We start from the raw sequence: 138515 nt of genomic DNA, 5'->3' as shown, positions 1-138515 counted from the left end.
TGTATTTTATATGTATATAAAAGCAAATTATGTCAAACTGCGGAGTATTGTGTCTGTCAAAATCTGAAGCTGAGGTAGTACCATTTCTGTACTAAAATGTATTTAAATAATTACAATTCGAAAATACTATAAAATGTCTAATGAAATAACCTGTTTTCCTTTTGTCTGTTCTGTTTACAGGCTGCTGGAAAATACAGACAACAAGGCAGAAATTACATAGTGGAGGATGGAGATATTATCTTCTTTAAATTTAATACACCTCAACAACCCAAGAAGAAATGAATATCAGATGTTGTTCATTGCTCAGAAACAAACTGTATTGCTTCAAAAAGCATATAGATTTTTATTTAGGATGGAATATCTGGAAACAAAAAGATACAGTTTCTACCTAGGGAACCTCCCCTCCCCCCAGTGAAATTATCCTTGTTTGTTTTGAATTAAAATATGGCACCTCCAGCAAACATGCAAGTTCACTAAATGTGAACAGCTTTGCATTTCAGACGATTAAGACCCTACTCCAAATTGTAGAAGCTTTTCAGGAACCATATTACTCTCATGATACTTCATTAATCTCCATCATGTATGCCAAGCCTGACACGTTTGACAGTGAGGACAATGTGGCTTGCTCCTTTTTGAATCTACAGATAATGCATGTTTTACAGTACTCCAGATGTCTACACTCAATAAAACATTTGACAAAACCAGCCTTGGTGTGTTTGGGGATGTCTGTATTGACTGACTGTGGTGTGCTGAATGCGATACGGCACCTGGTGGATGCTGATTACAGAATTTTAAGACGTGTATGATACAGTAACTGGCAGTGTGGGGCAGCTGCAATTGTGTCTCAAAAGTGAGTCTTTCATGGGAATCAGAAGATTAGGATGCCAGTGATTTGTCTCAAAAAAGTTAATGAATTTGTAGATGGACATTCACTGAAAGATGATAGCAATGATAATAAGAATGATGCAGCGTAAATGATTTTCACGGGAGGGAGGAAATACATGTAGAAGAAGCATTTTGTCCTTGAGACTGAAGCTTTTTTGTTCAAATCATTTTGAAAAAGTATTTAACTCTTGCCTTGAAATTATTACGTTGTGGAGGCCGGAGCAGCAGTGCTTGATGTTGTGTGTTGTCCTCTCAGGTCTGGTTTTCAGGCCAGCACAGGGTGACACAGTGTTGTAGCGGAAGAGGTCACGCTGTGCTGGATAGGTAAGTTGTTCGGCTGAAATAAGGTTGCAGCTGTGGGTACTTCTTTACCCCTTTAACCATGAGGGAGAGCTAGTCTCTTTGGGTAACACAGAAAAATGAGTTGTTGGCAAAAGGAAAATCAAACTTGTACTTTCAATGCCAGTTGTAGAATTGCCCTTGCTTTTAGGATGTTTTAAGTATTTAAAGCAGCCTGACTTTTTCTGAAGTGCCTGTGGTTTCAGTTACAGACTCAGTGGGATCAGGGCTGGGAGAGACGCTGATGTTACCTGTGGCTTATTGGTGATGCCAGGCCTCTCACGTTGCTGTGATAAATTTGCTTGCTACAGACTTTGTAATAACAACTTATTGGTGGCTAACCTTCCCTCTGCACTTAAGATACTGGGAGCGCTGGTGATCTCCTCTTCCAAGGCTTCCCTTGAGATGCTGTCTTTGAGCTTCATTGCTCATTTCTGAAAGAGTAAGACATGGGTCAGCCAGAGCCACAAGGCTCATTGTTGAAAAGTTGGCATTGTGCCTTTAATTGCACTGAGGAGAAAGAGGGAGGGCAGATGACTTCAATGCGTAGTTGTTGATTTTGTTTTAGAGTGCGTCTCCTTTTTTCATGGTGGCAGGAGGGGGGAGAGTACTGCAAAGCAGGCAAGCTAGGGCTTCAGATGGTTTGGAACCCTTGGAATTCTCTTTTATACTGGTGCAGATAATATTCGTTCTTGTTGTTAATTTGATGTTACGTAATTGAGAAAAGATTAGGACCACCAAATCTTGTGTTAAAAGTCAAATCCAAAAGAAAACGGAGCCTACCTGTTTCTCTTGGAAGTCAGCAAGGTGCTAGTAACAGAGAAGGGCTCATGCTGGGTTTCAGATGCAATGAAAGGTGAGTAAGAAGTGGAGTATAGGTGTTGGTGAAAGAGAAGTAACCACTTCACTGCATTAATACCTGCTGAAACGTATTCCCTTCTCCTGTTTGAAGCTCATTCTGTTTTCGAAAATTCCCATGCTCCCTAATTATCACAGTCAGTGAAGATGTTGTTAGAAAGGACAGCACAATTAATAGATCACTTTGTATTTTTGCATCTTTTAGTTATGTTTAATAAGCTGTATTTGTTTAGATTTGAATGTGTATGCTTTACGATACCTCCCTGTCCTAAAAATAGAAACGATTAAAAATTGGACTGTTTTCGTGATAGACTGGGCTTTCTGAAGTTATCACAATATTCTGCAAATAGAAAACAAACCTAAAATATTTGTCACAGCTTTAAAATATATGTTATGGTTGATGTTTCAGCTTACTAATTTGCCTGAATAGGGTTTTTTTAGCTGTTTTAGCTAATGTTCTTTTAACTGCTGAAGCTAATCAGTTATTCCAGAGTAAATGCAAGTTTTAGTAAAAGAAAGAATAATCTGATAAACTCGGTCACTCCTCTCACTGGTGACTTGTGGCAACTGCCACATTAAGTATTTGCAGCTTGTGTTTCTCCCCAGTGGGTCTATAAATAAGACATACAGCTCCTGAAAACTGATATTTCAAATAGAATTGTCATTTGACTTAAGCCAAGCACGTATTATTGATGCACTTCAACCTGCACAGATGATGACTCCAGCTTCAATATGTGCATCCTACTGACATTTACTATTTAAGAAAAAGTGAAATCTGCCTGCATGCTCTTCAGTCTCCATGACCAGTACTCACTGGGGATGATGGTAGTGAGTAGGAGACACTGTGTTTCTGCAGCTGGAGACGGGTGAGAAAATGTTGTAGGCCCTGCTCTTCCAAAACATGGAAAGTGGGGAATTTTGCATGGGAGGACGAGTACTAACTCTTAACTTGTATTCCACAGTGCCTAATAACCATGGTGTTGATGGCATATTCCTGCAATTCAACAAGTGCTAGTGCAACAGTGAAATCACTGCTACCTGCTTCCAGCTGACCAAAACAGCATGCCTGAAGGTGATGTGGAGATGTCAGTGAAAGCAGCTGTGCCTGCAGCAGCACATGGGGTGACTCTGTAGGAACAGATCTGGAGAGCAAAGCAGTTCCTACATCAGGTATTTGAGAGGCTGCCTTGGACTGATTGCAGGCTGGTCCCATGAAGTGTTAGACAGCAGTTTTCAGTTTTTCAGTCTCAAAAGAGAACCAGTTTGCTGTAAGCTTCCCAAGGGACAGCCAGTTTGCCTGTTCCTGCAGAGCAAAGCAGTGAGTGTGTGTTTGTATAGGTGTGATCAGGAGATTCACTTTTAAAAGTATGTTCCTGGTCAAATAAAAACAGTGCCGTAGACAAGTAAGGGGTTACTGCTGTCTTTCATTGGCAGCATCACTGGGTGATATGCTTGGGCACCCCAACAAGGGATATTTCAGACCACTTAGAAGGATGAAGAACAACAGAGATTTAGCTTGTGAAGACTCTGTGCCCGTGCATACCTCTCATGTAGGATAGTTTTCTGTCCTAGTCGGTGTTTCCCAGAAGAGCACAAGGGGAGCAGTCTTGGACTTTCTGTGTGGATAATTTATCAGTTAAAACATCATCCTGTTTCCATAGTACGTTACGTAAAGTAAAACAGGAAGTGGTTGGTGATGAACTAAAAATAGGCACCTAACTGCCTGAGACTCAGGTGTGTTTGGCTATTTGAAAACTGAAGTAAACGTTGTAGTGTAGGACAAGAGCCACCATCTCCCGGCTGCTCTTTGACCAACTTTGGGGTCAGAATATTCCACAGAGGAACTGAAGGATTCCCATGGCTTCATAAATTCAGTGTTCAGGCTAGTGTGGGTGACAAGCTAAACCGAATGCTTATTTTGCATGGTTTCAGATGTGCGCTTCCTGCCACAAGATGATGTGGATGCCTAAGGCTGGCAAGCATTCAAAATGCTTGGACAAAGCCCTGGGGGAAGAAAAATAGATTGATTGGGCAAAAACCCCTGAACTGTGAAAATGAAGGCATTGCCTCTGCACTTGGAGTGTGCTTAAGTCACAAATTGTGGATGCTGGGAGACAAACTGGTTGGTATACCTTGTCCCTGCCAGGCATCTGCTGGCCACTGTCAAAAACCCAGGAAGTCCAGGAAGGGTCTGTGATCTGACCCAATATTGCCATTATTGTCTCCTCTCCAAAGCAACTTTTCTTCGAAGTCTATCCGCAAACACCAGTGAGGAGCATGATCTCTGATGTCCTTCCCAGTTCTGCATTTTGATTAAAATCTTCATTAAAAAAGAAAAAGAAGTATTAATTTCATGGGTTTTGCCCTTTCATTGACTGTGTGCAGCCCTGTAGAGGTGGTAGCATTATTGTAGTTGTTTTAAGTTGTTTACCTTCCCTGAAGGATCCTTTCTTACCTGCTGGAGGTTTCCATCTACCTCTTCCTTTTGTCACCCAAGTTCACTCTGTTCTCTTTCCAGACCGCAGGGCTTGGGTTTGTCAAGAAGTCTGTACGCCAGAGCGCCTGCTTTGGAAACGTGTCTTAAGCTGTATTTCCCTTCCTCCTCTCCCACAGAACAGCTTCCAGCTGGAGTACCTGCACTGTAGCTGGGGTAGCTTTGCTGAGCACCTCCCAGCGCTTTATTGGTGCTGGTTTTGGTTGCCACCAGTGCCTTCCATGGGCTGGGGCCCTCGCTTGGGCTTCCGGCCAGGCAGCAGCCCCAGCCCCAGGCAGTGAGCCCAGAGGCAGCGTGCTCTGCTTTCTTGGTGCCCTTTTTGATGTTCTTGTGGCTGCCAGGCTTGTTCAAACTGTTCTTGCGGAGCATTCTCGGTCCTCTACTGTGGCAGCTGGCAATGATGCCGTGTGCTCTGTTCCATTGGGTGGTTTGAACGCTGCGTGTTTCCTCTACCAGGTGCAGGGTAGGACCGTAACGTTGCGTTCTGAAAGAGCGATGTGTGTGGCAAGGCTTTTGGTTTCAAAAATCCTAGCTAAACTTTAACATTTCTCTCCACTCAGCTCACAGAGGATGAACGCATGGAGGAGGGAGAGGGGAGGCTCACTAGAAGTCAGTAATCATTTAAAACTAACACCCACTTGTTTTAATTCTTACTCTCCCATACTAATTCCATATGTTTGCTTGTGCCAATCCACCATTTCACTCCAATTAAACCAGGAAAACCACAGGAGGCTTTGAAAAAAAACTTCAAAAAATAATAATAAAGTAGTGGTATTCATCCCAGTATCCCAGCGGATCGAAACAGTGGTGTGCTGGTTGGGCTTTGAAAGTTTTACAGTAAATGCTGCATTGCAAGGCTCTCTTTGAAGCAGTTACTTCTTGGCTTCTACCTGCAGGTAGTGCCCATTCCCGATCCATGGCAATAGATACATATGGCAGCGTGTTGCATATTGTGAAATAAGTTACATGTGTGTGCTTGCTGTCATAAACCCATGATTTGGTAGGTGCCTGCTCATCAGAGCTCATTATGGCTCTGTGCAGTTACAGAATGCCTGTAGCGCTTTATTCCCTACATGAAAAATGTATGTGCTCAGTATGGAAAAACTTTATAAACCCTGCAGCAAACAAGATCTGGGGCTGTTGCAAGAGCACACGTGATGTGTAAGTGAACAAAATACATTCACCTGAGTCTCAGAAAGTGAGTGGGCTGGCAGACCCAGGTGGGCTGAACAGGAACATGGGTGGTGGGGAAGGCCTCTTCTGCATGACAACGGTATTGAAGAGGTGAAGGTTATGTATTGGGGTATGTCCAAACACAGAAAACCATAGAATCATAGAATGGTTCAGACTGGAAAAGACCTAAGAGCTCATCCAGTTCCAACCCCCTGCCATGGGCAGGGACAATTTCCACCAGACCAGATTGCTTAAAGGCCCGTCCAACCTGGCCTTGAACACTGGCACCCTGTGCCAGCTCCTCACCACCTTCACAGGAAAGAACTTCTTCCTCATACCCAACCTAAATCTCCTCTGTTTAAGTCTGAAGCCATTACCCCTTGTCCTATCACTACAGTCCCTGATGAAGCAGACTTAAGTAATACATAGCACTCCAAGGGCTATTCCAGTGAGGGCAGGGATGGAAGAAGTACCGCTCTGTGCTGGTGATGTTTTTACTTCCAGTGACCCAGACTCTTCAGCTGAAGCACAGTGGGCTGTGGAGGGAGCTCCCTGCACTGCCTGTGGATCCCCCACTGCCATAACCATGGGCAGGGATCCCCCACCTCGCCTATGGCAGGACCTCCAGGTCTGAAGTTAGGGCTAATTTAAGCCCGGGCTTAAATGTGCAGAGTTAAATCCCTGCACTGCTTGTACCTCTTATACCAAGTTCCCTTGCTGTATTTTGGTGAGCCTAATGATCACAGCAGCAGGCAAGGAGAAGAGGTTTGTGAGGAGCATTTGGGAAACACATGATTTCATGAGGACCTTCACCACCTCACAGCCATAGGTACACAGAGGAGCTGCCTGCACCCAAAGTGCTATCTGAGGTAAGCATGTGTGGCCCCAGCTTTGGTAGCTTCTCCTGATAACAGAGTTAGATTGAGCAAGGGGTTCATAAAGTTGGATTTATGGTAACCATGTAAGAAGGTACAGGTTAACAAAGTCCTTGCGCAGTACGGAGGAAGGCTGTTGCCCACATGAAGAGGTTCCCAGGAACGAGCCAGAGCAGCAGGACAGGCTCCGAGGGAGGATGCCACAGATACGTGTGGGAACCACATTGAGCCACTGCTGTCTGCCCAAAGCACAGATGGGATGGAGGTGATGCAGGTGCCCTGGCCCAGGATGGGACCCACTCCCCTCTCTCATCCTCAGCTAGGAAATCTCACCTGTGCCATGCAAGGGCAGAACTAACTGTTAACAGGGGCTCTGGTGCTGCTGAAGGGCCACCTTGCCAGATTTGTCAGCCAAAGATGCATCATTTGCTCTCCTTTGTAAATTGTATGCAAAACCTTTTAATTACCAAAGAGTTAAACTTCCCTGAAATCTGAATTGTGTGCAAAGTATCCAAATTTGGTTATAAATCCTGTTTAAGTTTCAAAGCACAGCGCTATTGGAGGTAGCAATAGTAACATCAAACAGCCTTGATAAGATCAACAAATTACTAAGCATAATTGTTTGTGCTGGGGTGTGTGCAAGGAGATAAATAGCTCATAAATTAAACACCAGTGCCTGAGGGTGAGTCATTCGTGGATTCAGAGCTGTCCTGACACTTGCAAGCAAAAAGTAATTTTCTCTTAGTTCAGTAATTATGCAATTCAAGATATAAGATCAGCAATCAGTGCTAGGTGTGCTCGCAAAGGTGGAAGGATACTTCAGCTGTTGGAGTTTCCCATACACTGATGGACAAGAAAAGTCTGTTGCTCGTCCCTGTGGTGGGGAATATTCTGACTGAGGTATGGTTCTTCAGTAAGGTAATGAAGAATGAAGGGATTAAACATAGATTAAGGGCCAGTTTTTGCTGATACGAATTGGCAGCACTCTTTTGGCTTCAGCAGAGCATTACTGGTTTATACCAGCAGCAAATCTGGCTCAAATTATCAAAGAAAATCAGCAAACCCCCTGTGATAACTGCTGTTTGTCATCCAGGCCAGTGCCTGTTTCTGAGAGGCACCGGGCACCTCGCTGGCTGCGCTGCAGGTTGTATGCTCTCACGCGGGGTCATTAGAGCCCCTTTCTGACTTATTCATAAGACCCTGTGAGGATCTTGGTGTAATCAGGGTTTTCCTAAGGACGGGGAATAGTAACGTAATCTGTTATTGTAACAACATCATCTTGATCTGCTTTTATTTACTAATGTTTTGCCAGCCATTAAATGCTTTTCTGCCAAATTCAGACAGAGATCACACCGAGAAATCATATTCTTTTTGGAAAAGAGGTGTAAACCTCACAGCTGCTCAACAATAGTCACTGCTGGCATAAAATCCCAGCCTGCAGGAGACAACTCGATGTGTAACCTACAACCCTCCTGACCACTTGCATCTCAAACAGACTCCTCATGCCCAAGTGGTGCCCCAGCTGCATGTTGCTGCGCAGGGATGTCCTACGCAGACTGCAGGAAGGACTTTTCCCTGGAGGAGCAGTGTCCATATCTCCATTCTTGCCAACCACATCTTCCATCCCTCTTCCTGCAGGTTGGAAACATATAGGGGGCGAGGCAGAGCCATGAAGACACTTCCTACACAGAAAGGTGCTGTTAGTCTGAACAAGGCATAAATAGGGTTTTAAGTTCCTGCCAAGGGATGGCTGCTATTTAAGTCTGACTGTTGATGTATTTGTGTTTTTCATAATTAACAGTGCGATTCTGCCCCTTAATGTTTGTTGAGCTTTTCACAGGGCAGACTTCGACTGTCAGCTCTTCCCTGGGACAGCTTCCCTCACTCATCAAAAGGACTAACAATTTTCATCCAAAAAATATATAGGAGAGATGGAAACATAACTGGTGTAACACTGCACGTATGATGCATGACACACATCCTCTCCATTAAGTGACGCCGCCTCCTTGTGACATCTCCATCCCTTCTCACAAAGCCTGGATTTTGAAGGCTTGCCTGAGTTTTCTGCAGTTCCTGCCAGGCCATTGCTACAATCACCTGGTGCTCAGGCACTTGTCACCAGGTAAGGATGCTTCTCTATGCAGGCTGCCTGTCAAGTGCTGTGTTGCAGGGAACCCTTTGCCTTGGGTAGGTTTGTGTCTAAACCCAGCGTGTTGGTTTGAGACGCGCTGAGGTCAGCCCTGGCTTCACTGGCAGATGCCATTCTGGGAATGGAAGAGAAATGCTTAATTTATATTTACTATTTAGGAAAAAGCTGTAAGTGTGCTCTTTTATTCCAAAGTAAAAATGCGTTAATGACGGGAGTGTTTAGCCCATTGGGGATGTCATTGTTTTCAATTACGTGCCATTCTGATGGGAGAGCACAGATTCTCAGGCTGAATGGAGATTTGTGCTGCAGCTATTTGTGCCTTTTAAAACATTTTCTTTACTACTTTAAGAGAAAACTGTAAAATGGCAATAATGACATATTATTACAAGTAAATTACACTGTAAAATAGCATTAATATTGCAGTTGAAACCTAGAATTTGAAATAAGATGGAAATATTCATTTGCACACAGCTTTTGTTCTTATCAAAAGCGATTTGGATTAGGAATGAGATTTACTTAGCGCCTGCACTTGCAGGCGAGCTAATGCTCAGTCACCTGGCTGACGCACAGGCTGTCAAGCTCATCTGTTATGGGCTGCCACAGGAGCCTTGGGTAAAGCCCAGCACACGCTGGGGTGGCACAAAGCACCACGGGTCCTGGAGGGAGAGGAGATGGTGAAAATGCAGCTCAGAAAGACCTTGTGTGTGCAAGGGGCTCGGTGCCTGGGAGTGGTCTGGGCAGGGAGCAGAGATGGTCTCCACTTTGTCTCCATGGCAGAAGTGGACCCGTACTACAGCACGTGAAAACCTCTCTTCTCCCATCTAATGAAGAAAGACTAATTGGAATTAATAAACCCAAAGTGGTGCAGGATAGTAATTGGGGACCTTGTGCTCAGGGAGAGCACTGAACAGCTTAATACCCCATGTCATGAAAATTGACCCCTTGAATTGGACTAACCTGTTCTTTAAAGGTCAAGGGGTCCTGTTCTTGTTTTTCCCCTACTCCACTCGCACATGGAAAATTGTCAAACCCTTAAAGGTCACTTCTGTACGGAGAAGTCTTGCACCGGTAAGGTTTGCAGGAGAGCCCCTTCAGAGGGGTATGAACAAGGGATGGGTATCAAACTGCATTGAAGACATAAACTTTTCTGGGCTTTTTTGGCATTCAAAAGTAAAGGAAGAAGAGAAACCGTTTTCTCTTGGTTTCAATGTAACCCCTTTAAGTAGATTGCTCTGATCGTAGCCCTGCATTTCCAAAGGCCGTTTTTTAGCTCTTAGGTATCCTGCAGCAATGTTTGCTCTTGTCCATCGCCTACCTATGAAGTAATATATGTGATTGTACATTTAATTGGGACCACCATGAACCCCCTGTGGCAATGGGCCTTAAATCCTCCCCTCACTCTGTGCTTCATTCCCAAGTGGTAGTAGAACTCCTTGCTCTGCGTGTGCTTTCTGGCTGCAGGCCCACTTCAAGTAGTAATAAGACCTCCCCTTCCTCACACCTCATGAGAGGGCAGCCAGCTTGCCAAGTGATCTGTCCGTCATTTGATGGCCACAGGATAAAAGGGGAAATCTCAGGAATTCAATCACATTTTTGTCACAACTTTTATTAACTTGTGTTCCCATCAGCACAGAAAAGAGTAATAAGTGTAGAACTGGTCCTTCAGGCAACTTCTATTCAATGTTATCCTTCTAGCATTACTTATCTCTGCCGAACTGAATAATACAAAGGAGGCACAAAATCTGTGTATGTGGAATAAGGTGAAGAGTCACCAATATTTCTGTAACACTTCTTTGCAGCTGGGCAACATCTCCATTTTGTGTCTTCGCAGTAATTTTGCTGTGGCACAGAGAAAATGAACTGCCAGTCGCTGAATCCTGTCTCATGACCCCACACGGAGGGTTTGGGCCATCAACGGTGTCCATGGAATACAGAGGATGGCAGGGCAGACTAGAAAGCTGCGATGCTGCTGTCATCCTGGCTGTGATAGGTAAGCCCCAGTCAACTTCCCTTTCCACTGGATAAATGGGGCCTGCAGGGAGGTCCATGCTGCCAGAATGGTCCTAGTCCTGTAAACAGCCTGTTTACTCCTGCCCTACTGACACACAGGGTGAGCTGGGAATAAATCAGTGTATCCTTGTTGGAAACACTCATGTTGGATGTAGGCAGAGACAATCAGGAATTAGTTTGGGACCGTGGGGTGTAAGAATAAGTGTCCTTCATTTGGTGCTGTTGGGAAAAAAAACCCAAACCCACACTGGTTAATCAGTTTTTTAAAGTTCCTCTAATAAGAAATACATTAAAATGGACTTTGGCAAAGTCACCTCACTATAACAGTGAGCAAATAAGCAAAAATAAGCGTGAGAGGTCCTGAGACTGGAGAGAGAAAATGTTGTCTAGGTTATCCATGATAGCAGAAGAGATTTTATGCTTCATATCTGAAATAGTCAAAAAAGGAGGCAACGTCTCGGGCCGGTTCTGTTATGGTTTGCTGGCAACTGCAACATTAATCATAATAATCCCACTGTATTCAGTGAAGTTATTCTGTGCTCAGAGTTACAGGTGTGCTGAAGTCTTTGCCTAAAGAAGAATATATTTTTTTAAGCAAATTAAGGGTATTCATGCTCTAAATCTTGGTTATCCTGGTTAGTTAAATTGGGGACCAAGGGAGCTTTTCTGGGTCAGGATCAGAATAGATTTATGTATGTTAATTGTCTAAACGCTCTTAACCAATTTGATATTTACCGGTGCTCAAATGAGGAGTGGGTATGTGGGAAAGGCAGTGAAATGTTAAAATGTTTGTGCTGTATTCTTGCATATTTAGAGATTTGTGGACTTGTCTCTCTGGCTGCGTTTGTGAGCCTGCAATGCCAACTGTGCCTTTGTGCTTTCACTGCTTCACACCCCCACGGAAACTTTGCAGAAAAGTTTTAACTATGACATGTCAATGAACTATAAAGGAAAGGTTTATTTTGTGTATACCCTCTTTACCTGAGGTCCATGGTTAGACTGTGCATTAGAGCTCCTGGCTCTCATGTGCTCAGTTTGCGCTTTTGATCATGCCACTCTTTGCACAAAGCTGAGAGAATTTCTGCTTCATAAAGAGGAAAATACAGACACGTTTTGATGTCTATAGAAATGCATGTTTGCTCTTATTTTTGAGGCAGGGGAACTTAGGGTTTAACATCTCTACAGTTCTTCCTAGATCTCTGTGTAATCAAAGTTTCCAAGGAGGACTTAATGGGGAATAGAAACCATTTGGTTGTGGTGGTGGTGGTGATGGTGTACTTCATGATACATTTTTCTTTAAAGGTTGTACACTGATAAAAATAGTAAGTAACCCAGTCTACTCATAACTGCTTCATCTTTAAGTTCATGCAAGTTTAGGGAGCTGTAAGTGACTAAAAGGATGAGTGGATTAAGATTCACTGAGTGATACTGCAAATACAAGGAGTGAAATACCAAAGGAGTAAAGGATATATAGACCTTTGCCCATTACATCAAGAAAAAGAAAAAGTTAGGAAAGGGGAGGGGGAATTCCTGGGCTACATTTTTCAAGTCCTACTCCAAAAGGGGTAACCAGCCCATTAGTATAGGTGCCAGGAAGCTCGCTTTTGTGACATCTCGCCAAACACACCTACTTTCACTGGACCATAGAAAGATCAATCCTGTCTGAAATCCACCCATTACCTAAGACACCTAATTTATATTAGAAGCTCACTAAAAGGCACTGTCTGGCCCCCAACCTTCACCGCCAGTGATAAAGAGGATGTTTTACACCATATGTGACACTTAATCAAAACCGATATTCTTTAACAAACCCTTAACCTCTAGCACACAGGAGTCATATGAGGCCAAGGGACAAGACACAGATCCAGCTCAGGGTGGCATATCCTTTGATTAAGATGATACAGATTTCCCATTTTTATCAGGGTTACAGATTCTGGATATATCCCTTTTTGATTTGTCAGCATTAAATTTCAGTAGAGGTTCAAGCCAAAGAGAGACCAAGACTAGTTCTGTCTTCAACTGCGTATTAGGAGATAATTTCTCAGAATCCTCTGCAGTAATGATGCTCAGATCTTCTGATCTTCTTGTAAGCAAGTTTTCCCGGGAACCTGGATTTAAACTATGGCACAAACCTTGCTTGCATCTGGGTCCTTTCTTAAGGAGGAGTATCTAAATACACTTATTCTGTGAGCCCTGAAATGGACCTTTTTTTCCTTTCCTCAGGTCTTTTTCAAAGAGGCAAACCTTCAAGTGAGTTCTTTCACCCTCCCTTGGATTTCTGGGGCAGGAGGTTTTACTTACGGAGTACACAGTACTTGAGACAAGGATTGCAAACTTCAGGGGGTTAGACAATTTTCACTGCCTGCAGCACATGGGAATCTCAGTGTAGCTGACTACTCCTGGGCGATTCCCTCCCCACACATACTCTTTTTAAAGTATCCCCTTCTTCTAGCATTTGTATGTGGCTGATTTGGGCACAGGAGAGTCTCTCGAATTCCCTGACATTGGAAAGTTTGGCTGTTTCCCCTCTTTTTAGGCAATTTTTTAAGTTGGAGGTTCAGATTTTGTTGGGACGTGGTTCTGCAGAAATTATTTCTAGTCGTTATTTCTTGAAAATAACGTGCTGCTTGATTATTGGAGTGTAAAAAAGATCTTGGACAGGACTTTTGTTTTCAGTTGTATGCTTTTAAACACTGAAATGGCACATCTGTTCTGTGAGGCTCTGTGGCTGGCTGGAGAATGGCTGAAACAGGCCCACTTCTGCTGGGTGCATGCTATCCTCATTCAGCACCCAGAAATCTGATTTCAGATTCAGAAATCTGTTTCTTATTTAGACTGTTTTCATATCTATGATAGTTATTAATGCATTTATAAGAAAAGCTCCTTTTGTTAGGAGCTGCCTTTCTCCTACTTCCCATAGCAGCAAGGAAACCCCTCTCCTGTCATGGAGAAGCCCAGAGCACCTACAAATTTCTGTAGCAGAAAAAAGAAAGACAAGACTTTGCATGTCTTTGGGATACCAAGAAAAAGAGACAAGCAGGAAGCATTGGCGCTCAAACCTTTTAGGCCCCTTTATTTATTTACTTATTTACTTTAACACCGTTAAGGAAGAAGGGGAAATGTACAGAGGCTACTTTTAATTGAGAACTGAAGTGGTAGAGACAGACCTGTAATCATGTTAAACCATCTTTAAAGATAACTTCTATTTAGTAAATGCAAAGCTGACAAGCAAAAATCTGGAGGGCTGGTTCTAGTTTATGGCACATCGCATACATCAAAGGTCAGCTTTTTATTCTCCTGTACCTTCATTTTTAAAACTTCATTAACAAACAGAAGCATACTCAAGGAGACTCACATCTCCGCTGCCATTCCTAGTTCCTTACCAACCTTGGCTTCTTAATCAGAAAATTAATTGGGCCTTGAAATCTTATTTTTTTCTTAAATCTCTCCAGATTCAATCAGAGAGTTCTGCTGGAAGCAATCTTTCACTTAAGATTTCATAGCAACGTAGCTAGAGAAACCATGTCATTTCCTGCATCAAATACATCAAAGTTGAGTGTGTGTTGGGTTTTTTTAACTAAGTATGTGCTATGCTTCAGTTTTGGTCTCTTTGCTCCAAGGAAAGCGTGTGTTTTATTTCTTATTCCTACTGGGGGGTGAATCTGCTCTACTGCAATGCGGTCTGAAATTAATACATTCCCAGGCAAGGAGGAACAGACCCTTCCTCCTGTGCTGTGTGCCTGGATGGGAGCAGGGGCAGGGATGCTTTCTACAACCAAAAGCCATCTCTGCTGCACATGGTATGAAGGAAAGCTCTTCGTATCATTGTCTCATTAAAAGGCAGACTCTGCTCTACAGTACAAAGGAACAGGTAGCTTGTGGGGAGCCTGAGCTGGGCCCAGTTTTATCAGAGATGGAAAGCTGTATGATCATGTAGCCAAGTTGAGTGGGTTAGAAAAGGTCCTCCTGAGAGGAAAACAGCAGTGATCCATGTAGACTGCCTTTCCCTGACCTGGGCATCTGGTTTACAGTTCGTTGTGTCCAGGTGGATACTTTTATCCTCTAACGAGATGGGAAGTAGTTAACGTTTCCAGATCTAAAGTTTGCTGTTGCAGAGTTGGCTCCGGAGTTCACAGGAGGAAGGTGCCTCTAGGGGGTCGGAGGGCTGCATTGAAGTATTTAACAGCTCACTCAGGTTGACTTTACATATGGGGACAGGTAAAAGCCGTGCAGTCCTGTGGCGAGGTGCCAGGTTTGTGTTTCATTTAAAACTGAAGCTTTTTAGAGAGGGGTATGAGTGTTGTGGGAGGGTTTTTTTTTTCTGGCTTTGTTTTACACCCCCTCCCCCAATTACCCTCCCATCCATTTATCCGATGGCTGATGTCCCCAAGGGCTGGTGACTGGGATGTGGGGCACCATCTTGTCTGGGGAACCTGCTTCACCCCATCCGTCTTTATCCTTTGGCTGACAGCAAGCACTGGATTCTGAGTGGCTGGAAGTCATCCCCTGCCCTGTGAATGTGGAGCTGCTTTAAGACAGGCTGTTGGACTTGTGCCCCTTTCTCTGCTCTTCCCATGACAGGAGCCAGCAGCAGTTGCCTTTCTGTTCCCTGCAGCCCCTTTCCTTGCTGGCTTTGTGAACCAATAGGCTACTGGAATACACAGATTCCTGCACGTGCCCTCTGCTTTGCAAGATACAGATTAGAAAATGAGTAAAACACTGCCTGTCCCAGTGATCACAACAGTGCCCACAGAGCAGTGATTTTCGTCCATGTTCACAAGTATTAATATAAACCCTCTCTTTCATTTGCCCAAGAAAGCAAGCTGGAGCTCATTACAGCTACATGCTTTATGGGAGCTTTAAAAGTGGTGAGTACAAGATACCTGATAAAACTTTAGCAACATATAATTAGATCAGAGTTGCTTATTTTCTGAAAAAGGTATTAAATTATTTGCCAGTTTTGGCCCTGGGATTGGCTGTAATACAGAATGCTGGGGGTTCTGAAAAGATTCGGGAGTGAAAATACAAACCAGCCTGACACAGATGAGTAGAAGGAAGTTAGACAAAGGCTATCTCAATGCTGGTGGCAGGCCAATATCAGTGTTCAGAAGTTAAATCCTAACTATGATTTGTGAACTTAGCAGCAGCTTGTGATGAGCACACTGGGGAGTGAGGGGCAGCTCCAGGGTCTCTTCGGAGCCTCAGCTCTCTGCGAGCTTTTGCTCTTCTTTGCCTCCTGATGGATTGGCCGAGCGGCAACAAAAACAAGAAAGCTGGTGACCCCTGCTTTTGAAGTAGCTGAGCCCTGGCTCCGCTGGCTGTGCCTCTCTCCATGGCTTGCAGGCATGCAGGGCATACAGGCTTCCATGTGTTTGGGGATCATGAGGATCTTGTGTCCTGCAAAACGGACCAGAAAAATTACTTAGAGCACCCCTGAAATGCATCATGAGCGCACCTACGGCTGGTTGATGGTTGCGGGTACCAATAAGAAAGCTAACTCCTTCCATGGGAGACATCGGCTACAGCAGACACAAAGCTATAAAAGATGTGAGCAGGTCACCCCAGCGCCTGAGGAGGGACAGTGCTGCTGAGGGCCCGGCACACCTGCGTGCCTCGGCTGAGAAGTTCCCTGAATCCTCATCACACGTTTCCTTTCCCTTCCACCGCTAATTGGCACTTTCTACCCGGCTTTGCATGTGGAGTGTGTTAGTGCAGGATAGGGCTATTATCAAATTAATTAGGAGCTCCCTCCAATTATTCCTGCTGCGCCTGACGGGCTCTCCCCGCTCCCCCCGGCGGGCTGATTGGCTACTCTAAACTCTGCGGCTCTAAACGACTGAGCGGTGCCACGGGCTCATTAACGGCGCTGCTGTGCCGCGCTCCCCCGCCCCGGCACCTCCCCGTCGGTGCTGCCGCCGCCGCTTTTCTCCCTGGCGCTGGCGGAGCACCCGGGACCCAGCGCGCCCTGGAGCCGGCCTGGAGCACAGGAGCTGCTCCAAGAGATGAGGGCGGCTGTCCCAGCTCCGTCCTTGGAGCTCAGGGGCAGCGCCAGCCCTGAGTGACCCTTCTTGCACATGCAGGCACAGGTCTTCAGGGTGGTCCTGCGCCCTGGCAGGGCAGGGGCAGCTGAGCAGTGCGGCTTCAGCTGGGGGAGGCAACAGGAGCGGGGATGGCATGGGACGAGTGTAGTGGGGAGGGTTATCCCAGTACCACCACCAGTGAGAGTGAACCTGGTGTCCGGAGCAGCCGGCTGAGGCTCTCAGGCAGGTGATGGGGATTTATATACTGGATCTTACAATGTACAAACCCACAAAAGCAGCTAAAGCCAACCAGGGTGCAGAGATTTGCTTAATTGAGAAATAACCACATAGTAGTGGGTCAGTGACTACACAGCTGATTGGCTGAGGCTATTTTATTTTGGAATAATTTACAGTTGTTAAATGGATTTGGAAAAGCCTTAATAGTGGTTATTAAACTATTGACTTAGCCTGACGTGTTTAGTGTAGCAATCCATGTTTGTCGCCGTGATGAAGCCGCCGAAGCCGGGAAAGGTGCCGGAGCCTCATCAGCCCCAGGCGGGGAGCTGCACAGCCGGTGGCTGCAGGGTTGGGGAGGCAGGGCTCCTCCTGCCAGCTGGGGAGAGGACATCAGCAGTGCTCTTCAGGTTTATCTGTGTCAGGAGCGATGCTTTACCTCCCCGTAGTTACAAACTCATTACGTGCATCCCCATCATCATCTACTGAACCTAATCTAATGCCAAAGGACCCTGCTTTACCACTCTTTAATGGCTTTCTTTCACCTGTGCAGAAGCAGACTCATTTTTAACTCGTCTTTGTAATGAATAAATTCAAGTGCGTTTCTTGTCGAATGGCCTTCTGGCCAGCAGTTCAAAACGCTATGCATGCACGTATATCACTGTGTAGGATGTGTTAGCTAAAGACTACAGAGCACATGCTTTACGACGCATAGAAGAACCCTCTGCAGATGAACTAAATCATCATGTCTGCTGTCCACACGTGATTTTGTTTTTTCTTTTTATTGTTTTCCTTTGCATGCTGGATAAAAAGCCAGTGGACAGACAGTTAAAAGACAAGGCAAAAACATTTTGCTATGTTTAACCCCTAAAATGTGCACAGCACTAAGTGTTGGTCTTGCCTGAAACCCCGTTCTGCCGCCTGGCAGCTGTGTGTTTAGTACGGAGACTTTGCTAGGAGGAGTTTGGATGCTCTTGGATGTTTTACAAAAAGCTTGTTTCTCCAAGATGTCAGTTGATGACTGAACTCCAGTAGGTGTCAGCTAGGAAGAAGGAACGCTAAGCAGCCAGAGTAAAAACAAAATCCAGATAAATAAATGCACGTTCCCCTTTAGACTTCCACTCCCTCATCTTGGGCAATATTATTGTTTCATTAGTTGCCCAGTTAGCCAGAACCCCTTCCAGGAGAGACAGGACCTACATGTGGGAAGGAAAACAAACAAACAAACAAACCCTTGTGCAGAGCCTCTCATCTCTCCCTGCTCGTTTTCAAAGAACAAAACATTCAAGACTCCTCTAAGATGATAGAAGGGCAGGGGAGGTTAGAGGCTTGCCGGCTGCCTTTGGAGGTCACCTTTGAGGGCTGCTGCGCTGTAGCCAAGGGCTGCAACATTTTTATTCCACATCTTCTCTTAAGATCGCAGCTTTGGAAACATACCTTCAGCATGAATGATTTGCTGGACTGAAAGGGGATTCTTAGGTTTCAGGGGAGAATTAGAAACCAGCTTTTCAGTAACCATTACAGAAATGGTGTGAAGTCCTTTGTCAGGAGCTGGTGTGAAGTGCCCATGCATGGCCACATTTCTGGCTTCAGCAAACCCTGACCAGCAATGGGAAACTCCCCGTTGTGGCCCATTTACAGCCAGGACTACTGCAGCAGCCCTGGCTGTCTGGCACACTTATGTGCATACCAGCAATCATGCTATGATGCTTTTCCACCCATTTCACAAGCCCAAGGTCAGATCAAAAGGCTCCTTTTCTGGCAGTGTTCCCAAGATTTACTGTGTGCTTAGCAATGCAAAACCAAGTAACAGCAGTGACAAAGCTCGCTGCATGCTGATCCAGCTATTGCACCTAAGCAGTCGCGTCTCAATGTGCCCTGATGACACAGGAGTGCACCTGCAATGCGCAGCCAGTGAGTTGGGCACTTTCTGCAGTAGCTTCTAGAAAGAACATCAACATTTCTTAGGCTGCAAAAAAGCGGGGAAAAGGTGTTCTGTGAATCAGCAGCGAAAAGTGTGCATCTCCTCAGCCCAAGTCCTCTCTTCTCTTGGTCATCTCCTGGTAGCTTAGATGCAAACTGAAGCTGTGGCCTTTGGGAATAGTCCCAATAAAACTTTGTTTTATTTATTATTTTTTTTATGTATCTGGACATTTCTTTCTTCCTTTTGCCTTTTTGCCAGTAGTCATTAGTGTTTCTACTTTAAAAAGACAGTGTTCTCATTTAAATTATGCCACAACTGGTTTTTAGTCTTATATTGACTGATATTTCTGTATTTTATATATAGAATATATATATACACACAATGTGTGTGTATATATATCTATCTGTATATTTATATACATATACATATATATCTGTAGATACATATACACTACTGCAAATGGGAGTTGCTGCTTTTCACACATACTTAGGTATTCAACAGTAAAGAACAACATAACAGTTTTCTATTGCGAAATGAAAAGCATGCACAAATTTAGGGGCTCCGTGTGTTTCAGAACTGGGTAATGTCAGTGTTTTTTACCTCCAAGTACTCTGTGAAGTGTCCTGTGTGAGGGCACTGATCTAGATAGTTTACGTAAGATAGTTTACGTAAGGCTGTGGAAATTCAATTCCAGAAATGAACCTTCGCGTCTCGAAGGAACAGCTGGAGAGGCTCAGGTCTACTCATCCTGCTCAGAATGGACATGAGGAATTTGGATTAGATGCAGATGGAGTGGGGATTTCGTTAATGACAGAAAGAGAGGCAAACATGTTGAGGCATAACTGCCTGAATACAAATCCATAATATCTGTGTACATATTTCTGACTTTAAACTATGAACACCATAAATACGCTATCATGCAAGAGGCAAAGCATATGCAACTGTAACAATATCCCATTACCTCTCCAGCAAAAAGGAATTTTCATAGCTCATTCATACCCCATTGAATAAACGCTAAGATTCACTGCTGGCTGTTAATTATCCTCTACAAAGACCTGGTTATTGTGTTCAATCTTAGTAAAGGCACAGTTGTTATTGTAGTGTACATGGAGAGAATGGTACCTGAGGGAGCAGGGAGGAAATATGTTTGTGCAGAATTTTAACAAGGAGAGCTCTGTTGCACAGAAGGGATTCATAGGGTGGGATTTTGATATATGCTTCAGGAAATTAAGCTTCTTCAAGACAAAAACCTTGCTATGACTCTCTGAATAAATGATATCGCTCAGTATTTGAAAGACACCAGCCACTTAAAAGTTGCTTGCTGTTAAAGGAATTTCTAAGACTACTTGGACTGAAGGGGGAAAAGGGGGAAACTGGCTTGTTTTTCCCCTGAAGTCTATGATCCTATAATCATATCAAGTTAGGTTTATGCAAGAGCTCTCAAGGCCCATTCATTTCCCTAGCGTTTTTGAGGAGCACATGGAAGCCACTGGCCAAAGGCAGCAATCCGCCTCCCCCCAAACTGGGACCTTACACAGGAGCTTTCCCAGCAGGTCCCAGTGCAACTGCACATTAGGAGAGAGCCAGCCAGAGCTGCACTTTGGGCTGGGTGAAATGCCAAGGCTGCTGGGACTCACCGGCCTTCAGAAAAAGACGAGCTGGGAACGAAGGTGATTTATCCCAGGGAGCCACATATTTCCTGCACTGAACTGTTGGAAATGCTGCAGCTGCTTAGATCAGTGGGTCCAGGAAAGATCCACTCAGGGTGTTATTTTAATGGGTAAGTTCTTTCCCACATGTTCTTCGCTATGTGAAATATCAGGCAGGAGGAGGCAAAGCCTTGTGACATTCAGGCTGCTGAAGTCATTGCTTTTGGTATGAAGCAGGTTGGTGGCTCTAGGCTCATGTGGGAGAATCAGCCTTGCTCAGAAGCAGCATGGCAGCTGCAAGGATGTCAGCTTCTTTCCCTATGTGTTTTTCTCATTTCTACTTGATGCTCCTCTTCTCTGTACTTCTCAGGGACAAATACAAAGCTCACACGGTCATGCTGCTTGTTCCAAATGTTCATGTTGGTAGGAGAGAACAAGCTTCAGGTGGAAATACTGAGAACAAGAAGAATACAGACTGAAAAAAAGCTGAAGGTAAATTAAGCTTCCATAAATACGAAGTGTAGCTAGGGATGAAGGGAAGAGAAAGAAGGTACTAGGTCAGGAAAGTGAAACAATAACTTTGGGGTGGGATATAGGAAAGCATAAAACATCACAGTATGATCCACTGTCGGTCCAGTTTACCATGATGGTAATGCACAGCCTTGTTGAGGTGCCCTTCCCTGCAGGACCCGCTGGATGGGACTCTGATAGCCCTGCCGTTGCTGCTCGACTGGGCTAGAACAGAATGGAACGCTTTCCTTTGCAGTCTCTAGTGGCTAATCCAATATAGCAGTTACAGCAACACTAGAAGACCCAATTCATTCAGGAGGTACTTGCTTTGCATCGAAAAGGAAAGACCTGTGTGGGCTTCTACTAGAATCCCAAATTTGGTCTGATGGTAATAATGAAATTACTACCTTCTGCTCATCTGTTAGCACTGCATCAGCATTAAATCCCATCTGATCTTGAGCAGATACTGGCTTTCTTTCCACCACTCCAGTTGAGAAAAGTAGTTCATGCTCAGAGACTTCCAACTTAGAGCAGCTGAAACCAGTCATCAGCTAGAAAGAGCTCATTAATAAGAGTCTAGATAGTGTGATATGTTTTTCATTGGCTTAAGTTCTTTAAATCCAAGCTGGGAGATGCCTGCTGCTGGATGGCCAGCAGGAGCTGTAGTGTCTCTCGTATGGCTGAGACCTGATATTTAAACCCGATGTTTGCTCCTAAATGGTGTATATGAACAAACAGGAAACCAATGCATTCCTGCTGTTCACAGCTGGGGAAATGCTGCAAGACCATTTTGTCTGTAAGAGGTCTTGTTACCAGAATAATGTTTTGCATTTTGGCACACCCCTGGGTTAGACAGAAAACTGTAAATATTTCGGGCATTTTAACAGCCTTACTACAGACTGCGTAGTATTCTAATAGCTGCTTGCAAAGTTCTTGCTTATTTGGGAGCGACTTGCAAGTGCCACATCTGTATAACTTTCAATGTTTAAGATTAAAACATCTTGAGAGGATTTTAAAGGTTTTTTTTCCCCTCTGTTGCTTTTTGTGATGAGTCAGAAAATAGTTTTGATGCTCCTTCCGCCTCTGATTTTCTTGACCCCCAGCTGTTGTCCTGCAGCTGTAACAGATGCACACTGCACCTCCTGGGGTCTCACTGGCAGCACGAGGGGAAAATAGCCCTCAGCAAAATTCCATGTGTAGAGCTGGTGGATCAAAGATGTAAACTAGGAGTATGTGCTGGGTTTTTTTTCCTCTCAGTTTCGGCAGGGGGTGAGGCTTGCCTTAATGAGATTTACCTTCTAGAAAAGCAATGTCAGCGAGGAAGAATGTTCTGTCTTCCCGCTTCCTCAATATCCACAATGCTTGTGTAGCCTTCAGTTCTGGCCAGAATAGTGGCTTATATATGATTAGTCTTTATATGTGAGGGAAAGGAACACCAAGGCAAATGTCTGCGAGTCAGAGAGCTGTTGGATTCAGCTCGGACCGCTGAATATTCAAGCAAGTGTGCATCAAAACACAGGATACTTTAACTCAGCAGTATTTGTGATCTTGCTTTTCACACCCTGTGTTGCACAGCAGAGGGTATATGCTCAAGGGTCACTGGTTCCTGGTGAATGTTGTGCCTTAATGTGATTCAGGACAGCACTGAAGGACTGGTGAGAAGCAGCAAAGGAGTCCAGCTGGGACTGCCAGCTCTGAAGGTTTGGGCCCCCACCGCAAAGCCTGGATCAGCCCAAAACACCTAGCTCCTCTCCTGGAGGAGACTCTCTCTGCAGGAGATTGGAAGAAGAGCTAGAAGGAGGAGAAGCTGTGTCCCTACCTGAACAGCAGGGAAGGACATTGAGGACACACCTGAAAAGAAAGAAGCCCAAGCAGGGCCAGCACGCAAGGTAAGTGACCACAGCTTCAGGCTGGTTTGTGCTACATGACAGAGCTCACTCAGGACTTCAGCATGGAAGTAAATGCCTGTGGAAAATGAACATCTGTCAGAGGCACCGGTGGTGGATGGAGTGGTAATCTCACAAGATATGTGAGAAAAACACGGAAATGAGATCAGCCACAAGGGAATTAGACCAGAGACTGGGCAAAAGTGGAAAAGAAACGAAGGGAGAGTTATCCCTCCTTTTTTAGAATCATAGAACCTTTTAGGTTGGACAAGACCTTTAAGATTGAGTCCAGCCATTAACATAGCACTGCCACGTTTACCACTAAATCACATCCCTAAGTGCCACATGTACGTGTCTTGTAAATACCTCCAGGGACAATGACTTGACCACTTCCCTGGGCAGCCTGTTCCAATACCTGACAACCCTTTCCATGAACGTATTTTTTTGTAATATCAAACCTAAACCTCCCCTGGTGCAAACTGAGGCCACTTCTCCTTGTCCTATTGCTTGTTACTTGGGAGAAGAGACCAACACCCACCTCGCTACAACCTCCTTTCAGGTAGTTGTCTCCCTTGAGCCTTCTTTTCTCCAGACTAACTGTTCCCTCAGCTGCTCCTCATTGTGCTCAAGGGGGATGATCACTTCCCTAGTCCTGCTGGCCAGTTTTTGGGACTAAACTATTCAGTGTAAGCACTGAATCAGAAATGTTTTTTTCTTCTTTGTGTGAAATAAACTAGAAATGTTTAGATCAAGAACTGCTTCTAAAATGCAAGCCTGCTTCCTAGAATGGAAAGGGAAATTTAAACAGCAAGGAGGAGGTTAAAAAGTAGCAAGAGGAAGGACTTTACCTTCCCTGATGGAAGGATACATCATGTAACCCATGCAAATAATTTTCTTAATATCACGATTTCACTTCAGACAAAAACCCACAGCTGTAGGCTCTTTCTGGGCTTCCGGGGCGAGGGTGTGTGCCTAAGGCATGCACTGACTTTACCCACCACCACGCGATGCTCAGCATTGCAAGAGCAGCCAGAGAGTGACAGAAACAAAGGCAAGGGGCTGCGGGGGCACTGGGTGCCTGGAGCCCTGGTGGGAGGGGAGCTGGTAATGTTATTTTCCATGTGACAGAGGCAAAACACTTGGACAGACCATTTCTGTGACAGCCAGATACGAGGAGGCGAGAGCAGCAACTGCGAGTCCCACGGTACACCTGGACAAGGGAATATTATGTCTTTGTTTTGGTTACATTGTTAACAATGTTATTGTTGTGTTATTAACAATGATCCTGCTGAATGTCCCTTCCTACGTGCAAACATGCCAGTGTAGTCCCTCACATAGCTGGCAGCGTGCATGGAGCCTGGCCTGTGGCCATGTGTGTGAATACCTCCATGCTCCTGAGGAGTCTGGTTGTACCTGATACCTGCCTACCAGGGTGAGTAAAGTCAAGGTCTGGATGGCCACCAGGTCAGGCTGTGGGGGCATTTTGATTTAATCATGTCTCTCATATGGCAAGAGGTATCATTGTGCTTTTCAGCTTTGCTTTTTCCAACAGTTTTAGATACCTCATGTGGGGAAAGTAGCATCTTTTGAAGAATACATTCTATATTTGGTAGTGATTTGAGGCACGAATGTGTCTGGAGGAGAAAGGCTTTTCAAGTGGCATGCTGCTGGCTCAAAGGTTCCTCAGCAGATTCTGCTGGGCTCTGCCTCTGAGCCGTGCTGCCCTCTCTCCAGCCTGAGCCTTGAGGGATCAATTCGGGAACTGCTTGAGACTCTGCACGATATTCTTCAATGGCCCCTTTCTTCTCTGGAAGAAAGATACAGAGAAATGTCAGAGAGAATTAACAACTTAGATGGGCAGGTGGCAGGGCTTGAAAACCATACAGAGGTGACTGAGGGAGGAGCACTGTCCCACACGGAAACACTCACCAATACTGCACGGGTGGACTTGGGAAAAAAAATTGATTTAAAGTATAGCATAACCTTAAAGAGGTGTAAAACCAGATTTAACAAATCCCTAGCCAGTATCCTGGCAATAGCACTAATTGGCAAAATGTTGGGAATGGCTTCCTTTAACATCCAGGCAGAAATGTTCAAGCTGGCTGTAATGCCCAGGGGCTGTGACGATATGCTTCCTATGCACAAGCATGCGTGAAATGGGCCAAAGCAGAGAGACTGGGCCTGGCTGGGCTTTGCAGGATTCCCTCCTTGGATGCTAAAGCACCCGAGAGGACTCGGAGCTGCTGCTAAATTAGGAGCCACTCCCACCATTAACGCCTTGAGTTGGTACAGGCAGGACCTGGGCTGGTGCTGCTTGGAAGCAGTCTGTAGCTGGTTCATTGCTTCCCAGGGATGTTAACTGATGCTGTGTGGCTGCAATTTGCAGACTGTGAAGGCATGTGTATGTGGAAAATCTACAACAGGAAGGAAAAAAATGTTTTCCAAAGAACAGAATGGAGTAGTCAAATAATTAGGGTCTTATTCAAAGCAGAGGACAAGGAAGAATGCTGCTCCAGTTTTCTTCTTTGAGGTGGAAAGATGGTGGAAGGGAGGATGGATTTGGATTAAAAAAATGGGAGTTTATTTCTCGGTTGTGTGACCTCTGGCAAGGCTCTCAATACTCCTGCACATCTCACTTGTGACTTTGAGAAAGGGGTAACCTCTTCCATGACCAGAGATTTTATGAAAGCATCCTCAACGGACCGAGTCCTCAGGCAGGGAGGCAGAGCAGTATCGGAGGGAGTTCTCTGATTTCCATCTATAATGGGCACGGCTTAATTAGATAAGCAACAAGCAAGGATTTCAAACAATTTTGGAGTTTAACAGTGTTGGCATCCAACAAAGAGCAAATGTTTTATATTGCGAGATAAGGATATTTTGTTTCTCACACTGTAAACATGAAAATATTTGGCTTTGTAGATTAGCTGCGGCAGTGAAAATAGTTTGCATAGCCTCTAGCTGGTGACTCAGTACTCTGCTAATACATCCCTAACAGTCTGGTACAGACTGGGGAGTTGAATTGAACACCAGCTACTGGGCAGGTTGAGAGCTTTTCGCTCTGGATACAGCAGGTTATGTTCTCTGCGATGTCTCTTCTCTGCCTATAATCATCATCCTGATGTCCTGTGTATCAAATGTGGACAAATAGTAGATGAACTGATGAGGAAATGGGAGAAAGGAGGGTCTCCAAGTGTTGGATGTCACTTGTTTCTGATGCGCCACTTGTTTTTGATGCGGCTGCCTCTCTGCCCCCGTGGGAAACTGTTAACATACTTTAATTCCCATTGGTTTCTCTTTGCAAAAGTAATATCTGACTCGTGCTTCTACAGAAGCCAAATTGGGGCTCTTTATGCTGACTTTGAACAATAAGTTTATTCTCCCCATGAAACAGGCAGATTACAAAGTTTCACAGATCATTTGAACACCTATTTATTTCCTGGCACCTGTGGCCTTTAGAAACCTGCTTACCATCCTGCCTCCTTCATTGCCCAAAAACCATGGGAGTAAGGAAAAGTTTTTGGACTATAGCACTTCCAACTAGGAACATGGGCATTACAGTCTCTGAATTACAGAACTGTGAGGGTCTTGGTCCAGAAACTCAGAAATCAAGTGTATTGAACTCCATGCAGAGTCCTATTGCCCTGGGGTCTTGACTCCTTAGGAAACAGTAAATAAGAATAAAGCAGCTTTCTCCCTCTGGCCTAGAATTAACTTGCAGATTTAAACTGACCTGTTTTATTGCAGATGTTTATATTGAATTGTCCCACTAGAGGAGTTATCACTCATCCAGAAAATAAAATGGCTCCAATGGCTAACTTGAGTGTCACATAAAAGAAGATAAGAATACTGCCAAATGTGTAAGGTTTATGATACCGTTCCCTTAGACTGTTAAAATGAAAGTCAATTTGTTAAATATTTACTTGTTTGACAAACATGCTGTTCTAACTTCCTCTCTATATCCTTAAGTAATGAATGTCAGAGCACAAAAAGGAAGGCTACTTGTCTAATTTATTTCATATTAGTGCAGGAAAATCAGGGACTGACAGGTATAGCGTACTGAAGAGAATGGGTATTTATTTTCTCATAAAATTGCAAAATGTAGCTAGTTTATAGGACTGTAAATTGATTTTATTGCTCCAAGCCTTGGAGATTCTCATTCCCGTGCCAGGTCATTATTATTCTCTTAGCAACAAAAGATTAGAAAAAAGTTCATTAAAAATATCTCAGACTAACCTCACACACATGTAGCAGCAAGAAGAGTAACAACAATACTGCCACACACATCCCTTTGTCACCCTGTGACAAGAATGGGCACTTCTGTTTTTCCTGGAGTTAACCTTTTTGGGAAGAAGAAGGGAATAGCAGGATTTAGCTGCTGAATCCTGTCATTATCTCTTCTTCCTTTGTGTGGGGTGAGAAGGACTGTGAATCAGAGCATTGCTAGTTATGGCTACAGGCATCCAAGGCAGCCTAGGTGCATTGATTGCCTCAGCACCTAGAAGCAAGATTGCTGAGCTTGAGAGCCAAGTCCCTTGATATGCAACATGAAGAATAAAAATTTCCTGCATTATATTTTTAGATGTGAACGTGCCTGGCAAAGGAGGGCCTGAAGTGTTGAGTGTGGGAGAGAGGTAGAGTTGAAAGATGAATTACTGTGACTAGGACATAAACAGGCAGGCAGTCATCCAGAGGGGATTGTGAATGTTGGAGTACCAGAGTTTGTCCCTGGATGTGTGCCTGATAGGTGATGAACATGAAAGCCTGGGGTGAAGTAAACAAAACTTCAGATACACCCCAGCTATGAACAGGGAGGAAATCTGACCTAGACAAGCACTGGAGTGGGTAAGTGTCTTAAAGACAGTGGGTTTACTGGTATATCATGCAGCACCGGTTTGGACCTGCTCTTGCTTTCAGTTTTCATTTGGCATCAAACTGAGATACCAAAGACACATGGCACTTGCATGTGTTGTTTTCAGCAGACCAGCAAGGCTGGTAACCCTGCACTGCACTGACAAGGGACAATAGTGCCAAGAAGTCTGACTTACTTCTTCCTTCCAGCTGTGTCTTCTGCATGGGTACCACTCCAGGTTCAGAAAATGGGGGGAAAGACAGGTTAGAAAGTAGTGTGAAAGGCTTTTTAACAGCACTGGCTCTTGCTAACTTAAACAAGACCAAAGTCCAGACTGCCAGGGCATGAAGTTTTTCTCCAGTCTCCAGGGCCTGAGAGGATGCGGGTTTGTCTTTGTCTAGTGTGCTACACATGAAGACGGCTGAAAATATCCCATGGGGTCTTTAAGAACAAATTCTGGTCTCTCATCTTGGGTTTCAGTTCCTTGTAATTATGAAAATAGGAGGAGGGTGGTGGTGGAGGGAAGACAGAAAAAAAGAAGTCTTTTTTTCCCCCAAAGTCAAAGGGCAAAAATTGAGTATGTCATCTTCAGAGCTGGACAGCAATGGATTAGAAATCCATTACAAAACAATAGTTCCATGAACTACAGATCTGATGGAGCTTTGTTTCCCTTGGCCAATCTTGTTTGGATCTCCTAGGTCTACATAACTGGAAGCTCCGACTACAGCTTCTCCTGTGGGTGGGTATGCACAACATCTTTCATCTTTGCAGCTTTCTTGGTATTTAATAAGGGTTTAACTCAAGCTGCAGTCGGTCTCTCTTTTTACTTAGCAGCCTGTTTTCACAAAATGCATAGGAATGTAACATTTTCAGCCTTTTATCGCTGTCAGATGTGGTTAAAGTTGGCTACTGTTTGTTCTTGTTCCAGCTCTCTTGCACAACGTGCAAGTATGTTCATGCACGTATGTGTGCACACATGCACATGCACACAGAGGTTTATTATGCATGTGAAGAGATAATGATCTCAGAACCCTTTTAATTTCTATAGGAATCCAGGCTAGGAAAAAAAGTGTTGTAATGCTGTTTCTTTGGGAGAGGAAAGGGAGGATGAACTGATTTTTTTCCTATGCAGCAGAGAGAGTATTCAGTTACTATTCTGTTTAAACATAACGTGTTGCTGAAAATCTGGCACTGCTATTGTAAAGTAAAAGATGTAGTGGGATTCTTGTCCTGGAACCACATACTTGTGCTTATGCACAGCAAGCATGCTTCACCTCCAGAGCTCAAGTAGTCCTGCTGAGATGGGAGGAATGCCTGGGGAAGGTAGTCTTGCCTTGTCTCCATTACATCTCTTGGAGTTTTGCCATGGAAAGGAAGGCATTTTACCCTTCATTTGTAAGTAATTAAGATGACAGTGGAGTTTCTGAGTTTTCCAACTTTGTGAAAACAAACTAATAGCAATGATCCACTTCAATAATTCAGATACTAATTGACAAGAGAGAGAGAAACAATACATTAAAAAATAATTAACTTTCGTTAATTAATTTTTAGAACTAGGAAGGACACCTGTAGCTGAGTGCAGACGTTTGCAAGTGTCATTAGATTGGGAAGGCTGTGCTGTAATTCGGAAATGAAAACAGGTCAAAAGGACCAAGACTGCTCTGCAGCCTGGTCTGAGAAGTAGCATGAATGGCGATTGATAGTGAACTGCAACAAAGGGGATGAAGATGTGCATTTTTTAAAGAGGTCTGTAGGAGCCAGAGGTTAATTAGCAGTTCAAAAAAGTTTATTGGTGGTTTGTCAGCACCATCAGTGTGTTACTGTCATTTTCAAGCCTCAAATATGCCTCTTTCTTACTTAAGCTGAAATAGATTGGTGATTCTTTCACAGAGGCATTTCTTAAAAAAAACCCCAAAACTAATTAAAATGTTCTTTTCTCCCTTCCCTTCCACCTCCTCCCCAAAAAACAGGCTTGGTTCTTTTTTCTATGACCAGAACTGGAACATCAGACCTCACTCAGCTTTTCTTCCTTGGTATTCGTGATGCACCACTTGTCTGAGGTGTTGCGGGAAGGTGAACGCATCTGTTACCATGCTCTTGTTCAAATTTTAAATTTTGGCCTCTCTGCAATGTAGACACAGAAAAACCTGAAATGAACCCTAGGATTTTCCACCTCCTCTTTCAAAGTTGATGAGCGGAAAGGCACAAACCTAATTTGTTCTGTTGTTCTCTATGCTTTTGTTTACTTTAATGAAATCATGCTTGTAGGAAAAGCCACAAAAGCTTTCTATGCCAATGTGGACATGCCAGAACTCTATTCAACAACTGGGGTTCCTCACAGGGCAGTGAGAGCGGACCAGGCACCTTGGGAGCATCTAAGTCAGTCAGTCTAGAGATGGCCCGGCCTGCATGCAGTCCCCGAGTGCCAGACAAAACAAAATGCTGAGACCTGCCGTGCATCAGACACCTCCTGGGTAAAGTTCTCCTGCCATACATGGCCCCCAGCCCTCTTCTCTAAGTCCCTGCCCAGAAATCTTTTAAAGATCCTTTCAAGGATTTATTAAGAAACAAAAAACCTCCCTCACCTAAATGTATGTAAGGATCTAGAGCTATTGTCCAGGTTTATGGATCTCCCTCAATGGACATCCACTTGGTATCTCACTTTTCAGACCACTTTAACCCTGTGGCCTTTCAGCTGCTAGACTGAGACTTGCCAGAGAGTACAGGACGTGGTTTGAACTGTAGCTCCAGACTTCCTTCTCCTAGAGGGAGCCACAGAGTCCTGCTTGCTCTTGCTCTGAGAATTCAGACTGAGATTCCTAAAAATAAAGTCACTTCATCCCTCTAAAAATGCTTTCTTTCAGAAGAGGTAACTCCTGCTATTAAGTTTTTAATTTTGCAGTAAACACACGTGCGTGTATATAATTTGCCAGTCTCTTTCATTTCCACAATGGCCTACTTTTCTGTTAGTACTATTAAAAGTAAAATGCCAAACTGTGAGAAAGACAGAAGTATGCTAGACAAGAAGTACCAAACAAGACACTTGTTTTTTATTTCCAAGTGAACTTATCTATGTATCTATTTATTTATTTCCATTCCAATTTTGTGACAGGCTGTGGAGAAGGATTCTTAGATGCTGTATTACTGATTCTGCAAGTCACGGTTATGGGTGTCTTCCTCTGGACAATTTTTCTAACCTTACCTAAAGGATCTATGATTTTTCCAATTATTTCTGTAATTAAATTGCATCTGTTGTGATGATCTTGAAGGGTAGGAATTAAGCATAAACAAAGAGGATAATGATGGTGCCCAAAGCCAGTAACTTTAAGGAAGCTTGAAAAAAGAGATTTGTATTTCTCATTTAAGCGAGGTAAAATGAAAGAGCTGTCTACAGTGATCTTCCTGCTAAAGGCTAAGCTTTCAGTATCTGCTTTTTCCTGCCACCTCTCTCCAACTGGGAGAGAGATTAGATGAATTTCTTCCTCTGTGTAAAAAGCAAACTTTGTTAATGAAAAAAGTTCTTAGTTAGATGGGATAAGCTGCTAATTGAATAAAAACCACTCAGATTTTACAGGGAAGATATAACTAATATACTCATTTATTTGCAAACACAACTGAAAACAAGACAATACAATTAATGGGGACAAAAAAAACTTGTGCAAATACACTGAAATTCTTCCCCTTTTTTGATCACATAGTTTAACACAAGAAAGAAAAAACCCAGTACAATTAGCTTTCTCCAACATGTTATTAAGGACAGAGCCTGTTTACCAGTCACATATTGTATGTCCCATGGAATGTGACAATTTGCAAAATATACAAAAGCATTATCACCCAGAGAGAGTTGCAACTGTAACAAACAAGGAAGAACTTCTGACTAAAAAGGAACACAACTTATTTTGTTCCAATTGCTTAAAAAAAATCATAAATACAATGACTAGGCTAGAAACAATGTTCCAGAGTACTAACCTCACACATTGGCATGTGTAGAGCTTGGACAGACTTTCGGTTGGCCTCATTCCTTGAAGATCTGTCATCTGTGTTGGTGAAGAGTCACAGCCTTCCGATTTGTGTGCAGACTGGGTTCTTAAGCTACTTACTCACAGGTTCTTCCTCTTACTGTGGCTAGGCTGTGTGTCTCAGGCCACATGCAGAAAGTGTTTGGAGCTACCTTGTTCCTACTCTGCTGTCCATTACTTTTTTAGGCCTTTAACCCATCAACAGCTTCCACTGGATGTGAGATCACTGGAATCAAATATCTCCCCCGCTAACAGCTGGATTTAGGTACCACAGACTTCTCTTTGACCTTTTTTTAATGGAGTTGTTTCAGGCATAAAACTAGTGTTTTCAGAATTGCTTTCCCATTTAAAACAGAAAATTACTCTTCTAAAATTCAATTTAACTTTTAACAAATGTTATTTGTCTTTTGTATGGTTACACTTGGGATACCATCACACTTGTGCAGTGGAATATGCAAATAACTTGATATTTCAGATGCTCTCGAGTACTTTTTGTGCCCCTCTAGAGGCTAGAAATCCTGGGCTACTGACAGGCACTTTACACAAACATAGCCAAAACCAAGTTCCTGTACTGTCTAGCAAGCTTGACACTCTTAATTGATCTACTTGCTGCTGCTGAAGGTAGTCTTACCTCTCCACATCTGCTCCCACCCACGGAGCCCTGTCCCAAATTGGGCCTAGTTTGACTCAGTTTAGCTAGCAGTGTGGGGAGCAGTACTTTTGCAGGGTTTGTTTTCTGGCAGTTGCGTAAGTTGATTAAATTATGGTGAGGTCAATAAGCTATTAGGTTGGCCCAGCTTCTTCTGGTCAAACCACACCTACTGCTCAGGCCTGCTCCCACCTTGCAAAATTCGTGCTCTTGTAGCCACTCATCTTGGAATAGGGAAGTGCTTTCTGGGAGATGACAACATGATGACAGCCAACACTTTTCTCTGACCACTGCTGCTTCCTTGCTGACTGTACACCCAGGCAAGGACTCTTTTCTCTGTTGATGTCTAAAGGGATGACCTCAAGTCATGCAACTATCTCCAACTACAACGTGCTGACTCAAGAATCCTCACAAGGCAAACTCCTGTCAGCCCTGCCTGAGGCTCTGAGTAAAGATCTCCCAATATTCTTAAGTAAATGGCCCCATACGTGACACAGATGTTAAGAATGTAATGTCTAGACTAGTAGCTAGATTCTTTTTCCTGTTTGCTAACACTTATACAAATTGGAAAGGAAGGCTAAAATTCAGAATGAAGTTGAACTCTAGTAAGTTTAATAAGTCTGAATTTACCTTGTAATTATCGTGGTTTTTGTAGTGCAAAGTAAATGTTTGGCACTTAGAAACCAAAACATATGGCCCTCCAGATTCTACTGAAATTTTAAACAGATGACTAAAGGAAAAGAGGTATCTCAAATTCAAAAGGATACCTCCTCTGAATTGTTGATTTTTGAGTCCTAGTTACTTTTTCAGGCATGAGATTTACAGATAATTATGCTTGTTGTCCCTCTAGTAAAGACTGTGTTTTAAGGTAGCTTGTTGAATGGAATCCCTACTGATTCTTCGATGTCATTTTAAATCCAGCCTTTCAAACTATAAAGCAATCCCAGCCTGAGTTTTTCCAGTGGTACAGAACACACCATAGCAAAACACATTCCTGCCCAGCTTGTCCAATTGCATTCAAGAGTTCAGCATGGCAAAATCACCATTTTACAGTGGAACAGAGTACCACAGATGTGAAAACTGAACTGGACCACATACCAACAGCCTTTAAATACTATGTGCCTTTAAATAAATGCAGTGTCGCCAATAGAACGGACTATTAAAGACAGAAATATGTCATAACTCAGAAGTTTCAAAGGAGTATACAGTTAGGAAAGACATTTCCTAGTATAGCAGGCACTGTACTGGATGGAAATTGCATTATGTGGTGCACTTCCTTCTGAATTTCCACTGAACTGATATCCCCACAGACTGAGCTCCAAAACTTAAACCAATGAGCTGTTAAGTTACAGTGGCCAAATGCAGCGTTGAGCTTACAACCAAACTAAAGGGTAGGTGGTATGTTTTAGTGTTCTTTCCAATTTGCATCTTATGTGATCTTTCAAAGCCTTCCCTGAAGTTTCATCAGAAGCTGGTAGGCATCACTTCCTCTCCTGAAGTGTACTGCTGCTTGCCGCAAAGGCTGCATCTCAGTTCTGAAATAGCTGCATTTTGGTATCTGGTGGAGGTATTCTCATTATGTACAGAGCAGTGTTGCCTTCTCTCTATGTACATAGCTGGAATTACAATGCACCATTTTCAACACATGGACTGAGAACTCATCTCAGGACCTGCAGTTTACCACAAGCAGCCTAGAAGCAGTAGGCAAGGACTTAAAGAGGCAAGGCTCTTCAGTAAGAAACTGGTCATGGCTAGCTTATTCAGATCACATACTGATACAGTACATCTGGTGGGTAATCTCAAGAAAGAAGAAACAATGGCTCCTCTAATTGGCCATGGAGCTCAATCTGTGTGGGGATATCGGCACAGTGCTAACTCAGCAGGAAGACCACTACCTACCAGAACTTCCATCCAGTACAGATACAATGATCTCCCTGATGCACCCAGGATTTTTCTAGTGAATGTCTTGATGCTAGTATATTGACAAGCAAAAAGCTAAATATAATGTCTTTTCTCATTTCCTTTTTTCTTACTTTTCATGTGTTCTTAAACTCCACTGGGAAGCAGTAAATAAACACACTTCATTTTTATTACCCCTCAGTTTTCTATTTAACCTTTCTGTCTCTCTTCTTTACATCTCTTTTTCATAATAGCATACCCTTTTTAAAACTTTCCTGTAATTTATCTTATTTTAATAGTCTGTTAATATTCTGTTACTGTTCTGTTGCTTCTCTATCTGAATTTAGTATTACCGTTACAGTGCCCCTCTAATTTGTGTGGGAAAGCTTGGTTCTCAACTAGTGTTGTAAAGCCTATTTACATCCAGGTTTTACTGCACTGAAAAACTCTCTATATAAAGCCCCAAACCCCTTATTATTTATATTTGAAATCCTTCTGTCCTAAAGCATTGCAGTTATACCTGCAATCAGATCCATACAGGTAAACTACTCTACTGACAACATCTCATTGAAGTCACAGAGCTCTCAGTGTACATCCAATTGTGGAAGAAAGGCCAACTTTCATACTTAGTTTCAGTCTCAGACCACATAACCTTCCTAATGCAAAACACCATAGATAAATGTTCGGCAATACCCTGCTAATAAGTAAGGGGCAGCTTTATAATATCATTCCCATCTTCCCAGCATATGAACAGGAATTATTTCCCTTACAAATCAAACTCCAAATGAACTACTTCCTAGGTTATCAGAAGTCCAAAGTAATCTCTAGTAGTTCTGGTCCCAGGATGACAGGCTATCACGCATTTCATTGACAACTTCTGATATTGCAAAACAAATTGCAGTTTTTTACACCAGCCATATTTTTAGATACTACAGTAGTCTCCTGGATCATGTAATCTCACATTTTAATATTTCCCCTAAAATTTGCTGATGTGTATATACTGACTCATTTTAAAGGTTGTGTATCTTAGCTTTTATTGGCTTAAAATTATTTCTATTATCATATTATGCCAAAATAAATGTGACATCTGTTCCCAGTTACAACTTCTACTTCTCAGAGTGTTCTGCTATTAAAGTAAAAAATATGAATTGCAAGAAAAAGGTTCTTTTCCTCTATGGCTATGTTATTTAACTTGCCAACAACTGATTCTAAAGTAGAATCACAAAAACCTATGTAAAGAAATACAGATGTTTTAAAAACAGAAGTTGGGGTTGGCTTTTCTTTTTTTTAACTACCCTGGAAAAAAAAGAATTGTGACAAACAGCTTTTGGATTAATTTACAACTTACTATTACGTCACACTCTAAACATACCAGCAAAAGTAAAGGGGCTTAAAATAAGACTACACATCACACAGTAAGAGCAATCTTCCACTGGCAGGGAAGATTCTGCAGTGTTCCCCTATTGTAACTTCCTGATATTAAATGTACATTTTCTCACTGTGTTTTTTCCTGTTCTGCAGTAGTTTCTAGGCTAAGCCTGGGCAGTTACTGCAAGGTCATAGTGCTGGACTGATTAAAAAGCACTGTTTATTCTCTGCTTGGAGAAGCTGTTGAAAATATGGACCATATTTTAAGGTTTCCTAGTTACCAGCTTCTCCATGGGTTTATCTGTGTAGCTTGTGACTCCAAATACTCCACACAGCTATAGACAGATGAGATTGTGCTCACTGTACCTCTTAGGTAATTCTCCGTGATCACTATACTTAGGCCTGAGTTCTTCAGTCCAATGCTTTTTTGCCTTATTCACACAGTCCCTGAAACACCACATGAAAGGTAACTAAGAAAAATTAATCCTTCAGGGAAGTTTACAAGCCAAGGGTCAAACTCACTGCCTAAGCGTATGCACTGCCCTACCACCCCGCATGTGCACCTGGATGCGAGGGAAGGCCAAGGTGAAGTTGTTTCCCTTTACAGGAACCCTTCATACGGTGTAACACAGAAACAGGCCCCACCAGTAATCATTTCTGTATCATCACATACTTATACAATGCTTTAAACATATTTCCTGCCTTAGTTTAGCATTCCGAGTGCTCCCAGTTTCCTTTGTGTTGCACAACGTGAAGGACACCGCACCAAGCCGGCACTGAGGGGCATCTATTAATTCTCCTTAACATGACTGAAGTAAAACCTGCTGGCATAAACGCTCGCTCTGTGCTTATGCTTGGCTCCTCAGCTCAGAGCACAGCACCTTGCTACCGCCGACACTCCTGTCACGTTAAAATCTTAACTCGCAACCTTATCCTCGATGGGTTTTATTATAAGGAAGAGGCAGAGGAGATTTTAGTTCCAGGCTTATGCAATGGCCCTAGGGTCAGCCATTGAGGTGTGGCTGGCGGGCCGCGCCTCCACCGGTCAGCGCTGACCCGGCACCCCGTCCCACAGCAGAGGACTGCCGGTCCTGTGGGCCCCGGCACCGGCAACAGCACGGGGCCACCACCAGGCAGGGCCTGCCCGGGCGGGCCGGCTCCCCTGGGACGGCGCCGACATTTTAACGCCGGTGAGGACAAAGCGTCGCGAGGCGCTACTCAGCCGTCTCCCCGGAGCCGTGCCGCCGCCAGCCCTGAGTGACAGCCCCGCCAGGAGATTTCAAACGAGCGCGGCTCCAGCCCGGCGCCTCCCGGGCACACGCTCACCGCGCCGCCAGCGCAGCGGGGGAACGGGGCGCGGGGGGGTTGCGGTGGGGGGAGAGCAGCGCCGCCGCCGCCGCGCAGCTGTGCCTCTGTGCTGACCCCTGCTGCGCGGGCTGACGCCCAGGCCCCGCGGGCCGCGTCCCTCCGGCGCGGCGCCAGAGGGGAGCGCGGCAACGGCGGCGGGGCTGCCTCCCCGCGGCGCGGGCCCCGCGCAGGCCCGCGCCCGGAGCAGGCCGCTAACTCTCGGCGAGTCCCGCTCATTGTTCCTCGCACAAGCCCTGGCAAACAGGAAGCCGCCTCGGCATGGGGCTGCCCCCCCGGCTCCACCGCCCCTGGCGGGTGACTGGCAGGCCGGGCCGCCATTGCGAGCGGCGACGGCCGCAAAACGCAGCCAATGAGCGCTGGCGTAGGCGGGAGTTCCGGGCTGGCAGGCGGGCGGGCGGGCGGCGGTGTCGGCCGGGCCCCCTCTCCCGCTGCAAGCCCCACCTTTCGGCTTTCCCGCACCGTCAATCAAAATAGGAAAAAAAAACCCGGAGTAGGCTCGGGCCGCCGCCGCCGCTTCAGCCCGCCGTGAGCACAATAAGCATGTCCCCGGCGGCAGCCGCCTAGCCCCAGCCAGCAGGGCCTGTGTGCGAGCCAGCCAGCCTGCCTTGCCTGCCTCCCGCCCAGCCAAGCCAGCCAGCCGGCCGCTCGCACTCACACCATGACCGGTACGTACGCACCGACCGAGCCGCCTCGCGGGGCTCCCTCCTCCTGCTCCGGCCCTGCGCTTCCCCGCTTCGGCCCCGGAGCGTCCGTGTGCGAGCGAGGCGAGAGCGGCACTGAGAGCAGCAGCAGGAGGAGCAGGGGGAGGAGGGAGAAGAGGGGCAGGGGCAGCAGCACGGGGAGGAGGAGGAGGAGGAGGAGGAGGGCTCCGTGCGGGAGGGCGGGGGGAGCGCTGGGGTTAGGGGGGGGGAGAGGGAGGGAGGGAGAGGGAGGGAGGGGGGTGATCGCTCCCGTCAGTGACTCTCCCCTCCCCCTCCCCGCTGTGCCCGCAGCTCCCGAGAAGCCCGTGAAACAAGAGGAAATGGCTGCCTTAGACGTGGACAGCAGCAGCCACAGCGAGTATCTCCAGCACGGCAACGGCGCCGCCTCGGCCTCCGCCGGGGCGGCAGCCCCCCAGGTAAGCGCAGGCCTGGCTGGGCCCCTTCCCCCCCCCGTCCCCCGGGTGACACGTTGTGAGCGGGTGCGGGAGCCTGTGCCGCCGCCGCCGCTTCCTGTGTGCGCGTCTGCGAGGAGCCCGGTCGCTGTCCCGCACTAACCGCCACCCACTTTCTCTCCCTGAACCCGCCCATTGTGGGTAGGACGCTCAGCCGTCACCGCTCGCTCTGCTGGCGGCCACCTGCAGCAAGATCGGCCCGCCGTCGCCGGAGGAGGATGAGGCCGCCGCCGCTGCTTCTCACGCTGCCGGAGCGGTGAGTGCCCGCCCCGCCGCTCTCGCACGGCCTGCCGGGGGGAGAGACAGCACAGCCAGCCCGCCCGCCCGGGGGGAGGGACGGGACACACGGCACTGCCCGCCCGGGGGGAGGGACGATAGCAGGGCCGACCTGCCAGGAGAGGGGTCCCCGGGCTCCCCTGCCTCTCCAGGAGGAGCCGGGCTCCCGGGAGGAGGAGGGAGCCTAGCTCCCCCCTCCCCCGCCATTGGGAGCGGCGCCTTCATTTACTTTCAAACACGGGGGGAGGCGGGAAACCTCCCTCCCCCGGCCCTGGCACCGGAGCGGCTCGCTCGGCACCCGGCGAGGCTGGGAGGCATCTCACCTCCACCTGAGCGCAGCCGGTACCCTCTCCTCGGCTGCCAGTCTGGAGCCGCGCACCCAGGCAGGAACACAAAATGAAGGCTGGCTGTAGGGAAGGATGTAGTTAGAAGTAAAATGGCTGTTTAGAAACGAACGCGGTGGTGGAAAGCTGCTTCCTGTATCGACGCTGTGTTTTCTAGGCGCAGTTATCATGCAGTCCCTCGTATTGCAAACCGAATTTCTGTCCTTATCTCTCATGCGCTGTCGGCTCTGAAAGGAGCCTTGATGACCTTGAGACCTTGTGTGGTGAGATGGATCTTGCAGACTAGAAACGTGTTCTTGTTGAAGCCAGTTTAACAGTCTCCGGAGCAAAAGCCTAATGGAAACTCGCATGTTCCTTAATTGGGCTAGCCAAACTCTCTAGTTGACATAACGCTCTTGAAGTTAAAAGAGATGGTGTGTTTCTGAATAACCGATGCCTAAAAATATTGGTCTATTAAAAGGGAATTCCAAAATACCTTATAAAATGACATGATTAAGCCTTTTTTGGCCTTAGTCCTTGGACAAAAAATTATCTGGTTTTCTTTTGCTTTTAAAGTGAGTCTTGTTTTTTATACCTGCTGTGCAATAGCCTTGTGTGTTCTTAGGATTCTGCAAGTAGGAAATAAAACTGCAGAGCATTGTACTGATGGATGAAGTGGCTTTGGCAAGCTTTTAACAAATGTCAAAATGTTAACCATAATGTTAAGTTTACTAAGTACTCGAGTGCTGAACTTTAAAATACTTTTCATCTGTGCATTTCAGCTTACTTTACATAAAAGGAAGCTGAGCAAAATAGTTGTCTGAGGTCACGCAGCAGTTTGTAGACTAATGACAGAGCTCGAAAATACATTAAGATTCTGACCCCCTTTCAAATATTCTTTCTGCTGAACCTGTTTATTTTCTTAAGCAACATGTTTTAAAAGTACTTCTAGACAATGCTAAGTGCCTGATACCTCTAAGATTTGTTTCATAAGACCAGATGCATACAGTGTTGAAAAATTGAATGTTGGATCTGCCTCTTGCATAAACATACATATTGAAAAATAAGTGATGCTTAAATGATAGCTTGCTTTTCTATATCTACGTTAAGGTTGTTCTCATTTTCAAGCTGGTATTGCGCATCTTGGGGATAGGTTGATTGCTTTGGCATGAGCTGTGCTGGGTCTGACAGGCTACTAAAGTGCTAGTACAGGACAAATGGTTCCTGATAGTTCAAAATGAGCAAAGCGACTTTGAAATAGTACTTTATTTCTGTTAAATTTGTCTGTTGTTATGTTTATATATAAGGTACTTTTCAGGACAAGGCGGAAGTAATTCAAGAGAAACCAAAATCTTAGTTAAAACTAAATATGAATATAAACTCACTCACTACTTTCCATACATGAAGATAGGCCCCTCCTACATATCTGCTGTGAGGTAGGTTATAGCATTCTGGTAATTTTTACACTCCTACCACATAGCTTTTGAATGATTCAGAATATTTTGGGTGGAAGCTAAATATAAATTGGAGGAGATACCTACAGTAGCTGAACTACACTGGAGTTAATTAAGATGACCTTAATAAAGGGAGGGGAGAGACTGAAGTCCCTGAAATATATTCCTTATGAAAAACAGAATGCTGAAAGGAATTTAGTGCAATAAAAATCCGTGTGCCCCCCCCACCTCCCTGGGGGCCCTGAGTCTATCTTGTTGGAGGGTGGAAGAGGGAGGGAGAAGCTGAAAAGGCTTAGACTGTAGGTAGCTCATAACTCATATGGAAAATTATATCTGTATGCATGGACACAGACTCCCTTTCTCAGGAGTATAGATGAATCGGTTTGATACCTGTGTATGAGTGATGGTACCTAATGCAGCGATGGGGAGGCAGTCCTTTCCCAGTATTTCCTATACCTGGACTGTAGTTCTGACTGCTGAATGTCTGATAGAACTCTCAATCCATACAAATGGCTAGGAGACGTTAAACGAGGTGTTTCCTTTTAGAAGCTTTTGAAGAGCTTGCATGTGTAAGAAGAGCAGTGCTGACTCTTTGGGGGTATTTTGTTAATGCCTTACTGACATTTGCTTGGGTAGGAGCTGGCAGGGCTGAAGCCACTGTACTAGGCTAGCCAGTTACTGCACACTGCTTTCCTGGCTGAAATGGCATGCTGCAGCTGCTCCCCAAGAGCCCAGCAGTATGATTTAAAAGCAACAGCAACAACAAAACTCCCATAGGAATGCAAGGAATATTGCGTGTCTGGGATTTAGGGAAGAGCTGGAGCAAATGTGATTGTATTTGCTGTGATCTAGATGGCCCTGCTTTGAGGACAGAGGTTGGACCAGATGACCTTCAGAGGACCTTCCCAACTCAAATTATTCTATGATTCTATGTTGATATCTGAATCCAAGCCTGCAGTTTGAGTGAACGCCACTTCTATGCTACTGAAAGGATTAATGTGGAAATAGAAATACTAATGAGAGTGACAACTGCTTGATATGGAACGTGAGTGAAGAAGACAGTTGACAGAACTAAACTCAGCCATCTTTGTATTCCATTCTGTCAATGAACTGGGCAGGCTGTCTCTAGTCCACAAGGTTTTCAGCTTGGCCCAGGATCCTGGTTAGAGCTCTATTTGCTTTTGGATGACAAAATACTAGCAGGCATTACTGCTAATCTCGTCTTTATACATTGATGGAGATTGCAACCTTTCAGCTTAGGCTTTGACACCATGGTATTTTTTCTGCCTACAGTCATCCTACATTAGTGCTTTGTGTTTTGCCTGCTGGTGTTTGGTTTTAATGTAGATGGCCTTGACCTTGTGGCTTGCTTACCTGAAAATCTTTCCCTCAGTTGACATACTGCTGCATCCATGGCTGGTTCAATTGCTTGCTGTGGAAACTTCCCCTTGAATATTGATTGCTACCTACAGGTGTATGTGAAAGCCTTGCTGGGATGGTATGCGCTACTGCCTGACCTAGAATGACAGATTGCATGTTTTGATCTCTATGGATGTTTTTTCCTCTCTTAGGAATTTAATGTCTGAGAAGTTTTAGTTTGGGTCTTGCTTTTTCACTGTTCATTGCTAACTAGTAATTCTACTTTAAACTTTCAGTTTCAGATTCATTTAGTTATAAATACTCTAGTTTCATTCCAGTTTAAACCTCTGCGAAGACCTTAGCATTAGGTGAAAAGAAGCAGCAAAGCTGTGGTGGTAGAGCTGTGCATAGGAGAGAAAACAAAAGAGGAAACAGATTCTAAAATTCAGTTCCAGCAAAGCTGTGATGGCCAGTTTTGTGGTTGTCGTATGATCAGATGATTGTTTAAGAAGTCACAGAGTTGAGGTGATAACCAGTTCTTTATGTTCTCTTACTTCATTGCAACACAAAGCTGAAGACACCCTCTTGATGTCATGCTCTCAAGTGCCATTTTTCTGGCTGTGCTGGCCATGACTGAGATAGGTGAGGATACAGTGCAAAGCTGGCAGTCCTGAGGTAATGGTTGGACTCGATGACTGTGGAACTCTTTTCCGACCTAGTTGATTCTATGATGGGAGTGTGAGGTGGGATAACTGGAAGGTGGGTGAATTGAGGAAAGAGGCAGGCTGGATGAGAAAACTCTTGGCTTTCTCAGCCTCCAAAGAATGGGAGCTGTCAGAGATGGCTGCCCCAGTTATGGTATGTAGCTGTATCTAGTGTGCGGCAGGCTACAAGGATCCTTTAGTTAAAAAAAAAAAGGCAGGAGGAATGATTTATTTGTGTTGTTGCTTACCAGCAGTATGTGGAAAACATTTGGAGAGGTTAATGATTAGCAATTATGGGGGGAAGTGGAGAAGATGAGTATCGCTTCTCTGCTGTAGACAAAACATTTGTTTGCATCTTTTACAAAGAGTGTTGGAATGTTGTAAGATTGCTTTGGCATATCTTGAGCTTTAGAATCGAGTATCCGTACTTCACAGAACTTAACAAAAATCTGGAATTCCAGTTTGTTTATGCCTCAGAACATTACTTTAACCATCTGAGATGCAAACAGCTTAACCTCAGTTTAGGTGGAAATAGTAATACTGCTGATAGGATAGAGAAATATGAAGGCATTTTAAATTTCATGTTTCCCGCTAGGCAAAAGTATGGTTGAATGCCATGTGTCTGAGTTATCCATACTTCTCAATTCTCTGGCTTATATGATGGTTTTGAGGAAGCTCAGAGTTATTCTGACATCTATTTTCTCCTTTATGGATGATAATATAGCTTCCTGATGCTACGTTTCTGGATGTGAACAGATACACCATGTTTTCAGTGTTTTTATATTTATATTTATATTTATATACAATGTTTTCAGCCACCATAGAAAAGTCTTCTTGGGATTGTCTTGCTTCTCTCCGTTTTATGCTTTTGCAAAGCAGAGAAGTGTCATGTAGAATGTAGTGCCTAATAGTATGCTTCCCAAAAGCTCACCTTTTTAAATGTTCTTTGATTTTTGCATTCCAGTTACATCTTCCTAGTGCTGGATCAGAACCAAGTGTAGAAGTACGAAAATACGTATTTTAAAACATTTCTATTTTTAAAGACATCATAAACCAAAAAGTTCTCTCTTTGGCATTTGAACATTATTAAGAAGTGTAGGATTTCAGTAGAACAGTTGAGGCTGGTAAAGATCTCTGGAGATTGTCTGGTCCCAACCCACTTGTTTAAAGCACGGTCAGGGGGTATTTCTAATAAATAACTGCATCTACTCTGCCTAACTCCATCTACCAAGCCAGTTGTCTCATCATAAATAGTTGTCAGGTTAGTTAATTAAGCATTGTTTCCCCTTCCTAAGTCTATCTAGGCTGACTAGTTCTGTCCATCTCCTCCCTCCCCCCAAGGTTATTTGAAGGTAATTCTTTTTTCCCAAGCTTATTTTCAAGGTTATTTGCTTCATTGCCTTCCCAAAGATGAGAATGACTGGCCCCCAGGTCATCTTTCTTGTCGTTGATTATTTAGTAGAGCCTTCAGCACCTGAGTTGAAGGCATGAGGAAAATGAACCATTTCACACAAACTTCTATGCAAAATTCTATTTTGGCATGGAGTTATATGGAGAATAATACACATATATAGATTAATAATTGATAAACAAATGAAGTTAAATACCATCTAGTTAAAAATGCCTCCTTGTTGCTCATTCGTTAATGCTGCAGCTGTCATGTGTCTACTGGTGTCAAGGATGTCATATTGTTTTAGTTTAGATGAGTCCTGAACTTCTGCTTATTAAAAACAAGCTATAAAAGACTTGGGTCCAGTTGTCCATTTCAAGCAAAAAGATGTAGATGTTCCTTAAATGAGACACAATTAAATGTTAGATACATTTCACCAGATTGGAATTGGCTTTTAAAATAACATTTTAAGCAGCCCCAGATACCATTTTTTTTTTTTTTTTGTCCCCTGAAACATTCTTCAGTTCTCTAAACTTTTGATTTGGGAAAATGTATTTCTCTGAATTGAGTGGCTTCATTGTAAGATGGCTGAAACATGCAACAGAATTAATTTGCGTTAACAAGCAGCTTTGTGTCATCTGAACCACAGTGACTGATGAACATTTGTTTAACCTATGGCAAATACAAGATAGAATGTATTAGCTCATACCTTAATGAAAGAGTTGAAGCAAGTGCTTTTTATCTTATATTTGTAATGACCTAAGAATGCACAGATAGTTTACTGTAGCTTGGTAAACACATGGTATTAAGCTCATGCATTAGAGCCCTAGCTCTTTCATAAAACAACAATTTGGATGAGGCCAATCTTCTTCATTAGGTATGTGATTTTTAAATGTTTAGGAGCTCGTGACTCATTATCTGTCCACCTCTGCTCATTTTGCTGATGCTTTTGCTCCAGGACTAAATGGAGCAAAAGTGACTTTCTGAAAAGTGCAGCAAAAAGCACTCCGCAATAGACCGGCACAGATAAAGGTTTTGAAGTTCTTTAGCAATAAAATACTAATGGGTATTGGCATGTGTCCAGTTGATATCTTTTAACATGTTGAAATGCAGGTGCCTGCAACATATACCTGTTCTTACAGGGGTGTTTCTCCCCTTTCCAATTTTAGTTTGGTGAAGGATTTTTTTTCCCCCCCCCAAGTCCCATCCCTCAGCATGGTTTTGATGGCTTTTTGAAGGTATTTGGTGTAGATTGCTTTTTAAAAGTATCTTATCTTTTGTATGTGTTTCTTTTATTTCCTTTCACATTTGACTTAATGTTGCTTTAATTTTCTCTAAACAAATTGAACAAGACAATTACTAGATTTTTATGTATTATGACCCCTCACTCTTCAGGGATGAGAATTTTGGCTCGGGAAATCTTTTTATTTTACCCACTGGAAATTATACAAGGCTTGTTAAAGAATCAAAAGACAGGCTGAACAGCAGTTGTTGCTTCCACTCTTTGGTGGTTCTTGACCTTTCTCCAGGTGGACCTATCATTTGATTTTAATTCTTCCCATGCCTTGTGCCAGCCCCTCTTTGCTCTGTTCCTGTCTCTTTCTCTCATTTCCTGATACTGCTTCCAGTGAACACCCCGTTGCTTCCTGTTCTGGCCTCCTTGGCAGAGTAGTGCTAATGCTGAACTTCCCTCAGATCTTTGTCCCTTCCTCTTGACACATAGCCTTTGGATTGCAACCGTCTAGCCTTCTCTTACAGGAGCAGTTTTCATATAACTGCTGTCTGAGTATCAGTTGATAAGAAAGAGAGCTGTTGCTTTATTTCTATCCTGGTAGAATTTTCCAGTATTTTTGATGGATGGATAATAGACAGCAAACAAACTCAGGTCTACTATCACTGCGCTGTAAAGATCTGTGAGTGGGCTGCAGATGTTGCTGCTCATACATCAGTGGTAGAACTCTTGAGTTACTGAAACAATGCTTTATTGCTGAGTATGCGGTGACAAGCTACTGCTCTTTTCAGTAGGAAAAAGGAGCCCAAGAAATACCTTTCTAGCTCAGCAGACTTTGAGAAAGGGTATAAGTCAAGGTTGTTATGACAGGTTGATAACCAGTTGAGGTTAGAGATCATCCTCAAATGCTCTTTACCACACAGGTTTTTTTCGTGCTTCAAAATTAGTAATTTTGATAGCTGCCAGATAGCTTCTTGAAAGCCTCGCCCTCTTTTTGCCCCTCCCTCCTCATGATTCATCTGGTAGTGTCTGATAAAGCCAGCCATAAGAGCAACATGTGAATAACAGGCATTTCATGCAATATGTGTAGCAATAGCTTCATGTCCATGTCCATGGCTGCCCTGAACTCCTCGAGGGACTGACAAGTGCATCTACTAAAAGAATGGCTCTGTTGAGCTAAAACTCTTACAGAGTAGGATTTGAGGGACAATTTCACCAGATCATGAAAAAGTGAGGTGTGTGCCCAACATGAAAAAGGCAAAAGCCATTGGATGGTGATGTAGAAATTAACGTATGTTTGGGGAGAAGAAGAATAAGGGAGGTCATTTCCATCTCATGAAGGAAATGGGTTCTCTTTGATCTATTTCTGTGGAGGATACGCCTATGTATTACGTGTGGGTAGAGATAGACATACTATGGCCTATAAGGTCAGTCCACTATAGCCTAAATATTCAACATTTGCTTGTACATAGTCTAAAATTAGTGAGAAATTATATTAGACTTGCAATGGTTCCCATTACTTTTTCTTTCTCTCTTGTTCTAACAGATACTATAAGCACATTATATTATACATTTATTTTACAATGAAAAACATAAAACATACAACAGTTTTATTTTTGCTTTTGGTATTTTCTGACTTACGTTTATCTGTGAATTTTTTGTGTCTTTTGCTACTTTATAAAACCTTCAATTAAAAAGTATTTCTATACTAGTGAACTGAGTAGTTACAACCTTCTTAGCAGCATTTCAGCAGCCGGTACCTACGTGTAAATATAAAAGTATAAAGCTAATATGGTAGTAGAGGAAAATGATTTTTTTTGCCCTTTTTCTAGATAAGATGGTGTGATATGGAGTATTGCGTATTTTTTTTGTAATCTCATAAATTACAAGCTTGAAAAAGTAAAGGATTTAAATATGTTCTTTAACTGAAAGACTGATCAGTATAAGAGGAAAATAAAATGATAAAATGAAATTGCCATTACTCCTTTTTCTGATCCTTTAAGCATTAAGGCCATAAAATTAATTTTATTCTGGCGATGCTGTATCTATTTACTAATAAACTACCTGAAAGATTATATGTTTCTTTGAGGGTGAAAGAAGGCTAGAGTTCTTTTTTTTTTTTTTTTTTTATTCACAATTATTGTGTGTACAGAGGAATTTGGAACCAAGATGTGTGTTTTCTTATTAGAAATGAAGTTTACCAAGCATAATAAAACCATTTAATAAGTACTCAGGCTTAAATAGAGTATTTTTCTTGTATGCATAAACATTTTAGTGTTGCAGCTTGGAACAGGATAAGAAAGTGAAACTAGGAAAATCCCAGCCTACACTGCAGACTAAATTCACTCAGATGCAGGCCACAGGATGCATTCAGGCTGGCTAAGTCTCCGTGTAATGTTAGAGAAGAATAAGCTGTGTCTTGTAATTTGCATATCCAAGTTTTTTTTCTAAAGGAAGTCAGAGTGCAGCATCAGAAGGAAGCTGCGGTACGCTCTCGTCACTTTCCTACCAGGAGTGATCACAGGATCTGTGTAGAATGACAGATTAGAGCTTTCTGTCCTGTGGACTCTGCCAAGAGACAAAATTTTTTTCACGGAGCTGAATGAGTTGCAAGACAAGTTGTTTATTTGTTGCTAAATAAAAAGTTACTCCATTGATTTACTGTAGTGCCATAAAACAGATAAGGAGAAACTTAACTACATCTTTTTTAGCTTGGTGGTTACTTACCAAGTTGGTTGACTACACAGATCTGTCCTAAGCATTGCAGGATGTTAAACCTAATTCTTAAGACTCTATTCTGAAAAAGCTTGCTTTGGTAAAAAAAGGTAAGTGCAATTTACCTTTACTGAATAAGAAACAAAAGCATACTTCATCAGTCTTTTGGTTCTTTAGCCATTCGGGGTCTGTTCTGAAACACTGACCTTTCCTGTTGTTCCAGCTTAATGAAGATAGATTTTTTTTTTTGTGTGTCTCCTAACAGATACATATAACTAATGCAACTATGATTTCAGTGTAAAAGTCCTTAGTTTAGAGGCCTTCTTCCCTAGTGAAACAGTAACTCATACAAGCTTATAAATACTAGGACTTTGTATTATGTGTAACTTAAACTGAGACTACTCAGTCTTTCCAACTGTGTGACTAAGTCACCTGTTAACACTCTCTGTACTCCTGAGAGTCACAACATGCACATCTATGCTGTATATTGCACAGAGTCAGTCAAAAGGTAGTGCAGCTCCAGGAGATACAGGCAACAATGGTTTCATGGCGATTCCTTCACTTCTGTGCGATAGATGCTGGGTTTAGGTAAGGAATGTACCTGAGTCCCAGGGTAACCTGGTGATGAGAGCTCCAACAGCCCCTGCCAGCTCCCTTCTTCCCACAGCCAGGGTTTTGGATTACCCAGCAGCCCCCATACCAGAATAACCCTGCTGCTGGTCACCAGACATAGCCATGGCACAGGAGCTGCTTTTGACCTGCTCACGAGCAACATGCAGCTCACGACCCACAGGTTGGTTACCCTGAACTAGGCATTAGCTCACTTACAATATCTGTACTTCATAGTTCTAATCATGTTGCTGTTGTTCGTATGGGCTGCGCTGCATGTTTCCCAGTAGTGTATCAATCTCTAGTGTTGAATTGCATGACTGTGCTAGCATGTAGTCTGTACCTCTCGTTTTAATTTTGTGTTTTCTTTTTTTCTTTTTATTCAGACAGGGGATTTGGCTTCTGTGCAATTAACAGGAGCTCCAAATAGATGGGAGGTCTTGTCTGCAGCTCCTGCCACTATAAAGGATGAAGCTGGTAATATAGTACAGATACCAGGTGCGGCCACAGTAACTTCAAGTGGGCAGTATGTCCTTCCTATTCAGAGTTTGCAAAATCAACAAATCTTTTCTGTTGCACCAGGATCAGATTCGTCGAATGGTACAGTGTCTAACGTGCAATACCAAGTAATACCCCAGATCCAGACAGCGGATGGTCAGCAGGTTCAACTTGGCTTTGCAGCCTCTTCTGATAGTGGCAGTATAAATCAAGAAACTGGCCAAATCCAGATCATTCCTGGCTCTAATCAAACCATCATTGCCTCTGGAACACCTTCAGCTAATATTCAGAATATCTTATCACAGTCTGGTCAGGTCCAGGTTCAGGGAGTTGCAATTGGTGGTTCGTCTTTCCCTGGCCAAGCACAAGTTGTTGCTAACGTCCCTCTTGGACTGCCAGGAAATATTACTTTTGTACCCATCAATAGTGTCGATCTAGATTCTCTGGGACTTGGCAGTGGTTCTCAAACCATGACAGCAGGCATTAATGCAGATGGGCACTTGATAAATACTGGACAAGCCATGGATAATTCAGATACTTCTGAAAGGACTGGTGAGCAAGTTTCTCCTGAAATCACAGAAAACGCCACTGATAATGACTTATTTGTGCCAACATCATCTTCATCACAGTTGCCTGTTACCATAGACAGTTCAAGTATATTGGAACAAAATGCAAACAGCTTGACCACAACTAGTGGTCAAGTTCATAGTTCTGATCTTCAGGGAAATTACATCCAGACATCAGTCTCTGATGACACGCAGGCTCAAAATATTCAGGTCTCCACAGCACAGCCAATTGTACAACACATACAGCTTCAAGAGTCTCAGCAGCCAACCAGTCAAGCCCAGATTGTACAAGGTATTGCGCAACAGACAATCCATGGTGTGCAAGCAAGTCAAAGTATATCTCAACAGGCTCTTCAAAATCTTCAACTGCAGCTGAATCCTGGAACTTTTTTAATTCAGGCACAAACAGTGACCCCTTCTGGGCAGATAACCTGGCAGACATTTCAAGTGCAAGGAGTTCAGAACTTGCAGAACTTGCAAATTCAGAATGCACCTGGTCAACAGATAACTCTAACCCCTGTGCAGACTCTCACTCTTGGTCAAGTTGCAGCAGGTGGGGCGTTGACGTCAACTCCAGTTAGTCTAAGCACTGCTCAATTGCCAAATCTACAGACAGTTACAGTAAACTCTATAGATTCTGCTGGTATTCAGCTGCATCAAGGAGAAAATGTTGGCAGTCCTGCAGGTATTTGTTTTACTCTTTTTGAAGAAAGTTGTTTTTTATTATTGTGTGTGGTTGGTTTAAATGCTTATAATGGGAATAACATTATTGTCTTGCTACAGAAGCTTACAAAATACAGTGGGTTAAACGTAGTGATGACAGTTTTTATTTGAAATTACTGTTCCTTTAGAAACCTTTAATGGTAGAATATGTCCCCACCTTGCTGCTTTTAGTATAAGCCCCTGTAACTCTCAGCTGGTCATACCGGTTAACAGCACTTCTAATACAATGTTTATTGGTGCTTAAAAGTCTTGTGTACTAAAAGTCTGTGTACTAAATTGGGAAATGGGAAATCTGACGATCATCTGACTATCAGCAGTATCATTAGCATACCCTGTTCTTCCCAGTCCTGAATAGATGAAATTTTCATGGAAAATCCCAACATTTCCCTTGATAGAATTTTTTTTCCCCTGAAAATTTTCAGACCCCCTGAGGTGCTGTTATACATCTGCTCTTTTGTTAAATTTGTTTCCTATTGGTTTAATATTGGTGTAACTACGGTGTACAAAACTCGTGTAAGCAGAAGTGAAACAAGCATGTAATAATCAAAATGGAAGCTGTTCTTAAGAACGTCTGTGAATTTCCAATACTATTTATTTACCTTATGTTTCAGAATGTGCAATTGTTAATGATAAAATTCACAATGTGTTTTATCTCTGTAAGCAGAGAAAGGATGTTTTCTTAAAATAGGTGTTTCTTAATGTGAGAAAAAATAAACATGCCTGTTTATTTTTGTTAAATTTGATACAGTGCATTCCAAATTTCAGGGTGTAGCTACCTAAAAGAAAGGATAAGATATGATTGAGGTTCAAGACATTGCTGTACCAGAAGCCATTTAATCTCATCATTGCAGGGTTGTGCCCAGGCTAGTTATGAGGGGAAGAGTGAGCAGTGGAGGTAAGTTGGGAGGGAACGCTGTTGCACAAAGTAGCTTGGGAATAACTGCTGTACTATAATCATGTGATCCAAGACTGATTCATTAAGATACTGAAACATAGATGTTCAAGTAAAACATAAATATTTTGCATTGTATCCCTGTTTAAGCATGTGAGGAGAATGCAGTGTTACATGAAAAATGCCTAGAGGAGCTGCTGAAGCAGCTTTATTTCAAAAGCCTTCTGATTATAATACTTACGTAGTTATTGATATTGGTATATTCTACATCAGGAAGTTTGCTTTTCCTTTGTAATCTAAAATTTGAATTTAAAATAATAAGCTGGGATGGGTTTTTTTGTTCATTTTGTTCTGAAAGTGAGTTATATATTAGCAAGACAAAATTACCTACACTTAGGTAAGCCTGCTCTTCACTGGCTTGTAGGGAGCAGCACCAAACTGTTGATGAGTGTACTGCTCACAGCCTTTGTTCGGGGCAGGGGACAATCTTGGTTCTTAAATTTTCTGTTTCCAGTGACCACAAAGTCTTGGCCTTGTCTCCATCACACCTTGTTACCTACATGGGATATAGACGTCAGTAACGAAAAGCATGTATGGTGCATGATAATACAGCCAAACTCAGATGCCAAAATATAACTTGTGCAATAAGGGCTCTTTGGCTTAATGTAAGATACAAGGAGGATAAGAACCTTTTTATTTCTGATACTTGTGTTTGGTGTGGGATCATGCAGCTAATGTTATTGCTTGTGGAGTGGCACAGCAGAAACTTTAGAAGACAGGGAAAGGTGGGAGGAACCAAATGAAGAGACACATGAAAAAAAGTTGAGCTTGCTGTGTGCGTTAGTTTGTCTATTGCCAGTCCTTGGGAGTGTTTTAATGGTGGTTCGTAATAAAATGCAAGCATTCCTTAACGGTATTTTCCTGGGAGAAATTTCACATGGGAAGGGAAAAGGGTAATAGTGATTAAATATGATTAAATAGGCAGAAGCAGTAGATGAATGGAAACTATTGCCTGAAGTGAATAGCTATAAACACCTGGCTATATGAAAGATAAGGTGGAGATTTATAGTGACGTTTTTCCTACTTGTTTAGGAATAGTAAATGAACTGGAAGGTGTTAAACAGCTATCCCCTAAATTTGGGGAGAATGTAATGGTCCATCCTTTATGTTACAATAAACTCACTATTCCAAAGTAACTATCAATGTGAAACTACTCCTAACTAACTGAATCAGACTGAATTATCTTGATTGACCTTCAGTGTCTTTTCCATATGCATCTAATATTTTGTCTACATCGAAGTTATCTGAGAGAATCTTTTTTCAGTGATGTTCCTCATTTATAACCCTTCACAATAAGTGTGGCACCCTTTCTTCAGGCTGAAGAACAAATATGCAATTAGAGGCAGGTAATGAAATTATAAAATTTTTTTTGCAGGTCAAAAATACGTTGTTGTTCTGATCTGCAAATGAGGAAAGCCAGTTTAGTTTTAAACTGAAAAAGGAAAATATGTGAAAGGGACAGCAGAATGAGAGAAACTAAAGCTAAAAGGGTGAGAGGCTTCTTGATTCCTCTTTTCTGCAGACTACAGACAAGCTTTGAAGCAAGTTAAGAAGGGTTTCCCTGTATTCTCTCCCTCCAGCCCAGATAATGTCCGTAACAAATACAATCAGGCTGTATTTTCTCTTTTCATTTAACAAAAATTTTCTACCTGAGGCAAAAATAAAAAGAACATATTCCTGGTCTCGGGTCACAGATGGTTGGTAATTATCTGAAATCCAGATAACATAGATTGCTCTGTTTGCCATATAGCTGTGAGAACCATGGGTGAGGTTTTGGATTTTGGTAGCTACAACCCATTGTGTGAGAGCTGTTCTTCCAAGCCTCCCTTCCCAGGTAAGCAACAGAGTGAGTGTATGAGGGGAAACAATGTCTTTACCTAGGTCCTACATTTTGTTTATGTACTGGAAAGGCACCACAACCCTAATGCAAAGCTAATAGCTTTGTCCAGTAAATGTACAATTTTCTTTGAAAAATGACCAGTAATTGCACTTCTACCAAAACATCTGCTTTGCTGGATGTACATAGCCTGAAACTTCCATGCACTGAAAAGTCTTGGCTGAGCGTGTTAGAATGTTTATTAGAGCTCATGTTCCTTCTCATTGTGTTTACTGGTGTCTTGCAGTAGAGAAGGGAAGGATATTGGTTACATTGCTTTTCACAAGAAAAAGCTGTATCAAATAGTATCTACATGTTAAACACTGGCAAAGGGGTATCTTTCTTACCTGTGTCTTGGCTTTAGTCTTCTGGGCTTAAGATGGAGTTACATCCGAGAAAGCTCTCTAGCAATCTACTTTTGTTAGCAGTTTGTAATAAAATACTGCATTGTGTGTAATAAAAAGAGGTATTGCACTCGCAGTTCCCGTTGCTCTTTAGCACCTTTCGTGTTCAAGAAAGGTATTTATTTCTATTAGCATGTTTATAGATTTCTTCTTCAGGCATTTCATATAGAGTAGCCTTCCTTTTGGAAAAAAAGAGGATACTGAAATGTACCAGCTTGGTTTTCATGTTTCTGAACCTGTAAGTTTTGTCAATTTGAAAGGATTTTTAAGTTACTGGATTCCCCTGAAGCCATTGTCCAGACTTAACAGTGCTAATGAAAATCTAGTTGTAATATTGTCTCAGCTAATTTATGATGTATTGAATCACAGTATTGGATTTGTTATTTCCTGAAAAGAAAGCTGATTTACCAGGTCTTATCTGGGTTGTTAACTTTTTATAAAAATGCCTTTTTTTTCTTTATTCTTTTTTCCTTTTTTTTTTTTAAATTTTTTTTAATGCTTCTTTTGACAATTCCAGTAGCATCTGAAGAAACTAGCAAGTGTCCTGAAAGAAAGTAGCATTGGCTTGAGAAGGGACTTTGCTGCTTATCAACCCAGCCACACTCAGCTGGAAGATTTATGTATTTAAAAATAAAAAATCCTACAAACAGTTTTCCATGTTGGTCTACAGCTGGAACCAAGTCAAAAGGAGTCCTTTCAAGAGTTGGCTTAAAGTGCCACTGCAAAACTGAGCTCTGCATTTCTTCCCAGTTCCTCCTCCACAGGGGTAGACCCAGTTACCGAATGGACTCATCTGCTTGCTGCCATTGAAGCTTACAGTCATGCCTGCTGATCAGCTTACACCAGTTGATAGCAAGCGGGAATGGTTGGCTGTTTGTGGTGGGGACTTCATTCCAGTCCTGCCAGAACCTGAAGTCTTTATCATGCTGCAGTAATTTAGCTATTCAAAATTCGGCCAAAAAGCTGGCTGACAGTTTTCAAGGTAAATAGTTGCCCAGATGACAACTTGTCTTTCATCTGCTGGTGTCTTGTTAGGCTTTGGTTTAACTTCTGTTAGGTAAAGCAGTCTAAACCCCCAAACAAACAAATCTAAAAGTGGAGTATTTATAGTTTTACTTGCAGGGATGGTTGTTTCAGTGTTTTAATGTTTCTGGTGAAGTAGTACTACTTAGAGTATAACTTTCTTCTGGCATCTAGAACTTTATTAAAAGCTCTGGCTGGTTTTCAGTATTAAGCAACTTAGGTTTTTCTCTTTAAGTTCTAGTTTTTAACCGTATTTATTTTTACTTTCAGTTCTGCGGTTTTTCCTTCTGAGGCATTCTTTATACCGAGGTTTCAAGAGAAGGGCATGGTATTATTATGAAATTGAATCTGATTATTAAAAAAAGGCTTTTGAAATGCATGAGGTAAACTGAAGCAGTGATGTTAAGTAAATATTTTCATCTAACAACATCTGTTTTGGGCTATCCAATTTCCATTTGAGGCATTTAGTTTGCATGTCATAAAATTAAAATAGTTTAAAAACAATTCCCCCACTGTTTTATTTTTTAAATGAAAAATTAAATTGGAAACTGGCAGATTTAAGTTAGTGCAGGAATTAGAGCTATTTATGTACCAATCTTGTGTAAATAGTTTGATTTCAGCATGCTTAAATTACATTCCTTATTTTCTCATAATTTTCAAAGCAAATTAATAAATTGTGGAAGAATTAGACCATTATGCTTGTATGTGTTTCACAATCTTGCGTGTAACAGCATATAGTAAATTATCTCACTTAAAGTAGAAGAAAGTTTGCATAACTTTAGTCTGATTATGTGTTTTTAATGCAGTATCTGCTGTTGTGGAATAGAATTGGCTTTTTAAATTCTTGAAAAAATGGAATTGTTGCATCCTTCCTCTGTGTCTGTACTTCATGTGCCTTCTACTCTGTGTTCCAAAACAGCTCAGAGTCTAATTCATTTTCTTACAGCCCATGGTGGTTAGGTGTAATCCTGTTGCATGTGTGTTACACTTAAGTGAATATTCGGTCATGTATGCTGAGTGTCTGGTGCTACAACTTAGACTGTCAAGGTTAAAGAGGACAGCCTGACTTATCTTAGGCTCAGATACCCTCAGGATGTTCACAAAAGAATACATTACCCAGTTTCAGGTCCTCCTTCCTTTTTCATTTTTCAAATACCCTTTTTTGCAAGATACTCCTGAACCAAAAGGAAGACTCTCTTACATCTGTGGGGGTGTATGGCAAGTATCTGTGAAGTGAAAGAGGCAAGGGATTTTATTTCCAGTACTGCTTCAACTTAAAAAAGAAGTGTGGAAGAAGCTCATCTTTGTCTTTTGCAGTCTCAGGACTTTAGGTCCATTGTTTCAGGTTCTGTGCAGTTTTCTTGCCTTTTGAACCTCACGGCAGGATCACATCCTTTGGTTCTGATCTCTCAAGCTAAATTCTTGATGCATCTGGCTTATAAAAAGTATCTGAAATTTCTATCAAGGACAATGGCAGTCTTTTCATAATGCCAGGAATGTTCACCAGGATCCTAGTCGTGATTGCCCTCTTGAAGATAAGGCTGAGTTGTCTTTCACTGCTTGTAGAAAGCACATTTTTTCAAGTGGTAGTAACTTTTAAAGACGTTGTCAGTGACATGTCATCGTTATTTATCATACAGAAATGATAGTTCTCAATCTGCATTTAAACTTCATGTTAGTTTTTAATCCATGTGTTCCACCTATGTTTTGTACTTCATTTTTCTTAGTCTGAATGTTTCACTGTAACCCAATAAGTCACTTGCTTGCAGATCTCTCAAGTATATTATAGCAACAATGAGGTCATTATTGTTTTTAAAAAAACTCCAAACAAACAACTTCTGAATCAAATTCTTCCCATAATCCCATTTTGAGTGTCATTAATTCTTTCCTTACTTCTTTGAGTCTTTGTTTACCCTTTTTCAGTATTATCACTGTGATAGCTTTTTTCTAACCCACTGGAGCATTCAAAGGGCCAAAGGCTTGCAACATTAAAACTGCAAAGAGCTCTTCAGCCTTCTCTTAAAATTACTGAATGAAAATTATCCTAATCTGTTGATTTATTAAGTGTTTATTTCAGTAGCTGTTTTTACATCTTCCTGTCTTCTGTCAGTGGGAATCTTTTCATTCTCACCTAGTGATAGGACCATTATTTGGCTTGTACCTAAATACAGAACAGAAATACTTATTGAACAGTTCTGCCTTCTTGAATTACTGCTGACAATTCTGTTGTTTGACCTTAGCAGCAATCTAACACTCCTTTGTGTAGGAATAGTTAACCCTGCTGATCACAGACTTCTCTGTGTCATCTTGCTTTCCTTGCCTATTTCAGCAGTTTGTGGCTGCTTCTATATCAAGCATGATAACTCTTCTTCCCCCTTTCTAGTTATCCCCTCTTATATTTTCAATTAGGGAAAAAAAAGGAAAAAATAAGGGCATTTCTGTCCATAAAAATCTAAGATCTTGTGAATCTGTAGATAACACATCTCAAAGAACTGCACTTATTGTAGAATAAGTAACTGTTCTTTGATGCATTATACATGTTGTAGCATTGGCTTAAATACTTTTGTGATTCAAATTTTATATAATTAACTTAGACTAATGCATAGGATCAGTTGGAAATACAATATGTGGTGTTACTTGTGAGGAAAAAAAATCTGTAACCCTATTTTTAATCTCTTTGGTGCTGCTGCTTAAATATTCAACACTGTGAGATCCTGCGCTTACACTCGTACACAGCAGTTGTTTTCTTCAGAAACTTAAAATCTGATTTAGAACTGTTGAAATTAGATGACAGTCTTCTGAACTGAGGTTCACAGGTATTTCAAGATGACATTCTGTAGTGTATCTTCTGTTGCTGTGTAATTTATAATAAAAATGCCTAAATCTACATTTAAAAGTTTTAAGGGGCAAATCAGAGTAGAAATCATTAACTCTGAGTTTCATGTCTAAAAGACTTGCACAGGTGGCCAACTAATAGGGAGGGTTTAATTTACATAGTTTAGTTTAAGAAGTTTAATTCGGCTGGGAATGAACAAGGACAGTGTCCAAGAAATTTGAACATCTTTATTGTAGAGTACTGACATATGGAGATTAAGGCAAGGTAAGTGAAGATACTGAGAGAATGTGAGTTGCACTGTAGAGAAAACTGAAAATAAAATGAACAAGAAAAGATGGAAAGGGGGTGGGAATTCACATCAGTTTTCTTGTGAGGGATGGGAAGGGAAGCATCTGTTTGGGAAAATAAATGAATAAGCATGACTGACTACAAGACATTGAGACTGTAGTCAGTCAATTTGTGATTCTGTGAGGAAATTGGTGTGAAGGTATGTGGAGTGCTGCTGTGGATCTGTTCAGTTGAAAGACTGTATTTCTGCTTTGCAGATCAGGAACCTGTAAAGCTTAGCTGAGTAAAAAGGCAGGATGGCTTTCAGCATCTAGGAAAAGCAGCTAAACTAGAAGCCTGCAGTTTGGAGAAGTTACAGGTAATGCTGAGAGTGCCTTTACATGATATTCTGCAGAGGCAGATATAAAAAACCCCAAAGTGGTGGCATAGTCCTCAAAGGAAGTGTTTTTGTACAGCATCCTCCTGCATTCTCAGTTTACCCCTATTTCTGTGGCTGTTGGATAAGCTAATAACTTTTCTCATAGATGAAGAAAACAGCATTTTTTTAAAGTCCTGGTTGAAACAGACCCAAGATAGAATGTGAAACCTTACTGGTGCATTTGTTGATCAAGCAGGTAAATGACCTGGGTGTGTTAGTGGGCAGCAGTAATTGTGTCTACACTAGATTATGGTTGAAATGTACTCAAGAATAGTTTAAACTCCATTTACGTCTGCGTAGTTTCATCTTGTCAATTTAGTTATTGTTCTCTGAAGCGTTTCAAACAGATCTCTTAGTTTTTGTTTTATTTGCCATATACACTTAAATTTGCTCCATATTGTAGCCAGCTCTGGGTTTTCTGTGCCTATGAAATACTACCTTTTTGGAACAAAGTTGTACAAAAAAAATCCCAATTTCCATCCTTTGGAGGAAAGCAAAATTTAAAACAAATCAAGCTCACTAGATACCAAAACCAGCTTGAACAGAACATATGATTTTCATACTATAGGCAGTTTGAAACAGTATTTTTGTCAAAATTTCCCCTTCATACTTAACTAGTACTAAGTTTTGAACTTAATTAAGAACGGGCATATAGGAATTTGAAAGCATGAAAATAGTAACGAAAATGTAGCTTTCGTTTAGCCCTTGTTTAGTTGTTAGGAAAAAAAGTTGCCTGCAATTTGCTGGTGTTTGTATCAGCTTGTCATGGCTTTAGGGAGTACATAATTTTTCTTTTTTTATGCCAGATTTTTTTTCAGAATGTGAGTAAAACCTAGTGTTCTGTCAGCTGAGACTGAATTAGAATGGAGCACGTCCAGAGGACCGCCAAAGGAGAAATGCAGAGTTGGTGCCATCTGTATGATTTTGCATAATCTCCAGTTCCATTACACTGGAGATGACTCTTACCTTTTGCTTTTCTCCATGGTTTGTCCCTTCTACTACTTCATTTTCATACTGTTCTCTAAATTACAGTGGCATCCCCCCCAAAATAGGCAATCACATTCACTACGGGATTTGATACAGTCCACTGTCTGCTATACTATGTCCTGGGGAGGCTAGATCAACACTTCATCTCTTGATATTTCTTTTAATTTTGTTCTATTTAAAATATAATCTACATAATTATTAAAAAGTCCTGTCTGTAAACTGCCAGTTTACATTTCTACTTTTCTGTGTGCCTGGAGTACAAGATGGTCTGTCTGAGGAATACCTAAAGAAATAGCTACACTTTCTGCCTTACCAAGATAACCAGGAAACAGCATAAAATTACAAACACAGTAATTTCATTTCAGTTTTGCATTTTTAAAAATAGTACTATAAACTATTGTATGTCTATGCAAATTGATATTTTCTCCAGTATCTTCAACTCTTAGGGGTTTTACCTGCCCCTCTTTTTTTTCCTTGTTCCAATTTTCTCATTCCTCCACCATTATAAAGCTATTATGAGCCTTTGTGCTGCTGCAATAGTGGTGATGTTTGGAAGTGACTGGGAATAGAGAGATACTGATGAAAAAAGTGGAAGTCATGATGAAAGTTTGCGAAGTGAAACAAACATTGCATGAGTTGAAGGGAAAAGTTCCTAGGTAGTGTGCAGTAGCAGACATTCTGGGCATGTTTCTATTGTTAGGTGTATCTCTGTTATTAGAGTGTGACTTGGGTATGTCAGTGTAACAGGAGAAATATGTGACGTGGAATGCTTGACTTCAGTAGCGGAGTTGATTCTTGGGAACACAGATCCATACTCTAATTTGATCCATTCATCTTTGCTAGGACATGTTGATATCTCTTGTAGTATGTGTGTGCAGTACTAACTGGATTCAGCTATGGACATTACAGACTCATTATATGCCCGTGTCTAATGTTATTAAGATCATAATGAAAGTAACTTCTTAATACAGTGTTTTATTAACATTAATTCTTATTTTAAATAAACCCAAAATTTATGCAGTGTACATTTTGTGGAGCAGTTGATTGGTAAAAGAACTTAAAGTATGGTGCGTAATGTATCCCAGTCCTTAAGAACTACTTGGAGGCTTGAATTGGCCTGTGCTGGCAGCCTTGCCACTTTGCTGCATTTGATTCCTGTTTATGTGCCCTGTTGTAAAAGAGTAAATCAGGATTTTGCCTTTTTCTGAAGTTGCTGTATGTGAATGTATTAGTATGCTTAATAGTATCAAATTTGAAAGATTAATTCTATAAGTCATTGTATGTTGTATAGTGTTTTAGTCTTGGCTTATGTAAAATAAATTTAATATATGACATGTATATACAAATTGTTACAGGTAATAAAATGGTATTGTAGGTGAGTCTCAGAAGATGACTTAATTTGGTAGGAAAGAGTTTGGTGTCTAGAGGTCACCACAGGTTTTCTAGGTCTTCCCATGGAAGATACTTATTAAGTTGCTGTGTGAAATTGTGAGCTTATGGTAACAGTAGAGCTCAGTGTGCAGGTGACTTTGGACAGGCTTACCACTGCAATTCTGCTGGATGTTGCCACATGTGTAAATAGTCAGCAAAAGTGAGTGTGCTAGCTCCTGGATTCCCACAGCTCAGAGCCTGTCGTACTAATGCAAATAATTTCCTAGTGTTGACTTTTGTAGCCAAACCAGATAAATATTCTAGACTTCCCTGTTTCTAACCTGGAATTCTCTTCCCAATGCAGTGGCTTCCTAGAGAATTATTTTAACTTTAGTCACATCAGTAATGTAGTTTACAGCACAATCCTGCAAATGGTTGTACATGTGCAAGTAAAAGGAAGGCAGACTGTGGTGCTGAGAGAGACTGGACTGGGACTTTATTAACAGCAAGCAAATTTTTTGTGTGTAACTACACCTGTTGTCTCTGATGAATGCTGGAGATGATTAGGAAGGTAGACCAGGTAACTACTACTCTTTACATATTTTGTCATGAATTTCTTTCCTGACCTCTAATCGGACAGGATGCTGTTTATGATCTGACACAGCAGGTTTTCTTAAGTTTTCTTCATGCAGTTTTTCTTCATTATACAGATAATGGCTTATGCACAGACTCCTAGAAAGAATTTAGAGTGGCCACAGTGCTCAGTTAAGGTTTTGGTGTTACAGTGAGATTGAGTTAAGGATAAAAATGTACATGGTAACTAAGTTTCTTCTGCAGAGAAAGCAGCCTCTTAAATATATCCAGAAAGACACACAGCTACTCTGCGGAATCAAAGAAGGGGCTGGGGTTCAGCTTTCTGAAATGATACATAGAAACTGTCTTTTTAAATCCCATTAATATGTACATTTGTTAAAATTGTTTTGCGGCGTGCTATGATGCTGTAATTAGTTCTTGGATTAGCTTGAATGAATACTCTGTGGGGAGAGGGTATACATACAAGGATAACTTAAGAGGGTTCTTTGCATCCATGAAATGGCAAAGACTTATTTCAACTACTAGCTCATCAAAATGAAGTACATTGTGTGTTGCTCACCTATCTCTAATGCTGAATAACGTTATTCCCTAAATGTTTTCTTCTCTATGTATGGTAGAAAAGGCATAAATTTGAGGTGAGAAGGGGAAAATGGAACAAAAGCATAATTTTTTTTTTTTTTTAATTTCCTTAGGTATCTTGGTCTTTCGTGGGTCAAAACCTTTTATAGAATTGATTTCTCCTATCACTGTGCATACTGAAAACTTGTGAAAGAGAAAAGCTCTTTCTACTACAATACATTAATTGAGAAATCCTGTGGAAATATAAATGGATTATTTCAAACTCAGGATTATTTGAAACGTGCATTTACATTTTTTTTCCCTCAGCCTTTGTCCAACTTCTTTTCTTCAGGTTTTTCCCGAGTTTCAAGCAAGCTATATCCTCCTGGTGACAGCATTCCTTACCAAGAACAGTTCAAACTTGAAACTTTAATAATTCATTATAGCTTGTCTTCAACTTCGAAATGTATAGTAAAATAAACTTTTTAAATACGTTACAGGTTACAAGGGCACAGGAGCAACGTCAGTAGGCACTGAAGGATGTTGACTTTTGACTGCCATAGCGCTCTCAACATTAAAACAGATTTGATCATTATGGTTTCCTTCTCTCCGTTTAATGGGCTACTGATGGATCTGTGTTTGTTCTATTCCTCAGATATTAGGATTAAAGAAGAGGAGCCAGATCCAGAAGAGTGGCAGCTCAGTGGTGATTCTACACTGAATACCAATGATCTAACACATTTGAGAGTACAGGTGGTAGATGAGGAAGGGGACCAACCACATCAAGAGGCAAAAAGATTGCGACGGGTAGCTTGCACATGTCCCAACTGCAAAGAAGGTGGTGGAAGGTATGTAATGTTCAGTGTCATGTAATGATGAAAACAAAAACTGAGTGAGGAAAAAAGAAGCCTTAGTTAACAGCAATTGTCTGCAGTGAAAGAAAACTAGAGGGTTATGTAAAAGAGTGTATGCAATAAAGGACTGACACCTTTATTTCTGAGTTTGCAAATGAATGAGCAGATTATTCCATCTTCTCTGAGTTACTCCATTGAGATTAATTAGAAAAAAACTGGAGTTAGATGCCACCTAGTACAAGTCAGGGGGAATAGAACATTGCCCTAAATAATATGAAAATGAAATATTTTGGAATATGCACATCCGTGATTGGCTTCCTATCGCATGTCAAGGACTTGATTAAATCCTGTATTCCCGCATTTCCTCACTGATTGAGCATTTTTTCCACAGTTTGATTGCTTTGAGAGTGTTATAAAAATACAGCTATCCTGGTTTTCTTATTCACAAGTTTCAAAGAAAAACAAGGTTTGTGTAATAACTCTAAATACAAAATTTTGCATTGGCTGATTGTTTTCAGTCAGTGGAGAGTCAGTGGCTAACAAAGAGGTACTCAGTTCCAACTCGTATAAAACTTCGGGGCCACATAGGAAGCCATATTTTATTATTCTTTATCTCATGAAAGTATTCTCCAGCTTTTTGTTATTATAAAGCTTTTATTCTATTCCAAAACCCTTTGTTTTAAACATCTCTATTATGTATATAAGGGAGGAAGTAGGGATAATAGGCTGTCTTTTACAAGTGAAAATATTTAGGTGTGTTTGTGTATGTGCTTGATATAATTGTGTAGGGGCTTCTTTCCAGTACACTAAAATATTTCATTTTGAGAATAGTTTCTTCTCTAAAATAGAAATCTTTATTTATGTGAGAACTATAGTGCAAATTACTGAGTTCTCTTTGAAGAACCTGTTGGTGTCCTATGGCTTTAAGAGTTCTAATAGGACTGAATAGTACTGAATATGTATTTGTGTCAAAACTCTGTGGGTTTCTGCTGTGTATCCTAGATACCCATTTTGCAAGTATGGAGAGGTAATATTTAGGTGGCCATGCAAAGTAAATAGTAAGTGTTTGAGACAAAACACTTTTAAACGTCTACATCACAGATGAAGCTGGTGATAATATCTGCAGTTAAGGTTATACAGTATCTTTGTCTATCAGTTTCCTCTTCCTAAATCCCTATGTATAGTTCACTGAAACCTAGCACAGACATTTCTGAGTTCTTGGTGAACCTCGGCTCTGCTATGAAGATCTGCCCAAAGTATACCCTGAGTTGAGATTTGCTTCAGTCTAGGAGAACTCTGAAAATGTTATTTGAACTCTGAAAATATTATTTGTGCTGGCCATGCTCTTAGAAAATGTAGAGGTTTCACATGTTCCATCTTCCTCATGCTCTATTCCAAACTCCAGTGTCTAACCTAGAGGTGTCTTTACTTTAAAATCCTCTTCCTCCTAATTGAAGTTGCTGTAACACCAAATTTTAAAGTCAAAGCCCGAGAGAGAATCTTTTTGAGATGATAAAGTCTGAAGAAGGGTTTAGTCTGACTGAAATTCAGATGTCGGAATTTGGGAAGGAATTGAGATAAGAGCTAGAACAGAGTTTAGATAGGTGAGAAACTGAAATCAATTGTAAAGGAAGGACTGAACACATCAAGCGTACAAAGTAACTAGAAGAAGCAGGACAGGAAGTCAGGATGTGAGAAGAATAAGAACTAGAATAAAAACAGGACAATGAAGGAGACAGTGGTGGAAAACAAAAAGAGTGAAAGTGTCTACAGTTGCTAGTGCAACTTTCCCACCAGAATGTATAATTCCTTCAGAGTCTAGCAAAAAAAAGTAAGCCCACTTGGAAAAATATTTTCCTTCTCATTCTGATATGCGTTGATCACATTCCATAGCTGCTGCGGTTACTTTTATCTCCAGTGCTGTATTTCTGAGGCGTTTTCATTTGTCTTTCAAATCTGCTGATGACTCGCAGAGTTTTGAAAAATAGGACATTTGCTTTTATAAATTTCTTCAGGTAGCATTCACAATTCTTAAAATGATGCAAAGGTTGCAAAGTCAAAAACTTGGAAGTTGACAAATGCCAAAGTTAAGATATTGTGGGCAGTTTTAATCCCGTGTGCATATACGTTATAATTTGGTTTCTTACTACATGACCACATACTGTTTTTTTCGGATGACCCCACTGGCATTCAGTGGATGGGATGAATGATGCACATGGAGTGAATCAGGGCTGCGCAGCAATTGGCACCTGCTTCACTAATTGCAGAAACTGGAAGACATTTAGGAAATGAGATGTGAGACTGCGGCAGCAGGGCTCTGAAGTTTTTGAGATGTTTGTCTATCCATCCCGCCTTTTCCACTGCAGAAGTACTGAGTTCGTTTCTGTAAAGAAGTAGATTGAGTTGAATTGTGAACATCTGCAGTACTCTTAAGAAAATACGCTTTTGCTGTATTGAACTCGACACCTCAAACTGGTAGCTGCTTGACAGCCTTGGCCTTAATCTCTTTCTGCCTCAGATTTGGATGTACGAAATGATTGTACTAGTTCAAGTTCACTACATAGGAGTGTTGCAAGATGATAAATTCATTAGTGTTTGTGAATTGCTTAGGCACAGAGTGTTGTGAGTGCATGTAATGAGATAAAAAAAACCCCAGGGGAACTTGAATAATTCTGTATTTAAGATAGTACTTAAATAATATGTAACTAGTAAGACAAGAAAATCGCATTAGATCAGTACGGAAAAGATAGATAGCATTTCACTCAGTGAATACTGTCCCTCCTGTGCACTGAATGGGGTTGGAAAAGGTAGTGCATGGCTTTGCATGTGCAGAGACTTCTTCATAATTTCATCTTTTGTGTAACCTTAGTTTTGGTATTTCTTGTCTTTTTTTATTTTCTGGATGGAAAGGGGGCTTGAGAACAGTTCCTTCTGTTTTTTGGTGTTGGCTTTTCTTGGTGTTTTTTGATTTTTCGATACAGAATTAGACTACATTGAAGTTCTTAAAGAACTTCTGTTTGTACCAGTCCTGTGAAGTAGGAAGCCACTGTTATCTTTACCTTACTTGGCAGGGGGGAAGATAGGAAAGGAAGAGGATGGTGTATTAGATATGTAAATTAAAACATTATAGCCTCAAGCTTATATTGTAAATGAGGGTAAGCAAGAGGAGAGAGAGATATATGTACCTCAGACAATGACTCTTATCCTAAACAGCCTGTGTTAAGCTTCTGGTTAGGATGTCTAAAGTTAGGTGGAAAGTTCACCCTTCCCTCAATTACATCTACAGTTACATTGAGATGTAACTACTACTTATCTGGACCTCTAGAGGAACAGTACTTCTCAGTACCACTTCAGGTATGTAACTGTAAAATACGTGTTCTTAAAATAACTGATAGGGCTGTGTTTTACTCTTGAAATACTTCGTGTTCCTTCTGGAAGTACTGCTGGACTGAAAGTCTAGTTTCTTGGTGCATGAAGCCGTCTCCTGCTGAAACCATTGCATTCTGAATGGTTACTGAGAAACATGGTTTCTGAACTTTATAAAGCTAAAATATACTATGAAAATACTTAAATATTAATTGATTTGAAGATTCTAGTTGAGGAGTAGGCCTGAGTTGTATTGTTTTACTCAGTGATGATGCTTATTGCCAGTGCAGCAAGAAAGGCCTCTTAGCATGGTTGTGTTGGGGCATAGTGCCAGACTGTCACAGCTGCAAAGCATCCAGATAGAATTTGGCGCATATCCAGTCAGTTCAGAGCACACATGAAACAAACATGCAGATGCCTATATGAAGCTATATAGAATAAATACACTTAGTTACTCATTCACAGTAATCTTGTGGATTTCGTTCTGTGGATCTTTAACTTTCCCTTTTCTTTGAACTTAGAAGTCCACTAAGGAATTCCAGTCACCAATTAGGTGAGGTGCTTAGAACTACATATGCTACACCATCTATGCACAGTAAGCTGACCATGAGCTGAACCTTGGTTTCCTTCAGTCTAGACTAAAGGTGCAATTAAACAACTACAAATGATGGACATAATAACCATAAAATTATTTTAGGGGAATTTTGATGTGATTTCATGTCATTAGTGTCACATTTATGTACTGTATCATGCAAGGTTACAAAATACTTGTACTGATTATTGTGGAGGGGAAGACTTAATATGTTTGGAGAAGATGTGAGGATGAAACGCCAAATACAAAAATAATTCTATATACAGAAATAGATTCTCGAATGCAGAAATACATTTTGTTACAAGGCCGAGCACTCCTTAGGGTCACGTGGAGTTGAACAGGCAATTAAAGACACAGAACAGAAGGATCCTCTGGAGAATTCTTTCTCTTACCAAGATTGTATAATGGAGAAAGACCATGGGTGTTCTTTTGCTTTGCACTGCAATTGCTGAATGCCTTGAGCCACCAAACAACAGGACCTGAACTGAATCATTATGTGAAGGTGAGCATAGAGCTTGAGAACTGTGGAAACAATTGTAGTAGGAGAAAAGGAGGAATACAGAAAGTTGCTTCCTTGGAGTCCCAGGAGCTGGGAGTTTTGGGCTTGTAGATGAATGCCACAGGAACTGTTACAGATACAGTGTGTTTTGTGTGGTGGCCCAGCCATCTGCAGAGGCTGAGAAATGAGAAAAGAAAGGGGGCAATCTAAAGACACTTTGCTGAGTGCCTGAGTTTGTCTGAATGTTTGAAACTTATGAATATTGAGCTTTTGTGTAGGTGGCATAGTACAAAGTTAAATGCATGACATTACAGTTAATTTTGCTTTCTAACCTTGGCTTGAAGGAAGGCCATGGAAAAGCGTGAATCTGACAGTTTAGATGTAGCAAAGGTTAACCAATACTGGGTGTTTCAGCTCAGGTAGGTGATGTAAAAAAGGCAGTGTTTGTGCTGTTCCATAGAAGTGATCTTCTTTTGGGACATTTGAAAAGGGAAAATTAAGTCCAAAGTATTCTTGCCAAGGCTAACAATGATGGAATAGCTTAACAGGTCATATCAGATCAGATGTCAGAGAGTTGTTCGCATGAAATTTAGAAACAAGCTGGGTAAAACAGGCCCAGGTGGACTGTCTGTGAGGCTAAGGATTGAGAGGTGGCAATAAAATAAAATAAATAAAAAACCCAAACCAAAACAGATAGATAAGCAGAATCTCTTCTGTCACCATACCCATAGGCTCATATGAGTCTACTGCTACCACAGCAGGGTCAAAAGCTTTCTGGACTTGTTACTTCTGCTGCCATTGAATCTGTTCTGAAGTCAAAACCTACATTGTCATGGCAAATAATTACTATGTAAAAGTAATAGTTTTTTCTTCTAAGACAAAATGATTAAAGAAGCACTATGAAGATCACTCTATATTAAGACTTCTTAGCAGCATTTTCTAGGACTTAATTGGATTTTACCTTCTTTTCTGGACTGTTTGTAATGTTTTCAGTTCACATGTGCTTAGGTTGGAATTCCTTTAAATGCTGTGACTTGTTAGAGTGAATTAATTTCTGTGCCTATTCAGAAATGATTGTTCCAAGTGCTAACTTCTTAAAAGTGTATGTGCATTTTACACTGAACCCTCATTATATGTAAACCAGAATTGATCTGAATACAGGGATGCGGATCTAGGTCTAATAGTTGCTTGGCAAATTTTTCAGCACTGGACAGTTAAGAATTTGAACATTCAATTTAAGGAAAAAAAAATGCCCTGGGGAGGCAACTGAAAATTGTATAATCAGTCATGGAGAATGGAGTTCCCAAGACTGTGATTTCAGAATCCACTTAAGCTGTTTTAAGTTAACATTGTTGATGAATAAGATAGCCTAATCCTTGGCTGCATTTTCCAATCTCCTCCCTTGTACCAGCATTCACCATTCATATAGCTGTTCTGTCAGACAGATCTGTTCCCTGGGGTGCTTCTTTCAGCAGCAGCAAACACTTAAATAGGCTAAAATCCTTCGTGATGTCCTGCACTGTCCTGACTGAGCTCTTTCTCTGGGTCTTCAGAGGCTCTTACCTGTGTATTTATTTAAAAAAAAAAAAAACCTCAACCAATCAACTGAAACCAACCAACCAGGAAAAACCCCAAAACAAAACAAAAAGGCTTTTGTGTTAGGTGCTTTCCCTGAACCAGTCACCTGCCATTTCAGTGAGACAGCATCTGAAAATAAGCATCAAGCTCAGTGGTCTGGATTATACTGTGAATGACCTGTTCATTTTGACAGATTTTTATTTTTCTGAAATACGAAAAAATTCGTTTAAGTTTCAGCAAGATGAGCTGTTTCACTGCCACTCCTTTTAGTGGCAATACTCAGGTTAGTACGCTTGTCCTCCAATCCCAAACTGCTTCTCAGGTTTCCCTAAGATGCCAAAAATCCCATCTGTTCTCTTCTCAGTTGCCAAAAATCTCCAGTTTCCGTTTTGGCAATTACAGTCATTTGTGTATTTTCTTTGCCAAAACTGTCTTTGGTAAAAGCTGAAACTGGGAGAAATTTAAAACATGGGCACTTCAGCATCAAAGTGGTGCAAACTGCTGTGACGACTGTATTTCCAACTTCATGTATGCTTGCTAAAGATTACACTTCTATCATTTACATTTCATATGGTGATAAATTTATAGTTTGTTGCAGAATCGGGATAGCATTATAGAATTTAGTTCCAGCGTCTTATGGAGTGTACTGGACTCTGATTGTATTTGAAATAAAAATGGGAAGCTGCTCAGGTTTGTTTGCAGATCTGTTGGCATATATTACCTCACTTACATGTGTGACCATTATTTAGGAGGAATTTATGTATTTATTTATTTGCAGAGGCTCCAATTTGGGAAAAAAGAAGCAACATATTTGTCACATACCAGGGTGTGGTAAAGTATATGGGAAAACCTCACATTTGAGAGCTCATCTCCGCTGGCATTCTGGAGAGCGTCCATTTGTTTGTACTTGGATGTTCTGTGGCAAAAGGTTCACTCGCAGCGATGAGCTCCAGCGGCACCGAAGAACGCACACAGGTTTTCAGTCTTTCTTTCTGGTGGATTTAACTAAAGATGTGTCATTGAGGGGGCCTGGATAAACAACTTTTAAGTGGAGAACAGATCTTTGTATTGGATTGATTTTAATGTTGTGTGACTTTTCTAAAATCAGGTAATATTTAGAGCTATGCACACACTTTGGTGTCATTGGCAGGTCTGAGGAGGAAAACCGCTACCTTTATTTGATTCGGAACTGACTTTTAAGCTAATACTTAATATAGCTTAATCAGAATACTTTGAGTCAGGTTCAGCAGTGCATTTAATTCATTTGAACCAAATTGAACTGTTGTACCAGCTTAAAACTGCAATAGTTTCCTCTCTTTAAAAAAGAAAAAAGAAGTGGACTAGATGTCAAAGAGATTAGATATCATTAACAAAATTAAGGAAGAGCATGTGGTGGTGCATCATTCTGCATCTTCTAGTTTCATGGTTAGACCCCCCATTAGGGACTCCAGGTTCACATTTCTTCTTTTGTCTAATACAAAGAAAAGAAATTAGTCTAGATTTACCATCTTTTCAAGGAGCAGTTAGTTTTCTGTGTTGCCTATTTTCCTACAAACTGAACCCATAATTACAGTCTGCAGGATGCTTACTTTTTAAAACTGGACAATTCGAAAAACCCAGTGACAACAGATAAATAAGTTAAGTGCTTATCAGCATTTACATTGCTTAGAAAAATGTCTTTGCAATGTTCATGAAAAATATTTCATATTTTGTACCTAATGGTGTGCTTTTGCTAGACATGTTGGATGCTTGAACCCAGTGTTCAAGATGTTATGTTCCATCTGTGTGGACAGCCAGATGGGTTAAAAAAATGGAGGCTGGTTGAATGATCCAGCTTAGAGGTATGATTAATGGTTCCTAGTGTACCTGCATACCAGTAAAAAGTAGGGAACTGAAGGGATCTATCCTTTGACCTGTTTTAACATCTTTTATCACTGACCTGGCGGAGGCAACAGAGTGCACGTTTCTTAGGTTTGCATATGACACCAAACTGGGGCAACTGGTCCATGCAGTTGAGGGCAAGGCTGCTATTCAGAGGACTGAGGCTGAATGAATGGGCTGAGAGGAAGCTTATGAAATTCAGCAAGGATAAACACAAAGTACTGTTCCTGGGAGGGAATTAACCTTTGCAGCAACACAGGTTAAACACTGAGTTGGGAATTGGGTCTGCTGAAAAGTATCTGGAAGTCTCGATAGACAACCAGAACATAAGCAAGAGCCAGTAGCAAAGATGGCCGGGGCTTTTATCAACAAAAGCAGGGACACTAGTTCTAGGGAAGTGATTATTCCTTTCTTCTCAGCACTGGTTAGATGGCATCTGGAGTATTTCATGTAGTTTTCAGCCCCCAGTAGAAGAAAGACATTGATCAACTCAGTCAAGGATCGAGTTCACTAAAGGGCGACCAAGATGATCAGGAAGCTGGAGCATTTGCATTACGAGGAGAGGCTGTAGGAACTGGGCCTATTCAGCTGTAAAAAGAGAACAATAGGGGCAGGGGCAACCTTAATAGCAACCTTTTAATACCTGCAAGGCTGCCATTAAGAAAATGTCGGACTTGCCATGGCGGTGCATGGTGGAGGATGAGACACAAGAGATGTAAGTTGAAACGAGAGTTTCAAACCAGAGGACAGTCAGGCACTAGAATGGTAGGCTCAGAGAGATTATGTGGTCTCCATCCTTAAAGATTTTCAAGATGAAACTAGATAAATTCCTAAGCAACCAGGTCTGACCTCATAGCAGACCCTGCTTAGTGAGAGATCAGACTAGAGACCCACAGATGACCCTTCAGCCCTGAATTACCAATGCTCAGAGGGCTTGAGCACCTTTCCTGTGAAGACAGGCTGAGAGAGTTGGAGCTGATAGTCTGGGAGAAGAGAAGCTCCCAAATATAACATCCTACAAGAAAGATGGAGAGGGACTTTTTACAAGGGCATGTAGTGATACAACCTGTGATGGTGGTGAAACACTGGAACAGGTTGCCCAGAGAAGTTGTGGATGTCCTATCCTGGAAGTGTTTAACAGGGCTTTGAGCAACCTGGTGTAGTGGAAGGTGTTCCTGCCCGTGGCAGGGGGGTTGGAAGTAGGTGATCTTAAAGGTCCCTTCCAACCCAAACAATTCTGTAATCTTGTCCATCAGTCTCAAGTGTGATTCTGCAGGAACTCATACAATCTTCCCTGTTTTGTTCTCCTCTTAAAAGTTATTTATTGGTAATAATTGCAGTGAAACTTGGTAGCCTGAGGATGTGAGATGACAGTAGTCTTTAGCTTGTCTGAAAGATCTCTCCAAGCTTGGTGAGACAGAAAAATAAATCAATTCTTTTAAAGTGCGGGTGTCTAGAAATTTAACATGCAAGTTTGTCATATTGGATTGGTTTTTTCTTCAGTATAGATGTGGTTAGAATTCTGACTCTTAAAGGTGCAGTAAGTTTTCCCACCTTTTGGTGCACATGTGATATTTTTAATGTTCTTGAAAATGTATTTTTTCTTATCTTCTGTGACAGGTGAGAAGAAATTTGTCTGTCCAGAATGTTCAAAACGCTTTATGAGAAGTGACCACCTTGCCAAACACATTAAAACACATCAGAATAAAAAAGGTATTCACTCTAGCAGTACAGTGCTGGCATCAGTAGAAGCAACACCTGATGATACTTTGATTACTGCAGGAGGAACAACACTTATCCTTGCAAATATTCAACAAGGTTCTGTTTCAGGAATAGGAACTGTTAATACATCTGGCACCAGCAATCAGGATATTCTTACCAACACTGAAATACCTTTACAGCTTGTCACAGTTTCGGGAAACGAGACAATGGAGTAAATATTACACAAGATACCTATTAATTGTGGTTATTTTTATACAGTAGTGAGAAGAATATTGTTCCTAAGTTCTTAGATATCTTTTTATTGATGTGCAAAAATTTTTGGATTGACAGTAACTTGGTTATACATGACACTGAAATGCCTTACTTTGTATGATATTCCATAGTATATTAAAATGGTAAAATTGCATGGGTTTTGTAGGTACTTTTGGAATCTAGAAGAGATGAAATTTTACCAAGTTATATTAAAAAAAAAAAAAAAAAAGGAATTTAAAGATGGAAATGGTAGTCTAACCAAATGCATCAATCCTGTGTGGTTTAGTGTAAAAAATGAGAACATGTTGGTATTTATCTATTGTAAGATAAAAGAAGTTGATGGGTGAAAAGAAATCACGTTATGATAAAAGAAATTTTGTAATTTTCTTGATGACTGGAATTTTTATTATGCATAACTGACAAATCAAGTTTCCAAGCAAATGTTACATAGTGTAGGCTTTACTTAGCTCATCAACTTGTCATTTTGAAGCTAATTATTTTAATTAGGTTAACTATGTACAATATTTTAAGCATTACTCTTGTAAGATTTTGAAAACTACATTTTAACATGGAACTCTAGGGATAGTCACCTTTTAAATCCTATTGAAAAGCCATGTTTAAGATTTAATTTGCCAAAATGATGTCTTGTTAATATTCTTTCAATAACCAAGGTGGGCAATATAACCAATGTTTGAAAAGCTTAAAATGTTAAAGAAATAAATATGTATAGGTTGAGGCATTTGGGTGGTAAGGCAAATGTTATAGTGAAGTATATCCCTTCTTTTGAACATTGGAGGACCAAAAATAAGGTGTATTGTGTCTCAGCAGTGATTTTTATCAAATTGTTTTTCCAAAAAACATCTGTCTGCCAGGGCCTTAAAAGCCATTATGTAAATTACCAGTAAAATATAACATATGCAAATACAACAGAAAAATCACTTCCGTATTGACAGTACTCCCAAACATATGGATATAGTCATAGTGAACTAGGGGGTTTATGAGGTTTTTATTTGTTTGTTGTTTAGTTTTTGGTTAGTCAATCTGCATTTAAATATCAGCCATCTTTCGTTTTTTGCTTCTTCCCTTAAAAATTGTATGTATCCAGTACATTTAACTGATAAACATATATGTTTTTTATTATGCTGAATTTTCTTTTTATTTTTTAATTACTGTTTATATTTTCAATTATAGAAAAATGTACAAAATGAAGTTATATAGCCAGTCTGTAAGTGCTATACCATTTTCAAAAAATGTACAACGATACTTAATGCAGTTCACCTATTTACAAACATTTGGAAATCTGTTCATTTGTTATTCTTAAAACCACCTCAAATTTAAAGGCTACCTTATTGTACGTTTAAAGTGTATTATAACAGTGTGGTAGTTAATAAAACACTATTTTTTTTTTCTTTTGACTTATGTTTACTGTACTTCTTATTAACTAATCAGGTGTAATTTCATAATGCCTCTTGATAGCCTGAGATATTTTATTATTTTGCATTAGCTGTTGGGAAGTAGAAATGGTGTTTCCTTTGCTTGTGGGTGAGGAAATGGTAATACACCACCTCCTCGCTCCCAGAAAACCACCATCTGTATGTGCACAGACATGCATTGCTGTATCCTACATTGGTATATAAAGTGGTAACTTTTCTGATCTTATGCTGAGAAGTGCCAGGAGTCATAGTCCATATCCTATAGAATATGAACATAAAGTTGCATTTAAGTCCTCTGATACTTATATGCCACAGTACAGACAGTCTCGATAGAGAACTGTGGCTGAAAGGGATGTTGTACATGGAGTAAGAAAGACCAGTGAGAACTGTGAGATTGAAGAGGGCGATGATTGTACATTATGCTGTAATGAAAGTGAAAAGCTTTTATTTGTGAAGTCTGAAGTCTTGGAGTATCAAATGGCCAGAGGAAAGACCTGGATAATTTAAGACAAACATGGTAGCATTCAGCCTAGAAAAGAGAGAACTGGAAAAAAGGGAAGATTTTCTGCTTTTGCAGTTTAATGGGGAAAAAAAAAGTGATGCAAATCTTTTGAGACTCAGAGCAACAGGAATTGACAGGTACAGAGAAAAGAGAGTTAATTCACTATCAGCTTAATCTTCTATTCAATAAAATAAGAGAATTAAATTGGTTGGGAAGTCACAAAAGCAGCAGCTTGGGAGGGAAGACAGTTCTGCTTAGTCTTGCAACGTTCCATGGATGTTGTCATTGTTTTAATATACTCTGAATCCGCTTCCTTCACACAGGTGAGTAGGCTTGGCTTCTGAAAGTTGTTTTAGTTCACAGAGTGTGTTAGTATAAATTACTTCAATTGCTAATACTTAGGTTCTGTTCCTCATATCTCTAGCCATTTATAGCTATATTTGTGCATTATTTTAAGAGGGAGGGAAGTGGGCTACTTCCTTAATGAAGCTGCTTTTCAAAAGTTTTATAAAGGACACTTTTCAGTCATGCTAATCTGTGGATGAAGGTATTTTGGTGCCAAGGGTTTTGATGTCTCATTGCTGAAGACGAGATTCAAGTTCTGAGTTTCTCAGAACTTTAAGGCTCAGTGCATCAAGTAGTAACTAATTAATGTTTAGGTGGCACATTTTTTTGGTAGTATATTTTGTTGTTAAGCTTCAGAAGGTAGAAGTTTTGAAAGAAAGTAGCTCTGGAAATATGTAGGAAAAAGTCTGATGGAAAGCCTGTGGTCTAAGGGCCATTGCCTAATGTCTCATAGCCGTAGCATTTGTGTTGAGAACTCTGCTGCATGTGTTTGTGTGTTCTGGGATAGTAAGTTTTGAAAGATCTCCGCTTACCTCCAGGGCAAAGGTCACCATCCAAAGCAGAAGAACTTTGGTGTATCTGTGTTGTTGCTACCTCATGGCTTTCTTCATTGTCACTCTAGCAACTCCTATGATATCAAGACAAAATTGTGTGTTCTGTGGAAGGCTTTCTGAGTTTATCTGTGGATCAGTTCTTCATGTGTTCCTGATGATGGTTGCTTGGTGTGCTTCTTATTGGTAGTTTCTATTGCACTTTACATATTTATTTTCGTGTCAGGCTTCCTCACATTTATGGTTTCTCGGTACAGTAGTCTTTAGATTCTTGGATGGTTTGTATCTCTTGCAGTCTGACATAATTGCTAAATAAGAAGACATTAAAACTGGTTCTGCAAGGGAGCATGAGCTTGAGAGCAGTCCATGTTATCAATTTCAACAGTCTGAGTACTTTCAGAATTCAAGGCCTTTACATAACTTGCTATAATCTAAGTATTCTTGGCCTCATTCCTGAATGAACTGATGGTTTGATCCTTGCAAGTTACAAACTACTACTGATTCTTGTAGAAGACAAGAAGTTTATTTACTAGGCCAAGGGGCACTATGACTAAGGAGAATGATATAATCATTGAAACACTGATGAGGAACAGGATTTCTGGTTTGAAGATTCAGATTTTCCCCTGGGAAGGGACTCCACAGAGCTCTTCTTTAAGCTTGTCTGAACAAGAAATACCAGGTTTTGGTTTGAGGCATTTTGAGATGTTGGAATCTGTAAGATAAGCCTTCCCAATGGCTTCAGGGAAGCTTTGATATGTGCATCTAACTGGTTGTTGTGGATGCTGGGGAATAAAGCTAATACACATCTGTTAAGTGGTTCTTTGTTCCTTTAAGTAAAGAAGTAAGGAGCAGGTGACTGTCTTTCCTCCAGCTTTTTACCACCACTATTATGACCAGAAGTGTGGAGCATGCACTGTAGAACAGGGCAGAAGCAGCTGATGTGGCTGGCTCAAATCTTATCTAGCAGATGATATTTTCTATAAAAAGACCACCTCCTTTTGATGCTCCAGAATTGTTGTTCATTACTACTTCAGTGTATTCTGGTACATCTTTCATGTAATCTGTATCTGTAATCTGTAGGATGTCTGCTAGGATCTTAGTCAGATGTGTAGGTGCTTTTAGCAGTATTGCTCCAAATGGGATCAGTGTGAAGCAGTGGTGTGTGGGAGCCTTCACCTCTTGTCCAGATTCATCAGTCCTTCCCAGTTCCTGAGTTCACTGACAGACCACAGGCAAAGAAAAAAAAGGTAAGAGTAAAAAAGCCCATCATCAGTGTGATGTTGGGGTTTTGCAGCAGTTGAAAGATTCAAGTTGCCCCCTAGCTTAGAATTGTGCTGCATGCTTTTTTGCAGTGCCTCAGGCTCTGTACTTGGAAAATAACTGTATAAAATGTGAACATAACTTGATTTTTTTAGGTTCACCATACAGGATGTATTGTGTTGGATACAAGATTTTCTATATGTTTTGTGTATATATGTGTGTGTGGGGAGGTAGTATGTTATTTGAAGATTCTTCACCCATAAGTCAGAAATGTGCCTATCAGTGTTTCTTCACTTCAGTGGTAAGTCTTCACTCTCTTAACAGTTATAGTTAGCTTCAAACTTTGTATGGTAAATCCCGTAGTTTGATGCTTATTAGGACCTAAAATTGCCCATACAAAGAAGGTTTAAGGTTTGCTTATTCTGAAATGGAGGAACACATAAAACAATGCTGCTTTTCTCTGATAACACAGTAGAGAGAAACCCTGTGCTACTCTTAGTGTTTCTACTAGACAGGAATCACACTCATTTTCCACACCAGAGGGGTACTGGTGGTTTGTGTCAGGTTATTCTGTGCTCTAGTTTCTGAAAGATTGTATCAAAAGGAAATATTTTATAAAAGGGGCTCTACATAGGTTTACTTAATGGTGAAACAAAAGAAAAGGCATTTCTGACTCAAACCAGAGACTCTCTGTAACTCCAGAACTGACTTTTGCATCTTGAGGCTGACCAAGCCCTTGTCCAGACAAGTTGGTACACATCCTCAAGCCCTATCATTGCTGAGTTGGCAGAAGAATGCTCTGAAAATTATCTCCAAGGAAATAACTTTCCCTCCCCTGCTATGCTTTCTCAAACAGACCAGTTGCACAGAGTTTGAACTCAACATGAGAGGAACACCAGCAGGAAAAGGTTCCAAAGCAAGACTTGTAACTCTATTGTTTGTGCACAGCTTTTCAGCTCCCTTTGAAAGCTCAAATCTCATGCTAGTGGCATGCCTAACAGATACATCAAGATTTACTTCTCTATATATCTTAAAACACATGCATTTTCCACAAAACTACTTGAAGAACAATGCCAAGGATTATAGGCTGCTAGATCACTGTAGCAAGTAACTGTCAAGCACTAATGATTAGTTGATAAGTGGTGTCTTATTCCAGTACACCTTTCTCCAGAAAGGTCTTTCAAATAAGGACCGTGACAGGAAAAGAGCACCCAGAGAGATGATTGAGCTGGGTTCCAGGCATGGATAAAATATCTCTGAAATGTTATGTTATCCAAAGGAGTCCCTGACTTTCACATATGTTGGGCCACCCACATTCTTAAGTTCTCCCTTCTGTTTCTTAGAACTTATTCTCCTATGCAAGATACTCACAGAACTTTATTCGTAATTTATGCACAAAGCCCACAAATGGCTACTTCATCACAGATACTTCCTAACTGGATTTTTTTCCCTTCCATCAGATTGTGTTTTGATTTGGCAGTCAAACACTTGGGAGAATAACAGTCTACTCCATCATGTTGCAAGCACCGTGGCTGCTGTGTTAAGAAATGACAGGTTTGGAGGGAAAATCACTTGGATTCTGTGCATCTGCTCACCCTATGGTGGAGACATCATGGTGATGTTTCTGATGAGAATGATCTACTGGAATGTTCACTGGTTAAATTGGTTCCTGCTTTCTATCTTCTCTGTCTAGGCCACTGCATGAGTCATTGTCAGTATGTAGGGAAGGTGGCTGAATGCAACAAAATCCTGTTGCTTCTACTTCCTGTGGGTTTTGGAGACTTTTTCTCTGTGTGTGTGCATTCTGTGAACCCTTCTTTCGTTTGGTACTAGAGTCTGCTTTGGAACACTGGAACAGGCTGCCCAGGGGGGTTGTGGAGTCTCCTTCTCTGGAGACATTCAAAACCTGCCTGGACACATTCCTGTGTAACCTCATCTAGGTGTTCCTGCTACAGCAAGGGGATGGGACTAGATGATCTTTTGAGGTCCCTTCCAATCTCTAACATACTGTGATACTGCAGATGGTACTACTGGAAGTTTTAGTGGTGAAAATGATGGCTCCTGAAAGAGAAGAAGGTATGTCTTGTGGTTTTAGGTTGGCTGCAGCCCGCTCTGGGACCTTCTACCAGCCCTGAGCTCCTGCTGTTTCAGGTCACACTCTGCATGGTTTGGAGGTGTTGAGCACAAGCTAATCCGGCACGGCTGTAAGCCTTACTGTGTAAGCCTTACTGTGTAAGCCTTGGACCCCTGCTGGGACCCCTGCTACAGCAGATACAGGTCTGTGTGGCAGCACCACCATGTTTGTCAAGAGCAGCACTGGGGAGTGGGTAAGAGCTGAGGTAAGTGGGCTGGTAAAAAGCAGCTTGTTAGTACCAGCCACTGAACAAGAAGGTAATAAAGGAGTGCTCCTGTGGCACAGCTTATGGGCTGATAGGAAGACTTGTGAATGTTAGAACCAAGTGAGGATGGCAGCAAAGAGCTATGAACACATGTGTTGGACAAGGGATTTGGAGCAGGACTGCAGAAGGCTGTGGAGACACACAACAGTGAGAGTTCATATAGTTTATGGGTCCTAATCCCTGAACCCTCCACTGAAACCTTCTGAAGTGCAGGTTCTAGACAAGTGTGAATGCTATAGATGAAACAGATGAGATGCAATAAAGTGAGGAAATGGGCCAGAAGGCAAACTTTGAGTGCTACGTAGAGCTTTCTGGCATTTGTGATGTTTCCAGAGCAGTCTTTACTGCTTTTTGTCTCTTTACTGCTTTTGTGCACCTCCCTTTCCTGTCTTAGTTCTCCTGACAGGTCACCATATGCCATAAACCCAGCAAGAGAGCACAAGCTAGATGGAGGTTTGTCACAGATACACTTTATTGCTTGAGGTCTAATAAAGCTTGTATCTGGTAATATACACAATTGAGGGTGGTTTATGATGGAGAAGAACAGCTATGTGCTGAAGATTGAACTGTGGGCTGTTGCTTGGGCGGTGTCTGGCTGAATCACAGAATCATAGAACAGTTAGGGTTGGAAAGGACCTTAAGATCATCCAGTTCCAATCCCCCTGCCACGGACAGGGACACCCCACACTAAACCATGTCACCCAAGGCTCTGTCCAACCTGGCCTTGAACACCACCAAGGATGGAGCATTCACAACCTCCCTGGGCAACCCATTCCAGTGCCTCACCACCCTTACAGTAAAGAATTTCTTCCTTATATCCAATCTAAACTTCCCTGTTTAAGTTTTAACCTGTTACCCCTTGTCCTGTCACTACAGTCCCTGATGAATAGTCCCTCCCCAGCATCCCTATAGGGCCCCCTTCAGACACTGGAAGGCTGCTATGAGGTAATCCTGTCCTTTCATTTTAAATGCAGGGATAGCAGCATTTAGGAATTGGATTGGAAACTAAATATGAGAGACGGGCTTGGTCCTGTGGCAAAATCAATGTTTGCCTCTTGGCTTTTATGGCTCTTTTGCACGTTGGCTTCATTTGTTGTCTGAAAAGGCTGTTTCTCAGTTCCCTCTGCCACAGAAGCTTTGTTTGCCTGCTGTGGCTAGAGCTGGTCTCCGCATCTCTCTTGCCACGTAAGGCCATAGCTGGCCAGTGACAGCAGCATAGGCCCAGATACCACAGGGATGCTCGTGCCTCCAAACACTGCCACAGCTGTGCTGCATCCATCTCCACAGGCGTGCGTACACACACACAGACAGCACAAATTGAGTAACATTATTTACTTTGGAGACCGGTCCAAAGGGCTGGCCCGGGTCCTGCCTGCAGCAGGGGATCCATGGCCTAGCGGTGGGGCAGGCACCGTGGCCTCAAACTCTCCCTGCTTCCCCATCGCCCTCATGAGGCGGCATGTGGGGCTGAGGGTGGGGTGTGTCTGGCAGAGGTGCAGGCCAAGGATGTGAGCATGTGGTGTTGGGTTTTGTTTTTAAGTGACCTTTGGCCAGTGTTGGGCTTTGTTTTTAAGTGGTGTTTGGTCAGAGTGCTGCCATGGCAGTGAGGAGGGTCACTGCAGCTGTGAGGGGGTGTCACGTGCAGGCCAGTGCCTCGTGTTTTTTGGCTTAAATGCGTAATTCCATCTAGGGTTATTTGTGGCAAAGCTGCTGTCTGAGATAATGGGATTTATTCATAATTTTTCTGTGTACATCTGTAGCTGTTTTTACTAAATGTAATTTGCCCTAAATATATAATTGTTTAACAGCTTGAAATGCTTCCAAAGGAGCCATTCAAGTCTTTCCTGTAAATAGCACACCTTTTAAAATTATATCAATACTTAATGTCATTTTGGAACTCAGAGGAAGGAATAGCAATGAGAGGTATTTCAAATGTGGGAGAATTGAGGGACCTGGCGTATTTTACAGTTTTCCCTCTCGGTACATGTATGATGTCAAACTCTGGTGAATAGGAATACAGAGCAATTGTGCATGAGATCCGACTTCAGGAGCAGAGTGAGGGAGGTGAACTGTCACTTCCAGCATTAAACCTCCCACGGCATTTTCAGCCTCACGTAACACGTGCCTCTTCTGCAGCTCTCCAAAGAAGCCTCTTTGCCCCTCCTGCCTCTTACGAGCAAGAGCAACAGATGTTTCCTGTCTGTTTATTTGTGGGAGACAGAAAACTCTGGGGTAGAAACGCTCATAACTTTATTCTGTCCTGCTTATGGGAGGAGCAGTGTGAAGAAAATGAGGACCCTGCTCTTGAATGTTGAACACATGAAAGGGGCAAAAGAGTTAATTGTGGCCTGATGTCACTTTTTGTGGGACCTTTACATCTGCCAATGTTAAGTAAGATAAAAGAGCTATTTGTGGATGTCTCTTGTCCAGTCGTCATATATGATATCCCAGTCCATATAATTTCATACAATAAAGCCTATACAATTAGAAAACCCCTTTTATAAAAATTAAAATTAAGTGTGCAAATTCATAAATAATTCATTGCATAACAACAAGTTTTATGCTTTTGTTATGATAAGGCTTACATCTACTTTTATAACAAGAGTGGGTGATCGCCACAGTAAAGCTCAGTTCAGTGTAATGCAACAGAAAATTAATCAGGTGAAACACTTATTGAGTAGGTATTTTGAATAATTTCTCCCAGTGTTCATGAGTTTTTTAATACTTAAAAATCAGGCTAGTTTTGAAATTCAGCACCCGATGCTGTAAGAAAATTGCAGATTTTGGGACCAGAGCATGTGAACAGCTGTAAAAGATTACAACAGAATCATTAAAAAAATGGATAAAGTTATGTAAGTTAAAAAACCCAAACCAACACCACCAAAACCCCCATGCATTTGACATGTCAAATAGAAACAGTTTGCAACCTGAATGTTGAAAGACTGGTGTATTCACGCAAAATGTGATTTGTTTTTCAAGTGCACTGTTCAGTACATCTTAGGGATCCCTGCAATTTAAAATGACATTTCTTTTTGAGCATATTTTAACCTGCGCTTAATCTAAGGAAATGCTTGAAGTAGCAATAACTGGAAAAGACCACAGAGGCCAAAAGTTTTCCGCTTTTTTCTTGTTTAGTTTCTCTGTCTGGCAGCACAGTTTGTGGTCTGTCAGTTTAGTGTGTGTAGAAGATCTGTGCATAGCAGACAAGTGAAATGTGGTCCTGCAATCCCAAGACCTCCCAAACAGGCTGAGATACAGGTACAGCATTTGATGCTATCAGGTAATGTGTGGCTTCACTATTTATAAAAGAGATCTTGTATCCTTTGTTATATATCCTTTGTATATGCAATCATTTGAAGGCAATGAAATATTATTGCTTGTTACCTTAGATTCCTTTTTCTTGGAGCGTGAAAATTTTGCATGTTTTGAGGAGGACAAAAGGTAGTGAAAGGGTCCAAGGCTATTTACAAGCAAGCATCTGAGTTAGGAGAAGATGCTTTCCTGCTTCTCTTCAGCCAGGTAAACATAAGTACTTGCATGAGACTGTTTAACTCTTTATTTCTGTGCTCGTCTCTCATTCTTTTCATTTCAAGAAAGACTATAGAAAACATTTCTAACAGCAGTCTTAAACATTTATCCAGTTATTTGGTTTTATCTCAAAGATTGTGACGGAATCATGTTCTCCTTGATGTTCAGTGGATGGAGAATTTAATTCAAGGTGTTAATTTGAGATGGCTGCTTTAATGGGAAGAATCCGCTTAATCCAGGTCAGAAGCGGAGGGCTTCTGTAATTCCTCTCTCTATTTTAATGTTTGATTTCTCTATCCCCTCCATATTATTTCTCTCCCATTCTCTTTATCTCTCCAGAGTCTTTCCTCTGCCTTCTCTCCCTGTTACAGAAAGTACTTAGTATATGTTTTTAGCTTTTCTGTGCAATTTTAGTAGACATAAAAGATGTTGTACAGTAAAGTACTGACTTTTACTAGACTCCTCTTGTTACAACTTCTGCTGTCAGTATTCACAACTTCACCAAATTCTGGAATAGTTGTCTTTTCCAGTTTTAGAGGCTCTTGAACACAATGAAAATGATCCAGACATGAGAGCATATTTGAGAATATATTGGTTAAAAAATTTGCAGTTTACACTACTGAAAACCCAAGTATCTTTAGTGAGAGATCAGAATCCATCTCAGGCTAAGCTTGACTCTCTGAGTATTCAGCCATATGGAAAGAGAGATGGCTTTGGCTGTCACAAACTTTATGGTTGGAAATTTGTTAAATAAAGCAAGCTGCACAGAGGAACTAAGGAGTACTGGCTGCAAAGACAGCCTGAGAAAGCAAATTGTGAGCTACGAGCTTAGAAATCTGCTACTTAAGTTGCAGAATGGGACTATTTCTGAAACTCTGAAAGCAAAATTAGAGGTACAGCAAGCAAATAATAGATCCAGTACTGCTTATGGAAATAATAAGTTGCTGAAATGGAGACTTCTGTATCGAAAAGTGAGGAAAACACACAATGATAGCAAACCTCTTAATTCAGTTTAAAGGAAATTGTGTAAGAAATCGAGCCATCCCTGTTAAAAAGAAGGGAAAAAAGTTCCAAGAATTCTACATGATTATTAAGAAAGAGAAAGAAAGCTGAAAAGAAAATGCTTTTCTGTGTATTTTTCAATTCTTTATGTATGGGGGGGCTTTTGGTTTTCCATATTTTTCATACTGCCTCTATCTTAGATTCAATTATGTTCTGACTTCCTTACAGTCGGTTTGGCCTTGCTGGAGAGAGGTTAAATAGCATGATCAGCCCACACATCTATTATGGAGATTCAGTTAGACTGGAGTAGAGACAGCAAAATTTTCTTGACTAAACCTTTTTTTTAGGATATATCATAATAGACTCTGAAATAAAAGGTGGAGCTACCTGAAAAACAGCAATTTCTTCTGAGAACACTGATGAGGAAGAATGCTTATGAAATATAATGACAGAAGAAAAATGTAGCAGCTTTGTCTGTGGCAGGGAAAATGGGGAAAAGAACCTGATAGAAACAAATTGCTGGATGGAATTAAAAAAAAAAAAAAAAAAAAGATTTGGCAAAGCAGCAGAGGAACACAGATTCTGAAAGAACCCTCAAGCAGCTTACTATCCTTAGAGGCCAATTAAACCTGAATCAGTCAGGAAAGACAGAAAGAGCCCTCCTCAGGCTTAATGAAAATTTATATCAGGCAAAATAAAGCCCTGAGATTATTGGCATATAAGGCGTAGAATGTGAAGAGAGACAAGCTAGCTTGGCTATTAATGATACCAGGGTGGTATTTACATTTTAAAGAAAATATATTTGTAAAGTCTTTGAAGGTTTTCTGTGTCCATCTGTATATTAACAAAAAATCAGCTCCAGCTGACAAAATAATGTATGTAATGAAGCAAATATGCCCCTGGGTTCCAGCTGCCCAAATCACCATTTGAAGCAATCTGTGTAAGAAAAATATTAGAAAATATCTTCAGAAAAATGCCAGCTAGCCCAGAAAGCAGGACTTTTAAACTCTTTTAAACACCTTACTTGGCAACTTGTAATAGCAATTTGTGCTTTTACATACTGGCCAGCTTCTGCTTTTAGAAGTTGATACATTGCTTTGCAAAAGCTTGCTAAAGTGTCTCTGTTAACCTTCATTGTTGTATGGTATATTAGAAGGGTGTAATCATCATTATATATCAACCTTGCTTACAGTAAGGGCATCATTTAGTAAAAATGGTAAAGAAAACAGGCAAAATTAGGCCTCTTGCCCTGTGTCCCAGTACCTTGGACTTCCTGCAGTCATTTTAAGCGTGTGGAAATTGAAGGCTATTTTGCTATGATACCAATTTCCATTAAAAAAATGTCTTAGTAAAAAATTAATGTTTTCAGTTTCCCTATAAATCTTCCTAAAGAGTCAAATAGAAAAATAAATCAGAGAGATGGGTAACTCTGGGTTAAAATCAGTACTTCTCCTCAAATTCCCACTTTTTAGACATATGATTTTAGCATCTTCAAATGAAACATGTACCAAAACCCATGTGATTGCCATTTTAACTGTCTTGAAAGTCAGTTGTTGTTTAGGTTGGTAGACACTACTGTCTTTCTTCTTTCAAAAGATACTGCTGTCATAGTGAAAACTTCCAAATGGACTCTTGAGTTTCAAGAGCTTAAGAGGCAGGACTTAAAGCTCCCAAATTACAAAAAGTGAAAGGAACCAAGGAATAATTTATAATTAATCTGGAAATAAATATCCAAAATAGATTCCATATCTCACTGATTATCTTCCTTAGGGGCAGGGAAAAGCCTCTGTATATGAGCTCAGTAGAGAAGATGAGTCGTCATCCACAGAATTGTTTATGTGGTTTGCATAGGATTTCCCATATTTGCTCATTGTTTCTTTTAGAATTCAATTGTGAAATTTTGAGACATCTCTGGACCAATTCCTGCATGCTTTAGGGTAATCCATCTTATCCCTGTTTTTCTATATCTGTTAAAGTACTTCCTATGGATATGCAATGCTGTAATTACTTTCCGTGCTGTACAGTTCCTGATGCCTTTAGAAGTAATATATTATTTAAAAAGTATTTTTAAAGATTGAGTATGTGCAAGTCAATGTTACCAGTCATGGATATTTTTTTTTACAGCCCTAAGTGCTTCTGTTTGTAGGAATTTGCCAGAGTACAATAGTTCTGCAAGAAGGTATATCAGCTAATGACTTTGTAATATGAACTGTGTATGTCCTGCCACAAAACAGACAGAACAGGCAGAACATAAATTGAATTCTTCATATGTGAACAGCTGGAATGTGAGGGGGTATATTTATACATATAAATGTATGTTACCATGTTATCTTGGTCTCTGTACAGTACCTCTTATTCGTGAGAGGTTTCTTTCAGAAGTATAAGTATTCTCTCCCCATCATCTCCCATATTCACATTTTAGAACCCCAATTATTTCCCTATGTTTGACTTACTGACAGATTCTTCATATTCCTTTCAACTGAAACAGTTATGATGGCTGGCCACACACAGTGCCTGAGGATGTGAAAATGTATTTCAAAAAGCAGCAAAGTAAGGCAATCTTCTTGAAGAATTAATGGCAGCAAGAACTTATTTATCCTTCCCCTAGTAGGTGGGAGCCACGAATGGAGCTGAAGAATAAGTACTCATTCTGTGTGCTGTATCTCATTATCAGTATAAACCATAGTGTTTGGGAACAGAAGTGGATGTCAAGAAGACACATATAAAATTCTTGTCATACTTTTTTGTTTAGTGTAGTGAAAGCAAAATAAGACTTTTTTTTTTTTTTTTTTCATGAAGAAACTGTAGGGTTTTTTCTTTGACTTTTTTGTCATGATGACCAGTAACACATGGCAACAGCACTAAGGCTGTATTAATATCATAAGTATACCAAGGCAGCAATTTTCCTATAGAACTGGAACAAGGAAGTGTATATTCATATATATATGAAAAGTATATATACAGTACATATATAAGCTTGGGTGTCAAGGACTAATTTTGTTTCCCAAAATATTAATTTGAAAGGGCAATGCTAAAGACCTGTTTATAATTTATTTTTATGTTCCCATTAGAATTAGAACACCAAATGGTTGCAAAATATTCAGATCCAGATCAGAGCTAATTCTTTTATCTTATTCACCCCTACGGAATTAGCGTGCTTGAATTCAAAGCAAGAAATTCCCAATTTGGGTCTCATTTGCTTGTTTGTTTTACTATGCAATCTAAATGGCTCCTCTTTCTCTTAGGCCTCATCAGAGAGTTGAATAAAGAGCAAGATTTGAAGTTGCTTGGGAAAAGGGAAGATGCAGAAGAAGACAGTAAGTACTTAGTAAGAGGAGGTAAGAGTTAAGGCCTGGGACCACAGAACAGCTGGAATACGTTAGTTTTACAGGAAGGCAGCCCAGAGAGGCAGTGTGAATTGCCAGCAGGTGGCTGGGAATGGCTGAATAACTCAGTGGTGGGACTGGAAGTGGTGGGACTCTGCTTCTTACTGTGATGACTAATTCCAGCAAAAGCCTGTTTTTCTATACAACAGCAGACCTTTGTCAAAGCCCATTAAAGTAAATTTAGCATTTTCTTTAAATATAATAGGTTCTGGATCTGGCCCCTGCTTGTTTTGACACTGTTTTTTTTGCTGTATCTCTTGAAGTTTTACCTTATTCCTTCTCTGAAGAGGGAAAAAGGACTGGTTGACTGCTAGACAGGCTTCAAAGTGTGAGACACTGAGGTGTCCCTTGGAGAAACTGCCTTAGAGTCAAGCAAACGCTGTTTTGTTAAGAGAAAATGCAAGCAGATAAGTGTGGGAAGGAAGGTCTGCTGGGGTTTCTCTCCCTTCTGCGGTAAGGAAAGCTACGTTGACAGAGACAGCTGCTCTCACTACAGTGACACTTTGCTGTGATTTTCAGTACTGGTTTGTGTTCTCCAGAATTCTTAATCATAAAGCGGGCTTTGCTCTGGTGGCACTATACAAACACAAGAGGCTGTCCCTGGCCCAAAGACCTTGCAGTGTAGGTGTAAAATGAGATGACAGCAAGTGGACATGGAGACAGGCAAACAGAAGGATCCAAAGACAGTGCAAGTCTGGGAGCATAGTGTGGCAGTTTTCTTAGCATTTCTTTGGCACTGTGCTAAAAGAGTTTGAAGGGAGGATTTGAAGATAGAATCCTGCACATGTATTTCTGGAAAGCTCCTCCCAGGTGTAGGATAAAGTGTATGTATTCTAATTTGACAATCTAACAAGGTGGCATTTGGCAGGATTGGAAGAAAGAATACTGGAGTAGCCAAGATGCGAGATGATAAGAACTTTGAGAAGACTTTTATCTATATGGACGGGTGGGAACACTATCTCAAGCACTAACCAGCAAGGTTCCATAGACCTATAGAGAAGTCTAAGTTGAACATGATGTTTGGATTATGTGTTTGAGCGATGGGCAGGGTGGAAGTATTATTCGCTGTGGCTATGACAGAAGACGTGCAAGGTTAAGTTGAAGAGAGAGAGAAAAGGGTGGGGAGGGTGACAGCTCTATTTCAGCCACAGTGATCATCCGCTAGTAATTCAGAGGGAGCTTTCAGAGAGTAGATGAAAACGTATGTTCAGAAACACGCAGGTGCTGGGAAACTGAGATAATTTGTGTTGGGAGTGTGCACTAGAGGAATTTCTGTTTGAAGTCAAAGGAGGTTTGGGAATACTAACCAAGGACAGATGCCCAAAGAAGCTGCACCATAGGTGTAAGGTTAGAGATTTCGGGCATGAATGGGGGAGTACAAAGAAACAAAATGCCTGATAGAGGGCTCGCAAGATGGAGGGCACAGTCACAGGGATTTCTCCATACAGACCCTGCAAAGGCAGGAAGATATTAGAAGTAAAAGAAAATGTTAAACCTCAAGTCAAGAAAGAATAGGTCATCAGGAAGAGTCTTGCTGACAGTTGAGGCCAACTGAGTCAGGGGCTGGTGTACCTCAGACAAACTTCAGGCAGAAGAAATGAAAACAACTTTAGAGAGTACATAGCAACATCATAGGAAGGTGAACATACTGAGGGTTGGTGGTGATTAGGAAATGTTCAACAGAGATTATAAGAGTTTTTTTTTTGAAGACAGGAGATCTCTAAATTTAAAGGAACAAGCTGCAGCCAGAAATCCAATTCCCTCATAACTGAACAATGGTCACTAATGTAGTCTTCTATATTTCTTTACATGACTGTATCTTGTTGTTATATTTTGCTATGTCTTTGTAGATTTTCCAGAGTAGTATGTAAAATGTTAAGACTTGTGCTGAGACTCAGCATTTACCAATCTTTCTGTTTTGCTAATAATAAACCTGTTTTTACAAAACCCGTGACATCTAAGAATTGATTAAAGAATTTAATGGAAAATATGATAAAGTTTTGATACTTATTTTCATTACAGCTAGCCAAAATTTTTGTTCCAAGATACATTCCATTGAAACTATGGCACTGTACTCCAATGAAACTATACTAATCTAGTAGATGTGTTGGCTATCTGATGTTTTAAGAAAAGATTCAGTATAGATTGCTTTCTAAGAAAAAAGAAATAGTGGCCTATTACAAAATAATTTTGGCAAATGCAAAATGAGAACTTGCTTGGCATTTCTGATCAGGCAAAATACTGCTTTAAACCCATGTATAGATAATGAACTGCCAGTCTGTAGAGGAGCTTTCATGACAGTAAGATAATAAACACTGACATGGATAAATTGTCATGAGTTGAACAAAAAAACCCTGTCAAATTATCATTTTGATGAGGATGGTACATTTGGTAATAATGAAAACAAATGTGCTGGTGGCTCCTTGCAGCAGTAATTTTGTTGTCCAAGATGACAGAGTTAGTTCTGAGAAACTTTTTAATTGTTTTATCCACATAATGACATACTGATCACTTTCATGTCAGTGGGCAAGGAAATAATCTTAACAACAAAAGCTAGATTTCATGCCAGAGGTACCACTTTTATCTTTAATTCTTTATTTGTGGCAGCACAAATGAAAATAATTGTATAGCATGATGGCTGTCACAGTGGATTCCATATTGCCCATGTGTTTGAGCTGGATAGGAGCCAATACAAAAAATATGTACACATACATGACTTAGGTTTAATATAAAAATGTTTGCAGGAGACCTGATAATGTGGCTATCTAAATTATTTCCTGAATGGTTCAGAGGGTCTGTAAAAGATAACTGACTTCACTGCAGTTTGCCAGGATTCCCCCAATGTCTGAGCAGATGCTTCGTGCATTATTAGCTGCCACCTATCTCCCTGAGCACTATGGATGCAGTTGTAGGAGTCAGAGTTTCACTCCCGTGTTTATCGATCTCCCAGAGTCACTCAGGTGGGAATCAAATTGACTGGATTATAGAGCCACATCAACAATTTTTTGGTTGTTGGCAACAGAAACAGATCTGCTTGAATCATTGTTTGATAGCTTGATCAGATCTGGTTAAATCTTTAGGGTTTCACTGGGTATCTATAAACTCAGTGCATGAAACATGAAAACAGAGAGTGTCTGTATGTTTATCTCAGATTTTGGTGAGCAGCACTACATCAGATAAAGAGCACTGACCTGAAGTGAATAGCCTGCTGATCACACACCTGAACTGTATCTGTCACGTTTTTATCATAGTTAAAAAGTTGTAAGTTACAGATGGTCATACAGATAATGAAAATAGTAATAAGATTGCCCTAGTTTCAAAATTTATCTTTAAAATCAAGGAAGCTAAGAGGTAAAGTTTTCTTAATACAGTGTATACTCATTTAGGAAACATAAGAAAATATTTTTTATTATATATGAATGATATATTATTTAAAATATATGCATTGTAACACCTTGTTTTGAGAAATATTTCACATCTTTTTCTCAAAACCACAGATGATTATATTTATTTGGTTTAAACTAGAAAGAAGTGTTTTGTTTATGCCATACCTTTCTTTGTTTTTAGTAATATCAGAAGCCACAGAAACCGACCAATTTCTTTGTCCTTTAAAATGTTACACTGCTACTGAAACTTTTCAAACGCTGAACATTTCACTGATCCCCTTTTTTCTGCCATCTGTCTGATTTGGCCTCTTTCCAAATAATACTGCTTTCCCAATGGATATGGTTGCTCTGGTACAAAAGTTTTCTGTCAGGGTAAGTAAAATTCACATTATGATCAGTTACTTCTTTGAGAGTGCATCCACATATTGAATGGCCGTGTAGACTTACAGTTTGTAGATTCCAGAATGCACACCAAAAAACCTCTGTTTGTCAAAAACTGTGATTTGTGCTCTGCTTTGTTTAGAACCTGGTGTTCACAGTTGAAAATATTTGTGTTTTCTGTCATTATGTTCCGTGTTAGTTTGTTTATTTTGACAATTACATTGTTACAGTATCTGTATAATCTACAAGAATGGATGTTTTGAAATCTGGTTGGCTGGTTAAAAAAAAAAGTCAAGTTCCAGATTCTACACAGCATTCAGCCTTTTGGAAAGTTGTCTGATCTTAGAAGTTCAATGTGAAATGTCTTGGGAAAGATGGTGTATTTTAGAAGCTGAGCACTTAGCCATGTGCCATTTAATGGATCGTCAAGTGGGGTGCAAAATCACTAATCTCTTCTTGACCAATATCTTAAGAATTTTAGATTTATTTAAATTATCTATTGTAATCATATATTGCTTTAGGTGTTGCATCATACCTAAAGACATCAACAGACAAATTACATCCCATAGATGTAAAAAAGTGCAATGCATCATTAAAAATACGTATGAAAAAGCATTGTATTTTTATGTGCACAAGTGCATTAACTGTAGAAAAGGTGAAGAGGTCTCATTTCCCCTTCTTCCTTTATGCTAGAATCACTTTCATGCTAATAATTAAATAGTGCGTTTTATAGTGAGCAATTGTAATAAAAACCCATCAGACACTGACAACTTGCTTTAAGGGGAACATATTACATTATACTCTCAACTATGTAGATCATCTCTGAACAGTGATAGAATTTCTTGTCGAGCGATTAACTCTGTGTATTCCAGAATCTCTCACACACGAACTTTCTCCCCGCTCCCCTTTTTTCTTCTTTGCTATTGTATGCACCATCACATTAAAAGGAGAACAATAATTTTTTTTTGAGAGAGATGAATATTTATGCTTATCTGTAGTTCTGGTTTCAAGAAGTGATTTTCATTCATTCAACTGAAAGAGTGAATCTGGATGTTATCACTGTGTCAGAGTCACTTCCAAACTGTTGTTTCAGAAGACTGAAACAACTGTCTTCTCAGGCAGCCAGCTCTGAATCCTGTGCATGCTGGGACAAGACATGGGGAGTTCAGTCAACAGTTTGAGGATACCCATGGAGGCTAACTCAGAGGTGTCAGCTGCTATTTAAGTCTTCCCTAGGCCATAACTTGAAGACTTGAATTTCATTTCCACAAAGGCCCCTTTCCAGTGCCCTGACAGTACAAATGTTGCATTTCTTAGCCTGTTCCAAACCAGAAGTGTGGGAGTAGTGCATGTAAGCCTGTGTTCATCTTTTGACCTGTGCTAATACACTGAAAGAATGGTTGAGAAGTGGCAAATGAGAGCCAGGAGTGGCTGAAATCAAGACAGCTGAGGATAAAAATTCCACTCCAAAGGCAGTAGGATCAATAAAACTCATATGTTAAATAGCTTCCTACTAGAGTCCCTACCTTGATAATTTAAAGATGTCTCCCAGGAGAAATAGAAAATATAATTCATTTTCTGCCTTTCAGCTGAAATTCCAGAAAGTACATTTCCTACAGCAATGTAAGTTTCTATAAAAAGAAAGTTCTTCCTTCTGTTTTGGTGGTGAATGGGTTCAATACAAAAAGCAATTTACAGTTTATTATGTTTTCCAATGTTGCTGTGAGTTATTGACACATTATCTGAAAGATTTTATTTTTTCCCCCCTTAGTGATTGGCATTTAACGTAAACTACCGGTATTGTATCTGGATTCCATTTTATGCAATTATGATATTGGTTTACTAAATTTTCTTTACTAAACTGGCACTTAGCAGCTAACTCATAGTGAGGGTGTAGCTTTAAAACCATGCGATATTTATTACTCTGGAAAGCTATTTGGAAAAAAAATAACCCCAGACTCTAACTTGCATGAAAATGAACATATTCTCATGTAAATTCCTCATGAGGAAGTTGGCAGAATTAACAAGTATGAAAACAAGGAGTCTGCTTACTTCACCAAAGTTTGCCCAAAGGCTGGGAAGCAGCTGAATTACTGGGTAATATTAATAACTTGTTTTTACTGTGAAACAGATGTATGCTGCCAGAGCTTTTCCTGTGGAAAAAAAAAACCAAACCAAAACCCAAATGAACAAAAACTTAGCATGTTATATATGTTAGATATAAATAGTGTGATCAATTCCAAACTTCAGCTAGGAACTTCGCCATCAATTCCTGTGGGATGAGAATCAGGCCTTGTATTTAATAAGAGATTCATTGTTATTTAATTACATGAATGTGGTAAGAAAACAGAATGTAGAAATAGAATAGGATTGTGATGTTAAGTATATGGTTTTGTTGTAAGCCGTGCATTTTGGATTAGTATTGTTGACTCTTAGTCCTGTTTTTGTAGATATATCACTTGGTTGCTAAAAATAGGCTTATGCATGGAATTTATTTAAAAATTTTTTGGTCTTTTTGGGGAAGGTTTGGATAGAGTTATTTGGAGATGGGGAAATCTGGTTCACAGTACTTGTAACAAATGCAAAATGTTTACCAATGCTAGCTGCTTTTGTAGACTTTTAGTTTCCAAATTAATCTGAGATGTGATTAGTCTGCAGCATTGGACTAATCTTGTTGTTCCGTTGTTTCTGGCAGTGCTTAGACCATCACTCTGCCAAATCCCAAGGGGAAGTGGTGGCTGGAGGACAATTACTGCCAGTGATCGCAGTACTCTACCTCTGCAAACCTGGGTGAATATGCTTGCTCCATGAAGAGTCTATGTGTGAGGAACTACTTTTGCAGTAGGGTATTCTAGTAGAAGATACGCTGCATGGCAGCTATAATAATGACCTCAAAACTGTAGTGTGAATGGTCTTGTTTCCCTATTCTTTTCCTTACCTTGCTAGCATCGATGCTGTTGAAAGTTTGTAGAAGCACGGCTGCAGCATGAACTACAGTGTCTCTGCCTCCTGTGTTCATTGTTGCCCCTCCATGACAGAGCTCAGAACCAGTTAGCAGTCTGAGGTACCTCAACAAAGCTGGCATACATCCTAAAATCTGACCATACAACTGAGCCCATGCCAAATGCTGTACCTTTCACATGTGAATGGCCCCTTAAAAGTCAGCAGGACCACTCAGGGTCTAAAGCTCAGCATTTTTAGTATATGTCTTCCCCTTTTGAAAATGGCTATGCTGTTCATGTCTTTTGAAACACAGTGAAAGAGAAGCCCCTCCTACACCCCAAGCCACCCACAAAAATATTCTGAATAGCAAGGGCAGCAGAACATGTCAGTCATGCTACCCTTGCACTACACAGACATCTGTGAAAATTTCATGCTTCTGTGAGCAGATTCTCCAAAGGGCTGAGTTTGGCTGTAAGTCGTTCAGGGAATGCTTCCATTTTCCCTTCCTGTGCCTTTTTGTTGTATGTTTTTAATTGTCCTTTGTATTAAAAAAAAAAAAAAAAAAAGATAAAGAAAAAGAAAAAAAAAAGAGCACAAATTAAATAAAATGTATAAACAACAGGAGGGGGCAGGCTTAAACTGATGAAAAGCAAGAAAATCGGACTAGCTGTAAACCTGGAAATGCTGCTCTCTACTCCTAGAGTGTGCAGGAAATGCAGCACATATGGCACATTGAATCACCTGGAGCTGGGCCTCTTTGTTGCACCTTGGCATAAGAGAGCAGAAACAAAGCAGAGATGCAGATTTTAACCCTCAGTTGTCTGGTGTCTGGTAAGGATCAGCTTTAGCCTATTCTTTTCCTTGGTTCCAGATCACAAATATGAGATGTTAAAAATAGAGTCATTACTGAATGATCTCTTCTGTACTTAAACGTGGATAGCAGTGCAATTTTGTTGATCAAAAACTTTTGGTATCCTTCTGTCTAATGTTTAGAAATACATATGAATGTAGTTTTACCTTTTCTTATAGAAAAGTTGAATTTTATTATAGTGACGCTTCATTTATGATGCCCTTTGCAAAAGCTGTTTCTGATATTACGCTTTTAAGGCCTCAGTGTGCCTTACAATCATTAATGAATCAGACTTTAGATAAAGACAGTGTAGGTATGGCAGCATATCATTATACAGGGGAGTAGGATGAAGTATGAGGGTGTAAATATTTACTACATCTTGCACAATGTTGGGGAAAAGATAGCTCTAAGAGTAGGATGATGGGTTTTACTGTTCGTAGTGTATGCATCATAAAAGGATCTTTGAAAAATTCAAATCATTCTTAACTTTTTGCTCAACATTGGCAAACTTTTTTGTCAGGAAAAAATTAAAGCAAACTTTAATAAAGTCAGAACATCTGATGTTGAACATTTGACCACAGTTTTGGGGATTTTTTCTTCCTAAAGCTGAATTGTTCTGTTTTGGAGATTTTTGGTTTGGGTGGGTTTGTTTGTTTGGGGGGGGGTATGACATCTTTCATTTATTTGGAAAAAGAAGAAGGATAGAAATCTTCAGAATGAAGAATCTTCAGGTTGATGTCAATCCATGTTTTTTTTTTTTTAATTTGAGACCTTCCTCAAAGCTCCAAATGCTGCTTCTTTATTCAGATCACCCTACCACAGATCTCCTTGATGCGGCTAAGTATCTGCCTTGACTGTCATAGTAATGCACATGTATCTCTTACGATTTTTTTTTTCTGTCAAGACACATATTTTTCTGTATTTCATACATCTCTAAGGAAATGGGTATTAATTGTTATACATCAAGATATGCAGAGCAAAACGATTTTTACTGATTTATTTTACAGGGATATCATTACTATCACAGGCTGATATTGCACAGCTATATGTATGATTAAGAGAAATCTTTTATTTTAAAATATAGAAGTGAAAGACTTCAAACTTATGGGAATAATTTTATGTATTTTTAGAACTTGAAATGTGCTTATGCAGAGATTTTCAAAATAGACCTAGAAGAAGGAGTCAAAAAATTTCATCAAAATTTAAGAAGTTTTAAGACTGTTTTTTATACTTTAAAGATCTCTCCCTTAAAGCCCTACAAAAGGGGGGAGCTGTTAAAGAGTGGGACTTTGATTCTGCACTGGTATTTTCTCAGTTTAATGGAATTTTTGAAATGTTGCGATATATGGGATTAGTGTAATCACTTTAATATTTAAGCTGTATGCAAAATTAAATACAAGTTGTTGTCTTGTACTTTAAAAAGCATCGGACTAGGAACATAGCACAGCCTATGCTGCTTGAATAGACAGAAAAACAATGTGTATGTTCATCTGAGATAAGGAAAGCCAGGATGTTTTGACTGTAATTGGCAGTTATTGGGGAGAAGGACTCTACTTTTGAAAATGATTTGTTTGCAGCAATTGAAATTTGATTAATGAAAATTGTCCCAGAATCATATTGTAGCTACAGTCTGGTTGGTTTAGTTTTCTGTTTGTTTGTTTTTAAAATAGGTTTAGTACAGTGAAATTGATTTCAAAGTTATCAGGACAGAACATTGTTAACTATAAGTGGGTGAATCAAGCTGTCTCTGCCAGTGTAGACTGATTTTAACAGACACAAGTTCTACTGAGGACTGGACAGAAGGTAACTTCAGTCCAAAAGCTCCTTCCTCAGCTGTTTTAGTGCTTCTTTTTTCCTGAGATAATATATGCTGTGACAATATGGGGTTTTTAGACCAAAGCTGAATTACATTTGACTGCCCTGAAGCAGAGAGCAGAAGAACTTGTATCTGAAAATTAAACACAGTTGGATTTTCAGCGAAGGTGTTTCAGTAAAGACTTCAGTTCTTGAGTCTGACCCTAACTGCTGTGGTCTCACTTTTGTGACTGCACTGAGCTCAAGACCTGGTGTCACGTAATCCTTCTCTTCAGCAGGATAGAGTCACTACACTATCAGGTCTGCGTTCTATAGCACTCACCTTTTTTGCTTTTTGTATTTATTACAACTAAATTTAAATTTTGTAAATGTGTTGGAGGCTGCCTGAATAAGGAAAATGAATTTTGAGTTTTGGTAGCTCAATGGAACAAAAGTGATTGAAGGACAACTGATTTCTTGAAATTTCTCACCTGAAATTCCGGGGAAAGAGGGGGGAGAAGGTTCTCAGAGAGGGCTCTCTCTGAAGAGGTCAAGCATGGGATAAATATGTGACTTCAATTCCTAACCGAGTACTCTGAGTTTTTATATGAGAGAAGGTACAAGGAGTAGGCTGCCAACACTAATGGTATTTTACAAATGGCACCAAAGTAAAAATCTGGTAGCTGTCCAAACTTCTTACTAAGTGGGCAGTTTGCTTTGGGTTGTCTCAATCAGAATTTTCTAGCAAACACACCTATTTCTTGGGTAAAAAAAATGAAGATGTCTTCTAGTGTTAGGGGCACATGAATGAAGCCACTGACAGTGACTGAAGTCACTTTTGCTGGTCACCAAAATTAAATATTTTATTGGTGAAAGAGGATAGAAGAAGCTTTGATGTCTCTGCTGTTCCCTAAAGCTTTTCACACCAGCTACTGACGTTCTCGGAGAAAATAGAAATTGGGAGTCAAAATGAAAGGTGTTCAGTGAATATATTCAGTGCATGAGGGAAAAGTTTCATGGGCATTGGAAGGCAAGCACTGAAAAATAAACACAGCCCACCGGATTACAACATGTTAGTAAATACAAATGCTGCAACGTTTCCATAGAGCTCTTTCTGTAGATGTAACTCTTACATGTAATATATCATGTTTTATTATTATCATCACATTTTACTAAGTTATATGCCTTTTTTCTTTTTTAGTTTGCTTTACTTACAAAAGTTGTTTGAAGTTGGTGATCAGTAATACTGACTGACATCAAAGTTTCAAAAACGTAGCAAAGAGGTGTTACTGTTTAGGTAAATCTGTCATTATCAAGTTGTGTCTTAATTTGGTGGTTTTGGCTTCTAATGTGCATTCAGAACACCATCTTGTGACCTAGATCTCCTGTAATGCATTAAATTTGTTGTAAACCATACTTGTGCTTCATAACAGTGCTGGGAATTGAGACACCTCTAACTCCCATGAACTTGCAAAGCTCCCACTGAACTTAGCAGGAGAGAGCACAGAGCTCAGTTACTAGCTTTTGTCAAGTGCACTGAGGTACTGATTAAATGATCTGCATCAGTCTGAACTGCTTTTGTTCATTATGCAAGGAGTGATCCCTGAGCAGAGGAGAAGGAACGTAAATAAGTATTATATAACATCAAGAGGCTGAAATTTTGGCAGCACATTGTAAGTACAAAAATAGCCCTTTGCTAGGGCATTGATACACTAACTTTTTTTTTCCTTTCAGTTCATCTTTTTTAACCTTCTGTTGTTTCTTTTTACCCATGTAAAGCTGTCAAATTGTAAATACCATTCTATTGACAAGATACACTAATTTCAGTAGTAAAAGACGTTGTTGACATGAAAGGACTACCCTGGGTGAGAATTTCTAAACTATCCTGCATTATTTCTTTTCTGACTATTCACTGGAATGGGCTGGCAGATAAATTCCGCTCATTCACTCTCACAGAGAGCAACTTCTTAGTTCTTTTGCAGAGAAACTGAGAGGAAAGAGACTTGTTTTGCTATCTGCTCTCATTATCTTTGAAATACTGCATTGTGTCTTGTTTGAGAGTTCCTTGGAATAGAGAAAAAAATTCTTAAACCCAGAATTGTTCCTCAAGGAGAAGATTAGTGTGGTTTTCTAACATTGCCCTCCTACCTGGCAACTTTGTTGTGACTATCTCTGAGTAAGATGATATACAAAGAAAAAGGAGGTGAGGGTAAAAGATGTATAACCCAAATAATGACAGCCCACCTACTTCCACCTATACATTAATGACTTGTATTTTCATTTAATAACAAAATCTGGATTTGCTTTTGTCAGTATGGTTAGCTGATATGTGACACTTCAATCACTCCTCTACCATCACTGTCTTTTTATTCTAGTGAACTCTTTCACTTATTTTAGCAAAGCTACGTTCAATGCTTGATCATATGTGAATTGACACAATAGCCTACATCCTAATTTGACTCCTTTTATTCTACAGTTTTTTGCCTATGCAACTTGTAATAATTCCTATGAAGCTGTCACAATCTGTTCCATCCTGTTGTTCAGGGATCATTGAAATGATAGATTGCTATGGTCTCTCTTGGTAATGTGTGCTTAGGGAGTCCTTCATTTACACAATAGACTTATTCAATTTTTGGTGAAATGTGATTATTACTCTTGCACAGAAGACATGCTCACTCTAAATACGGATTGCTTATTTTTTAAACAAATTTTATAAAAATACTTATGCTTATGAAAGTGATGACATGGATTAGGGTGTCAATCCACAAAACTCCACTTTCAACCTTACAAACTAATTGCGTTTACCTTGCCATTTGAAGGACTGATGATTTTACGTAGTACTGTTTAGTTAGTAAGGACTGCCAAGAAGTCCAGCTGCTACAAAGGCAGATCGAAGCATGACTGATGGCTCAGGGTGACTGGAAATCATGGGAAACTGACTGGGAAGTAAGCTCTATGTCGACACAAGTGAACTCCTCTCTTCACCAGCTCAGCTGTGCTCATTACATTGCTGGCTATGCAGCAGCAGAAGTGTGTTAGAATGATCCAGTACTGGTTGTGGAGCTGCATATGAGAAGATTTTAAGCATGCAGATGTTTGCAAGTACCATGCACCTTGGAAAATTGTATGCTAAATCCAACTGGTTTTTATCCATAGCATTTTTATTCACGCTTTTCAAGGAGAATAGTGATATGACTTTTAAAACTTCTTACTCAGATGCTCTTTTGATGCTATTATCTGGGTTATAATGACATTTCTCAGCCGTCTGTGCTGTAACTGAGCAGCGGTGGGGTGAAAATCTGTAAAGCTGAGGCAGAAGAATACAGAAGAAAATTCTAGGTGTCATCCTGCCAACATTTTGTTTCCGTCTCATTTCCTTTAATGGGATTGTCATGACAGTATGCTATTACCTGCTTAAGTAACAGTTCATAAGGTTGCACCCTATGCTTGAGTCAGGAACCTCATAGACTTTATGAGCATGTGGAAGAACATTAACTGAAGGATGCAGGGAGGTCTTGGGAGCTGCTTTTCTCATAAGCTCAACAACTGGTATCAGGGCTGCTGACTGCACGTTGTACACTGTTTTTTAGGGTCTTGCATTCTCAGTTGCACTTTTAGCTTCAGCTGGGCATATGAAAACATATACCTTAAAGACAGAAAATAAATGAACAAATTGTATCATTCAATTTCACTTACATACTTACATGAATAAGCTTTATTTACACATTCTTAATTTGAATGGGATTACTTGCATTACTTTTAATCTGAATAGTAGGCACAGGGTTAGTTCCTGTGTTTGTCAGTAGTGTAAAAGGCAACAGAATATACAATAATTTGGTTACATTTTAAATTATAATCTGAAATTAAAGAGCTTTATTTTGGAGCTGTTGCTCTGAATAGGAAGTATTGATACTCATAATTGAATTCTGAGGTAGAACTTTCTGTACGTTTGTAATGCAGGGAATTCTCTCATTATGTGAGATTCACTTGGCAGACTAATGGTCACCACTTAGGAGTAAGATTAAATCCTGCATTTCAAGGGTCGAAAGGACTGGAATCTGCTTCTAAGGTAAAACATTTAATCTATTTAATATCTCAAAATTCTATAGGCTGAAATTACTAGATTGAGAAGCATTTTGATAAATACTTGAATATGTGCTGTGATTACTCTGTATTAGAACTACACTTTGAACTAGTGTAGTTCATGTTGGTAGGACCACCTGATGAGGCAGGCCCTGATCCTGAAAAATGCTGTAGGCAGACCTCCAATGAAAGCTTTGCTGCCTTATGCAATTTTCAGGACTCTGAGCTAAAATTTGACATAGTGTGAATAAGGGTGGCAGAATGAAAAAACCCATTCTGCTGCCTTGCCAACCTGTTTTCCACACCTGCAGGTTTGGGGGGGTGTTTCTCTTTTTTTTTTTTTTGTACTTGTATATCTTGTTTTTCTAAATTTACTTCTATTTGGTTCACGTGCCGCTTTTATCCTTCATGTAAGTAAAATATTGGGAAATGAATAATTTTGGCAATTATTGATTTTTCAATAACCATGACTTTTGTTGCTGGATAAATGCTATCAATTTTATATGATGCTTTCTTTCACATGGAATAAATGTCTCCTCAGTAAAGAAAATCTGAAAAATATGGAGAAATAAGTTTTATCTCCTCAACTAAAATCAATGCTGATAACTGAAAAATCTCTTTACAACGCAACGTTACATAATTTGAAGACAAGATGCATGTCATATCAGTCATTTTCTTTGCAAGTCACTTTATATGCAGGACATGTGGTGACCCTGACTCCAACTGTATCCTATTTGACTAAGAAGTGATGGCAGACAGTGAATATAAACCTGTTGTTTGCTCATGGTAAGTGATACTGTATGTATTACCTCTCTGAAACAGGGAATGCAAAAAGTTTTGTGCATGGAAGTACCCTGGGCTTTTTGGAATCTGAATCTCTTTTGCATGGCCAGCTTTCTTACTGGTCTGTAAAGGTGACTCAGGGCTCAGCCAATACCTCAGTCTCCATAGGAAGTATTCAGGACCACAGTAGCAGCTGGCTTCCAGTATATTATGATATAAAATCCTTCCATTATTTTTTTTTCCTTTAAATTACATAAAGGATAATTACAGTCTGGCCTGGAATAAAACTTCGCTTTCTTATTTAAAGTAGGTATTTCTAAATGTTCAGTTTCATATTTTGTAAACTGCTGGATTTAAATATGACAAGTAGCTAAAACCTGCTGTCTTCAATTGCACTACAAATCGTAGCTATGTGAGAATTTGCTTGATGTCTGGAATGGAAAAGTGGCTGCAAAAATACCCAGGTTTGGAGAAACTGCTTTTGGAGATACATGAAGAATTTGGAAGAAAAGGAGATTTTTTTAGATGACTGAAGTGTAACAATGGATTCTAGTCTCGTTGGAAAGAACACAAGATTAAGATACAGATGAAGGGGTTATGAGCATAAAAGCTCACCTGTTCTTCTCTGTTATATTAGATGGTTTATAAGAATGCATTACTTTTTCAGACAAAGCTTCCTTGTCTTTTAGCTGTATACACCCTGGCTACTAGTTAAGAAACAGAAACACTGTGGAAGAATAAGGAAATTATATGTGAGCAATGACAGAAATAGTTTGACATTCTAGTAAAAATAGGATTTTCTGTTGGATGAACAATAGGCAGTCTGATAGAGTTAGATAATTGTCTTAGCATCATTAACAGCTCAAGTTAGAAGAGAGGATTTAGGAAATTGAAATTGATATGTCCAAATACTGAAATAAAGACCAAGATTTGCATATTTTTGATGGCAGGCTTATTCATTATTCAAGATGTGTGCTCATCTGCAATAGACAAGAGAAGACCACCATAGACTGCAGTGATAAAAGCAAGGGCAAAATTTGGCTGTGACTCAAGGGAAAATGACTAATCTTCCTTACCTCTTCTGAATCTGGACATGCAGAGCTCAATTACTCCAACTTGCATGAAAATGTCTTCTTCGGTCCCTTAGCTATTAAAAGTGATGATATGAGATTACAAAACCAGAAAAAGCTTTTAGAAGATTATTCTTTAAAATAAGTGACTGTAAACTCCCATTGAAAAAAGGTAGAAAAAATAAATTATACCCACCAGACTCTGTATTTTCAGAGCTGCCAGTGAGTTTGCCACAAAACTCACACTGAAGTCAATGGGAGTTAATAAAATCAGTGGGAATTGTGCACCTTGTTGTCATGTAAACTCTGGAAATTTTGAAGAAAATAACAATTGAAATAGTGGGGGAAAATATAAAGTATCAGAGTAGATAATATATGAGCAAAAGAGCAAAATATCTAACAAAATGAAAAGCATGATGGAAAAGAGAAGATGGGTGGAAAAGAAATGGTTGAATACATTGAGTTATGTAAGACTCTAAGGAAGAATTCACAGGGTTTCAGGAAGTACAATTTCTTGAATAGCTGAAGGAAAATGGAAAGAAAGCCATCAGGTGTAATTGCTGTGAGGAACAGCTTCCTGCTGAGACAGAAGAGATTTAGTATCAGTGCTGTACAAATGCATCCCAACAAGCACAACAAACAAACATAAAAGTAGATGCATCATAAAATCAAGAAGGTAGGAGAAGGAGTTTGTATAAGCACACAAATATCCCACATGTAATGGAGAAGAGACAGGACAAAGGGAGAACTGGGGAGGGTGGGGTGGTGTAGGAAAATGTTGAACAAAATGGACATCATACTGTGGTTGAGGCAGAAAGCAGAGGATTGATAGGATATAGCTGGTTGAACAACCTGGGAAGCACACACTCTCTGTTAAAGAAGCATGATTCTGATGAATGTAATTGGTGTAGGGAGAAGCTAACTCTTTACAGGATGGACTTTTTTTATCCAACAGATACGTTCAGCAAAGTAACTCACTAGTCTCATAGAAGTATTACAATAAAACATAGGACTTTCTCTAAGTGTTGTAGACTTAAGTTCTGTTTAGTTCACTTCTGAAATACAAGATTTCAAACCTACGGTAGGAAGTTTCACAAGAAAGAGAGGGCCTAATATTGCCACCAACATTTCTTTTAGTTTTACAGGACACAGGTGCTTATGACCCTTATTAAAGTCTCATCCCAACAAAAACAGATAAAAGCTATCTCTTTAAAAGCTGCTATTTAGAAATGGTCTTCCAAAGAAGCAAGCAAATAAATAAAAAGTTGTTGATAAAAATCTCTTTGCAAACATTAAAAAGACAAGTTTTTGCAATGGATATGAAGAATGATAAAGTTAATTGTCACCAATTGAAGCTCTCTAACTGTTCATATCTGGGCAACTGTTGAAGTGAATAGAAGCATATTATTTTATGCTTCTGGGGAGACTGGGTTGTAATCTCAGACTCTAGAGGAAAACCAAAGTTAATTGAAGAAAAGGTACTTACTCTTAAGAGCTACACAATGTAATGTATTGTTAAATGAAGGCATTAATTGCTAAAGCTTTTCAAGTCTAGGGAAAATGTCCTCTTCCAAGGAGATTCAGAAAAAAATGAAGTCAATGTAGTTGTTAAAGAATGGAGGAAACTTAGATGCGCCATGAAATGTTCCAATTTTTATGAATGCTATATTATCGGAACCTGTGAAGAAACGTAAAGAACAGAGACATGAAGTTCTAACAAACAGTATATAGACAGTGTGCAAGTAATTTGAATTGTGCATTGCTTATAGGTAACATAAATATTCACTGTGTTGTTTCACTTAAAAATTCAACTGCTAAATTAAGTTGGCTTTACGCCATAAAGAGCGTATTTATGAGCAGTGTTTCACAGGTTGTCAAAATTGGTGATTTAATACACAGGATATCTTTGCATCTCTGTAGCAATTCAGAAGCACAATTTGGTGTCATTGAGAGGCTGCATAAGCTCTAAACTAAGGAACTTTGTAGTGTACGAAAGTAAAAGATATTGCTCAGAGTACAAAGCAAAAGAAGCTACAGAAAAACCCAGAACAGCAGGAGAACACAGGTAAAGGTTTTGAATAAATGCCAAAAACTAGAAGGCACAACAGAGATAAATAAAATACACAGTAAAGATGCAATATAATAAAATACTGTAATTTGGGCTGTCAGCATGAATGTAGTGAGTTCAGAATAGAACAAGTGAGTTAGCTTTTATGGGATATTTAACCACAAACTGCCAGAAACTGTGGCTGCTGCTGGTAATACATATTCAAATACAGCAAACATATCATTGGGGAAAATGATACGAAATCACACTATAAAGTTTTTGGTTGTATTTCTGGAATTTGTCCACAAGGCATCTGCAGTTTGTCTTTTGCAGAACTGACATCTGAAGAAATGGTAGCTTCAGTACCATTTCCCACAGTATCATGGGAATAATTATAACTACATTTACATAGTAAGAAGTCTTATTTAAGACTGAGTATTCCCATGATCAAACTGGATAGTCATAGACTCATCAGGCAGTTGCACAACAGTTAAGAATTTATATGATTACCCCCTATAGCATTTTTTCCAAATGATGTTGACTGAAAAGTGCGAGCAGATCAGAGGAAAAAGAATTTTTGTTGCTTAGGTCCATCAAGATCTCTGATATTATTTGGGTATGTAGACAAAATATGAATGATGGTTGTCCGTGTTTTCTGACAGCTGTTTTCTGGTTTTTGTGCCAGAATGATTTCCTTGAAGCTTTGTGTGCGACTGGCTTTTTGACCCATTGTAATTGCAGAGCTACTGAGGATAATGTCTAAAAAAGCATAAATTCCTGGTCAGTTCCGCTTGTGAGGCTGCTTCAAAGGGTTTCCTTAAGTTTATAGGTCACTATTCCAGTGTCCTGTAGTTTGGAACAGGTCCCCAGTGAGTCTCCAAGTACTTCATGCTTTCTTAAAAGGTATTTTTGGGGCATGTTGTCTAGTCTGATTTCCAGTGATACAAGACTTGAGTCTTTCATGGTGCTTTTCCAGACACCATTCTTAACTGCCTCTCAGAACCGCTCCTGAAATTGAGTAACTAATTATAGAAATAATTTATGTATCACTTTCATATCGAGATGTATATAAAATACAGTTGTTTTTTCGTCTGCTTTCCTTTTTTTCTATTCATACAAAAGATACCTAGATTATTATTATTTTTGTTTTCCTATATTTGATTTTTAATAGCTTTATTAAATTCATTCCCATCATTCCTCAATGACATTCCATTTCACACAAAAAGTTAATCTTGCATATGAAGAGGCAATAAACATAACTGTAAAATAGGATTATAGATACAGCTCTTAATGCAATTTCTAGTTTATTTTTCAAGCCAGAAAGAAAAAAAAACCAAAACAAAACAAACTTCTGGGGAAAATTCAGGGTTTAGAATAAGACGTTTTAGAATAAAATTGCAGTTCTTTACTGTTCAATGAATTTTCTGTAAATTTTCAGGTAATTTTTAAGCTACTGGAAACGCTTGCCACCAGTTGCAGCTTTTATCCCAATTTTGCTGTTCTGTCAATGTTTGATGAGGAAATTACCTGGTACAAAAATGATCTTTGAAAATCAGAAACAGTAACTAGTGAATATCTCCCCTCTTTTATTAATTTTATTTAAATTATTATTTAATTTAATTATTAATATAATTTATTTTCTTATTCATTAATTCCATTAATTTAGTTTGTCTTATTAACTAATGGAATTATAATTTTTCTTCCAGAGAGATATATTTTATTTGGATTGGTGTTTGACAAAACTTCTAAGTAATTACCTAGATGTTTCCAATTATACTCTTTTATATTCTTTACAGTCGTATATACAGTCTCAGATACTTGGTAATTTTCTTTGCATGTTTTCTGGATTATACCTACTGTTTTTTACTCTTACCTTTAGACATATGCTATATTTTCTTTGAAGTTTAGTTCACAGAGCTTCTTTCCCTTCCAAAGGCTATGCAGTGTTTTTACTAGTACTGCTGTCTTGCAAGTACCTATTTGTGTATCTATTATATGCTTTATTTTCAAGCCAGCAATTACTAAGGCATAACAGATGAAATTTGTATGGCTAATAACTCTGTTTTTAAAGTAATCGGAAAGTAAGGAAACATACTTCCACATATACTCAAATTGATCAAATTACTGAGGAGAAAGCTGAACAAAATTCAAAATAAACCTGTAATAGATTTTTGCTGATCTTCTCAAAATGTTGCCACGGCTTTTGGAACATTGCTCATTTTCCTGCATTGTCAGGTTTGGCTTCTAAACAACATCAGAATTGGAATTCTTGAAATGTCATGACAGGCAGTTTCTCATAGTTTTTCTAGCTTGATTACAAGCAGATTTTGTGGGAATTTAACGCTTTAGTTCATTCTGAGGAGAATTACTGTACCATTCAGAAGATTTGTGGTATTTTGCAAATCCTTCTGGCCAAAATATAGGCTTTGGAAGTTAAATATTTTTAAACTCTCTCTTTACTAATCAAGTTTGTAATAACACTTACTGCCTGTGTGGAAATGAGGTACTTCTATTTGGGAATATGGCAGATCATTTCTTCCTGCGTTAGGATTTGAAAAAGTAGGTACTATAAAAAGGAACTTTGCAGCATAGCAATAGTAGCAGGAAACAGAGAGATTTGAAAAGGCAGATACTCTTGTGAACAAACACCAGTTCTGGAGACTGCTGAAGTGTTCATGAGAAATTTAAAAATACTTGAAATCTGAACACTTTCTCATTTTATTTCATTGAAATTCAAATTATGTTAACTTCTACTTTAAAATGAACATGCAGATGTTCAGAATTCTTTTTATTTTTTTTTTTTTTTTATTCCACAACCAAATTACCTTCTGATGAAATTCAGTGAAAGCAAAGCTCTTAAAGGAAAAAATGGAATTATTCAAAAATTTGACTGGCCATATCCAGTTCTTTAGAATGCCAGTGGAAAAATAATTACAGCAGAAATTGCATAGATGTACAAGAAAGCCGATGTAGCCCATGACATTTTGGTTCTATTGCTTGTCTGTAAAACTGAGATCTGCAAATTCTTATATGAGCATGTGCACTTTGACATGAGTGGCAAAGATGGAAACATGCTCATAAGGTTCTTGTAGGATGCTTTTTCATTTTTATAAACTATTCCATGTGCAATCATGTACAATTGTAAGTATTCTCCTCATAGAATTTTTTTTTTTCTGATTTCTTTGATTTCTGCAGGGATCATGGGAAAGAGAGGGAAATTTCTCCACAAAATGTGAAGGAATTTGTTCTGTGTAACAAAAATCTAAAGAAAGAGCAATTGTTTTTCTTGACAGTTGCAGCAGAAATCAGATTTCAGAATGCTCTTAAAATAAGGGTCAAGATCTGCATGGTGACAAACCACATGAAACCTGATAGAAACGTCTTGTGACTATACAGCAGTGTGCTTCTCTGTGTTTGCAGCCCACTGTTTTAGTGTCATCCATACGTTTATTGCTGAGGCTTTGTCAAAGGAACACCCTGCAGTTCTCCAGGCTTCGGAAATGCATTTTCCTTTCTGTGATCTGTCAAAAACACACTGGGATTCCTAAACAGTAACTGGACTTGCCTGTGGCCAGAAGAAGGACACTTTCTTTCTAGATCAGAGGATGTTTCACAGAGTAGGAAATTAAAGCATCTCTGTGGATCACCCAAAGCTCCTCTGTCACTCAATGTAACTTGTCACAGGGAGTCCTTGGGTATTTTGCCCAGAGACAGAGTGTTTTGGATCTGAAAATGCTATCTCTTTAGTCACTGCGAGCGGGTTGGTGCTTTATGTGCAGCTTGTACAATGGTAAAACTGGCAGTCTATCACCATGAATGTTTCTGTTTAAGTTAATGAATGGATGTGATGCATTTCATAAAAACGTGCCAATGACTGCAGGCAGTTTAAAATGGTCTTAGGAGTCAGAAGAGGCTTCTCAGGCTCAGAACACATTTTAAGCACATCAATCATCTGTAAGTATTGTTGTTAAACATTGTACAATGGGGCTTAAAACACTCCAGGCACTTTCTGAAGTTACAGCTGCACTGTGTACTTAGAAATGACATTGAGGTGAAATCTCTCTGTAGAATTTTGCAGCTAAAGGAAACAAATCTTATTTTGCAAAATCATGAGAGAGCATTGACAATGGATGGATTGTTATAATGAAAAAATGTGATTCTGATAGACACAGGATCTACACTTTCTCTGTACCTCAGACCTCAATTTAATCATTCTCTGGAATTTGGACGGTATGAAGTAATTGCAATCAGAAAGTATCTCTAGGAGATTTCACTACACGATGTTATTTGTTTTTATTGTTTCAGCGATTATCTTGCTTTATGGTAAAAATTCTCTTTTGTTCTAGAAATAAGCACAAGTTATGGGTCACATTTCAACAATTTTTACTTCAGGGTACAAGAAAGTGTAATAGGATTGTGTATTTCTACTAGAACACCTGTTCCCTGAGAAGTATTAGTGGTTAAAAATAAGAGAAATGTTATTTATATTTAATTAAAAGAAGATACAGGGGATCTAAATGAAGTGACTAGAACTGCAGGATACAGATGGCAAAGACTTGTAGCCTTTGCTTTCAGGAGACTGATGCAAATTCTGCTTCAGTAGATTATGTACTCATGATGTGGTAACTTCAGAAAGCTTTTTAGTTAGTGTCTGATTGCCTTTTTCTGAACAACAAAATATTTTGTGATTCTGTATGTTTCTGCTGTTTGCCAAGGGGAATATCTGGAGATTTTGCAACATCCTTGAACATGAAGTAGTTGAAGGGCTTTCATAATGCAAGAGAGACATGCTTTACCAGGTAAATAAAGAAGACCCTCTTTTTGATTGATGTTTGTGAATATGAAGACATATTAGAAAATTGACATAACCATAATAATCTCTTAAAATCCTCAACTACACTAAATCAAAACCAAAAGCTGTTCAACTATTTTTCCCAATTATCTTGTCTGCTGGATGTTTGTTACTCCGTAGTTAATTGTACATTGCAGCCTTATTGAGTGTATGTATGTTTTTCCTTGAGCACAAAAGGGTGACTCCTAATACATTAATTTGTAAATGCATGGACGGAACTAATTCCTCCCCTCAGGAAATTTATAAATTCATGCATTAGTGGTTCATGAGACCAGTAATAGATGATGAAACTTCTCTTAGTAGGCTGAATGGAATGTTTGTCAGGGACTGGAATAAGATCTTTTGGTGATTTAATCCAGTTCCCAGAGATAAATATTGACAAAACTACTGTCATTACTGTAGTGAGTACTGACTGGAAGTGTTGCAGTCTCACCTGCAATAAAAAAATCACCTAATGGGGCTTCTTCCATGCATGCATACATACATAGTAGATTTTTATGTAAAAGTTAATATGTACCTTTTTCATCAAAGTTGTGATGTTGAATTGATTTTAGTCTGGATTGTTCTAGTCTGCATATGGACAGCCAGTTAAACAGGCTTTCCTGGGTCTAAACAGATTGTTATGTGACTGCAACAAGCTGATATTATCCACTTTGAAGCAAGGTAATGTCCATATTCAGAATTGCACTAGTATTTCTGCACTAAAATCAAGGGATTTCACAGATAAGCTATGGCAGAAAGACAAAGGAGGAGCTGCAATATAGACGAACTTGTCCTGCTTTTGCCCAGTCATCCATCTTATGGAGAGACAGAAATTGTCAGTTTTACATGCTATCCTGGCACATTTTGTTTATCCTGAAAGGTAGTTTTCTCCTAATGTATAAATAGGATGCAAACACTACTGATTTAATGAGAAAAAGGTTGAATTCATGGAGAACCCAGCATTAGATGTTTTTAAAAGTAGAAGTTTGAGTACGTTTGATTTCTGTCCTTTTTATCCTATGGGAAAAGATCAATAATTTATTGCAGTATAACAAACAGGTAAACTCAGTTTTGGTACAATTGATTTATCAGGGTTTCTTGACTAAATAGACTGCACAAAGAAGGAAGGAACCTGATTAAAAAAAAATGTTTCCAATACCCTTGAAAAGAATAAGAGTTTTTCTTACTTTTCATATGCTGCCAATTTAACTGTAATTACAAAGCTGTGCCAAAGGTTGTGGAAGACTATGCTGCAAAAAGTAGAATACATGAGAGTTTTGATGCCTGCATCTGGGTTGCCATAGTGTAGATCTCTAGGGCTTTAAGGAGGGGAGAGGGAAACCTTGTTTAAAATGTGGATGCAAGAATGTGTAAATTCAAGCATAATATGAAATCAGATGTTGTGTAGTCATACCCTTTTTTTGTCAAGAAAAAAAAAAAAGCGGAAATTCTTTATTCTGTTCTTTGATGACAAGAAAAAGAAAGTGTTTAAACTATGGAGTATGATTCATAAAACAGTAGAAAAGTTCCATCTGATAGTCTGCATGATATTAGGCTCAGTAAATGTTTTGTCCTGGGTGTAGATATTGTCACTAAATCGGTGTAAATACTTAGGAAAACCAGGATTAAGTAAAAGCTAAGGTTGTTTTGAAATATTTGCACTTGCTGATGTAAATCTAACTCCAAAGGGAAATAGCTTTCAGTAATTAGTTCCAGATGTACTTGTAAAAGCTACAATGAAAAGGTAATTATGTTGTAAATAGTGGGAATGCTTTTCTTCATCAAAGTGAGAGTTCCCTTATTTCTGGACTGATCAGTTAGCCAGGATAAGAAATCCACACTGGGAAGAGCAATTGTAAACCCCTGTTACTGATTCTCTAAATTATTTTTTCTAAGACAATCAGTATTTGCTTCAGGCAGATCCTCTTTCTGATGAATGGAAACTCTAAACTGAATACATCGACCACACGATTATAGATGGGGCTGTTCAAAGCTATCAAGTGTTGTCTTCAGGATCTTTCTGAAAACACTGAGAGAACATTTAAATCCACTCCTTCATGTGAAGTGCAGCTTGTTCTTTATAGCAGTAAAGCAACTTTTAAACATTCTTTGGATTTGATGTCAATGGTGATTTCTGTGTCATTTTAGAGGGACTAATCAAAGCCATCTATGATACTGTATCATTTGTTGGCAGATTTGTCAAATGCCTTGGGAGAGACCCCTTTCAGCTATTGTTACTTTTGCTGCTTTTCCTTTCTTTCTTTAAAAAGTGTCAGAACTGACCCTTCCTCTTGGCATTTGACTGTAGCTGTTTTCCCAGCTGAGTCACCCATATCCAGTGGTTTATGCCAAGAAGGCTAGCATCTCAAGAGAGGCTACAAGGCTTGTTCCCATCTGTTCACTGTGAGCTGTCATATTCTTCATCCAGCCATTTCCATCAGTTACCACCACATATTCTTTGAATGATATTGGCTAACATTTTTGTTTGTGAATCTTCTTCCAGTTGAAAGTCGGAGAGGGGCGGCCATGAGGAGTGAGAGGAGATTGTAAGGGGAGAGCGGGGGTGGCCATGAGGGAAGATCATGAGGGGAGAGTTGGGGTGGTTGAGAGGGGAGATCGTGAGGGGACAGGAGAGGCGGCCATGAGGGGTGAGACGAGATCATGAGCGGAGAGCAGGTGCAGCCATGAGCGGAAATCGTGAGGGGAGAGGATGGGCAGCCATGAGGGCAGACCATGAGAGGAGAGGTGAGGCAGTTGTGAGGGGACAGGAGAGATGTCCATGAGGGGTGAGGAGAGATTGTGAGGAGAGCAGGGCAGCCATGAGGGAAGATCATGAGGGAATTGATGGGACAGTTGTGAGGGAAGATTGTGAGGGAAGATTGTGAGGGAAGATTGTGAGGAAGATAGAGAGCAGGGGCAGCCATGGGCCATGGGGGGTGGCCATGAGTGGAGATCTTGAGGGGAGATGAGGAGTGGCCATGAAGGGTAGGGGTGGCAGATATGTAGTGTGGGGCCACTATGCGAAGGCAGATGAGGGGTGACTGCAAGTGGAGCTCATGAGGGGTAGCCATAAGAGGAAATCTTAAGGGAAGACTATTTTGCCCTTAGTGACATGGTTTAGTGGTGGGCTTGGCAGTCCTGAGGTAATGGTTGGTCTCAATGACCTTAAAGGTCTTTTCCAACCTAGCTGATTCTATGATTCCATAAATTGCCTTGCTAATACACACTGAAGTCTGCAGCTGGATGGTCTGTAAAGCAGGAAGGGCCCTTAGTTTTGACTCTGAGCTTTAGTGAGGCCTTTATCTTTGCCTGCAAAACAATGTCTTCACGCAGTGAGCCTCACTGATCTCTACTTGCCATAGTAACCCAGCCAGTTGAGATAATTTCATCATCTCTCCATGGGATTAGAAACCTATTTATGGGCTCAAGAAAACTTTCGGTGTAGATGCTTGGACTCAAGATTCCAATTTTTTCAGCTCTACTGGAAAGTGACAGAGTCACGAGGGTCTGAATCACAATCCCTCTCACTAGCAAGTCTTGTAAGTTAAAACAACATGTTGGAGGATGTGAGTAATAACAACTGCAATGTTTTCTGTCTGGCTGATGACAGTAGGTACTTTGAATTTTTTATGTTAGTATGATGTCTGAAGCAGAAATTAGAAAACTTAAGAAATATGTATCCAAGCAGTCATTTCCTATTAACTTGTTTCTAGGAGCAGACAGGAAGCATGCTGCTAAGTGACGAGTTATAATTGTTATTGCCATCAGTAAAATATCTTGGGTCTTGGCATGTGACTTGGCTTTAAGGACATCTTCAACTTGATGTTTGCCTTCACTGCATTTTCACTTCTGGGTCTTCATTTAGCATGACATAGATGAGATAGATACCCTGGAAGAAATAAGTCAAGTAGCTATAAAGAAGGGGAACTTGGTCAATGTTTATGCTCTGGAGAAACACTTTAACAAATAGTGATTTTTAACAGATGGATGATAAAATTGGATGTGTGAAGCAGTTTCTGCTCTGTGAACAATTTCTTAGTAAAGGGGAGCTGGAATTTGATGAAAATTGAGCTTCCAAAACGTTCATGAGACTTTGTGCATTTTAAAGAACAAGTATTTTCATTTTTTGCAGAGATTTTTTTACTTTTTTTTTCTTACGCTTATTAAGGAAATATGAATAATTACTTTGTGTGTGTGTGTGTGTTTTGGAGGGGAAAACTTTTAAAGAAATTTGTGAATCTTAAAATCAGAGGATTTTTTAATGGTTAAATCAAGTTGACCCATAAGCTTTATAAATATAATTGGTGAAATTCAGTAAAAAAATTGACCTGAATTCTGAAGGAAAATAGCCCTGGTTAAGGCAGGCTTCTCTGGATTCTGTTTCATATATATTTTTACGTATACACACACAAAATATATGTAATCCTCCTCTCTCTGTCTTTCTCTCTTTCACTCTCATTCTCTGTCTCTCTCTCTTTGTATATAAATTCAGAAGGATGGACTGAAGGATGTCCTTAAGTCCCTTCTTTGGGATAGAAGCTATGTTTTAGATATGAAACAACAGAGGTATTTTGCAGATTTTGGTCTCAGTGCTGCCTTGGATGTTTCCTTGGTTCAACAGGCATAACTTCTTTGGCTGTAAATTTCTTCTGTATAGACATCAAGTTCACAAAAATGTTGATGTTTTTAATATCTTCCAAATAATTATTTTTTCTGTGACTGGTATGAACTGGAATTTTTTTACTCATTACTGTATTAAGGGCTTTTAACGTTTCTGTGTTGTCATTGGCACAAATTTATATCTAAAATACACTTCAAAATGTCACTTCTCACCATGCTGAAAAGCTCTAAAGCAGGACTGTTTGGAGCATGACAGCTGGTGTTTAGAACATCCAATTTCTGGAAGAAGAGTTCTTTGAAATTCGTGACAATCCTGGGGGATGGATGTGCATCACAGTGCTCTACTTATTCCCTCAGATGCCCACCTGCACTATTTCCCACTATCAGACAGCATGCCCCTGCTGTTTGATACTGCAGCACTGAGAATCTGAACAGGGTTATTACTTGGGCCACATGCAGTAGATGCAGAAAAGGAAGAGATGGTCAAGTAAATGTGTCCATGATATTTCTCAAGAATACCTTGTCATACATGTAAAATGCATTTCTGACTTGTTTATAAAGAGAAAAAAAACCCCCAAGAGCCCCCAGCCAAGCCTTGACACAATGCCTCTATGTTTGATTTGATTGCATTTACTTGTTCGTGAATATAATTAATGCATATTGTTTGCTTAAGCTTCCAGGTGGTCTGTGCTAATTAACTCAACATTTTCATACATTACAGATTATTAGTGTTACTGAATGGATAGACTCATTTATGAAACCAGAGACAGGTTTGACTAAGAAAGTGTGAGGAGAAGGGTGCACAGTTCTGGGTGAAAAAATGGGACATCCGGTGGCTGTACAGGATCAAGAATCCCCAGGCAACATTTTCAAAGTCTTAAAACTGACCTCTTGAGAACTTGTGGGTAGCAACTGCCAGAACTGGGGTTGAGTATTCCATGCATAACCTTAGGTAAGGATTCTATAAAACTTTGGCACATACTTCAATAGGAGCAAGAGTAAAAATAATCTAAATAGAATAGAATCATAGAATAGTTTAGGTTGGAAGGAATCTTAAAATAATCTAGTTCCAACTATAGATATGGTTTTGTTGTTATACTTTTTTTTTTTTTTTTTTTTTTAAGAGCTGTTTATCTTGGACACTCTTTTATTGATGTGTTTTTAATACAATTTAATATAATTTTAAAATATAGAATAAGAAATGTTTATCAATGCTGTACCAACATTTTCCTCCTAGGAATCAATGAAAATGTTTAGGAAGAAAATTATTTATGAGTGGGATTGTCTCACCCAAGCACTCACAAGCTAAAGGCAGTTTTTAAGGCAGTTTTAAACTATGGATGTCCTTTATTAATGAAACATGGATTTTTAAGGCCAGATAGGACCATTAGTTTATGTGGTCTGCCTTCCACTTAATAGGATTTCCAAGCTGCACAAATGTGTCCTAAGGCACACCTGGAAAAATTACTTTTATTTTTGTGTTTGTGCTTGCTTTTCAGTTAAACCTTAGTTCTTAGTCAAGACATTAAGGGGTGGGATGTGAATTATGGTAGGCTTAATCTAGTGTCTGATTTATAGCAGAACCTTGGTCTTGGTGCTTTCTTACACTCTAGATGAATGCATGAAACATGGGCTAATCCACTGCTGCATTTTGATATACATACTTTTAAACAAAAGCTGCTAAAAGGCTGGTTCTGTCTACTGCCCCACTGGGACAAAAATAATTTTTGAAACATGAACATTTGTTGTTAAATGAAAATTTCTTTCCCCACTGATCTTAACTAAGAAACTCACAGGGTACATTTGATTTTACTTTTCACATATAAGACGTGGCAAACAGCTACTGAAAATGCCTCAATTCTGCATCTCTCCCTGAAATTTAAAGGTTTTTCTGTGAACAAACCTGAGGCAGGTTAAATCCTGATCCTGTAGAAATCTACTGAGTAGTCTTAATCTTAAGGGTCCTTGTTTGAGCAGGTAGATCATCTTGCTTGTTTGCAAACTCCCAGGGTTCTGAGTTCACTAATAGGCCTTTAATTGTCCTGCTCAGCCCACCCTGTGGGCTCCACCCCACACCCAGGGCAGGACTCCACTTAAGCTCAGCCTTGGGCCTTTAGTCTCCTGTAGTTTCTCGCTACTCGTGTGGTGAGGGACGGAAGCACTAGTTCCCTCCAAACTAGGGCTGAGACATAGAGCATTCACGGAATGCGGGTCATCAACGATTTATTGCGCAGTTAGAATTCCTTATATCTGCTGCCTAAGCACCTCCCCAGGATCAGCTGGTTCCTGTCCCTCCTAGCAGCTTCCAGTCCATGCACCAATCCCTACAGTCTCCCTCTGAGCTATATGGCAGGTATCCCAGTCTTCAAGCCTGTCTCTGGTCCTACCTCCAGGGTGTACCTAGATTTTGATCTGGACCTGTGCTCTCCTGGATAGACCTCCATAGCTGTAATACTGTAGCTTGTCCCTGTCCTTCTTACCCCTTCTGGCTTTGTGGAGGCACTTGGGACCACGCTCATTGCTGTTCATGTCTGCGGCTATTGATGCATCCAGTAACAAGCACCCAGTTCTTCTGCCATGCTTAAGGGACTGTGTTCTTGGTTGATGAGGGCATTGTCTATGCTGGGGTGACCTTCTGCTCCTGGTTTATCTTCCCTTGGGAAGCAGCTAGCCCTTGCTTCTCCCTGATGACTTTATATGTCTTAACATAGAGGTGCAAAAACGGTCTCAGATAGTACATGCAAATTGAAGATAATCTTCTTGAAAATTTGAGTCATGCGCTTTGATATAGCTTTAATTAGGGAAGTGCTGACAGAACAAAAATTGAAGCAGTAAAAATATCACCGATATAATATTTGACTCTTTTAGTGCGTAAAACACTAGTTCTTTATGAATCAAAGCTTTGCTTTCAACCTGATTTTTCCAAATGACTGAAAGTGTTTCTGTAGGTTTTTTGTTTGGGTTTTTTTGTTTGTTTGTTTTTGTTTTTGGGTTTTTTTTTTTCCCCTAGCATGATTTTCAGGATGTGTAAAGACTTACACTGCGTATGAAAATGGAGAATCTTTCCAAATAATTTATTTCATTTCAATTTTAATCTGTCACGTCTCTTAATGCATCTGAAAAGTTCACCATGGAAATAACCTTTTTAAAGTACAATTTTAGACAGATCCTTCATTGTGTTCTTATTTATGAATGCATTCTCAAAGGATTGCTAGTGTTTATTAAACTTCTAGCCAACTTGCTTCACATAGTGACTGGAAACCTTTTTGAGCAATATGACTTGCAAGGAGACAATGAGGTTCAGCTTTGTCAATTTTCAGAATTGTGGAATTATATAGAAGGATATTCAAAATAAACACAAATGTTTGCAAAAGCCCTATGTAAGTTTTCCAAAACAACAACAAAAACCTATTTATCTTTGCGTAGTTGCCTTTAAACTACAGCATTTAACTATGCATGTTGTGAGCAAGTCCTTTGTCCAAATTCATCTGTGCTTGTGGCTGACCTTTTAGTCAGCAACAAGTATATCTTGTAGAGTAGATGAGCCTTCAGGATTTCTAAAAGCAACATAAGGAATATGACTAGTCTGGGGACCAGACTAGGGTCAAGCACAGCCTTGCAAAGAGCCAGACAGGTTAAGTGAAAGCACTTAACCCTGAGTTTGGGACTTGCTTATACATTCAGTTGTCATTATGTACATTTTTGTAGTCTTCTGATGAGTGGGTCAAAGTAATAATGTATTTATCAAACTATTTTATAGTGAGTTACTTTTTGCGTTCACTGGGGTGTTATTTTATTATATTGATGAAGTTTATTTCCAAATTTAATATACATAAACATATTCTAACTAGAAAATGCATGATATTCCAAACAAGCCTTGGTTTTTTTGCATAAATTACATTTTGCAAGTTACCCAGAATAATGAGTCTGTGTTTCTTACCACATAAGGAAATAGGGAAGGAATGATACAAAGTCAATTAATACATTTTCGAAAAGAAAAAAGCAGGGGGAGGAAGGGATAATGAAAGTACGTGTATGTGTATTTCTCTGTACGGAGGGTTGATGGCTCTGCAAACAATACCTACTTGTAATGTTGTTAGGAATTACCTGAAAAGTGGAAGAATCTGAAGAAGATTGCCTTCACTGTAAAGCATGAAGTGGTACCTCTACCGTTCAGAGAAGTGCCTGTTATCAGAAGAAAATACGTACTTTTGGATTTGAGATCAGTTCTGTGCTCTGAACCGAATGATTTTTCGGTTTTTGTTCTGATAACAAGCTGGTGGCAAGCTTCACTGAACTGAGAAATTGTAAACTCTTAGAAAAGGCTGTCTAAAGATAACAATTCAGTGTTTCTCAGTAATGTATTCTGGATGAATCTGATAATCTAAAGCCCACTCTACCAAAATGGGAGTGATGCTTGTGTCCTCTTTATCTTCAATTATGTCTAATCTGTTTCTAATTCAAACATGGTGCTGCTGTTGTCAGATCAAATATAGATTTTAAATGTTCTATGCTTCTTCACTGAGAATGTTTTAAATGTATGTGGGCTGTCTATCAGGGCTGTACTGACTGAATCTAATAGTTTTAGGTAAATTTAAAAGAAATAAAAGAGTGCTTAAAAATAAAATGATTCTTAGTAGAACATATTTAATGAATGGCATCTAAGGAAAAGTTATGAAATGGATTACCTGCTTAATCTCTAAGGAATCCTAATTCAATAAATAAATTGTATCTTTCAGGTTAAACAGCATGGATTTAGAAACATATATATATATAAACATATATATATAAAGAGTTATCTTCAGGTTTGATGCTCAAGTTCCTTTCCAGGAATGGATAAAAATAACCATTTTTTAATGAACTTTACGACATGACTGTCACTGTCAATAGCTTGGAGTACTAACCACAGTTTACAGTCAAAATAAAAACTACATCAGCATTATTTATCAAAATATATTCCCAAGTATTTCACAATGTGGGAACGAAAAATGTAACAAAAAGAGCTTTCCCAACTAGGAATAAATTTTAGAAAAAGAGTAGCTCACCTGAGTGCATTGCATTTTGCATGTCATTTCTCATGACCTCTGCCCTGAGGAAAATTCACAAGTCTCATCTTTACATCAGAAACCAATGAATTATTAAAAAATGCATGTTTCTCTGCCATGAGCAAGAACTAAATGAAGAATCCACTTGTATTCTTTCAAAATTCTGTTGATGAAATATTGAAATGATTCTAAAATATATTCTAATTGCAGGCTAGTAATGAACTTGAGAGCAAAGTTAGAAACCTATTTTTTATCAGTGTTTTCTTCTTGTTCTTTTATTTGTCGCTGGAGCATTGTTTGAGGATGTGCAGCTCAGTGACTGTGGAATAGATCAAAATAAGAGGAGAGGGAGTGATGTGTGATGTGTGTGGTGGGTTTTTTTGTTTACTTATTTTCAGTTTTCAGAGACTTAGGGGTTGGTTTGATGCCTTTTTTTTGGCGGGGATTTTGATTGGTTTTGTTGGTGTTTTGGGTTTTGGTGTTTTGGGTTTTTTTGGGGTATTTGAGGAGGTAGGTTTTGTTTTGGTTTCTTTGTTTTGTTTTGTTTATGGCTCAGATCTTCTGTGTTACCCACACATACAGTTACTAATTGTAAATCAGTTAGTGAACAGTTGGAATAAGCAAGGAATCTACCTCAGGTGCACTCAACAGAAAGGTCATTCACAGGCAATGTTTCTGCATTTGAAGGAAAAACCTTTCTCTGTAAATGTTGCTTCTAGAGTTGAATAATGCTAATTCATTCCACACTATGGCAAGAGCATAAGGCAAACCAAGCATGTGACTATCAGGTTATGGATGCTGCACTCTCGTTGTTCTTCGATGCTACCTTTGAGAACCATTGTAAATATTAAGAGGATCCACTAGAGAAAGGGTGGTGAGGAGTCTGTATCTCCTCACTCTTTCACATACTTCTTCTTCAGGAGAGCTGGCTATGATATTCTAGTTTACAGGTACTCAGCCAAATGAGTGCCTTGCAAGCTAGATGTGCCTGGCAGAAGAAATTTATCAAACCTGAAGCCAGGTCTTAGCCTCTTTCTTTTTTTGGATTCCCTTAAAAACCAGAATGGAATTAGCAGGATTTGTCTGACATGCCATATCTTTGTCAGATAAGCACAGTAACTGTAATAATTTTGTAGTGTATAAGCCTATCATGTATGTACGGGGCAACTTTGTCTATTGATCAGGGAAGTAACTATGATAAAGATGCTGGCAAGTCTCCAACAGAATTCATGCTACTTTTGATGGAAGGAACATTGTGTGTCTGCTAGAAAGAATAAAAGGTAATTCCCCCAACCAAATATTTCAGTGTGGTCTTCTTTCCTTTTTTTTTTGTTCTAGGACCATTTGATAGTTCTTCTCGCATGATGTCCTACCTCTCCTACTAGCTTTCCCACCAGGAAGGATGAAAAAAGCATGGAAAAAGTGAAGAGGAGAGATTTCTGGACAAAGCACAAAACGTTCTCACAGTGCATATCAAGGTACTGGTAGATGATAGAAGATAAAGCATACTTTCTGTGCAGACTCATAAAGATACTGCAAAGTGGCAAGTTGAGCTGAAAGTGCTTCTGTCTACATCTTTCTGGAGTGTACATTCCAGATTAAAAATGGCTGAAACAGTTCTCTGTTAATGCCACACTGGTGAAGTCCATGTGTCATAGTGGCCTTTCAAGAAGAAGGCTTATCCCACAGTGGAGAAAAAGGTGCTAATCCTCCTCACTTATAGAAAGAGAAGAAAGAATATCATCAAAGAGAAAAAGAGAGAATTTCAGGTGTTACTGTTCAGTTTTGTTGAATTTAGAGACCCCTTAGTTAATATAAGAGGAGAAGAGGCAAAAAGACCCTTGAAATTTTTTTCTATGTAGCTTCTTTTTACTTTCTTGTAGTTACCGCTTGCTTAAAAAAAGCACCGTTTTCTCATTTGAATAGTAGTGTATTTCAAAGCACAACTCTATTTATGAACATGTAAGCAAAAATGACTGCAAAGCATACAAAACAAGAAAAAAACAGATGCTAGGCAAACAAATCAATATGCTCTTTGGTGATGATCTTTCTCCAATGATGCCATATAATTTTCCAGTTTTGGGTTGTTTTTCTTAACCTTTTGAAAAACCGGAGTTCTGAACCACAGTGGTAAACATTCCACAAAGAAATTGGAAGAGAAATTTTGCTTTCCTTTATTCTTGCTTTGCCTATGTGTGAGTTAACATATACTGTATAAATGTGTATGCCTGTAATTGTTAAATGAAAGAATGAAGAATTTAGTAAAGGCATCTGCTTCCAAAATGGAACCCTTAAGTTTTTACTGTCATTTTCACCTTGCTTAGGCTTGCAAGAGCTATAATGGGAATGTATATAGAAGGAAGCTCTTTATAAAAGAATCTCAGTTTGCAGCATCACTCTTGTGGTTTCAAAAATATAATCCTAAATCCTGCTTGAAAAAAACTTACTAATTCTCGGCTTTGAAAAGCAGTGCTATGAGGGAGTGTCAAATTATCCTGAATGTCTTTACACTTTCATATGGAAAACCAAAATGCTGAATAAGAAAAACAAATGCCTTAAAGGTAGAAGTGGCCGGTAATCCAAGAGCCTGGCTCTTTAGCTGCCAGATGTGTGCAAGTATTTTCCTCTGAATTCAGAGGCAATTGGTCATAGCCTGTCATTACAGAAGAGAATCCAGATCACCATGTTATATCGTGATGGGTCCAGACAGAAAACTGTAACAAGCTGGATTTGGCCCAGAGTTCCCAAGAGCTGGGTATGTCAAGCTATGTGTAGCTGTGCCACATCATTTTTTTTTCACAGATAGACTCCCCAAATTTTTTTAACTTTGACTAGAGCAGAGTTGCTGTTTTAGCCTATTGTCTGGTACAAGAGCCAGGAAAACCTCTTGGAGAGGTCTAATATTGGCCTGAGGTTTGTTTATTCTTCTGCTGTGCAAGAGTCATTGTCCTCTTTGGAACACACTAGTAGAGAGAGTTGATGGAACAAGCTCTATCAGCTGAAGTGTGACTTGAGCTAGTCTTCTGGGCAGCAGGAAGCCCAATGTTGAACTGATCTGAGATGTCATCTTTTGTGAACTCATTCTGGAACAGTATAAATCCATGCTTATCCAAGCAAGCCTTGTCTTACCCTAAACAGCAAAAAAACTTGTAAGAGATTTGAATTGTGAACTTTATCTTTCTAAATTATGGGAATACCCAGATCCAAACATAAATACTTGTGTTTGCTCTTTTTTTTTCCTAAAATGGACTTTATGGCACCACTGCTTCTGCACGAAGCTTCTTCAAGAGCTCTGTTACCATGCAGGGATGCTGTGTCTTCAGTATATCTGAGACTAACATGTTTTCTCATGTTAAAATAGAAGCATCCAAGTATCAAGTTGCAGCAAGACAGTTTGCAGCCTTCCTGTAAGCCAGGAGGTTGAATTAAAGACAGTTATTGACACCTGAACTAGTCATTGAAGACTGTGTTTGCAACAAATGGAGGGAAATGAGGACTTTCTGGGTGAGGACACCTGACCCGTTTAGATATGCTCTTTAGGACAGGATGAGTTACATGCTATACACTGCTGACTCTTGATCTCCACTGACTGTAAAATTAATTATTTTTAACTAGATTTTTTCCATTAACTTAGCTGACTAACTTGATATAAGACAACAAAATTTTCTCCTGATAAAGATAAGCTTAAACATCCATGCCCAGATTTTGACTATATTTATTAACATTCAGGTAATAAACTCTACCTGCTGTAAACTTACTTTTATTCCTTTGCACACATGAAAAGCATATGCATTTTTGTGCCTAATGAGCATCCAAATGTGACCTAAAATAACTGAGAACAAGGCTTTCTTGTTCCAAGTTGTGCACAGATAACTTTTATAGCTTAACCTAGGTGCTTTTGAATGCTAGACACAGGAAATAAAATTATATGTGTACACTTGGAGGACAAAGGTGGTGTTTAGTATTTTATTTATAATAAAGCAGCATAAAATGATATTCATTTGTATAGTGGCTACAGTTCTCAGTTATTGGTGCTGCCTTACATCTGTCCTCCAGTGCCAAATACACACATTATTTTTGTCTGTTATCTACCTGGAAAAAAGCTTGTTTGACTAGTTTGCTCAGCAATGGTATAATTCACCGCACTGCTAAGCAGTGAAGTGGATAGAAGTCAGAATGCCTTTCTTTGTGTTTAGTAGATAGGAAGGACTATTAACCAGTACCATTTCAATAGTGTTTTAAATGATATAAATTGAACACTTCTGCTTGATTTATAAAAAGACAGAAACAAATTCACTCACCTAAGTGTACGAAATGCTGAGGATAACAATTGGCTATATGAATAAGAAAGAAAAAAAGTATTCAAAACAGGAATAAGTTTCTCAGTTTTTCTCCAAATATCTTGTCTAATTCAAGTAGCTCCTAAAAATCCATCACCTCTAATTAAACAAACGAACAAACAAACAAAAAATACACTTGGAACCCCAAAACATAGAACTCTGTAGACTGAGTTACTTAATGTTCATAATTCTGTAAACCTGTCTTCCTCTTACCCCTTACTGTATTTGAGATCCCACTTGCCTGTCCCTTCTGTTATTAGGTTGGATAACAAGCTGTCCAGGTGAGAGATCACCTGCTTTTTCTCACTTTCATATTAAGTCACAGGCTTCATGGTTTGAAAAGTGTGTGTGTGAAAAAGAGAGTGTATGTGTATGTCTAAATATGTATATACTTACACATTTGTTTATACTGGTCTAGTTGAAGACCCCAGCAGTTTCCTGCGAAGTGCTGACAGTGAGCAGACCTTTATTTGCAGAGGAAAAAATCCATCATCGGTACATTGCATGGACCTGGTAGTCACAGTCCCATATCAGCTTTGTGCGTTACTGACCTCCACAGGCATTTCAGGGGAAGGCACAGCAGGAAGAGACACGAAGGTCAGTATGGAAATTTTTATTCCTTTTGCAGAGAAGTAACTTGTGTTCAATTGTTCTCTTACACCATTTTTGAATACAAAGCTTAGTTGTTCTTCATGGGAAAATGATATATTCATAAGATTTTTCTTCTTATTATTTCAATCTAAGGGTCAGTGATAAATAAGCAGCATGTCAAGTTGCATCTGTCCATGTCACACTACACCTCAAAACCCAAGTAGAGCTATGATCATGTCAAAATTCTGGGTGTTGCTATGTCCAGGTTAACACATAATTCTGGTTTATTGGTTCATGCGAAGCAGTTTCAAGTGTGTGAAATCCAGGTGTGGCTCTGTGATGTAATGTGAGTTTAATACCTTACTGCCTCCTTCCAACAGCTGGATTTAATATGTTTATTTCATGTGTTGTATAGAATGTTAATAATTAAGCAAAGTATTTGGCTACTTATTAATACATTTCTTTTTACTTCTTGAATATGAAAAGGCTCTGCCTCAGCTTATTTAAAGGACATTAACACTTTCAAAAGTAAGGTGAGGGAAGTCAATATTTTCTTCAGCATCCAGATTAATACTATAGGACCCACAGAAAATCCTTGGAGCAGAGAGGGATATTCCAGTTTGAATAGACATCCAGGGAAGGTTTGAATGTGTAAAATTCTTTGAGTACCTAAAATGCAGTATGTTTTTAGCTGAGTAATAGGTAAAATAGAATAGATTTTGAATCTTAGTGAATTTCTGTGTACTTCTCTAACTGCAAATACATTACTTTCTAAATTTTAAGATTTTCTGATGTTAAGGGTGAATTCATGGTGACTGGGGATCAGCAGGTGTAGAACCTGGCTTCCTGTGACAATGGGCACTGGACAGCAATTCTGCTGAGTTGTAGGCAGTAGCACTGAACTGAGGCACCTTGGTATGAAGTGGGATGCTGGAGAAACGGCCTTTACTGTTGAAGGATTCTCACACTTGTAAATGCATGATTAGAACTGTAGCTCATACACTACACTGATATAAAGAGCATAAATCTTGTGGGAGGGACAAATGTTTGATATTCAGTTTTCAGGGCAGAATTGATCATTTTGCTTGGACATTCTGAGAAAATCAAGTTAATGCTCTGACTTGCTTTTCACCTGCAAATCTCACAGCATCTATCAATCAAAGAAATAAATACAATCAGTGCACGTATATAGTGCAAACCTAGTTAAGCACCTAAAGAGGTGTTTATAGCACTAAAGCCACAAAACGTGGCTCGTCAGCAGCAAAGTAATACAGATATAAGCTGTTGTATATATAAAAAGAAAGTAAATATAGACTTTCTGAGGACTGTGCAGTAGAAAAACAAGGCTTTAAGTGACTGCAGAGCATTCAGTTTTCCAGGCAATGCCATTACCATGTGTTGCCACAAGAAAGTGTCTGGCTTGATTCCCAGGCCTGCAGCTCCGTTCTTGAATGGACAGGATCAGGAAACACCACAGAGGTATAGGGATATCTCATAAACAGAACAGGCTTGGACACAGTACAGGCTCTGGGTGTGCCTCATGCTTAGCACATATGCAGAGTGAATGATTGAGGAAGGAACTTTGAAATATGCAGTTTGGGGTTTTGCTCAAGTATTCTGAATCTATAAACTCTGTTCTCAAGTGGTTTCAGAAACAAACTGAAATTATTCTATCTGTGAACTGTACAGTATTACAAGCTTAGACTTTAGACCTAGTTTAACTCACCTTGCAGAATAAGCAGTAGTAGTTCATTACCATAACCCTCCTTTGGATGGAAATGCATTAGTGGTGTCTGCACGAATAAGAAATGAAGACTAGTGAGAAGAAAAAGCCTCACACAGTACCGTGTGCACCCACAGTGTCATACTGTTTGCCTCAATTTGTACCTTTTCAGTATCTGACAGTGAATGATAACATTATTGCATTGGTATTTACCAGCACTGCTGGAGTACGGGATCTGTCATTTTTTTCTATTCTGAATTGTTGTGCATGGCTGTAAAAAGTGCCCGAGGCTGAAATGTGTTTCAGAGGTCGTCAAGGAGGAAACAAAGTGGTTTTTTCACTATTTTTTATGAAATTTGGCAAATCAATTTGAAGCTGGAGAAGTTCCAAGCCTAAATGCACATTATTATGGATTCAGATGTACAAAATCGTTCCCGGTGGGGATAAGTTTCTCATAGTGTCTTTCGGGAAATTATACAACTGTCTTTTGTTTTCCTCTGTATTTTCTTTAGCCTAAAGAAAGGAGGTTTCAGAATGGCCATTTAATAATCCCCTAGAGGAATAACCTTTGCAGCAGTCCTATTTTATAACATAAGAACTATGAAAACCTGGTGTTGGATGGGTTATACAGGAATCCTGTCTATTGACGTATAGTTTATGAGTAAGTCACTAATCTGGCTTCCAGCTTCACTTGTATTTGTTTGGAATGACAGGAGTCCCTTTCAGTGGTCATCACAGATTTCTCTTTTCATCAGCTTTTCCTTAGAGGTAATTGCAGCTGTGCCAAGCCATTCAGCCTCCAGGAGAGAACAAAATTTATTTTAATTTCCAAGAGGGCAGAGTTACCTCAGAGGTGAAGGTATTGTTGTGAAAGAATAGGAAAAGCTCCCTTTCTTCTGATGAAACAGAGTGCCTGGCAAGATTAGGAAGCAAGAGACCTTCCTGTTCTTTCCTTGTTTATTTGTTTATCAAAGAACAAACCATTGCTCCTTTTTTTTTTTTTTTTTTTTAATACAAGTTCATGTAAGTTTGAGCTCATTTTATCAACAGAACCCAAATATTTTGTAAATCTTATTTCTAAATACACTAATTTTAGTATCTGATACCATAATGATTTTGCCATTGCAATAGAATTGCAGTTGCAGTACATAGAAGTGTTAGAGTTGTTTCTCATTAATGAGAATTTGGGATACCTGAGATGGACTTGAAGTTATGAATTCAATGAATCCTTAGTCCCACAGCAAAACCATAGGTTTCTGAATGTTAGGTGGACTTTTACATTCTAATCCACTGATTTACAAGTGGGAGTTACCTATATTTGTAGTTATGTATCTTGTTCAAGTGTCCAGTATGGTCGTTATCACAGTGGAATAATTTCTCAGGAATAAAGTCATTTTATATTGGTGTAGAGCACCCACACAGTAAGTTACTTAAAGTAGCAGTACTGCAACATTGTTTACGGAGTGTGTATTTCAGGAGATTTTTACAGAGATGATGTTCAAGCAAGAGCTTTGTTTTTCGCATTAATCTTGCCAGATGAGCAATTCCAGTAAGAGATCCAGTTTTATTTTAAATCATTGCTTATACTAAAGCAGGGAAATAATATATACTTCTGCTTTCAGTTTCCTTGAGTATCAAACAGTTACCTTAATAAAATTTTCTTTGACATTCTTGAGACAAATTCATCCCCGAAGAAAGAGGAAATGCATTTTATGACTGTAAGAGTCAAACCTGCTTACCTCAGGTTTGAAATTTAGTTTATTCTTTTTTGTTACTTTTAGCCTGTCATCAATCAATGCTACTGTGAAGGCATCATATAGGAAGTGAACTTGTTCATAATTCTGGAATTTTAATACTTTTTATAAATGCTTTAAACTTTGAAAGCAAAAAAGCCATAAAATCCATGAAGTTAAGGCTTCTTTCCCTGTAACAAGCAGGATTCTGGCACAAAGAATATACATTCTCTTACATTCAATTTCAGCATCAGTAGATTTCAAATTTTGAAACTAATGTTGTTGCATTTGTGTACCATACATATTTATAAATATTCACTTGCTGATGAGCTGGAAACCTTCCTTCCATTTTCAGTTGCCTCAGGCTTTGCTTAGAAGGTTGTAGGAGCTGTTTGTTTATTTTTTAATTTTTATAGACAAGTATTAAAGATTGGATGAACACTCCATGGAAACAAATAAATGTTGAACACGTGGAGATGGAGCTCAGAAGATTTGCAAATATGATCATTTCCCTAATGAACGGTGTTTTGCTACTTGAAATAATCTCTCCTGTTCTGAGTACTCTGCATTATGTAGGAGCCTGTAGCTTGTTAAATTCCCTTCATTAGAGGGTTTTTGAACTCAAAGGAGTTCAAAAATTGGGGAAACAAGTATTACAGGATTGAACTCCCAAATCTCAAAGTACTTCTGAAAATATCATCCTGAGTTTATTTTTCCTTTGGTAAGCAGCAAATTACCCAGCTGGCTTTCAAGTGAGATTCAGGAGTCAAACTCCAAGATGTATTCACTAACCTTCTTGCTTCTTCGTTGCTTCTATCTTTTTGTTCACAACTGTCTGCTGCATAAGAAATGAAGGCTTGTCAGAGCACTATGGACCTGGCATACGTGTTGCTTTCAAATCAATCATTAAACATTTGAAATCAGCTGAGGCTTAAGAAATTAAACCTTTTTACAATTCAGAACCCAGCAATTATGAACACAATAGTCTTTATATCCTGGCTTTGCAGAATTTTGGGTACCTTTATTCTTGATTTGTTTGTGCCTTGTTTCTAAGGCAAAATTTGTCAGGAATGGTGAATAACACATTAGAAGTCTTTTTAATTCTTTAAATGCACAGAGGACCTGCAAGATAAACCAAAAAGTGTAGCTAAAGCAGTAGGAGAAATGGCAGGAGAAAAGGTAGACACAGACAATGGTGAATGTTAACTAATTCCTTGCTATACTTTAACAGTTACTTCAGCCTTTCTGGTATTTCATAGAACTCTATGGAGATCAAACCAGCCTGGAAACTCATGAGTCTTGGACACTATTGGGTAGGAGCTCCTTTGCTGGAAATCACAGAGACCCTGGAAGATAATGTAGTAAGGGTTTAGTTCCTTGTTGTTCCAAATTTTTAAAGAAAATATGCATATTTCTTTTTTAATGCATACTGTTGTAAAAGGCAAGGTCAAATAGTAAAGTGTCTTTCTCTGCTAATATTACTCAGCAAAGTAGGCTAAATGCTGTATATATGGACAAAAGTATCTTCCCACTAATTTCAGATGGCTGTAGCTCAGGTCTGTAATAAATTTAAGGTTCATGGCTTTTATAAGATTTGAACTTGAAACCATTGCTTTGAATTTGATCCCAGTTCAGTTCCAAGGATGGCTTATAAGAATGTGAGATGACATGGACACATGTCAGTAATGCAGAATCTACTAGATTCCCCTGCTCTCACACCCTATGTTAAAATCTGAACTATTGAAAAAATTGTGTTTTGGGAATACGAATGATTGTGGGTGAAGAAACTGCTAAACATAGAAGAAACAAGTGCAGAAGGTAATAATCCTTATCCTTTCCTATCTTAAAAATTTCTGCATGGGTTAGGTACTTACATTAACTTAAAGATAACATTGGTCGAGTCTCCAAACGCTGAAAGTAATAAGTCTATGTAGATGAAAGAAAAAGTCCAACCTGAGTTTCCATCATTATTTGTATATGTGAGCAGCGATCACCATAATTTAAGACTCTTATTAATAGCTTGCCATATAACTTGTATTTAACTATTTGTTCCTCAGCAAAGAGTACTTTGGAGAGTAATCTGCTTCATGTTGATGTTTTTCATTCACTTTGAGTAGCCTAAAAACATAATTTGTGCAAATTCGAATATTCAATTGTAAACAAATTCTAAGTTCAATATCATTACATATGTATAAAATCTTCACCTTTTTGTTTTAACAAAAGGAGTAACAGAATGGCACCATCAGCTAGTCTCGGAAACTCAGCATCATAATGTCTAATCTACACTTCTCAGTTCTACCACCTCCAGCCCCAAAGAAATATTTCAGTTTATATACGTAGATCCAAAATGTAATTCGTTTAAAGGTAATATATATAGGATAATATTAAAATTGGTTCTAGAGAATTCCCATTTAGGTTAGAATTCTAACTAGTTGTTAAATTGTTGTAGAGGACAAGTCTGACCTAGTAAGTGGCTAAAGCTAAATACCAGTAGTGGACAGGTGGCAAAAATATTTGCTCACTTATTAATTTCATTTGCTTTGCCTCTCCTGGAGTCTCTTAGTGTTTACTTTTTCCCAATATTCAGTTATATTAATACCTGGAGAAAGATGCTTGCTGAAAGAATGCTAAACAAATATTTAGAATGTTATGAACAGTTATCATGTATGTATGTTAGAAAGCCATGTGTTCCTCTGGGAAAAAAGGAAGTTAAAATCAGAAATAATGAATATGCAGTTCAGTGATAGATCAAAAATCAATAGATCAAAATGAAATCTTTGGCTTTCATATTAGGATGAAAATTTCCCTTTGATTTAGAGCACAAGGGTCAGGTCACTGATACATTATTTACAGTTTTATACAGTGTAGGGTAACATCAAAGTGGAATTTAAGAACGTCTCATTAGTCAGGGCACTTTCCAAAGGCTGGTGAGTCAATGGCTGCGATATACATAGGGGAGAAAACTGAATGGGAGTCTATCATGTGATTTTGTATGACTTCAACTTTTTAAGCCCCAGGTATTTGAACAGAAACTACCGAATTTTACACAAACTCTCTATAGGTTTTGGTTTCCACAGGAAAAGCCTTCCTACTGTACATCTAGATATCTCCTTAATCTTTCTAAATATAAGAAATACATTTACTTACTCTCATAAGAACTCCTGTGGATGGGAAAGTGCTATTAGCTGTTTTGCAGCTGAGAACTAAAAATTTCTGTCATTCATCAAAGGTCACCGGCAAAACTTCTGTGAGAGAACAAATCTGGGCCAGAGCTCTTAATGTTGTACTAAACTTCCTTGAAAGCAAGCACTCCATTTCTAATTACAAGTCTGCTGTCAGTAGTGCAATGAGTTCATTTCAAATCCTGTAGATAGCCTTAGTATCTTGCCAAGACAATGTAATTTTCTAAGAACTTCTTATTTAGAAATTGCCAGGCGAGGAATATTTTGCAGAAATGAGCTGGCAAATACTATGATTAAAATAATATGAATCCACCTGGAGAAAACATATCCTACTGGTGAACTATTTACCAGCAGAATGATTTTGTTATATGCAGACTTCAGATGTGCGATAGAAAGAGAGAAACAACTATCTTATTTTGAAGACTGGCCAGCTGTGCCTATGTGCTCAAACGGTTTAACTCACTTGTATTTCAGCAAAATGGGAATTGTTCTCATTTCAAGAACTGTTTTGCGGATGAGTACTTAAGGTTTAAGCACACTTTGGAAACACGAAGGACCTTGAAGCAATGGAAATGCTTTCAATTTTACAGCATCTTTCCTCTGACAATCAAAAATAATTAGTCAATTTTTTTTTCCACTAAAAAAAATAGTAAGACAACATTAGCATTTTCTGTGGGAAAATGATGCTTTGAGTAAACTTCCTGTCAGGAAAAGTAAATCAAACCGTATAATGCTGTACCCAAAAAAGCAGCTGCTTCTGACTGAGTCGTTACTGTGGAGTGGCATGAGGCAGGGGTCCCAATGATGAGGTAGCTCCACAGCTCATGCTGTTGGCACCCCTGGCTACTTGAAACTGTAGTTATTTTTATTTCCCTATCCTTCACAATGGGACCTGTGCCTCTGCTGGACTGAATATCCATGACATGCCATGCTGTCTTCCTGTAGTTCAGCCACTCTCACTAGTAACAGGATGCTCCACAATCACACAGCAATGTGCAACCTGAAATATGGGCTGCCTAGAGAGCACGGAGGACTAGAACTTAACTTAGGACTGTGCAGATGGATGTCGAGATTAATACTGACTCAAAAGTTAAAAGATTTGACCTTTTCAGGTAGCTATATTAAAAAAAAAACAAACAGTGGTGTGCAAGAGGTTTTCTATTTTAACTGTCTATTGCCGCTCAGAACAAATAGTATCAGATAATTCTCCCACATGGAGATTTCATATTTGATCAACTTAAATTTGGGATAGAAAGGGAAAGAAGAATTATTAAAAAGGAAACCATTCTTCTTCCCCCGGAAAAATAAATTTGTATTCTTTGGGAGACCCCAGTCTCTGTTTCTTTTAAGCACCTCCTTTCTTCCCTGTTCTCCTGTCTTGCCAGTGCACTCAAGTGTCTGATCTATAGGGTAGTTTAAGAGATTCCAAGAGGAAACCAAGAAAAGTCTCACCTTATTTTCCTCCTGAACTCTAATTCCTGCCTCAGCAACTTCAGTCACACACACATTGTGCTCATACTTTTGTCTGAACTCACATAGCAAAGTGGGTGGGGAGAAGATAATTAGGTTGTATTTTACTTTTTTTCCACAGAGGTTTTTATTTTTTACAGGAAATGGCTAATTTAATGTTTTCAGAAAATGCAGGTTGTCTGACAGAATAATAAATGTAAGGTCTTAATCATGCACAACTTTAGGTCAGTCAGCTATAGTGTCATCTTTCCCATGCTGCTCAGCTAGTGATTTTGACCTTGGTATGAATGGATCATTCGCTCAAGTGATGAGAGTTAATTTAGTCTTCATAATAGCCAAGAGCTTAACCTTTTCAGAGCTGCAATTGTTTCAGTGATGCCAAATTATATGCAATCACTGAGTAATATGAACAGTGATCCACTGCTGTGTCTTTGCATGTAAACCACCAAAATCATTCCTTTCATACTGATAGGAAACACAGACTATGAATCCAATTCTGTACGTTGCAAAGTGTATAACCATGTTACTGTATAAGCCGTACACTGAGAGAAAGCAAAGTTTAGGGATTTTTTAGCCCCTTTTTTGTTCTATAGCAATTTCCTCATTTGAGGGAACTCCCTGAGTTCCAAACAGTCATCTCCTTAAAATTCTCTCTCTGAGGTTCACAAGCTTTTATGTCTGTTATTAGAGCTTAGGGATAGAGAAGCATGATTCAAGACAAGCATAGAAAAAGTGATTTTCATCCTGCTGTATGCAAATTTGTGTGATGCTCACGTGCCACTCTACAACGTGAGTAAAATGAAGAAAGCAAACTTACTGTCAGCAGTCTGACTTGCTGAGCACAGATCTGCACATTCCTAGATAATTTTATGGTCTAAAAACCAAAGCTGAAATTCCTTCTCACTAATAATAGGACAAAGTGGGAAGTAGGACTCTTTAGTCAAAGGAGACTGGGTGAAAAGAGCAGACCACCAATGTTTTTGTTCATAAGGAACCTGTCTTCTAAGCAGGTAGATCATGCAGTGTACTTTACAACATGGAGGTCTTTCACATTGCAACTCGAGTCAGAGCCTGGAGGTACAGTAAAGGTTGATATGTCCTCCAGTGTGTTGAAATGCAGTCATCTGGCCTGCACAGGTTCTTTGTGGTTTACGTTTTGCTAGGAGGCAAGTTTGACAAGACAGATCTTCAAAAGCAACATGATGAAGTCTGTGTTGTTAGTAACATTTAGTAATGGTTTTCATATAAATCGCTTTTATATAATGTTAGAGAAAATAGTATTTGCTTTAGGTATAATATTGGCTAAAATATTTAGAAGGAACTCCCTGAAACTTTCCAGGAAAAAAATCATAGAAGTTACAGCAGCAGCAGCACGAGGATAAACTGCAGAATCAGTGTTTATTTGACTGTTCAACACAAAAGTCTTGATGAATATTGAGACTTGGTGAGCTGAGGATGTTGAAATTTCCTTCAAGAATCTGTAAGAATGGTTGGAAAACATCTAAAAGTCTGCAACAACAAGTAGGTATGTGAACCTGTAATACACGTAATATGTAAACCCGTCAATTTTAAGAGAAGACATAAGTCTTGGATGTAAATAAAATCTGTGACACCTTAGTGGTTTAGAAAATTGAAATGCAAAATCTGGTGATGTCTAGAAGACATTACACTACTTGCCACTCTATCAATCTACTGAGGATGTGTGTGTTTAAAACCCTGTTTCTTGCTTCAGTGGAAGATTTCCTCTGTTAGTAAAGGTGGGATTCTCAATGAATAGGCTTTGCAAAATCAGGGCCTAATATTTTTGGCAGGCTGTATCAGAAAGATTTGTTTTGCAACTGTTTAATAAGCAGATTTGTGCTTATTGTTATTTAAGTAGTGAGTGGACTTAAGAAGGATTGTTCCAGTGTCCCCATTCCCCTTCCTCAAAAAACCCCAGCAAATACTTTACTGTTTTTGTTCAGAAGCACTATGTTTTAAAATAAGATGCCTGGATGTCTTGGAATAAATCTCATTCATCGTGACTGCCAGTGGCTTCCAGGGCCACGATAGCAGGCACTCTGGGACACCTTGTCAGTGTCACCGTTCCCATCAGGATAGGGAATTACATAGCAGTCTGATGAAGTAGGCTGTTCAGGGATCTTGCTTTTCATTTTCCTCTGACACAAAGGAGACATCATGTCCAATGCAATCAGGCCCCAAAAAGTTGGTGTCTTCATCTGTCTGTGTCATGTTGTCATCTGTTCCCTCTGTCCTCTGTGGTAAAATGACATGTATTGTGACTATGACATGTATTGTGACTATTTTGGAAGCAGTGTTTGATAGTATACATGCAATACTTGAAACATCCAGTTGCTTTCTTGCATGTGCAGTTTCAGGCTAGCATTCCCAAAGCAGTATAAAGCTAGTATTCATCTGTTCTGAAATTAAGTTCTGGACACCAGCTGAAAAGTACATTTTTGTTATTAAGGAATCAAATTAAAATTGTAAGAAAACAACACCATTATTAGTTTGCAAAAGTTATTTGCTTTGATTAAAAGCACCAATAAATGTGTCTTGGTTCTATAACTGCTCCATTTAGCACTTGACATATAATAGTGGTGTTTTTTTTTTTTCTCACAGTGTAATATCTCCATTGAAATATAATTATTTTGCAGATTGCTCAACTGAATGCCCTTATAAACATGCTGTTAGGGGAACTCACCCCTGGTGATCATCAGAACATCATGACAATATGCACAATTGATGTACATGCAAGGGATGTTGTAGCCATGCTTATAGCACAGAAGGTAATTTGTTGCAGAGCAATTACACTAATGCATTTTTAAAAGCATAAAATAAAGAATAATTTCATTTGTTGAAAAGATATTCTGGTGGCTTATGTATGGCATTGACAGAATATTTTGATTCAATCCATTTTTGTCCTTTTATATTTTTGCTTTAGAGTTAGATAATTACGTTTACCAGTTAAAGAATTACCATTTTAATATATATAGATATTTTGTCCAAATGTTTAAAGACTTCCATTAAAAATGTATGCTGCAATGTGACAGCAGGTTTCTCATTAATTTGCCTCCAATTACTGATCTGCTCACAATTAATATAAAGCCTCACATCTATTGCAGATAGCTTGAAAGTTTAATACATACAAAATATAAAGCAGCAATTATGTTATGTTTCCAGACAGCTTTATTTATTTATTTATTTAATAGGTTTTATTTCCCTATCAATTTCTGAGGTGGAGTATGTACTGTTAACTATTTCTATGCCCAACTTGAGCACTTCCAGGGCCTATTTATAGTGATTTGCTACTTCATCTTCAGATTGTGACCATTCAGACAGGAAGGAGGTGGTGAGGGACACCACACAACGTCTGCTCCTTTAGGCACGGTTGGGCAGGTGAGAGATAACTTCTGTATCTTCCACTTCCGTTTGCAACCAGCTGCAGGCAAGGGATTGTTCTGACCTTCAAAGGAGGCAGGCACAGAGCCCCAAATGGCAACTTCATTCCAGAGTCAGAGACCTATAGCTTTACTGTTTATTCATGAGGAATAACAAAGAGAAGAAAAACAAGTATGAAATGTGTGTAGTGTATATCTATTAATCTGTCCTCTATAGGCTGTTATCTTTCTACATGTTGTATTTTAACATGCTTACTCATAGTAAAATTTACCTTTTGGCAACACATGGCTGCCAAGTGCAAGAACTGACCTGTCTCCCCCCATTTCCAAACACACTCCCACCCCCATGATGGTGAGGAGTTCAGTATAATAATGTTTTTCTTTATTGTGAGTAATATTTTTCTGTATTAAGGTTTCTCAGAAACCCAGACTTTACATAAATGACCTAAATAAATAGTGCAAGACATAGTCCACAAAAATACTCATGAAAGTAAAAATTGTTTTATTTGAAAGAATAAAACAGAAAAATGCACTGTAAATTATCATAACATGCCATGAAACCTCCTTGTCCAGGACAATGGTCCCTTAGCCTTGTCAACTGGTATTCTGCAAAACTGTGAAAAAACAAAACAAAACAAAAAAAGCCCCAACAAAAACCTCTCAACACTCTTATAGTTGCAGAACAAAATCCATTCTACTGAGCATAATCACTTTGTTGTGGTGTGATGCATAATAGCAGTTGCATAGAAAATTTGCAGCAAATTAAAATATTCTTTTCACTGAAATTGTTTATCCACATTGCCAAAGCCTTTAAGGAAGTACTGATGTTTTTCATATTGTCAGGAGCAGCTGTTTCTATCTGCTGTGGCTGTCTAACCGCTAACTAGGCAGATGGCACACACTAGCTGAGGTGTGTCTGTTGTATACAGGACCAACTTTTCTGGCTTGCAGGAAGCACAGCTGCCATGCTATTATGATGATGATGATCCTTATGCATTTCAGCCTTATATAGAGCTGCATGCTTTGAAGGGGTGATTAGGGTCTTTAGTACACTGAATAAGTACTTAAATAATCAAACTGACAAGCTGTGTGGAAATATGGAATCCCTATTAATTAGAATTTTGGGTAGGGATTGGAGGAGGCTCTGTAAAAAGCAAGTAACATTATTTACCACAGATACAACCATCTCAATGTTATAGCATGTAAAATGTCAGTTTAAGAATACCCCAACAACTACTAGGTACAAATAGATTTACAAATGCAGTTTACATCATTAACTCTGGCCTGTTATTTAGAGAACATGCTGAAGAAAATGTTAGACAGTCAAAACTAGAGAAAACCTCAGATTTTTGCCTTAGTTGGCAGAAACTTGTACCATAGAATACGGAAACAGCAACACTTCTTTCCCCCATCCCACTTGTAGTAATGAATATATTAATATCTACTCTTTTCTTCTAAATAGCTACTTCCTCAACATTCTTATGTACTGGAATGTAGCATAATGGAGCTGGAGGTGTGGCTGAGGCTTAAGGAAGCATTGAAATCCTGACCAGATGCTGCATTTCTTATTGATTTGAAGCATTAGTTCATTAGGCCACTAATCAAAACCATGTGTTCTGCTAACAAACCATTTCATCCTCTGAGTGCTGAAGCATGCACATGCTGTTCCCAACTAACTGGGATCTGCTCTAAGTGAAAGAAAAGTCTCCTGTTGACATCCATAGGTAGTAGAAGAGGTTGTCTGAGAATGGGTGCACTTGTTTTGTGTGCATCTTTGCATAGCTCAGCTAAAAATATTTTAGCCAGAAACCAAGTATCTTGCTAGTATTTCTGCCATCTGTCATGTTAATATGAGCTTCAAGAGTTTATGTTCTATAAACCATTGTGGCCTTGTTACAAAATGAAAAAAAAACCCAATTAATTAAGGTCAAAATCAGGCAGTTGTACATGAATGTCTGTGTTTCAGAAGTCCCATCGCTAGTTTTTGTTGTCTAAAGAAAGAGGTTGATGTATTGAGCAGACATGAAGATCGGTTCATCACCTTAGGCATAAGTTAAGAGTTAAAACCACTCGAAATACTGAATGGGCAATGCGTATAGCAAAAATCTCCATGGCTAATGAGTTAGCATGATCTAATGAAATCATATTCTGCAGTACTTTCCAAATAGCTATGAAGTTAAAAGCATGAACAAACATAACATGAAATCAGAATTACAATTGCAAAACATGTTTCTTTCTTCATTATCTATACAAAGTTTCTAATGAGCTTGAACAGGAAGCTGTGGTAGGTAATTTTTATAAATGCTAGTCTTGATATTTAATAGAGCAGGCACCTTAATGCAATGCTATTACTTTCCAAACTGAATGTCATTATTTTAGAAATAGTTGTAAGTACAATAACTTTCTCGCTCATAGTAAAAAAAACTGATGAGAAAAGATAGGGAAGTTTGGTCACTTAGATTTCACCAAATGGGAAGAGGGAGAGATGATCAATTATCTTTTGGTAGAGCTCTGGGATCAATGTTTCTGAGAGGTGTACAAGAGCAAACAAAGGAGGATGACTCATGGAGCAGAAGGCAGAAAGATAGAGCATCTTGATCAGGAAAGGACAAAAGATTCCTGATTCTTCAGAAGCCAATGGAGGCAGACCTGCAAGCCAAGTACAAGGGGTGAGCAGTTTACAGCAATAACAAGAAATACTGCAGGGTTAGAGGATCATGTGGACATGGCCAAGGAAGAAAGCAGAAGTACTGCAGTGCTAAGGGAAAAGGTTTTCAGAAAGTCACCGATACGAGAAAGCAAATGGAATACAATCACAAAGGTGAAGAAGATGAAGATCAAGTGTGGAGAAGAGGACTAATGAGCCTGGGAGATTTAGAGCAAGCAAGGAAAACCACTGGTGTCTGCTAGCATGGGAGATGAAAGAACAGAGATTGATAAACAGGAGAAGGGATTTCTTCAAGCAGGTGAAAAATATCAGTGGGTAGGAACTGAAGAAATCTGCCTTGATTGAGGCTGGGAAAAGTTGGTGGGGCAAAATGAAAACAGAGAAATAGGTAAGAATCCTTCAAGAACATTCATATGTGATAAGAGGAGAAATTCCTACTTTATTATGTTTGGAGGAATTGCTGTCATATGCTGTTCCTGGGTAAGATAGCTTTGTGGTTGGAGAGCTGGGAAAAACAGCAGTGCGGAGGGAATTATGGAAACACCTAATGAAAGAAGGTATATGTGTGGTGGAGTTTTCTTCCAGAACATCACAATCAAAATGCTACTGTTCTTTCCAAGTCCATTTCTGCTCTCCTTTCTCTAACTTTGGTTCATATTTAGTGATCATAACCAAACACAGAAGCAGATTACACTTAAAACATTTTCATTTTACTTGTGTGAAATATTTTGTAATTCTGTTCATGATATTCAACGCCCTTTTGTGGATCTTCAAAGTAACTCTTACTCAGGTCAACTGCAAAATACAGAGGAAAACTGTCAGCATGAGATGACATCTCTCTAAGGCTTTGATCTATACTCCTTGTGCTATTTAAAAACATGAGGCTATTTGTGCACTAGCTAAAATGAGGAAATACCAAGTCTGATAAAATTGTAATATAACTCAGAGCAGACAT

The 138515-nt window shown here is 39.7% G+C and overlaps 2 protein-coding genes across 5 annotated transcripts in view; both read left to right on the top strand.

Moving 5' to 3' along the window:
• The window catches only part of OLA1 (Obg like ATPase 1), a 102630-nt gene extending 102022 nt beyond the window's left edge, over positions 1 to 608 (top strand). For both annotated transcript variants that reach the window (XM_080620578.1, XM_080620579.1), the window contains one exon: positions 181 to 608. In XM_080620578.1, coding sequence (XP_080476704.1) covers positions 181 to 282 — 102 coding nt within the window. In that variant the 3' untranslated portion in view covers positions 283 to 608. The remainder of the gene's footprint in view (positions 1 to 180) is intronic.
• Positions 609 to 37525: 36917 nt separating this feature from the next.
• On the top strand, positions 37526 to 73625 carry SP3 (Sp3 transcription factor). Of its 3 annotated transcripts, XM_080620411.1 has the most exons (8): positions 37526 to 37823; positions 38151 to 38275; positions 38457 to 38567; positions 48759 to 48870; positions 48955 to 50121; positions 62122 to 62314; positions 69134 to 69330; positions 71857 to 73625. In XM_080620411.1, exons 1-8 carry the CDS (start codon positions 37817 to 37819, stop codon positions 72171 to 72173), a joined length of 2229 nt encoding a protein of 742 aa, XP_080476537.1. In that variant the 5' UTR covers positions 37526 to 37816; the 3' UTR covers positions 72174 to 73625. The 3 variants fall into 3 exon arrangements, with proteins under 3 accessions (XP_080476537.1, XP_080476536.1, XP_080476538.1); XM_080620410.1 differs by having other exon boundaries at positions 48759 to 50121; XM_080620412.1 differs by lacking the exon at positions 37526 to 37823 and adding an exon at positions 39089 to 39194 and having other exon boundaries at positions 38153 to 38275; positions 48759 to 50121.
• The last annotated feature ends 64890 nt before the right edge of the window (positions 73626 to 138515 follow it).

This window comes from Psittacula echo (genome assembly GCF_963264785.1).
Source record: "Psittacula echo genome assembly, chromosome: 6".
Lineage (NCBI taxonomy): Eukaryota > Metazoa > Chordata > Aves > Psittaciformes > Psittacidae > Psittacula > Psittacula echo.
This window is presented reverse-complemented; position numbering and strand designations above follow the sequence as displayed.

Excerpts from the sequence above, each read along its gene's own strand:
- SP3 (XM_080620410.1), top strand. Across the intron at positions 50,122-62,121 it reads AAATGTTGGCAGTCCTGCAG|ATATTAGGATTAAAGAAGAG; the intron begins GTATTTGTTTTA and ends TCTATTCCTCAG. Across the intron at positions 69,331-71,856 it reads GCACCGAAGAACGCACACAG|GTGAGAAGAAATTTGTCTGT; the intron begins GTTTTCAGTCTT and ends CTTCTGTGACAG.